The 144179-nt window shown below is 36.7% G+C and overlaps 1 protein-coding gene across 1 annotated transcript; it reads left to right on the top strand.

Moving 5' to 3' along the window:
* Positions 1 to 47792: 47792 nt before the first annotated feature.
* On the top strand, positions 47793 to 136988 carry TINAG (tubulointerstitial nephritis antigen). Its single transcript, XM_021692075.1, has 11 exons — positions 47793 to 48147; positions 55733 to 55796; positions 56459 to 56548; positions 61491 to 61605; positions 71833 to 71956; positions 75448 to 75598; positions 77949 to 78129; positions 79616 to 79661; positions 82817 to 82940; positions 120988 to 121033; positions 136854 to 136988. Exons 1-11 carry the CDS (start codon positions 47793 to 47795, stop codon positions 136986 to 136988), a joined length of 1431 nt encoding a protein of 476 aa, XP_021547750.1.
* The last annotated feature ends 7191 nt before the right edge of the window (positions 136989 to 144179 follow it).

The raw sequence follows: 144179 nt of genomic DNA, 5'->3' as shown, positions 1-144179 counted from the left end.
TCATTTCTCCAGTTGGTTTGAGGGCATTTATCTGTCTTTGTTAGACAAGTTCACGTTACCTCGGGAGAAGCAGTGACATTTATGAGAAAGCCACACTGGTAGCAAACACTTCACAAGGCTTTATGAGTTTGGTGGCAGGTGTGATCAAGAGCGTAATAAAAATCAACTGTTTTGTCTCATTTCATCGGAGCTTTCTATTTCACTGATCCTCCTATGAATAGTGTTCTGATGATAAAATTAGTAACTTTGTGTGTGTGTGTGTGTGTGTGTTTTGAGGCATAATAGTAATTCGCTTTCCAGAACACTTATGACCAAGTAAACCAGCTTGGATGACTCTGGCCTTCAGTATACACCTACTCTCTGGATAGCACACCACTCACCTATTTAGAATATTTTATTTTATTTTATTTTATTTTTTTAAGTAGGCTCTATGCCCAACATGGGGTTCGAACTTAGACCCTGAGATCAAGAGTTGCTTGCTATACTGACTGAGCCAGCCAGGTGCCCCTGCAGAATTTATTTTAATGTTTTAGTGTCACTGTCTCCATTCTGATTGTGAGAAGATTTTCATACCATGTTTTATGGACCGCCCCCCACCCCTGCACCTAGCATCTCTAGCCCTCCTTCACTACAAAATCTCTCCATTCAGCAGAGATATCAGCATTCAGCATTATTTCTCTCCAGTGCTTCAGTGTGTCTTCCCTAATCAGTAACATAGCGACATGTCTACCTGATGCTTCCTCACTCGTCCTAGAGAGTAGGGGGTCTAGAGTCACGCAGGAAAATCTTGAGTCTATTCCATACTCCAAGGCAATGCTTTAATCTAGACCTTCTTCTTTATTCTCTCCCTGAGATTACTTAAATCTTCCAAGCGCCTCCCCCCACCCCCGCCTTCTGTATTTTGCACATCAGCCACATAGACATTTTTTGAAATGAAAATCTGATCACACATGCCCCTCTTCTTGCTTAAAGTACTTCTGTGGTTTCTCATTGCCTGGAGAATGAAGCCAGACTCCTCAACTGACACATAAACTCCATTGTATTATGTCTCCAATGTGGCCCTTCATAGCCACACCAGGCACTCCTGACTGCTTCTGGCCTCTGAATGGGGCACTCATGCCTTTAATCCGTGGCTCTTCCTTTTGTGAAATGGCACACAGCACTCCCTTCCCTTCGCCCCCCATCCCGTCTCCTGAGTAACTTCCTTGCATATTACCACTTCATCCTTGCTTTGAAAGCACAGTGTGTGGCATTTTCATCCAGCTTCCAGTCATGGCTCTACCCCATACTAGTTCCAGACCTGGAATAAGTCATTCTGCCTCTCCATGCTTTGGTTTCCTCATCTGTGAAACAGGGTAATACTAGTGCTCACTTCACCAGATTGTTGTGAAAATGAAACAAATACATGTGATGAATGTGTCATGCGAGTACATAATTATTATGGCTAAATCTGTTACCCTTCAAGGGTATTAATATCACATTTTATTTTACATTTTCAGTCAGTTTGAGGATAATACAAAGGCAAACCCACTATGATAAAAAAAAATCATAAATAGAAGAAAGTATTCCAAAGCCAAACATAAATGATTTGGGGATTATCAATTAATCAGGATTAGTCATTTTCTGTTCTCTTTTGTTGATTAAGGTAATTAACACATAGTTTTTGAAATTCAAGATTAAAGTGAAATGGATTTAAATGAATGAGTACCTATATTGGAAAAAAGGAATGGAATATAAAAATAGGTATTACATAATTGCTCCATTACTTTTCTAGTCTTAGCTGAACATCTTATTGGAAGAGTTCCAACATTTTAAATTTTAGGATATTTATCCTATTCTATTTTAGGAGACTAGGAGAGTGAAAATTTGACATTGTGCAAACTCTGATGATTTATATAATTACTACTGCATAGCATAGGTATGCTAAAGAGTCTGCTGCCTCCAGGACCAATTACCTGGGTCTAAGGTTTGAAATGGTACATAGGGTCCAGTCCTGAGCCATGCTGAAGATCTCAGGAGACCCTGATGAACAAGAGAAAGTAAGCACTTCCGGCTGATTTCTGGAATGCTATTTAGATCTCCAGTTGGCTCTGGGGCCAGATCATGCTTCTATTTAAAGCAAAGGCCTTCGGGGTGTCTGGGTGGCTCAGTCGTTAAGCGTCTGCCTTCGGCTCTGGTCGTGATCCCAGGGTCCTGGGATCGAGCCCCGCATCGGGCTCCCTGCTCGGTGGGAAGCCTGCTTCTCCCTCTCCTGCTTCCCCTGCTTATGTTCCCTCTCTCGCTGTGTCTCTCTCTCTGTCAAATAAATAAATAAAATCTTTAAAAAAATAAAATAAAAAAAAAATAAAATAAAGCAAAGGCCTCAGGCAGCCAGGAGTCCTGATGTTATGATACCCAGGACACTTCATAGTTGGGAACAGAGTGTAATGTTTGGGATTTAGTGAAACTATAACTTTAGGTAAAAACAGACTCCATTCTTGAAAATCTGCTGGCACAGAGGGAGGGAAACCTGAGGAAAGGTGAAAAAGGACCTCTTTGGCCTTCCCAGCAGCCAATACTGGCATGGTCCTGGGGCCGAGGCCAGATCACTGAGTTTTACTGGAGGATTAGGAAGTAGGCGCTCTTCTACTGAGTTACTGATCATATCAGGACCCGCCTGAGAGTGAAAGCTGGGCAATTATTTTCATACTCCTGATTTGCCCAGGACAATAACAGAAACAAGGAATGTTCTTGGCACAACCTTGATGTTGGAATGAGGAGAGATGGCCAAAGAGAGGAGCAAATAGATTTATTATGAATGATAGCTCTCCCCTGCTTTCCATGTGCGAGGGTCCCTCATTCTGCCTCTCTCTTTTTCTTGCATTATCTATGTCTTTCTTCTATCTTAATAGGTTTAAGTGTATGTCTAATGCTCGGATGACCAATGCAATAATCAAATTCCTATAGAAGCACAAAACCTTTTCTGTGAAAAAGTCACTGTGTTGTAAACTACATTATAACAACATACCCTATAAGATTACAATATTTATGAAGTCCTTGTATGTTGAGGTTATTACTGTTTGCAGTAATGAACAATGCTTTTATTCCAGGTAAGCATTTACTATCTGTAGGAACATCTGCATTTACTGTGGGTCTAAGCATGATTTGTTTCTTCTGCTTTGGAGCTTTTCAATTTGAGGCCTATTGTGAGGGCTGAGACATAAATATAGCTCATTTCCTCTCTGTGAAATCTGTCAGTGTGTTTTAACAATTCATTCAATCAATAAACAATTAATAAGTGTCTATACCGTATGCCAGACACTGTTAGAGTTTATGTGGGATACAACGACACATAAGATGTGTTCTTATGCTCAAAGAATTCACTGCCAGTTTTTTTTTCCGTGTCAAGAATATCTTCCCTTGTTTTAATAACAAATCAGTTCAAATCAAATGTTTACACTTGGAAGAATCTACTATGATCAGCAATAATATACGTATGTCATTGTCTAACTATTTAAATGAAATGTAAACATTTATTTCTCCTCACTTCTACCCCCAATGTCATCCTGGGCATCTTTTCTGTGAAGCTGAGTCATCCAATGGTGGCTATTCCTGAACATGAAACTCTTGATTCCAAAGAGGTAAATGTAAGATACAATTAGAGATGTAGTTATCCATGTCCATGTGATATTAGATTGTAGAAATAAATCTTATTTAAAAAAATATTAATAAGATCATGTTTTTATCCCCTTTAAAAAAAATAAAGCTAACTGGCCCACTTCGTGGTGTTCAGAAGTAACTGATAGGTGAGTAAGTAAATTCTTGCTTCTTTTTTTTTTTTTTTAAAGATTTTATTTATTTATTTGAGACAGAGAATGAGAGAGAGAGAGAGCACATGAGAGGGGGGAGGGTCAGAGGCAGAAGCAGGCTCCCTGCCGAGCAGGGAGCCCGATGCGGGACTCGATCCAGGGACTCCAGGATCATGACCTGAGCCGAAGGCAGTCGCTTAACCAACTGAGCCACCCAGGCGCCCTAAATTCTTGCTTCTTAACGTGGAAGGGGTTCTAGAGGTACCGATGTGTGTGGCACTTGATCACAAACCAGCTCCCCAGTGTCTGTCTTTGAGATTTCCACCTGGATTCATATGTGAAACCCTGTTGTCCTCTCTTGATAGTCAAAAGGTGTCCGTAATATGTATGGTGGGTCTTGTGAATCAGACACCCCAGTATCTCCTGCTGTCTCCATTTCAGCTCACTGGAGAATGTCTGCTGAGCTCACCGAGCCCTGCCCCTGATCCCCTGGTAAATTCTGCTTACATCAGATAGCATGTAAGCAAAAACATGCCAGCTGAAATGTAGCCTCTGATTTTCATACAAATGTGTAGCTGCTTTCGGCTCAGGTCATGATCCCGGGATCCTCAGATCGAGTCCCGCCTCGGGCTCCTTGCTCAGTGGGGAGCCTGCTTCTCCCTCTCCCTCTGCTGCTCCCCCTGCTTGGGCTCTCTCACTCTCTCTCTCTCTCTCTTTCTCGAATAAATAAGTAAAATCTTAAAAAAAAAAAAGGAAGAAAGATTTAGATAGTATAGCTAGAGATTTGGATAGAGAGCTGGACAGAGTATGGTCGAGTTCTTAAGAGCACAGGCTCGAGGCAGTCAGATCTGGATTCAAGTCCTGATGGAGCAGACACTTCCCAGCTATTTCACTTTAGGCAATATACTGATTTCCCTCAGCCTCAGTTTCCTCGTCTGTAAAATGGGAATAATAGTACTTAACTTCGTTTTGTGAAGATAAGTAAAATAAGGCATATAAAGTGCATAATACATTTTAACATATAGTAAGCGCTCAGTAAATTGACCATTATGATAATTCTCAATGCTGGCAAGAGTTCAGGGACAAAAAATAAATTTAAAATTGGAGAATGTCTGCTGACAAAATATAAATTTAAAAAACTCTTTGTATTTTTATAAATGTTATACCAGAGGCAAAGAAAAAAATTCTGTACAGGAATTTTTAATTTTCTGTTAATCAAGAGCAAGAATTACTGAACAGTGTTTTCTTCTTCTACATCCTCTCAGATAAAGTGCCTAATGTGAGGGAAGAAAGTAATTTTTAAAGGACTTATCTTTCAGAAGGGAGTAAGAGAGCTCATGCTTTAATTTCAGATACCCTTACAAATGAGGCATGGTCAATTTTACAGCCTTAAAGTTTAGAAAAAAAGCAAACATAATACAAAGGAGAGGTGGGAATAATAAAATTCCAAATAAAATGTAACTTTTCCCCAAGCAAATTTTCTACAATTTAGGGCATCTCATCTACTTTTCATAAACTGATGTTCCTATTGCTGCAAATTTTAAAACCTTTATCATATGAGACCATGTGGCTTTCTGCTGTAACATTAGGCATTAAACTAGAAAAGCGTGTTGTGAATAGGTGTGGATTTCTATCCTTGAGCACATCTTTGATTATTTTAAATAGGATTATTGGTTCCATGAGTATGGACCATATGGAAAAATTTTAATAGATGTAGCCAAAATACATTCCTGAAAAATTATAACAATTCACTCTGTTTTTACAGCTGTTTCCCTGTACTCTTGCCAGCATTGAGAATTATCATAATGGTCAATTTACTGAGCGCTTACTATATGTTAAAATGTATTATGCACTTTATATGCCTTATTTTACTTATCTTCACAAAACGAAGTTAAGTACTATTATTCCCATTTTACAGACGAGGAAACTGAGGCTGAGGGAAATCAGTATATTGCCTAAAGTGAAATAGCTGGGAAGTGTCTGCTCCATCAGGACTTGAATCCAGATCTGACTGCCTCGAGCCTGTGCTCTTAAGAACTCGACCATACTCTGTCCAGCTCTCTATCCAAATCTCTAGCTATACTATCTAAATCTTTCTTCCTTTTTTTTTTTTTTAAGATTTTACTTATTTATTCGAGAAAGAGAGAGAGAGAGTGAGAGAGCCCAAGCAGGGGGAGCAGCAGAGGGAGAGGGAGAAGCAGGCTCCCCACTGAGCAAGGAGCCCGAGGCGGGACTCGATCCGAGGACCCTGGGATCATGACCTGAGCCGAAAGCAGACACTTAACCACCTGAGCCACCCAGGCGGCCCTAAATCTTTCTTCCTTTTAAAATCATATTTTAGGGGCGCCTGGGTGGCTCAATCAGTTAAGTGTCTGCCTTCAGCTCAGGTCATGATCCCAGGGTCCTGGGATGGAGCCCTGCACCTGAGGGCTCCCTGCTCAGCGGGAAGCCTGCTTCTCCCTCTCCCTCTGCTGCTCCCCCTGGTCATGCTCTCTCTCTCTAATAAATAAAATCTTTAATAAATAGATAAAGAAAATCATATTTTAAAATATTGACAATTTAAAAGGGGAATCATATTTATTTCATATTTATTTACATTTAAAGAATTCTGTATTTTTCTGTTACTTTTGTCTGCTTTATGCAGACAAATGCATTATGTTATGCATTTATCTACTGGTAGGGTAGTATTTTTCTTACTGAGTTGTCAATTCCCTTTACATATTAAGGATATTAATTCTCTGTCAAATGTGCTAGCCCTTTCAGTGTGATGGTGGCAAATTGTGTAATAGTAAAAAATTGGATAATTATGTCCAAAAATAGAACGACTGAATAAATTTTACACCTTCAATGAATGTTTTCCTAACTTTCCCATTCAGCCATTGACTTAACAACTCGCTCTGCGTTTCTTGTCACTGATTAATTAGGTTCTTAACTTCAGTAACCTGCAGAGGCTTATCTTCTCTCCAGCTCCAAAGCCATTCCTTCTGTCATCTGAGCTCTTTCTTTTTTTCGGACTAATCTCTACACTCAACATGGGGCTTGAACTCATGATGCCGAGATCAAGAGTTGCGTGCTCTACCCACTGAGTCAGCCAGGCGCCCCCAGATTTTACACATTTCCGATGAATGTAAAAAGAAATAATCAAATGTTCTGTTTCTTTCAAATGTAATAATTTTGGCTCAAACTCACATAGGTTGTTTCTACACAATAGGAGTGTTTCTACACAGTAATAGAAAATCAATTGGTTATTTAAACAACAAAGACATCCAGTTCAGATAATAAGTGCTGAATTAAGAACTTTTGAATGTGTTGCAAAAAAAGAATAGCTTGGATGTCATATTTGCATTTTTTTGCACCAATTATCATAATTCTAGAGACAAAACTTAAAATTAAGCCAGTGGGTAAGATTAACAAAGGATGATTTCAACCTCAGGTTTGGAATACATGAGAATAAAGAAACTAAAGTTTGAAGTTTAATATTTATGAGAGATAGTGAGTTACTGTTGGTATTAAAAGAAATGTAAATAATTAAGCAAAAGGCCATTTTATTTTTCCAGTGTGCTGCATTTTATTTGTTAGTAATATTGACACATTTTAGAGCAATTTCACAATTTCTTACAACTCCTTCTGATATGTGGGCAGACTGCAATATTGACCAGTATATTTTCCCCAAACCCTTTCTTTTTTATTTACTTGTCTACATGGCACCAACAAAGAAAATGATCTGTTTTTATAAAACAATTCTATTCTTATGACTCTATGCCCTAAGGAGTAACCCGTTCCCGTTAAATACCCAGTGAAAATAAAGAATTATGGAAGAACCTTGAACTGGATCTCAGAAATCCCCCCTTGTTTTTCTTTCATTTCCTGAAGACCGCAGTTTGTCTTTCTTACTACCAGAGACAGCGAGAGAGGGAACACAAGCAGGGGAAGTGGGAGAGGGAGAAGCAGGCTTCCTGCTGAGCAAGGAGCCCAGTGCGGGGCTCAATCCCAGGACCCTGGGATCATGACCTGAGCTGAAAGGAGACGCTTAATGACTGAGCCACTCAGGTGCCCCTACTTTGTAATTCCTTTAAAAACGAACAGACTTCAGGTTTCCCTGATTGGATTTGCCCATTGTTTTTATAAATCATATGATTTAAAAAATACACTTTAAAAGAACTACCTCAAAACAACATTTTCAGTTATAATCTAGTTCAGGGGTTTCTCAGCCTGGCTGAACATTAGAATCCACTGGGACTTTTTAAAAGCCCCAGTAGCAGGGTTTCACTCCAGGCAAACTTAGTCAAGATCTCTGAAGGGGGCAAAGGCTTTGGTTGTTTGAAAATCTCTCCAGGTGGTACAAATAGGCAACAAGACTTGAGATCTTCAAATTCTGGCTCCTTTCTTGATGGTCTAGGAAAGCAAATAAGTTATTCAATCTCGGAAACAAAAATTCAAAAGTAAAAGCAGGAGAATCCTAAAGAAGTTTGTTTCAGGGAATGCTTTGAATTAATAAAAAATTGAGTCACATATTTCTGTCTAGCATGATAAAGATTTAACATGTGCTTTAACCTGGGGGGTTGATTTTGAGAGCTCTGTTCTATGTTGAGATTCACTGCAATTTTCTTAGTAAAACCTAACATTTCTTTCTGTCTTCTTTGATATTCCATGCAAGTTTGGAAAATCCTTAGACTGGGCTGGGCATAGCATTTGGTGCAAGCTGAGTGTGGGGGGTTGAGTGGGGGGTATTACATTCCAAAGGATATTTTATTTAGCATTTTATATGGCACTTCAAAAAACACTTGGCCAGCGATGAACCCTCATACAAGCAGATGACATCCCTAAATTTTGATTTGACCTGATCAATTTTCAAAGAAGGTCACTTTCATACATGTCAATTGTTCACACCAAGGCAGTAATTTCCAAAGTAGGTGTATATATAACACCATCTAATTTATAGCAAACTCCCTGCCTGAGGTAAATGATTTCTGAGTAGAGTTACTTAGAAGAAATTAAATTCTCGTAGCAATAATTATTTCTGATTGTATTCATCATATCTTGTGAATTCAGCAACTCTGATCCACAATCATTCTATAGCCCACTTCTCTCTCCGCAGGCTTAATTGTGAAAGTCATACTGGGGAATGAGATAGAATCAGACCTGCTGCTCTTCACATCGCCTGCTACATGCAGCCCTGGGCCTATTTTATTTTTAACTTGAGGGTCAATTGATTTCCAAAAACATGATTAGATGCAGTTGATTCTGACCTTTTGGATCCACTTGCTATTAACACAACTCGAGAGCTAATCATTCACCAACTGCCCATAAACACATACTAGGCAAATTCTCCTGTTTTCTCATTCCTTCTCTTTGCAGATTTTTGATAAAAATTTAAGAGTTGGCAAGATAACAATAGTGCTAGCAAGGTGACTACGACTGATTTGCTGCTGTGGTGCATATAAGCATTTCGTGTTCATTTTATTTTGAATTCCAGAACCTCCATTGATGTTTAAAGTTCTAATCTTAGGGGACATATGTCTCGTTCCTTTATTCTCCAGATGAGAACATAGGACAGAGAAAATAAGTGTCTTGTGCATGGAAGCCACTCTCATTTTCTGGTTTGATTCAAGGGTAAAAACGAAATTATCAAGAGAAATGGGCCCACTCTGTTCCCTTGAGGCAATTTCCCATAAATGTTATTTCTCAAAATCAGGCTTTGAAAAATCTTGGATTGCCGAGTTCAAGGTTGTAATCTCAGGCAAGAACTCAGAATCTGGATATTATTAACTGCTGATTAAAAGAAAGTTCATATGCTTTGATAGACAACTGGCTAGAGAGCCAGAGTAAATTTATCTTATAAATGCAAATAATATGAACACCTGAATGGATAGCCACCCTGCTTAGGCATCCAGGTAGACAAGGCAATGAAAAAGAGAAGGGACATTCCTAGTGCAGATTTGGCACCCCATCAAAATGACTTTCCTGGGTTGTAAGCCCCCTGCCTGTTTTGGGGAAATATAACTTTAAAAAATTCTGCCAACCCAGAAATCATCTTCTTAGAGATAGTAGAGAAAGGAAACACTTTTGTTATTAAATAAGCATTAAACCAGAATGTGATAATCATCACAATCACAGAGATTGCAAAGATAGGAAGAAATCTCACCCTTCATATAGCCAAGCAGATACAATCCATTATATACACGGTTCTCAAAATAAACAATAATTCAATTCATCCTCAAGTAAGAAGATTTCACAGTAGTATTTATTATATATAGTTCACTCTAAATTGCCTGGCAATTAGGGAAACTGTGTTAGTTAATTGGCTTTACACAAAGCAAAATTACACTTTTCCTATCTTGATGACAAGAGTCAGTTTTACAACTTGGAGCAGGTATCAGATAAAGTTAGGCCCTCAGAAACTAGGAAATAAGGGTGCAGTCTCACTTGGACATTTACTTACAAAGGAATGGTTCTCAAAGTCCTTGAGAAAGACATTCCTAGGTCTTAAAGCTGACAAAATGGCCATTGAATTTTCAGAAGAATGTATATATATATATATTTCCAAGGGAGGAGAATGTATTTACAATGACAAGTTTTTTAAAGTAAATGCTCTATGAAGGAGGGAGGGAAATTGCTTCCCATATTTTTTTTTAAAAAGATTTATTTATTTTAGTGGGGAGAGGAGCAGAGGGAGAGAATCTTCTAGTAGAATCCCCGCTGAGCAAGGAGCCAATGCAGGGCTCAATCTCGCAACCCATGAGATCATGACCTGAGCCGAAACCAAGAGTTGGACTGACTGAGCCACCCAGACGCCCAACTTCCCTTATTTTCAAAAAGGAGAATGAAGCCTCTTCTTTTTAATTTCTCTTCGTTCTTTCAACTGGTCAACAAGGGGCAGAACTGCAATCTGAAAGTCTTACTCTGAAGTAGTCAGTAGAAAGGCACAAGTGTCATTTATTTTTCTTTTCTAGGGACACGTTCAATTTAATATAGGAGAGGTAGGGATTTGATGAGTTTGCGGTCTCTCCTTCGAATTCATCTCAATAGATTATTGTTGGGTTTTGCATTGGTATGAGAGTCATGGTAAAGCTGAGCAGAAGTCATGGAACTAGATGGACTTACATTACTCCGTGTGCTAATTTTTCAAGATAAGCAAAATAAGATCAGGGCTAATAAGTATTTGGAGCTCAAGTCATCCAGATATTAAATGTTTTGACCCCAGATTCAATGTGATGCTCTCTAGCGTCCATTATACCTATATTCTCTATAGAGAATACTACTTTTCTCTGTAGAGAATATTACTAAAAGGCTACCTTTATAGGACCCTTAATTACTGCACATTTTATAGCTTCTGGCTTCTGGAAAATGAATTCTGATACTAGATCTTGTGTTTTCACACCAAAGTTAGTAGTTATGTAAATGTCCAAAATACATTTAAAATCTTTCAGAAAGCAGTGAGTATATAGCAATAAGATTATATACATTTCCTGGAAATAACTTTTTTTCTGGATACATGAAGTCTGGTTTCATACTTATAAGGGCACATATGTAGATCATTTTGCTTTCATTTGGCAGAGAAAAGTATACATGAATGGTTTTGAATAAAAAGGGAATAAAAATTTTACACAGCACATTCTTTTAAGAAATGCTTTTGGTAACATTGGCTTAAGGTTTTACAACCCTACATTACTTATTACCTAAAGTTCACTCAAAATAAAAAAAATTGGAATTTGAGTCCCTTCAAAATTATGCTTTTTAAAAATGTCTTAAATTCTTTCTTATATTTTCTTATATCCAAAATAAGCGTGTTGTTCAACTGGCAGCGTGAGAAAATCCCAAGGCTTAGCTACCAGGGGGCTAGTCTGAAACATAAGGATTTATTTATTTATTTTATTAATGAACTTCATCTTTCTGAAATGTCAGACCTTTGTTTTTCCCAAGTTATTTAACACTTTATGTACTGAGATTGGCAAAGGAAACTAAAAACTTCACAAAATGTTGAAAACTCTGACTCTGTCATAGCATGATGAATCATTTCAAAACCAGCTGCTGAACTGTGATGCCAGACATTACTTTGATCTGCCAGTGGGTTCAGGAAGAACTGGGAAATAGTGCTGAGTTTGCCAGTATGGCAACGGAGGATGAACTACCTCTTCCTCTTCAATCTGACTTAACTACTTACATAATTATAAATCTTATATGAAAAGAATTCAGAGGATTTGAATTGAATAATGTTACGATCTTGTCTGCACTTATATCCTTACACGACTTCTGTTTTAAATACTTCCAGTGACACAGTTGATCATTTACAAGCCAGACACACTATGGGTTTTCGTATACGGCTAACACAGACTAATGACTACCCCATCAACAAAAACAAATAGAAAACACTGGATAGGCTAGGGTTTCATTTCAAATGCTGTGGCCTTGGGCATGATATTTAATCTTTTTGAGCCTCAATTTCATTCTCTGTAAAACGAGATCAAGGGATAATGGTGAAGATCAGCATTTATGCGTGCAAAGTGCTTAGCATATAAAATACATAACGCTTCATAAGCATTAGCTAAAGGATGATGATTCCTTTAAATCTCCTGTAGTATTCACCACCAAATGTTGGTACTTTCAGGAAAATCAAATAGATGGTAGTTTTTATTTGCTAGAAAGAAAAGGAGGCGATGCGATTTAGTCATTTCCTCCTTCTATTTTAAAGCTTCGGAGAATCCCAGATGATGAAAGCTGCAACTTAACTTATTTCATGACTGCTGATTTTCTGGGGCCAAAACAAATCAGTGCAGTGGTGGAGCTACCCCCTTGTTTTAGTAGCTTTTTTTCTTACCTCCTCCTTCTCATCTAACAGATTTAGTTTCTCCTAAATGATACAGAATGTATCCACGTTTCACAAACGATTCTGCTTAGCCACCTGGCCATGCCATACTCAGGTTTCCTGTCTGCTTTAATTAGCTGTTGTTTCTTTTGGAGTCAGGTCTCCCAGACCACGGCTTCATCACCCTGTATTCCAGCCCAGGGCAAAGCAGGGAGACTTGTTTACAGAAGAGCAATGGGCCTCTTCTCTTCTCCACCTGCCATTTTGGAATGCTCCATTGGCACCTGGAAATACAAAGTGATGGTCATTTCCTTCCATTAATGCCATTCCATCACATTGTTCAATCAGAGTAAATTTCTCTTCTGCCCTCATCCCTTGATACTTTCAAACTTCCTTTTTGAATTGTATAATCTACTAAGACCCATCCCCCTCAGTTAAGTTTATGTCTTCTGTTCTGGAGAGTCTAACCCTGTCAAATAGGACCATGTGGAGATTGATGGATAAAAAAATTATGAAAATCACTCCTGTGCCACACAGTAGCATTATAAAGCCAATTGAATCAGTACCTGAAACAACAACAGAAACAACAATAGGAGGCCCATTTGCTGTCTCTGTCTCGGTGTTTTGTAATAGTCCATTTTGCAAAAACTGGGACTTGTTCCAGTCCCACTTCACTTTCCCTCCTTGTTTGAGAGATTACATTCTAGGGAATGGTGGAGTCTCCAGCTAAAGGAAAGGGGCGGGGCAGCAGCCGAGTGATTGATGTGTGAGGGCTTGTGGGTGGGTGGCGGCAATGCTGTCCCCTAAGGCTGCACCAGCCCCTCAAAGCCATCCTAACCCCTTGCACGAGGCCAGAGCTGCTCTGCTGAGCTCTCAAGAGATCAGAGTCTGATGTGAAGGTACAGCTGCATGTCTTTATTATGCCACTAATTGGGTAACAAGAAAACAGCTCCTGTGGGGGAAAATAAACAAAAATTTCCTACTAGAAATAATTTTTTATATGAGACTCTTTGCCCAAATGTTAATGTATATTTTCAGGTGTAGATCTGAAGTTTTACTTATCTCATCAACCTACTATTTTCTCTTGTTTTGTAGCAATGAAGTTGGAGCAGAAGCTGAAAACACAGGCCGCGCTGAAGTTTTCTGGAATGCTGGTGCTAATCGTTTGCTAGATTTGATGTTTAATTTTTTCTTTTTTTTCAGTATGAGTGTTCCCTTTATGAACTGCAGTGCAGAAGTGGAACTAAAAAAGAGAAGTGTCCTGCAGGCATCTAACATCACAGTACCCTACTAACACCCAGCGTAGAAAAGATTTATCTACAGCTTCTCGTACCACCGTTAGAGCCTCTAATGCCTTCCATTAAGCTGACAGCAATACTAACATGCCCCTATATTTAGCAGCCAAATAAAGAAGAATCATGGGTAAATAGAATGGTTGTGACTATTTTTCAACACCAGTTTTATTTAATGCATACATTACTTACTGAATCAGGTTTTATTTCCCATTTGATTTTTTTATGCGTAAAGAAAATGAACAACTTTTAAAAAAGGAACCCCTGCCTGCTTTCAGGGGATGCTAATATTCAAGGGTTCTTTGGGGTGATCTTGAACATGAGAAAGTTGGTAATTCACATAACTCACACAGGTTTCCTGTTCTGTTTGGGTTCCACACTACCAGAACAGACTACGTCCTGGGGGCAGCCTGGTGATGCTGAGCATCGTGTTGTTGGGATGTTCTTCACACTGTGGTTCCTCTGTTTGTTTCTCTGTCACGTGATTCTTGTGAAGGCTACTTCAGAGTCAGTTCATACTTATTATGGTGGGAGCAGTAAAGACCCCAGAGCAAGCGCATACTGTGATGACCATCCTGGGAGCCCACCCTTGAGCATACCCAAAGCTCATCGTATTGGCCATGTCCTGTTTCTTTCATCTCGAGTAGTCTGTCCTAGCCTTGTCTATGTGGCTTCCCTTTTACAGGCTTCTGTCCAGCTGGGAAGCCTAGAGCTCTACACACTAATCAGGAAACCATGGCAATTCTAGACAGTGAGCTCCTGGGAGCAGGTGAGCCTTGGTAATGGCTCCTTTACTTATTTCTTGCACATAATCCTTGTTCCCTTGGAGCTAGCTCTGTTTGAGCCTCAGCTCTCTCAGACCACGGCTGCATTACCCCATAATCCTGCTCAAGGCAAAGCAGGGAAAGTTGTCTACAGAAGAGCTACCGGTCTTTCTCATTCTCCATCTGCCATTTTTGGAATGATCTATTGTCAGTCATCGATTGGCACCTGGAAAGATAAAGCTCTCATATCATCTCCATTAATGTATGAGGAGCAGCAGAGCTTCAGTCAAGCCCTCTGTTCATCTCTCTCTCCCAAACAAACACTACTTCTCTATCAACCTGCTAAATTGTGTGAGGCATCCCTTTATATTATTTGTAATAATCTCATATTCACTGTGTTCTTACCATCTGCCAGGCCTCACACCAAGTGCTTCATATGAATTTAACCTAACCTTCACAATGAGACTGCAAGGGAGGTAATATTATTACTTATATTTTATGTTTGTGAGAAGAGATTCCAAAAGATTAAATCGATCTCGTAAGTGGTAGAGGCAGAATTCAAATCCAGATACTCTGACTCAAAGACCAGCCATTTATTGAACCATTCATTCATTAATTCATTTTTTCACACCTTCAGTGTGAAAAGTTGAGTTTATCACACTTCCCAGTTCATGGCAGACTGCCATTCTAAGTTTGGATGAGTCCTTCTCCCTATGTATTTGTTGATTAGATGATTGATTATCTTTTATAACAATCTGTCTTTCCTTCCCATGATATGTAGGCACACATTCTTATGTGTTTAATGTGTAGTCTCTACTTACATGTTTTGAAGATGTGCATTGTTTTTTCTGCATATATAAGAATCATAAATGATATTGTTTATAATCTTTTTTTTCACCCATCACTATGGTTTTTAAGTTTTTTTTAAGATTTATTTATTTATTTGAGAGAGGGGGAGGGGCAGTGGGAGAGAACCTCAAGCAGACACCCCGCTGAGCATGGAGCTGGACTTGGGGCTCGATCCCACAACCCTGAGATCATGACCCGAACCAAAATCAAGAGTCAGAAGCTTAACCTACTGAGCCCCCAGGTTTTAAGTTCTATTTACAATGCTCTGTAAATGTCAGATGGATTGTTTCCTCACAGCTGCATGGTATGCTTTCATCACATATCGTACCCACCTGTCCACTGGTGGTCTTTCAGGTTGTTTTCCTCTATCAGGTATGGTTGTGATGCACAACCTTACATATGCTCCCTTGTGGATCTTTGTGAGAATTTCTCTGAGATATATACCCAGGATTTGAATGGTTTAATCATAAGTACTTATGTACTTAATTTGACTAAATCCTCTCAGAATGCTGCTCTTTAGAGTGGACATACCCATTATTATTCCCACCAGCAATGCATTAGGACTCATATCCCTGGGCTCGTCTCCACCTTTGAAGGTCTGAGCTTTGAAACAAGCGTCATTTCATTGATGGAAAACTTGAACCACAAGAATAATTTGACTAAGGTCACCAAAGTAGTGAATGATAAACCACGAACAGGGTCTTTTGATTTTCCTACTGTGTTATTTCTACCAAAACAAACTGCATCTGAACATCATGGTATAACCTATTTATTCAGTTTCTCAGCAAAAATCAGTCTTAAGAGCAAGAGTACAGGAAGGGCAAATGTTGGTTATGGAGAGAACATGGAGAATTGGGTGCTTCTTAGTTTGGTTGGTACCAGCATTCAGTGCCCTGAGTCGCTTAGGAGCACAATGGCTGTCTGTGAGGAGGAAGAGGGTGAGAACAGTGATATGGAATGGACAGATGTTGAGGTTGTCTATTTGGGTTCCCTGGGAAGCAGCTTCTGAGAAAGATTTAGTGTAAATAGTTTCTCTGGAAAATGATCACAGGGAACACTGGTGAGGGAGTGAGGAAGTTAGCTAGGGAAGAGAAGGAACCAGAATCCATTATAAAGCCAGTTACTGCAATGGGTAACTGGAGCTCATTCACATGGGGAGTTCAAAGATACAAGGTTGAACATGTCTCACAGTTAATTCAATTCAGAGGAAAGGAAACAGGTAATTATTCTAAAGCTTGACTATCAACCTTTACAGAGCTATGACATCTTTCTCTATAAAGCTTTTTTTTTTTTTTTTAATTTTCATTGTGCAAACCGAATAGGACTTATTTTCTTGTGATATTTCAATTTGGAAAAAATGGAAAGTCTATTGAATATCGTTCTCTATGGTCTCTGAAGTAAAGTGCAAGAAGGAAGATTAGTTGAAAGCTTAAGTAATAAAGGAATATTTTCAGAATTTTATTTATTGGACAAAGAGGAAATTCTGCAGTTAGGATTGGGAACAAAAATCCTTCTGGACTGCCATAGATTTCCACATTTGAAAGAACCTTTATCTCCTAGAAATTAAATGAACTGTGTGAGAAGATAACTTCATTTGCAAGAAGAAGAGATTGTTTTGCTTAGAGCAAGTCTAGAGTCCTTGGAATAATTGAATAGTAATTAGGAAATATTACTGAATTTGTTTAAAACATATATTACATGTTGGGGACTTTATATTTCTGTGGTATGTTGTAAAATTCAACATTATTTTCCCCTCACGTTTTAGAATGTTCTTCTCAATTTATTTGACCAGAAATCAGTTTTTCTTCTTTAATTTATACTTTAACGAATACACCTTAATTTCTTACAAACATTTTTTCTAATGGATTTATTTGGAATTGTTCAGCCTCACTTAAGCACCGGAGTCCAGATTTTTCTAAGCGGAAGAAAATTTAAATATGTATGTTTTCCTCCAAGTTTCCAGTCCTACCACTAAGCACAGATTTTACTTGCAGAAAAAGAGCTGAACCTCTAAACAGAAATGTATTGAACTGCTCTAGTAATTTTTGTTGAAGGACCTACCCTGACCTGCGATAAACATGAGTTAGTTGGAAATTATAGTTCCCTTTGATTTTCTTTTCCTCGAGAAGAAGGAAAAAAAATAATGTCATCATGTTGATAAAACAATGAAAAGGCATGTGAAATAAGTTACTTGAAAGCAACATTTATCTCAGAGCAGCCGATATTTATAGTATTAGAGTGCATTTTAAATTGATAATATTTAATTATTTTTAATGTCTTAAGCTTGTTTAGAGAAGATTTCGTCTTTGACAAACACAAACACACACACACAAATAATTATTCCTAACATTATATTTATTGCAAAAGTGGACATTGAGGTGCCATACTCACGTAGGCAAGAAAATGGAGCAGTCTTAGGTAAGAACTTTCCAGATAAACTAGTTGTGACTTCTTGGGTACCCATCAGTCTACCTTTATGAGGCTCAGTTTTTTTCATCTGCAAGATATGTGCCAGACTAGATTTTTCTTCTCTTAGTTTCCTTCCAACTAAAATAATTATGTGAATTTATTACTCAGTTTTAAGAAATTCAACTCTGCATTCTAAAACCGAGGAACAGAGTAATTGTGGAAATATGGCATATTTCAGCTCTCTGGGTCTCTTACAGTTCTGGTGGTATCTTTCACAGTGACCAAGACCACTTGTATAAGAACGAGTGAGAGTGCTTTTTTAAAAGGTCATTTTCTGTTCCTTTTCCATACCTATTGAATTAGAATATATGAAGTGGGGCCCAAAAATCTGCTTTTTAAATAAAATCTATGTGCTATTACTGTGCAGGAGAACTTTTGATAACTGTAGATTCTTAGATCAGTATAATAGTTAAGCAGGAAGAACAGGGATGTCCTTCATGGCTAAGATAAGCATGTGATGACATTGTTTTACTGATGGTGGGGCGGTAAGAGAGAACCTATATTAAGTGTTTTTATATCAGTCGAATAAGGGTGAATAATGTAATTAAACTGAATACAGTTAGGCTAAGTATACGCTAGAACTAGTAAATGATCTAGAACTGGCAATATACTACCGAACTTTGAAGAAGAGAAAAGGGCTCACCATTGTTTTGGTTGTAAATATTAATAATTTAGACTAGATCTTAAGTTAAATATACAGAAGGGAAAATTGGAATGATTAAAGGAGCAGTTTGTGTTCTTTATTTTTCTTCCATATGCCAACTGAGACCAAGGAGTGAAAGAACTAGCATCTATTATGAGCTCCTGAAAGGCCCAAGATCAGAGACAGACTCCTTTATATATATTTCACCTCATTTTAATTTAATCATTCCCAAAGTCATACAAGGTGAACGTTTTTGCCGCAGTAATGCTGAGAAGTAAGCTGAGGCTGACAGAGATTAAACCTCAGGGCTAGATAGGATGTGGCAGGATTGGACTTGAATTTGGTCTCTTTTTTGTGCCAAATTTCTTTATATAAGTGCTTTTCCATTTTTCTCCTGCTACATGCCAGAGAACGCTCCCTTGGAAAACACATCCCCTTCTTTAAGGGCACATCGCCAGGACCTACTGAAGAGAAATCGTAACAAGTGGGAACCTCTCCACCAGCTTGGGCTGCAAATAGTTTCAAGTCTTTTATTTTTGAGATTGAGAGCTCAAGTCTGCCCTTGCCCTATGTGTGGGAAATCTGAATGCCCATATTTTGACATTGTGCTCTGGTTCCCTTTGCCCAAAGACTCCTTCACGCACGATGATCCCCCTTTGGGAACCTAGCTTCCACTTTGCTCAGCCAATCTTGACGGGCGGCATATTGCTCAAGCAATTCTTCCTCAGTTAACAAAATCTGCCTCGAGGTGACTTGCTTCTTTTTTTTTTTTTTTTTAAAGATTTTATTTTTATTTATTTGACAGAGAGAGACACAACGAGAGAGGGAACACAAGCAGGGGCAGTGGGAGAGGGAGAAGCAGGCTTCCTGCGGAGCAGGGAGTCCGATGCGGGGCTCGATCCCAGGACCCTGGGACCGTGACCGGAGCCGAAGGCAGACGCTTAACGACTGAGCCACCCAGGTGCCCCGAGGTGACTTGCTTCTTAAACTATGGAGAACTAATGTATTTTTTTTCTTTTCAAAGAAATTCTGCCTCACTTAGCACTCCATCATGATAGAAGAGGATTTCAAGATTATGTATATTTCAGTGGTTTGCCAGCTGTCTTTCAGTCCTTTTCCTTAGAGCGCTTTACCACTCTGATGTTGGAAACTGCTCCTATGCCACCCTGTTCCCTAAAGAGTCAAGGAAGCCTCATGTGATTCATTCACCATTTCAGAACACATTTGCTAGATCAATTTCACAATATTATATATCGAATGCCACCTCTAGTTAAGACTGGCTTGGACACAGACACTTGCAGATAGAAATCCAATGCCCTCTCCAAGATTCCTGTGAATTCTCAAGGACTTCTTTCCTAACCTCCTCTAGAACAAGTTCCCAGCTCCTATGGAATATTCATGCTCCACTCTTTATCTTGCTGCTGTACTCTCAGTGTGGGTTACCATCAGTTTACTTGATGATGTCCAAATAAAAGTCCCCTCCAACAAAGTATGCAAAGGTCATTTACTGGAGATTTGTGGGTAATGTTGAAGGATGGGGGAGACAAGGACATTTAGCATGGTATCAAATGGCAGACTATTTAATTTGGATGTTAGACTTCCCTGTTCTTAAAAGGGAATGAACTATCTATGTCAAATCAGTGTTTTCAGTTTCTACCTTGGAGCTTGGGGTTCTTCTCCTATTTTTTTTTTGACTCTTTAGCTCCATTCCATGCTCAGATTGCTTCTTCATTTTTATGCATCTATGTTAATATCTCTTTTTAGATCTTCTCCCTCCCCAGCCAAGTAGTTTACTGATTTTCCTAAATAAAAATGGTTCTTTCCTCAGAGCCCTTCTAACCTAACTCTGGTTACATATTGAATAATAAGCTATGTTGAAGGTGACCTGTGCTTTCCACTGTATCTTAGAAGTAGGTAGTGATATTGGGAGAAACAGTGAAAAGTGCTGTTGATTGAAAATACACTTGACTTTCTGGAAAAATGCCCAGAAAACTTTTCAGTTTCTATTGACTGGCTACATGAGAGTTGTACTTACTTCAGAGGATTTAAATGGAACAGAATATGTGAGGCTAAGGTTTGCATATCAACCCTGAAACCCAAAGTCATTTTTGTTTCATAAGACACCTTCTTAGGCTTATTAAAAATATTACATGTCAGACCATTTCCTCGGTAAATGCTTTATCTCTACAATTAATAGAAAATATAAATGGAAACCTGCAGCTGACTGAATGGTCCTTTCAGTTTGCGTTCCACTTCCATTTATGCTTAGAGCCAGAACTTTACTAAGAAAATGTGCTTTGTTCACTTTATAAGCTTCTGCTTTGTTGAACTGCCCCGGGGAATGAGTTTCAGATATTTCCTACAAGGAGAACTTTTCTCCTCTTCAGGGCCAGCCAGACCCAAGCTCCATGAAGATTTTCCTGGCAAACACTTCCCAGCCACCTCTGAGGGCATGAGAGCTGTCAAGATGGGTTGTCAAACGAGTCCTTCATTTTTAATCCAGTCACATTCCCCAAGTCTCTAAGTGCTTCCAAACTTACTTCCCAGCTCTCTCTCTCTCTCTCTCTCTCTCTCACAGACACACACACACATACTTTCTTTTCCTCACATACATATACACACACAAATAGACATATTCCTATACTTTATCACTAGCATCTGAATTATAAGCACACTTTTTTTTTTCATTTTGATGACTAGAATAATCTAAGCTTCTTTTCAAATATTTAGGGCAGACCAATGAACACCAGTGTGACGGTATATGTAAGCCTTTGTACAGATCCAAGGTGTAAAGGTTTCAGACAACTCTTTCCTGCCAGAATGGTAAACCTCTGACATAGTCTCCCCCATCTCCCATCCTGTACTCACGGAAGAATCCTTTTCCAGATCATGGTCTTGAGCTGTGGAGTTTAGGTTTGGCTTTAGAGTCCTCCATTCAGAGTTCCAGGTAGCCATAATTAAATGGTAGCTTACATTCAAAATGAAATCTGTGATGGCCTCTGCCCCGAACTGTTGCAAGTCAGCCCTTTGACAATTCTTTCCTCTGTACTCTTCTTTTTCTTGAAGAACCATTCTTTCTGGCTGTCCAAACCAACTCAGGTCCCCAGTACTCCCCTTATCCCTGAGCAAGTGGGATCATGCCTTGGGCTCTGCACTGTAAGAAACTCTGAGCTTTGGAGTGCTTTCCTCAAAAATATCTGAACTCCTCTTTGGTTGCTAAAATGAGTCAGAGTTCACAGTACCACTCTAACCAGGCTTCCTAAGTTTGTAGAAGGAACTTCATCCCCTTCATCCCTATCCTCTCTTTCTCCCATTCACAGTATCTTGACATTCAATCTTATGTTTGGGTCAACCAAGTACTCTGGGTTGGCCCATGGTTCTATGGTCAGTCCCCAGTTCTAGGAAAGTGATCATCTGGTGAGAAGATCACTCTGGCTACATTAATGTGTTATTTCTTTCACAAAATCATGCAAGATTGGGCCTCCACATGGTGTTTTTGACATGTTGTTTTTGCTGACTCCAATTGCTCATTTAGACAGAGGGTTCCCCAAACACAGTCTTCTTGCAATGTTAACACCATTTGTGTTCTACCACATCTTTCCCTCCTACTAATACCCCCAACACACACACACACACACACATTTTTTTTTTTAACTGCTGAAAAGAAATACTCTCCTCCCAGTATTTTGCTTCCAAAACCGAAAACTTACTTGTCCTGATTCTTAGTGTTTTTGGAACCTACTGTCATTGGTTTCTTAAGAAGGGGCATAGAACTAATTCAGGTCAATGGTATTTAAGAGGAAGTCTACTTGGGGTCTTCTAGTAAGGATTTCTTAGCTCTTAAGAAGGGAAACAATTTACAACTTCCATCATTAGTTGAAAATATCCTAAGTTAAAATTTTATTTAACACATCTAATCTAGCAAACATCAAAGCTTAGCCTAGCCTATTTTAAATGTGCTTAGAACACTTACATTAGCCTACAATTGGGAAAAAACATCTAACACAAAGTTTATTTTATAATAAAGTGTTGAACAGCTTGTAATTTATTGAATACTATACTAAAAGTGAAAAACAGAATGGTTGATGGCTATCAGCATACCTCATTTTATTGTGGTTCACAGATATTGTGTTTTTTTTTTAAATTATAGGCCTGTGGCCACCCTGCATCGAGCAAGTTTATTGTACCATTTTTCCAGCACAATTTGTGCACTTTGTGTGTCTGTGTAACATTTTGGTAAAACTTTTTCATTATTATTATATTTACTATGGTTATCTATGATCAATGATCTTTGATATTACTTTGTAATTGTTTTGGGGCACTGTGAACCATGCCCAAATAAGATGGTGAACTTAATCGATAAATGTCGTGTGTGTTCTGACTGCTCCACTGGCCTCTAAGTGTTCAAGTGAAAGCAAGAGCTGCACCTCTCTCACTTTAAATCAAAGGTAGAAATAATTAAGCCTAGTAAGGAAAGCATGTCAAAAACCAAGGTAGGTTGAAAGTTAGGTCTCTTACACCAAATAGCCAGGTTGTGAATGAAGGCAAAGGAAATTAAAAGTGCTATTTCAGTGAATACACTTATGATAAGAAAGCAAAGCAGCCTTATTGCTGATATAGAGAAAGATTTTGTGGCCTGGATAGAAAATCAAACCAGTCACAACATTCCCTTAAGCCAAAGCCTAATCCAGACCAAGGCCCTAACTCTCTTTAGTTCTCTGAAGGCCAAGAGAGGTGAGGAAGCTGCCAAAGAAAAGTTTGAAGCCAGCAGAGGTGGGTTCGTGAGGCTTAAGGAAAGAAGCCAATTCCACAACATCAAAGTGCAAGGTGAAGCAGAAGCAAGTGCTGATGTAGACCATGCAGCAAATTGTTCAGAAGAGCTAGCTAATTAATGAAGGTGTCACACAAAACAGAAGATTTTCACTGTGGATGAAACAGCCTTATATTGGAAGAAGGTGTCATCTAGGACTTTCATAGCTAGAGAGGAAAAGTCAATGGCTGGCTTCAAAGCTACCAAGGATAGGCTGACTCTCTTGTTAGAGGCTAATGCAGTTGGTGACTTTAGGTTGAGGCCAGTGCTCATGCACTGTTCATAAAAATCCTAGGGCCCTTAAGAATTATGCTAGATCTACTTTGACTGTGCTCTATAAATGGAACAACAAAGCCTGGATGACAGCACATCTGTCTATGACATGGTTGACTGCATATTGTAGGTATACTATTGAAACCTACTACTCAGGAAGAAAGATTCCTTTCAAAATATTACTGCTCATTGACAATGCACCTAGTCATCCAAGAGCTCTGATGAAGATGTACAATGAGACTAACATTATTTTCATGTCTGCTAACACAACATTCTGCAGCCCATGGATCATAGAGTAATTTCAACTTTTAAGTCTTATTATTTAAGAAATACATCTTGTAAGAATGTAGCTGCCCTAGACAGTGATTTCTCTTAGGGCTTTGGGCAAACTAAATTGAAAACCTTCTGTAAAGGATTCACCATTCTCGATACCATTAAGAACATTTGTGATTCATGGGCAGAGGTCAAAATATCAACACTAATGGGCCCTTGGAAGAAGTAGATTCCAACCCTCATGGAGGACTTTGAGGGGTTCAAGACTTCCATGGAAGATGTAATTGCTGATGGAGTGTAAAATAGCAAGAGAACTGGGATTAGAAGTAGAGACTGAAGATGTGCCTGAGTTGCTGCAAGCTCATGATAAAACTTGAATGGCTAAGGAGTTGCTTTCTATGGATGAGCAAAGAAAGTGGTTGCTTGAGATGGAAAGTACTCCTGGTGAAAATGCTATGAAGATTGTTGAAATGACAACTAAGAATTTAGAATATTAAATAAACTTAGTTGATAAAGCAGCAGCAGGTTTTGACAGGATGGGACTCTGATTTTAAAAGAATTCTACTGTGGCTGCAATGCTATCAAATAACATCACATGCTACAAAGAAATTGTCTGTGAAAGGTAGAGTGACTTGATGAGGCAAACTTTACTGTTGTCTTATTTTAAGAAATTGCCACAGCCACCCCCACCTTCAGCAACCACCACCCTGATAAGTCAGCAGCCATCAACATGGAGGCAAGATCCTCCACCAGCAAAAACATTATGACTCGCTGAAAGCTCAGATGATGGTTAGCATTTTTTTTTAAAGATTTTATTTATTTATTTGAGACAGAGAGAATGAGATACAGAGAGCATGAGAGGGAGGAGGGTCAGAGGGAGAAGCAGACTCCCTGCCGAGCAGGGAGCCCGATGCGGGACTTGATCCCGGGACTCCAGGATCATGACCTGAGCCGAAGGCAGTCGCTTAACCAACTGAGCCACCCAGGCGCCCGATGGTTAGCATTTTTTTAGCAATAAAGTATTTTTAAATGAAGGTATGTACATTGCTTTTTCAGACATAATGCTATTGCACACTTAAAAGACTACAGTATACTGCAAATATAACTTTTATATGCACTGGGAAGTAAAAAAAATCATTTGACTCACTTTATTGTGATATTCACTTTATTATGGTGGTCTGGGACTGAATCTGCAATATCTCTGAGGTGTGCCTATATATCTAGACTTGTTCAGTGTGGAACAGGAGGGTTGGATTAGTGCCAGAGTGAGGGAGTTCATGGAATCATGTTTTATTGTATTATTTAAAAGTTTCAGAAGAGAGGGGGTAACAAGTTCCTACCAAGGGAAGGAGTTGAGAGAGTAGATCAGCATATGGCAACAACCTGTGTTGAGGAAAAGGTTGACCTTGGTAAACTGGAAGCTTCCATCCAATTGTTTTTCCCAGTATAAGAACATTAGACTATTTTCAGAACTGAACAAAAGTTGAACATGACTATTTCAGAAAATCTGAGTACGTCTAGAGGCTCTGAGTTGTATTTTAATAACTTGCTTAAACTCGGAACAGCTACTTTGACCTCAGACCACATGAAGACCCACAGGTCCAGGGTCCTCTCCCCTACCAACACAGGCTTGTCCTGTATTTATTTATTTATTTATTATTATTTTTTTTTAAAGATTTTATTTATTTATTTGAGAGAGAGAGAGAATGAGAGCGAGCACATTAGAGGGGGGAGGGTCAGAGGGAGAAGCAGACTCCCCACTGAGCAGGGAGCCCGATGCGGGACTCGATCCCGGGACTCCAGGATCATGACCTGAGCCGAAGGCAGTCGCTTAACCAACTGAGCCACCCAGGCGCCCTTGTCCTGTATTTATGGACACTCTCACCCTGCCTTAGGTTTGGCCCTGACTGTGACTGGGGCTCATCACCCAACACTTGACAGCTTGGCTCTGTTCTCTCACAGGACTTCTTCTCGGTGGACCGAGTAGAAGTTAGGACACTGATTCTATCTTTGGTTCTTGGTGTGAGTGTGGCCAAGTCACTGGCTCTGCTTGGGCTTCAGTTTCCTTATTTGTGAACTGAGTATTCCACTGCCTCCCTTATCAAATGACATCTCAGAACCTTCCTGGAATTTATACTCTGAGATTCTCTGATTAATATGTACCAACCCATGTTTCACCAAACGTAAATGATTGTATGAAGTCATTAGCCCTGGCCAGTTGGCCCAGGAAACTGTGGTCAGAGCTTCAAAGTTCACTAGAAACTAGTCATTAACCAAGCTGTCCAAGTCTTGAGTTATATGACATTATTTTCCTAGGAAATGTTCAATGGAATTTCTGAACAAGTATGTCTTACAGATTCCATTACTGCACACGGTTACCTATGTGGTCCCTCTTCTACTTCATGAGCCTCATTACCTAGGGCTTTCCCCTTTCTTGCTCTAATGCTGATATTTTCTTCCCCTATACAATTTATTTTATTATTTGCATTTTATATTTTCTCACCAAAATTCATCAGAGCTGGAGTTTTTTCTTTTCTTTTCTTTTTATATTCTGAAATGCATTTCTGTGGTAAAAACAAACAAACCAAAAAGTATAGTCTTTGGGCTAAGTCTGGACTGGGTTTAAATTTAGTGCTTATTAAATTGGGGGAAGTTATTGTCTCTCTGAGTCTCTGTTTTCACATCTGCTAAATGGAGATACCATAGAACACTTTATAGTGTTGTTTGAGGATTAAGCAAAGATTAGTTTTCTGTGCCTTTTCTCATATTACTAAGAACATCACTAAGAACAAGCCCCATGAGAGGTCTTTATCCTTTGTTTTTAGTTTAGTCTTATTCATACTCAGCCAAACTCTGCATCTAGAGTAGCCCAAGTGAAGGAAAAAGAACACCATGTATATGCTCATTCATGCTCAGGAAGATGGTGTTTGAGGTTGTGATTTAGAATACCATTCTTCTTTTATGCCTTCAAAATCTATGACCTAGGCATGTTTGAGAATTATAGATATGCTTCCCTTCTTCCCTGTTTGAGCTGAACACCTATTAATTTATCTATCTCATACCCTCTTTTCTACGAATTCACCAGCCCTTCTCCCTATACACTGACCAAATACATAGTCATGTGGGAGCTGTGGTGTACATACAAATGTTATGGTGATATCTCCAGGTCACCATTCAATTGTACAAAAATGAAACCCCCACTCAAGAACCTACATCAGTCCATATTTAACTGGTCATGATGGGTACATGTCTCAGGCTAGACCAACTGACTTCTCCAGAGATTTCGAATTTGACTAGAGAGAATTCATTCTTTTATATAGGTGGCAAGATATTGGACAATCTCAGAAGCTTTCAGAGCTATTTTCCACAGTGGATATGGGCAAATTAAAAAAAAAATGTGATTTGCAATGAGTGACCAAAGAAGGAAATGCATGGAAGAAAATGAGATGAGAGTGGTTAATCTGAATTTCTTCTGGCCTTGTAGCCACTGGTTCCATTGATTTCCAAAGGGCTACCTGGCTCCCTGCCTGCATAAGCTCTCCATGCACCTTTTTAATAAATGTCCTTGTTTTTGCTTAAACTAGTTCAAGTTGAATTCTGTTACTGGTAACTAAAAGAAGTGTAACTGACTGATATGATATTAAAACACAGCCTGTTAGTCTGGGTAGCCACTGCGGTGCTTAGAGATAAATGGCCCCTTTTTGTAGATTTCATCATGTATTGTTTCCGGCAGCATTCTGTACTCCTAGTGAGCATGTGTTTTAATGATGTTCAGATCAGGTTTTCCAGTGCACTTTAGCTTAGCTTAGACTTATTAAGCAGTGTGGTTCATTAGAGTCAACTGGAATGTTTTGTGGAAAGTTCTGTTAAAGCATACCCTAAGAAGAGTTTGACTGGGTTTAAAGCAGAAGACTCCAAATGGAGGTCAAGTACTATTTGCTTAGGATCCATTTAAGCAGCTATAGTGTGTGACAACTATAACCCTTCCATCATATTAGACAACTAGTGGGTAGAGTAGAAAGAGTGTTTCATGGTAATATCAGGTCACTCAGATATGCAGAAAGTAGCTGGTATTGTACTGCAGTAAAAGTATGAATTCTGAACTACCCTGTCTTAGCTTGAATTATGATTTTGACACTTAGCCACTATGTGTCTTTGGACAAGTTATTTAGACTCACCTATAAAATGAGAACATCTACAGCAGTAACCTTCTAAGATGCTGTGAAGTAGTATTTTTTTTTTTTTTTTTTTTTTAAGAGAGAGCAGTGGAGGAGGGGCAGGGGAAGAGGGGGAGAGAATCTTAAGCAGGCTTCACATCCAGTGTGGAGATTTGATCTCACAACCTAGAGATCACGACCTGAGCTGAAATCAAGTGTTGGTTGCTCAACTGACTGAGCCACCCAGGTGCCCCAAAGTAGTATTCTTAATAAGTAGACTGGCTCATAGTAGTCATAGCTCAATAAATCTTAGCTATTATTATTTTTAAAGATTTTATTTATTTATTTGAGAGAAAGAGAGAGACAGGGAGAGAGAGAAGCAGACTCCCTGCTGAGCAGAGAGCCCGACGTGGGGTTCAATCCCAGGACCCTGAGATCATGACCTGAGTGGAAGGCAGATGCTTAACAGACTGAGCCACCCAGGCACCCACTATTATTTTTATGATCACAACTATGTAGCCTTAGCCAGGTTTAGAAATTCTTGTGTACCTCAGTACCTAATTGGAATAAATATTGGGTGTTATTTATAGTCCCGAAGTCTAATTCCCTTACTTAAATATTTGTGTGCTGGTTAACATTAGTTTTTATATTGTAGGCAGAAAAAAATTATACCAAAGACAGATGATACAAAAGAGAGAAAAAATAATTTTCTATCTTTAGCAGTTTAGAGTCTAGTGGAAAGTCTGGGGCAATAGTTGAATAAGATGAAAAAATAATAAACATAAAAAATAAGTATATAAAATATATACCACAAGTGTAAACCAGTGCTAAAAATAACAGTATGTTTACTGTGTGTACAAAGATCTAGCTTATTTTGTTTTACTACATACTCAAATGCATGGATTACTGGCGAAAACAGAGGAGACTGGTGTTTTAGAGGATGAATTTTACTTAAATTAAAGGAGAGCAGAGGTAAGAGTTTAAAGAGATAAACAGATGGAGCTCTTCAGGACAGGAGAAGCATCATAATAGACCTGAACTTGGAGGTAGAGATACTCTGAATGTCTTTCAACAAATAATGTTTGAGCACCTGCCATGTGCTTTGTACTATACTAGTCACTGACTTTGCAAAGACAAATCAAAATGCTTACAGCTGACAGGAAACACTCTGGAGTGTCAGACACATGAATAGATGTAAGGGGGGATAATTCTTGGCAAATATTAAACCCACACATTTTCATATTCTTCCTAAATGTGTTTTTTCCTGTGGCTTTCACCCACCTCATGCTGAGCTGCCAGGCTTCCTGCTCCAGGGAAGGAAAAGGAGGGTATCGCTTAGAAAAGAGGCCACTGATTAGTCTTAAATTTTAAAAAGTTGACTTTCGGGGCGCCTGGGTGGCTCAGTTGGTTAAGCGACTGCCTTCGGCTCAGGTCATGATCCTGGAGTCCCGGGATCGAGTCCCGCATCGGGCTCCCTGCTCGGCGGGGAGCCTGCTTCTCCCTCTGACCCTCCCCCCTCTCATGTGCTCTCTGTCTCTCTCATTCTCTCTGTCTCAAATAAATAAATAAAATCTTAAAAAAAAATAAAAATAAAAAATAAAATAAAAAGTTGACTTTCTTGACCCTTTTAGGAGGTTAGTAGCCCTGCAACAGACTGTAAAAGAGGAAATAATTTTCTAAATTAATCATCCCTTAGGATACTGAAAGATAAGTGAAAGATTGGATCAAAGAGGTAGACTCTCTATGCCAGGTGTAGAGAGGTCTCAGGATGTTGGAAGAGGATGTAGAGAGTCAGCCCCTGACCTTGAGGTTGGTGAGAGAAGTGAAGGGGAAGATGTAACACAGGAGAAGCTGAAGATCCCTGAAGGAATCCTAGCCTTCAGCTTGTTGCCACATCCAAATGGTCTGTAAGTGATTGGGTAAAGGGGGCAGCAGAAGGAATCTGGGTAGCACTCAGTCTCCCCAAGGCCCTGCTGCAGAGTTCAGGGGATTCAGAGGTTCCCAGATTAACAGGAAGTGCTAATGAGCCCAGGGAGCTAGTAAGGGATATGCTCAGAATAAAATAAACAAATAAACAGCCTATGTTTTCTGGGCTTCAATCCCAGAGCCAAATAACTGAGATCACAGATTTTTATGGTAAGTCCATCATGTCACCTAAAATGCATTGCCACTGCATATCTGAGAGTAGGGTTTTGAGGAAGGGAAGATGTATATGCAGCACCTAACATGGACTCCATGAGAGGGCTTCTTTGTAGATGTAATGTTCTTTGTTGACATGATGTGACATTCAAGTCCTTAAGGATACGTAGGGATGACTCTGGCAAAATGAGGGAGGTGGCATTGGCATTCCAGGTCGCAGACACCACATGAACAAAGGTCCAGAAAGAAGAACATATTCTGGGTGCTGTATTTCAAATGGTTGAAGCATAGAGTTTGAGGCACGTTTTAGGTTCCCCAGGAAACAGACTCTAGGACAGAGATGTTAGTGTAGGAGCTTATGGGAGGAATGCTCTCAATTGATGACACCTATCAGGGAGTGAGGGGTGGGGCAGAACTGGGCAGAAGTGGGAGAAGCTGAATCCTGAGGACTTAACGACAGAGATCTCAGGCTGTCCTTTAGTGAGTTCTGGAACAGGGATGTCTCCTTAAATTTGTCACAGATTGAAGCAAGGAGAGGGCCTTTGTGTTCTCCATTGACCTTGGATAAAGGCGGCCACAAGGATGATGGAGTAACCGTGGGTGAGGCAACTTCCTTTGGTTGAAGGCAATTTCTGGAAAAGGACTTCAGCTGTGAGCTATCAGTTGGCAACATTTCAGTGGCTGGTGAAATGAGCGAGTCAGAGTTGAAGGGGAACCTGGGCGGCACATCACTGCAGCCACTACAAGGTATATGTTGGCAAAAGATGAATTTAGAGGAAGTAAGCACTGACCAGGTAATGCAGGGCTTTATGAATCATGTTTACAGATTTGGGCTTTTTTTTTTTTTTTTAAAGAAACAGGCTTCTAAGGAAAGGTTTTAGCGGGAGCTTAAGTCAATACAATCATGTTTGCATTTTAGAAAGATCACTATGGCTGCTGTACAGAGAAATGATTTGATAAAGAATCCTGAAGACAGGGAGACCTGTGAGGAAGTTGTTGCAGCCATCAGAGAGAGGTGTGATGAGAGTTTGAATTTATAGAGTGGAGGTGGGAAAAAAGAAAAGTAATATATATGTGTATATAAAAAGAAAAGTGAACTGATTTGATAGACATAGAGCAAGCAGAATTAATGGTATCCCCTTATGGATTGATGGCATGTGGGAATGATGGAAAAAAAGATTGGACGAAGCCATGGTTTCTGGCCTGGGAATCCGAACTAGGAAATTTGGCCAAAGACGGTGCCATGTGGTGTGCATTTCCATTTTGTATTCCTTCTTTCTGACGCACCACCAACTAAACTTGGCCTCACCCTTGCAGTTAGGAGGGACCATGTAACTATCTCTGGCTAATGAAGTGTGGATGGAAGCAATGTATGCTATTTTTGGGACAAAGCCATGGAAACCCCTGGGCCATTCTCTAGTCTTTTAATTCTTCTTTGGTGAGAAGCAGGAGGGCCATATGTTGACGTGGTTGAGCCACAAAATCAAAGCAGCTGAGACTCCTGAGTCACACCATGGAGGAGAGCTGCTTCAGATTTTTGCCCAGTCAAGAGAGTAGGACCTTGTGTGAGCTGGAGATAGAATAGTTATGCTTTTGAGAGTTGGGAGCTGTTTGTGCTCACAGAATAAGGCTAGCCTCTCCTGACAAATACTGGAACACAGAGTTCAAGATACTGAGAAATATTTAAGTGGACATGTCCAATATGCAGTTAAAATGTGGGCAAGGCATTTGAAGGAAAATCTAGGCTGGAGATACAGATTTTGAGAGGCATAATAGCCAACAAATGAAGTCCTGTGAGGGATGAGATTATTAAACCCTCTGATCTAAAATGATCTGAGCCTATTATTTTCCTGCTCATGGTCTTTTCTAATCCCTTTTAGAAAGCAACAGTAAGTCGAGAAAACTTTACCCTTTACTTTTTTTTTAAATTTTTTATTTTTTTAAAGATTTATTTATTTATTTTTATTTGAGAGAGAGAGAATGAGAGAGTGAGTACATGAGAAGGGGGAGGGTCAGAGGGAGAAGCAGACTCCCTGCCGAGCAGGGAGCCCGATGCGGGACTCGATCCAGGGACTCCAGGATCATGACCTGAGCCGAAGGCAGTCGCTTAACCAACTGAGCCACCCAGGCACCCTACCCTTTACTTTTAAAATTGCATTTACTATGTAAGTCAATCTCATCAGACATTATAAAGCTATTTTCTTTTTTCCTTTTTATTTTCTACTTGATAATACTGTAGGCATCGGGGTGCTCTGCTTGAATGTCAGTAAGGAGAAGAGCCAACTGCAACTTCGTAGCAGAGCAGGCAAGCCAAATGATTATCCTTAACAATCTGCTGGCCAGTTTCCAGCTTCCTTGATGTCCCAAACTCAAATTAGAAGTTGTTTTGAAAAAGTATCGAAAGGGATCCTTTGGTTACACAAATGTAAAATAAGTACCAATACATTGCTGTTGACAACTTTAAAATAATCTGAATGTTGCTATTTTAGACACAGAAGCCATGAGAGCTATTTGATAATGTAAATTTTAGATGGTTGAAATAGGCTTATAATGCTACAGATTTTGTTGCTTTTGGGGGATAGAAATGTAAGACAGGATCTGCTATAAATTCAGCCTGCACTGCTCTTGAACTCTTGCCTACTATTGTTCAGATATGTGTTTTTGTTCCCGCTAAACATTAGTCATTAGATGTCTAACCCAACTCAGTTCTGCAGCAAAAATGGGCGTGAGATTTGTACCATGTTGTGAGTGGGGAACAAAGTTGTTTCTCCTTGACTCACCCTAACTCTGGACTAAACTGTTGATGTCCTTCACACAGATAACCTACATTTTTTTTTTTTTGCACTTCTTTTTTTTTTTTATTCTTATGTTAATCCCCATACATTACATCATTAGTTTTAGATGTAGTGTTCCATGATTCATTGTTTGTGCATAACACCCAGTGCTCCATGCAGAATGTGCCCTCCTCAATACCCACCACCAGGCTAACCCATCCTCCCAGCCCCCTCCCCTCTAGAACCCTCAGTTTGTTTTTCAGAGTCCCTTGTCTGTCATGGTTCGTCTCCCCCTCTGATTTCCCCCCCTTCATTCTTCCCCTCCTGCTATCTTCTTCTTTTTTTTTTTTCTTAACATATATTGCATTATTTGTTTCAGAGGTTCAGATCTGAGATTCAACAGTCTTGCACAATTCACAGTGCTTACCATACCCTCCCCAGTGTCTATCACCCAGTCACCCCATCCCTCCCACCCCACCCCCCACTCCAGCAACCCTCAGTTTGTTTCCTGTGATTAAGAATTCCTCATATCAGTGAGATCATATGATACATGTCTTTCTCTGTTTGACTTATTTCGCTCAGCATAATACCCTCCAGTTCCATCCACGTCGTTGCAAATGGCAAGATCTCATTCCTTTTGATGGCTGCATAATATTCCATTGTATATATATACCACTTCTTCTTTATCCATTCATCTGTCAATGGACATCTTGGCTCTTTCCACTTTGGCTATTGTGGACATTGCTGCTATAAACATCGGGGTGCACATACCCTTTCAGATCCCTACTTTTGTATCTTTGGGGTAAATACCCAGTAGTGCAATTGCTGGATCATATGGTAGCTCTATTTTCAACTTTTTGAGGAACCTCCATACTGTTTTCCAGAGTGGCTGCACCAGCTTGCATTCCCACCAACAGTGTAGGAGACTGCCCCTTTCTCCGCATCCCCGCCAACATCTGTCGTTTCCTGACTTGTTAATTTTAGCCATTCTGACTGGTGTGAGGTGGTATCTCATTGAGGTTTTGATTTGGAGTTCCCTGATGCCGAGCGATACTGAGCACTTTTTCATGTGTCTGTTGGCCATTTGGATATCTTCTTTGGAAAAATGTCTGTTCATGTCTTCTGCCCATTTCTTGATTGGATTCTTTGTTCTTTGGGTGTTGAGTTTGATGAGTTCTTTACAGATTTTGGATAGAAGCCCTTTATCTGATATGTCATTTGCAAATATCTTCTCCCATTCTGTCGGTTGTCTTTTAGTTTTGTTGACTGTTTCCTTTGCTTTGCAAAAGCTTTTTATCTTGATGAAGTCCCAATAGTTCATTTTTGCCCTTGCTTCCCTTGCCTTTGGCGATGTTTCTAGGAAGAAGTTGCTTCGGCTGAGGTCAAAGAGGTTGCTGCCTGTGTTCTCCTTTAGGATTTTGATGGACTCCTGTCTCACATCGAGGTCTTTCAACCATTTTGAATCTATTTTTATCTGTGGTGTAAGGAAATGGTCCAGTTTCATTCTTCTGCATGTGGCTATCCAATTTTCCCAACACCATTTGTTGAAGAGACTGTCTTTGTTCCATTGGACATTCTTTCCTGCTTTGTCGAAGATGAGTTGACCATAGAGTTGAGGGTCCATTTCTGGGCTCTCTATTCTGTTCCATTGATCTATGTGTCTGTTTTTGTGCCAGTACCATGCTGTCTTGATGATGACAGCTTTGTAATAGAGCTGGAAGTCCAGAATTGTGATGCCACCAGCTTTGCTTTTCTTTTTCAACATTCCTCTGGCTATGTGGGATCTTTTCTGGTTCCATACAAATTTTAGGATTATTTGTTCCATTTCTTTGAAAAAAGTGGATGGTATTTTGATAGGGATTGCATTGAATGTGTAGATTGCTCTAGGTAGCATTGACATCTTCACAATATTTGTTCTTCCAATCCATGAGCATGGAACGTTTTTCCATTTCTTTGTGTCTTCCTCAATTTCTTTCATGAGTATTCCATAGTTTTCTGAGTACAGATCCTTTGTCTCTTTGGTTAGATTTATTCCTAGGTATCTTACGGTTTTGGGTGCAATTGTAAATGGGATCGACTCCTTGATTTCTCTTTCTTCTGTCTTGTTGTTGGTGTATAGGAATGCCACTGATTTCTGTGCATTGATTTTATATCCTGCCACTTTACTGAATTCCTGTATGAGTTCTAGCAGTTTTGGGGTGGAGTCTTTGGGGTTTTCCACATAAAGTAACATATCATCTGCAAAGAGTGAGAGTTTGACTTCTTCTCTGCCAATTTGGATGCCTTTGATTTCTTTTTGTTGTCTGATTGCTGTGGCTAGGACTTCCAATACTATGTTGAACAGCAGTGGTGATAGTGGACATCCCTGCCGCGTTCCTGACCTTAGGGGGAAAGCTCTCATTTTTTCCCCATTGAGAATGATATTCGCTGTAGGTTTTTCGTAGATGGCTTTTATGATATTGACGTATGTACCCTCTATCCCTATACTCTGAAGAGTTTTGATCAAGAAAGGATGCTGTACTTTGTCAAAAGCTTTTTCTGCATCTATTGAGAGGATCATATGATTCTTGTTCTTTCTTTTGTTAATGTATTGTATCACATTGATTGATTTGTGGATGTTGAACCAACCTTGCAGCCCAGGGATAAATCCCACTTGGTCATGGTGAATAATCTTTTTAATGTACTGTTGGATCCTATTGGCTAGTATTTTGGTGAGAAGTTTTGCATCCATGTTCATCCAGGATATCGGTCTGTAATTCTCCTTTTGATGGGGTCTTTGTCTGGTTTTGGGATCAAGGTAATGCTGGCCTCATAAAATGAGTTTGGAAGTTTTCCTTCCATTTCTATTTTTTGGAACAGTTTCAGAAGAAGAGGTATTAATTCTTCTTGCAATGTTTGGTAGAATTCCCGTGGGAAGCCATCTGGCCCTGGGCTTTTGTTTTTTGGGAGATTTTTGATGACTGCTTCAATTTCCTTAGTGGTTATAGGTCTGTTCAGGTTTTCTATTTCTTCCTGGTTCAGTTTTGGTAGTTGATACATCTCTAGGAATGCATCCATTTCTTCCAGGTTATCTAATTTGCTGGCATAGAGTTGCTCATAATATGTTCTTATAATTGTTTGTATTTCTTTGGTGTTGGTTGTGATCTCTCCTCTTTCATTCATGATTTTGTTGATTTGGATCATTTCTCTTTTCTTTTTGATAAGTCTGGCCAGGGGTTTATCAATCTTGTTAATTCTTTCAAAGAACCAGCTCCTAGTTTCGTTGATCTGTTCTACTGTTCTTTTAGTTTCTATTTCATTGATTTCTGCTCTGATCTTTATTATTTCTCTTCTCCTGCTGGGTTTAGGCTTTATTTGCTGTTCTTTCTCCAGCTCCTTTAGGTGTAGGGTTAGGTTGTGCACTTGAGACCTTTCTTGTTTCTTGAGAAAGGCTTGTATTGCTATATATTTTCCTCTTAGGACTGCCTTTGCTGCATCCCAAAGATTTTGAGTAGTTGTGTTTTCATTTTCATTGGTTTCCATGTATTTTTTTAATTCTTCTTTAATTTCCTGGTTGACCCATTCATTCTTCAGTAGGATGCTCTTTAGCCTCCATGTATTTGAGTTCTTTCCAACTTTCCTCTTGTGATTGACTTCTAGTTTCAAAGCATTGTGGTCTGAAAATAGGCAGGGAATGATCCCAATCTTTTGGTACCGGTTGAGACCTGATTTATGACCTAGGATGTGATCTATTCTGGAGAATGTTCCATGGAGACTAGAGAAGAATGTGTATTCCATTGCTTTGGGATGGAATGTTCTGAATATGTCTGTGAAGTCCATTTGGTCCAGTGTGTCATTTAAAGTCTTTATTTCCTTGTTGATCTTTTGCTTAGACGATCTGCCCATTTCAGTGAGGGGGGTGTTAAAGTCCCCCACTATTATTGTATTGTTGTCAATGTGTTTCTTTGCTTTTGTTATTAATTGCCTTATATAATTGGCTGCTCCCATGTTAGGGGCATAGATATTTACAATTGTTAGATCTTCTTGTTGGATAGACCCTTTAAGTAGGATATAATGTCCTTCCTCATCTCTTATTACAGTCTTTGGTTTAAAATCTAATTTGTCTGATATAAGGATTGCCACCCCCACTTTCTTTTGGTGTCCGTTAGCATGGTAAATGGTTTTCCACCCCCTCACTTTCAATCTGGGGCTGTCTTTGGTTCTATATTGAGTCTCTTGCAGACAGCATATGGATGGGTCTTGTTTTTTAATCCAGTCTGATAGCCTGTGTCTTTTGATTGGGGCATTTAGCCCATTTACATTCAGGGTAACTATTGAAAGATAGGAATTTAGTGCCATTGTATTGCCTGTAAGGTGACTGTTACCATATATTGTGTGTGTTCCTTTCTGGTCTATGTTGCTTTTAGGCTCTCTCTTTGCTTAGAGGACCCCTTTCAAGATTTCCTGTAGGGCTGGTTTTGTGTTTGCAAATTCCTTTAGTTTTTGTTTGTCCTGGAAGCTTTTTATCTCTCCTTCAATTTTCAATGACAGCCTAGCTGGATATAGTATTCTTGGCTGCATATTTTTCTCATTTAGTGCTCTGAATATATCCTGCCAGTCCATTCTGGCCTGCCAGGTCTCTGTGGATAGGTCTGTTGCCAATCTAATGTTTCTACCATTGTAGGTTACATATCTCTTCTCCCGAGCTGCTTTCAGGATTTTCTCTTTGTCTCTGAGACTCGTAAGTTTTACTGTTACATGTCAGAGTGTTGACCTATTTTTATTGATTTTGAGAGGGGTTCTCTGTGCTTCCTGGATTTTGATGCCTGTTTCCTTCCCCAAATTAGGGAAGTTCTCTACTATAATTTGCTCCATTATACCTTCTGCCCCTCTCTCTCTTTCTTCTTCTTCTGGGATCCCAATTATTCTAATGTTGTTTCGTCTTATGGTATCGCTTATCTCTCGAATTCTGCCTTTGTGATCCAGTAGTTGTTTATCTCTCTTTTTCTCAGCTTCTTTATTTTCCATCATTTGGTCTTCTATATTACTGATTCTCTCTTCTGCCTCATTTATCCTAGCAGTTAGCACCCCCATTTTTGATTGCACCTCATTAATAGCCTTTTTGATTTCGACTTGGTTAGATTTTAGTTCTTTTATTTCTCCAGAAAGGGTTTCTCTAATAACTTCCATATTTTTTTCAAGCCCAGCTAGTATCTTTAAAGTGATGATTCTGAACTCTAGATCTGACATCGTACTAATGTCCGTATTGAGTAGGTCCCTGGCAGTCGGTACTACCTCTTGTTCTTTTTGTTGAGGTAATTTTTTCAGTCTTGTCATTTTGTGCAGAGGAGAATAGATTAATGAGAGAACAAAATGCTAGCAGAGTAACAACGTCCCCAGAAAATATACTCTAAACAAATCAGGAAAGACCTGAAGCAGTGGAAAAAGAAACAGAAAGAGAGAAAAAAGAAAAAGAAAAAAAAGAAAAAGAAAAAGATAAAGATAAAAACAAACAAAAACAAACAAAACAAAACAAAACAACAACAAAAACCCAGAATGTGATCAAATATGATCAGGCTGGTATATAGATCAGTGCCACACATTAGATTTGGGGTGTATTTTGGTCTTTTAGAAGAAAGTGCCTCGCAAAATTTTAAAGAAAGAAAAACTTATATATGTACAAAAATAAGGGTTGATATGATGAAGGGATGGAATATGACTGTAAAGATGGAAATTATAAATTTTTTATAAAAGGAATTGATAAGAAGTTGTTTGAAAAAAGAAAGAGGATTTAAAAAAAGAAAAAAGAAAAAAAAGGGAGAGAATGTGATCAGGCAGGGGAGTAGAAAACACCATATACTAGCGATTTAGGGTATATTTTAATCTCTTAGAAGAAACTATCTCAAAATTTTAAAGAGAGAACTTATATATATATGCCAAAAATATGTGTAACTACCATGAAGGGATAGAATATGACTCTAAAAATGAAAAATAAAAATGTTTTTAAAAAAAAGGGATTGATAAGATGTTGGTTGAAAAAGGGAAAAAGAAAAATTCAAAAAAAAAAAAAAAAGACAGTTAAAAAAAAATTAACTTTGAAAGACTAAAGAATCATGGTAAAGAAGCCATGAATTCTATGTGCATTATTTCCCTAGCGCTGGACTTCTGCCGTTCTCATTGATCGGTAAACTTGGTCTTGGCTGGCTGTTCTCGCTGATCTTCTGGGGAGGGGCCTGTTGCCGTGGTTTCCAAATGTCTCTGCCAGAGGCGGAATTGCCCCGCCCTTGCCCCCTCCCGGCTAAGTAATCTGCTCAGGTTTGCTCTCCGGGGCTTTTGTTCCCTGCGAGCTTTCCATACAGCTTTGGAGGCGGAGAGTGAAAATGGCGGCCTCCCAATCTCCGCCGCGGAGGAGCCGAGAACTCGGGGTCCCGCTTCTCAGTGAGCCCCCAGAGAAAAGCCGTCAGTCACTCCCGTCTCCCCGGTCTCCAGCCGCACTCCGTGCTCACCCGGCCTGTGACCGCGCGTTTCTATCTCTGACACCGGACCCCGGGTGGAGTCTCCAAACCCAGCAGATCCCTGCGGTGCACTCCCGCGCGGCTCCTCCCGGGGGAGGAAGGTGAGTCTCCCCGGATCTGCCGCTTGTTGGGTCCCTGCTGGAGGAGCAGGGGCCCGACTGTGCCGCGGATCACGGTTTATGGCAACCCCGAGCTGAGAGCCCGCGCCTGGGCTCCGCCTCTGCAGCCGGCTTCCCTGCTCCGATACCTGGGAGCTCTGCTGCACTCAGGCACCCCCGTCTTTCTGTGTCCCCGAGGGTCCTGAGACCACACGGTCCCGCGAGAGTTCCACCCCCCACTTAGCCACCGGAGTGACGTCCCTCAGCGGAGCGGACTTCTAAAAGTTCCGATTTTGTGCTCCGCGGCTCTATCACTTGCCAGAAGCGGCCGCCGGAGGCCCCTCCCCCGCCGTCTATCCTCCCGAATATCGCCTCGGATTCACTTCTCCGCACGTCCTACCTTCCAGAAAGTGGTCGCTTTTCTGATGAGAGAGTTGTTGCTCTTCTTTTCTTCAATCTCCTGTTGGGTTTGTAGGTGTTCAGAATGGTTTGATCCCTATCCAGCTGAATTCCTGAGAGGAGACGAAATCCAGGTCTCCTACTCCTCCACCTGCCATCGCGCTCCGCCCCCCAGATAACCTACATTTTTTATATTAATATTTTATATTATCATTTCACTCATAAAGGAGTCTCAGAAAGATTAAGGGACCTCCTAAAAGAATTCAGCAAAATATAAGGGCCAAAGCTCGAGTCTAAGTTTGGTTCTCTTTGATTCCAAATCCCATACTTTCTTTTCTTGACTACACTGTTGTAAATGAAGTTATTTCAGATGTGTTATTTATATGCTTCTATACTGTTGAAGGGATGTGTTCCTTCCTTCCTTCTTTCCTTCCTTCTCTCCTTCCTTCCTTCCTTCCTTCCCCCCTGTCCTTGGAGCTTTGAAACATTTTAGAAAGAGATGTTAGTTTCCATGCTCCCTTTTGTTTGTGATCATGGAAACACTTCCCTTAGCTCTCTTCTGGTGTTCACTAGAGCAGCTGCTCAGAATGAGTCAGCTTTTCCAGTCAGATGTGGTGCCTGCCTCATGGTGTGGAGGAAAGAGCCCATCCTTGTAATCACCAAAAGTTGCCTCTTTCTGATGAGAGAAAAGGAGCCCTGTCCTTGTCTGGAACCATCATCCCTTTCTCAATCCCCACACACCTATCTCACCCAGTGTTTCATCTCTTTTTCCTCATTCTGTTCTGATTAAACATCATCCTTTTTGAATGGGTCATTATCACTGTCTCTGTGAGTAAATGGGATGTGAATACCCTGAGGATCCCCACTCATGAATGCAAACTCTCTTCCATTCTACAAAGGGAAGAAACACAATCGCTGAATATTAATAGCTCACCAGAGATTAGAATTCAGAATTAGACAAGATCTGCCTAATGCATTTATTATTCAAATGTGGATGATAGGATAGGCAGGGGCAGAGCAAGCACATAATTTAGAGAGGAAACTAACATATATTGAGTGCCTATTTATATCTGGCACAGAAGCTTTGCCACCTATAAATTTTCAATCTGTTGGCTTTCACTATGTGAATGAAATTATGCAATTAAAAGCACCCACCACCAATAGATGGGGTAGGTAGTAATGTTAGGTCGTGTTAGTCATTGTATTTCTTGAGTCCTAGACAGGAAGTCTGCCATGCATGTATTAGCTTTGAGGTAATTTATGATCATGATTAACCCCATCATAGCAGATAAGTGCAAAATAAGTGCCAAAAAGAAAATACATGATGAGATGGAAAGTAGAGGCAATTTTTATAAATTAAAAGTGATAAAGAAATGGATGAGTATAACACAAGGGTATGAAATGACTCATTTTTCAGGAAGAATGAATCCAAAGGACATATCACAAATCATAAAATACTTGAAGGCCCTGTGTCTGTACCATTAAAATTAATAGCAAGAGATGAAGAAAAGTGATTGAAAAAAAAAAAATAGAACGGTGTTCGAGCGAGTGGCTCTGGCAGTGGGTTTTCAGCCTGACCCTATCTCCTAACACACTAGTGAAATCATAATTTCAGGATAAGACCTGGAGACTGGCTTGCTTTTATTCTTCATAATTTTTACTTCCTAGGTGATTTTAATCTGCAGCCAGTGTGCCAAGTACTGGGTTAGGCATTCAGAAGTGAGGCTGTGCGTTTGTAAATGAAGGAGCTTGGAAGCATTGAGTGTGCTCTATCATAAAGTTAGGATGATTGCCCCAAGCTGGTGGAGTTTCCATGGGCTCAGAGCTCTTTCAAATTTCACACATTAAAATCAGTGATGAGGCTGTAAGTACTATTACCAATGCTAACAAGTTTCCTTTCACCTGTGTACAGATCATCATGAAAGTGGCTGATCTTATTCAGATATTTTCATATAGATGCAACAGTCATATTTTGAAAAAGATTCCTATTTGAATATATTTATCAGCAGAAGATAAAACTATGTTTAGTTTTAAGTTATTTTAGAGAAATGTGTCTAGGACCACAAACTAAACCTTGGTGTTTCTTTGGATTTTAAATACATTGACTTAAGATCAGGCTTATGCAAACTAATTCTTTGCAAGTAAAGGAGCTTCTGCATGGTTCCAGAACTCTCTTACAGATCATTTTATGTAATCTTCAAAGCAAGTCTGTAAGATTCCTATTTTGATATTTGAGTTAACAAATTTATAAGAAGATAATTAACTTGACCAATGGCTGGTAAGGAATTTCAGTTTGATTTTGATTTGAATCCAAAGCTAAGAAACATTCTGATATGCTATGATGTCTCTCATAAAAATACATCAGGAATTTCTTATAGTTCATGAAAAAAAAGTGATTAAAAAACTTTAGTAGGGCCCATGAGGTTCTAAAATAAAATTCTTTACAACCACATTTAGACTATTCAGATATCTTACAGAGTCATGTTTCAGCCCTGCCGGACGATGGGCAGTGTCATTCACTCTCATGGCTTTTACCATCAGCTGTATTTTGATGACTTCTAAATCTATGTTTAGCAGATATGGAAGCCACTTCCTCCTTAGACATCTTCATCTGGATAATCCACCGGAAAATCAAACAATAAATTGCAAACTGAGCTGAACTTTGCCCTAAACTGCTTCTTCTATAGCTAATGCTACTATTTAGTCATTTACACCAGAAATCTGGAACTCATGCTAAGCAACCCCTATTACTTTGTCCTCACATCCAATTAGATAATTTACAAGTATTAACTCCTTTCTATGTCTCTTATTTACCTTCTATTTCAGAATTACTTCTCAAGGGCAAGTTCCCATCTTCTATCTAGACTACTATAATAGTTTCCAGACTGATCTCCCAGTCTTCAATCCCACCCTCATCCAATCCATCCTCTATTCTAGCATAATTGTCTACCGAAAATGCTATCCTGTCCATAACCTTGTCTTGTTACGAACCTGACATAACATCCTGTCTCAATGATTCTTTAGTTACAAATGACAGACACTGACTCAGATTAAAGTCCTCCAAAAAGGATTTTTGAAGGATATTGATATTCATAGAAATTAAGGAAAAACTGATTGGGATCTTGGTTAGTAAGTCATGGGCAGTTTGTGGGGGAGTGTCAGTATCTGAATGACTCAGCTCCATCTGGTCTATATATCATCTTCACTAGTCCCTCATGAGACCATCCTAGATCTCTCTTTAAAAAAAAAAAAAGAAAGATTATTTATTTGAGAGAGAGAGAGAGAGAGCATGAGCAGGGGGAGGGGCAGAGGGAGAAGGAGAGAGAGAGAGAGAAAGAGAAGCAGACTCCCTGCTGAGCACAGAGCCTGATGGGGAGCTCAATCCCATGACTCTGAGATCATGACCTGAGCTGAAATCAAGAGTCAGATGCTTAACTGACTGAGCCACCCAGGTGTCCCCATCCTAGATCTTATTCAGGTGAAGGGATCAAGCCCCAAACCCTCAAAGGTGAGTTGATGTTATTTAAGTTACTTCACCAAAGAGCACTTATTACCACAGGACATTTTTGCAGCCTCCATAATTCAAAGAGATAAATCTCTAATGACAGAATTTAAAACAATAAAATAAAGTGTTTTCAGGAAGCACCCCCCCTCTGTTCTCTCTCTCTCCCTTCCCTTCTTCCCCTCTCCCATTCAAATTTATATTTCACCTGTTTAAATATACTTGCAAACTTCCAATTATAAAAATCACTAAAATTTCCAGTGTCCAGTCCATTTTCACAGCATCTAAGATCTTGTGTCAAGAAAGTTATTTGGTTGATTTCATTCCTCCCAAGGCAAAATCAGAATGTGCTGATCCCCTCCATTGTTCTTTGTGAAATGGAGGTTGTAAAAATCACAAGAAGGAATGTGACACTTTTCTTACCTAAAATGTAGCTCATCCATGGAGAATGGTCAAGTTGGAAAAGAATGTGGCATATACTGAACCCCAAATTTTCAAAATGACACCTCTAGCATATATGTATTACTGTCATTAGCTATTATCTCAAAGCAACCATTTATTGGAGGTCCATATGATTGACATTTATATAAATCCAAATTGCAAGTAAGCATGATTATTTTTTTCAGATTTCTTTTTTTTTAAATGTGTGTAAATCAGTGTTTATCTGTGGTGTCATTGTTGACACTTTTGGTCAGATAATTCTTTGTTGTGGGTTCTGTCCTGTGCATTCTGGGATGTTTAGCAGCATCCCTAGCCTCTATCCACCGGATGCTTGTGGCACCTCCCCAGTTAGGTCAGTAAAAACTATCTTCAGATTGTTAAACTTCTCCTGGGAGGCAAAGTCACCCCTGTTGAAACCACTGGTCTGAAGGAATTCATTAGTAGTGGAATTTGTGTGAAATATGTTCTTTCAATGTGAAGTTCCTTTGCAGAAAAATTTGAAAGCTTTTATCAATTTAGAGAGGTTAGATTAGTAAAAGCACTGTAATTCTGGTACGTACACTCACCAGACTGTGGAAACTGCAGTATTTAACCTTATGCTGTCAAGAAAAAGTTAAGGAGCCACTGTCAATCTCTTCTGACTATGGAACCCCTACTTTTACCTTAGGAAGAGGGCTATGTATACGGAGATATCAGAGATAGTTCATCCAAGAGTAAGGAGAGTAAGGTGCTTACACACCAACTCTAGGAATTGTTTAAAGGTTAAATTGTTTAAATTGTTTAAAGGTTGCTTCTGGGTCACAGGGAGGGTGTTAACTTCTGGCTCCTTATACAGTGGGATGGGGGAGGGAGGAGTGGGATCTAGCCATTAACTCATATAGTGGGAATTTCAGCTAGCTTGTCCTAAAATGGCAAGGATGGTGGGAATATGGGCAGAGTGAAAACAGTGTCTACTACAATCTACAATCTACTACAATCCTACTAACAGACTGAAGGAATTGGATGAGAGAGAGGTTGATGTATAGGGACCAACAGATAAGTGAAGGAGTAAGATAAATGGCAGCCAACTAAAAATCATAGGTGAAAGAATTGCCTAAGAACAGGATGACACTTTATGTTATGAGTCTGGAGGGAAGATGGGAAAGATGACTGAAAATATAGATAGGTTTTGGGTTTGATGATAGAAAGGTGTAGGATTAGCATTTGCTCTCTTTGTTTTCTTGGTAGCCTTTGAGAGAAAGTCATCCCTAGAAAGTGTTGATCTCCAGTAAGTTAGGAAAGCAAGGTTTGTAATGTCCACTAGGGGAAATGGAGATGAGTTAAAGAAATATGAGCAGCAGTCAAGAGCTTAGCTGAGAAAAAAATCCAAAAATCTGTAGTGGTACCAATGCTATGGGCCCTTGGATCATCTCCAACAGTACTCAGTAGATGTGATACAGGGGCAGAAAATGTAAATTGTAGGATTCATTCATTTATTGAATAAATATTTACTGAGTGCCTAATATGTATCAAGCACTAATTGTTAGAGATAAAACAGATAACAGACAAGTTATAAATAAACAAAATTCTGTGATTTTGTAGAGCTTACATTCTGGAGAGAAAATACAGAAAATAAATAAGATCAATGATTTATATCTTATCACTATACGCTAGTGATAATCACACAGAAGGGTGATATTGAGTGATAGGGCTGGAGAAAGTGTCATTTTAGATAGACAGTGTGGGCAAGGCCTCTCTGAGATGTCATTTGAAAAAAGTACTTGAAAGAGGTGAGCAGTTGAGCCATATGGGTATCTGCAAAACATGCTTCAGGTAGAGTGAAGAGCAAGTGCAAACATTCTAAGATAGGAGTATGCCCAGCATGTTGAGGAATGGCAAGGTTACTGTGATGACTGGACCAGGATGAGTAGTAGAATCATTTAAATTGAGGTCAGAGAGATAGTGGGTTTGGAGGTCTACCTTCCATGAGGCCTTATAGCTCATGGCCTTTAGGCTGATTGAGTGCTGGGATTTTTTGAGAGAAGATGAGGGATGAGGACTAGGGAAGAAAAGAATTGAGAATATTGGTAAAAACATACTTTAAATCATCACTGAAAACAAAAGGGAGTCTAAGCAGATATAAAGCCTTATAAAGAATGGGAAGAGAATCAGGAAAGAATGAAGTTAAAGGAGAAAAGGGTTCCTAGGGGGACAATATACTTATTAATGATAGGTAACATTTACTTAGCATGTGTGATGTGCCAGGTACTTTGGGTATTATCTCATTTAAATTTTCCACCCACCTGGTGTGGTAATCAATATTATTATCCAAATTTTACAGATGAAGAAATTGAGAGATTAAGCCAAAGACATGTTCTTAGTCAATGGTGAAATAAGATTTTGAGCTCTATTAGTCTCTTAGGCTCCAGTTTGTAATATAGTGTTAAATGCTGCAGAAGATTCATGTCTGAGAATGATGGACACAGGTGTATGGGAATTGGATGTTAGGGGGTCATTGGTCATAGGTGGTGAGAATGTTGACTGCACTTTGCTGTAGTTTAGGGAGTGAATGGCAAGGAAGTCTCTACTTGCCATTTTGGGATTGGAGAGTCAGGATGATTTTGGAGAGTGATGCCAAGACGTGTAAACTTGAAACAAAAGATAAAGGGACTTAGGCTGGTTTATAGCTAGCGAGGAAGGGGCAAGAAAGTGAAACAATGATGTGTGAGTCAGATAACTTATGGGAAGTTGGAATTATGAATTAGCCTTAGAGAAGACCCTTGTTTTATAGGAAAAGATAACTGAGGACCAGAGAAGCAAATTGTGAACCCAAAGTCATAAAGCCAATTAAATAGTAGCCAGGGACCAGAGTCCGGCTTTCCTGACTGTCAAGAAAAATCCTTTCTATTAGGCCACTCAGCCACACTTGCTGATTCATCATTCACTGGTTACCTCTCCCCAATCCAAAGGGAGTTATTGTAGTTAATGAATAAACACAGTATAGCAAAATCCACTGTAAATGTACAGTTCTACTAACGACATCTTGACCTTTGGGTTTCCTTCATGACTCCCTCCTCCTGCAGTTTTTTAGCATAGAGATGGACTTTTCTTGACTACAAAATGCCTTTCAGATAGTGCAGATTCCTACACTGGTGACAACTAGGGACTCAGGTGGAAGGAACTAAGGTCACTCTCAGGGAATTTCTAGATGAATTAGGCTCCCCTAAACCTTGAAATCAGAATGCTTCTGGTAGGTAAATGGGGTACAGATGGGAAATCAAACTGGTGTGTGACTGGGCATGATTTAGAGCAACTGTTATTGATATGAAAGATCCTAGCAGGCAACCTCATGAAAGCTTGGATTTTAGTTGCAGTGCAAGTAGGTGAAATGAGGAATTGTGTTTTTGACTTTCCAATTTCCTACATCTTGCCAGTGGTTATTGCAGCCATAATTTGGGCCATGTGTAATCCAGAGAGGTTTCTGATTTAAGAATCTAGATTTTTTTTTGGAGGTAAGCAATATTCAGTGTAGTTCATCTATGCATAAGATTTTATATATTTATTTTATGGTGATGGATATTTTTTGCATGATATAAAATATACATTTTTAACTTTGAAGGAATGACAAGGGTCTATTTTTAACACTTACATTATCTTGGGCAAACATTGAAATTCTTGATTAATGTTTAACTACAAGAAGTATACTCAGGTCAAGTAAAGAATCTCTTAAAGGATTCAGGCTGAGTTGTCTTGATAATTAGAATTCCGGCTCCAAGGAGAAGCCCCAAAGCCAAGGGTATTGGCTATAACAGAAAGTGGTAGCCCCATCTGACCTCTAGAAAATGTGGACTGGATGTAAGATCTTAATCTTTTCCTATCTTACTACAGAAATTTGGATGGAGAAACAGTATTTTTCTCAAAGAGAAGTGAACCCAGGACCTGCTTTCACTAGGAATCACACAGTTTGGGAAGGTCCTCGATTCAAGAGAGCCATTTTCAAAGGGCAATACTGTAGAAGTTTTGGTTGTTGTGAAGACAGAGATGATGATTGTGCCACTCACTTTTATGAGGCAAATGCATTATGTTACTGTGATAAATTCTGTGAAAGGGAAAATTCTGATTGCTGTCCTGATTACAAGTCATTTTGCCGTGAAGAGAAAGAATGGCCTCCTCACACAAAGCCTTGGGATCCAGAAGGTAGGCTTTGGCAATGTGTTTAAGTGAGTGCCTGGTTCATTGCAAGATCTGTCAAACTTTCTTTTCCTCTCCTCCCTTCTTACCTTCCTTCCTTCCTTTCTTAAGAGGAGGTGAAAAATGAATATTATGATTGAATAAATTTCCTTGGATTGTTAAAGTGCTTTGCTTTAGATGTAAGATACCTGCATTATACTAGAACCTTCAAAAAAGTTCTGGGGTGATGGCCATGAATGCCGGTCTGGATCCTGTTGTGAATACTGACTCAGTGTATATAAGGGTTCCTTAAAACTCTTTCTTTCTTTTTTATTTTTATTTTTTAAATTAATTAATTTATTTTTTATTCTTATGTTAATCCCCATACATTACATCATTAGTTTTAGATGAAGTGTTCCATGATTCATTGTTTGTGCATAACACCCAGTGCTCCATGCAGAATGTGCCCTCCTCAATACCCACCACCAGGCTAACCCATCCTCCCACCCCCCTCCCCTCTAGAACCCTGTTTGTTTTTCAGAAAACTCTTTCTTTCTTTGTAAAATGTTTTGACAACAGGACTCTTAAGCTCTTTTGAGTGTAACCTCTTAGGGTGTCTCATTAGTCACAGGCCGGATCATCGGCAGACTTGTCTAACATTTTGCTTATTATGTCATATGACTAAGGGACCTCCTGGCATTAGAACTTGTGGTATAGCAATGCCATTAAAACCAGTGCAAAAGCAAAATTAAGTCAGCTAGTTACCTGCCTAAGTAATACCAAATAGATTTTTCATATGCATTTTTGTTTTGTTTCATTTTTCTAATCTGGGATTTTTTAAACCTTTGAAACAAAGGAAAGCTTCCTATGGAGTAATTGTAAAAGTCAAAGATTGAGTGGATAAGTACAAATAATTCAAAAGGAGAATGATGGCATTTACTACATTGGTCTAATTATAGGAGAATGGTTCTAGATTCTGAGCAATCAATACATCTAAGATTTGCAACAAAACGCAAAGCAACACTCTTTTGCTGTACTTAAATAAAACCCTATTTTTTTTTATTGCCCATCACATCAGATCTCCTCAGCAGAAATGCAGGTTTAATCAGAGCTCTGTAACACTACTGTAAATGAGTGATGATGACTAGAAATTTTAGTTGAAGACAATTTAGGATCAACTAGGATTTGGCGTCCTTATTTCAAAATCAAGATCTCCTTTCAAAATCCAGACGCCTTTGCCTTCATTCTCAATAATGTTACGTTGCTTGTAAAATTGAGGGAATGCCTCTTAAAAGATGTATGTATTGGGTTAAAATTTCCACAGAACTGTCATTTATCCCAGACCTTTGCCTCTACCAATATACAGCTCAGAAAACATCAAACATTTATTTTATCCTAAAAAGTGGCAGATCCTTTACTAAGAATGGAGAATCTAGTCATTCATCAAAAATTTTTCATTGAATATCTTCGCTATGCCAGGCATTGTACTTAGTGCTGGGGCACCAATGGGGAAGAAAAAGACAAGATCTTACTCTCTTTGAAGGGACAGTCAAGTTGCCAGGGAGAAGGTAAGATATTTAACAAAGTCATTGTGCTGTTGCAAACTGTGATAAATTCTAGGAAGGAAACACTTAGGGTGCTGTAAGAGAATATCAGAATGTGACATTAATATGTAAAATAGAACATCAGCCTGAAGGGAGTGTCAGCAAGGAGACTCTGGGAGTGAGGAGAAGTGAGCTGACCTGAAGGAGAATTGACATGTGTAAATCTGAGAGAGAGAGGAGCTTGGCCTGGTCCAGGAACTGGAATGTGGCTGACATTTCTGGAGAGTAATGTTTAGCGGAGGGCTTGGAGGGGTGCATGAAATGAGGTTTGACGGGTAAGGAGAGGTCAGATTATGCCAGGATGTATAGGCTATATTAAGGATTTGAGATTTTATTCTGTTACAAGGACTTATTTAAAGATGTTAAGTAGGAATAGTGTTGGCTTCATGAGTGTTGAGTCTCAATATTACATATAAGCTGTAGTGCTTTTGATGCACTACAATGCATTTGAGCTTTTCTTATTTGAGACATAGTTCATTTAGAAAAGTAATTGCTACTTCTTCAATGTCCATTTTTGCTTGAGAGCTAGAATTTTGCTGTGACTTTAATTTAGGGTTATGTTTTAGGTAGAACTTATGTTCCAGGTATAGTTTTTATTCCATTCATTATGAAGGGAAGCAATTAATCATTTTATTTAGTAGCAAAAAGTTCACATTAGACTATAATTGCTCTTATGAAGGTAATTTGTTTTCTTTTGTTTTATCTTGTGAAAGTAGCTGGTCGAAAGAAAATAGCACTATACAATATTAAAAATCATACAAAATTAAAAACATAATGGTTATTATTTATACCAATTTTTGCATGTATAATCTGACTTTCTTCTGAGATGCTAAGTTGTTCATTCACTGATCTACTAAACATTATTTTTCAGTTATCTAATTATATGGTATTATCTAGTTCTTTATACTGCAACTGTCCCGAGATCTTTTTAAACCAGGGACTTAACACTATGTACACCATTTTAAAGGTTATAAAAGTAAATATGTACCTTTTATATAAACTGGAAGTAGGACATAACTGGTAAATAACTTCCTTCTGTGTGTTTTTTTTTCCTCTCCATCTCTGATGGTAACTTCTAGTAATTGGAGGATTTCAATGTCAGATACTGAAAGCAAGTAATAGAGTTCAAAAGAGAATCAGAATGGATTTTCCAGACAAATCTTTTGGTGTAGCAGATTTTAAGGGAATAGTCTGGTATACCATATGTTGTGAACAGTCCTCAGTTAATTTAATTATGCAGAACTTTTATGTTCACATTGGTAAAAAATGTGTGTAAACCACTGACACATTTGAATTGTTATTCACTCCTTCACAACCTCCTTAACCACATTATGAAGATAAGTCACAGTCCAAATTCTGCCATACACACTAATAGTTACAAAAATATATATTGGTAAGGAGACATACACCAATTCAATAACCTGTGTAAGCGTCATGAAGTCTCAAGTCCCTGTCCTTTAGAGGTTCCCACATCTACCTTGCTTGAGTAATTTATTGGAGGCACATGTGATAATAATACAAAGGTAGAATTTTGTTACCTGTGCAGTGGGCATCAGGGAATGAGAATGCCTACTACCCAGTGGCTGGGACACAGAACTTTCTAGAGATCAATCCTAGGGCATCAGGTCTATGAAGAAAGGCTTTTGACCTTAAGAGAAACATAACCTCTTGGCTGTAAGAGTGGGAGTATGGGGCATGACTTTTAAATAGTTTAGCTAATATATATAAATTGAATACTATTAATATAACCAGTAAGAGCTGATTACTTATATCCATTATGTTGATTAACAAGCCACTAACTTTACCAATTAAAGCCCATTTCTGACGTTCATTATATTGGTAGTCTAGTGTTCATCCAAAGATGGATAATGGAAGCATTTACAGCAACTACCCTGGAGTCTGGCGTTTCAGAATGATTGCTACTGACCACCTCTGGGATGTGGATTCCTGATCTGAGCAAGTAACTGTCTTCCTAAAGTGAAGTTTAGACCAACACAGATATTATAAAGCATTATGATGAAGTATTAAAATAAATTACAGACATCATATTACTATCTTTTTAAAAAAATCAATGGGCCAACTATTTCATTCTCCAAATACCTGATTTGCCTTATCTTGTATTAATGGCTGTTAAGTTGTAAAATCCTATTAATTTCAACAGCCAATATATATTTTTTTCTTTTGTCGAGATGCTATGTTGGTAACCATTTTGATTAACTCACTCTGAGGTGCTTCATACACATTTGATTGAGAAAATAAAGCCACCAGGGATTCTCTCATCTCCATCATCATAATTTTCAACCTCCTTCCCTCTGGGTTATTCTTACACTCTTGGAGCTCTGAATCCTGCCCTTTCTTGTCTTTTTAATCTTCACCATTACAACTGTCTCTCTCTTTTTTCTCTCTTCTCCCTCCTCCTCTCCCTCTTTCCCTCTTTCTTTCTTTCCTAAAGCATCATTTCTCTCCCTTCTTTCCTGGATCAGTGATCAATTTACAAAATGTGTTTTTTATAGGTCCCAAGTTTGAAAAAGCCCTCCCTTGGCCTTAACCAGCATGTGTCTCATTTCCTTTTTTTTTTTTTTTTTCCTTTGGTAAAATAACTAAAAGAAACATTTGCTTCCTGACTTCCAAGTCTTTCATCAACCCATTCCTACAGGATGTCATTCCTTGCTACTTCGCCAAAATCCCTCTTGGCAGGGTCAGCGACTTTCCTATCATCAAATGCAACATTCAGATGTCTGTTCTCCTTTTCTTGACCTCTCATTTGTACTCTACACATTGGACATCTCTGTTTATGAAATACTTTCTTCTCTTGCTTCGAAGGCTCTACTCTCTCCTGAATTCCCTACTTCCTCACAGGCAACTCTTTCCCTTTCCTCTTCTGAATGTCTACTGGCTGGAGTATTTTAAGCTCAGTCTTGGCCCTCTTTCTCTCACCTATATACAGTCTCTCAAATGGATTGTTATTTAGTCTCAAGGCTTTTCTTTTAATTGTATGTTACTGTCTCTCAAATTTGTTCTCCAGCCTTGACTTAACTCTGGACTTCCAGAAACTACTCTACTTGACATTATCCACTAGGATGTCTCACCTAAATCTAAAATATGAGAGCAGAACTCTTGATTTCTTGCCAACAAGCCTGTTCCTTATTTCAATGATAGATTCGCTGCCCCTCTATGGCTCAAGCCAAAATCCCAGTGAGACATGCTTAATTCCTCTTTCTCCTTATTCCCCAAATTCAGTCCAAGAACAAGTTCATTGCTTAAACTCCAAATTACATCCAACCACTGCTCTCCCTCCTCACTGTTATTATGCAAATCCTTCATTCCTCTGGCAGCCCCACCCTGTTCAGCGCTGGGTAAGTGATGAGGGCAGAGACATTTTCAGTAAGGCCTCATAGGTTACCATGAGAAGTTGGGTTTAAGAAGGGGCACATGCACTCCAATGTTCATAGCACCAATGTCCACAATAGCCAAACTGTGGAAGGAGCCGAAATGCCCTTCAACAGATGAATGGATAAAGAAGATGTGGTCCATATATACAAAGGAATATTACTCAGCCATCAGAAAGGATGAATACCCACCATTTGCATTGACATGGATGGAACTGGAGGGGATTATGCTATGTGAAATAAGTCAAGCAGAGAAAGTCAATTATCATATGGTTTCACTTATTTGTGGAACATAAGGAATATCATGGAGGACATTAGGAGAAGGAAAGGAAAAATGAAGGGGGGGAAATCAGAGGGGGAGATGAACCATGAGAGATTATGGACTCCAAGAAACAAACTGAGGGTTTCGGGGGGGGGATGGGTTAGCCTGGTGATGGGTATTAAGGAGGGCATGTATTGCAATGAACACTGGGTGTTATACGCAAATAATGAATCATGGAACACTACATCAAAAACTAACGAAGTACTGTATGGTGACTAACATAATAAGAAGAAGTTGGGTTTTATTCTAAATTTGATGGGAAATAACGAGGATTTTAAGCAGGAAGTGACACAATAAAGATTTTAAAAGTCCTCTCTAAATGCTGGGTAGGGAAATGAGGGATACATTGGAACCAGGCAGGAGTATAGAAAAGGATTGGACTATCTCTATATAATGTAGAAGTTGACACTCTACTTTTTCAGCCCCTTGACAAGGCTCAGATGAACTGATTACGGCTTTCATTAAAGAGGGCATGTGATATGATGTGCACTGGGTATTATACACAACTAATGAATCGTTGAACATTGTATCAAAAACTAATGATGTACTATATGTTGGATAATTGAATTTAAATAAAAAAAAAAGAGGCCAACTTTCAAGTGAGATTACAATAAACATAGTTTCTCATAGTAAACTCTGACTTGGTATTAAGGAAGGATGACCAAGAAAGGGAACTTTTGCTAACACTAGATTTAGTACTGGTGATTTGGGGTAGGCCTGGTGATAACATTCTCTTGACTTCAAAATTATTAGCTAGAGTACAGGTCAGAGAAGGGACTTTTTTTTTTTTTTCCCTTAAGACTTTTTTGATTTCTGTTTCCTTTATCTATGTAACTGGTATGTTGGACAAGGAATATTTATGAGGTATGATTAAAAATCAGCTTTGGTTTTGACTTCTCCCCTGTCCTTTAAAACTAGTCAGAAAAGTACTTTCCTTGATTATGAAAACTTGAGTTGTTGCATGAATTTTCTGTCACCCCTAGGTCATAAAAGTTTGAGGGTTTCTTTAAGTTCTATAGTGGAAGTTCATTTATTTCAAGTCTCTAATACTGAGTAGTGATTAAAACTCTGGACTTGTTTTAAAGTTAAATCTTTCCCCTCCCTGAATTTGCTATGTCTAGAAGCCTGTGGTCCAGGAGAAAGGTGGTTTTTGCTTCTCTTCCTATGATTGTGGGATGTTAAAAATCCTGGGAAAGAGATAAATAGATGCAAATGCGTAGAGATTTTAGATTCATTAAGCAACATATTGAACTCTAAAAACAGTACATGATGAAGAGTGGCAGCTGTGAAGTTTTCTATGAAACCATTATTTGAAGAATCAGAGGAGAGCAAATTCCCTAAGTGGCTTTTGTGACATTGTGGTTAGGTGTTAAACCAAGTCCCTTGGAATGATTTCTAAACATGTACATTTTCCCCTATGATTGTACGAATAAAAAGTTAGGATTCGTTTTGTTTGAATAGAGACCATGGATGTGATCTATCAATTACATGTTTCTATCAAAGTTTTCACATGACAAAGTCAATAGTAACCAAGGTAGTAAATTTTACTACCTTTGCCAAGTCAGAGTGAATTTTAAATTTGTGTGAATTATATTTTTGAAATGGATTTCTTTTGTAAACAGGGTGCTATTTTCACCATATCTTATTGATGGTTTTCATATAATGATAATACACCATTGGTCTCTTTTAAGTAGTTTATATAATCTGGTAAACTAGTTAACAGCTAGTTTCAGTTAATTGAGAAACATTTGGATTTGGAACACAAATGGCTATAATCTTTATGAATTTTTCTCCTGATCCAAATTCTGAAGAAAAAAAATAGAATTTGTCTTTAAAATGTGAATTCAATGAGATAGCTTCACATTTTGGTCCAAAACTTTGAGCTCCTTACTCCTGTCATATACAATTAGTCATACTCACTTCTGAGACTTGATTAGATTTTTTAAACGAGAAAAGCCATAAATTTATCCAAACACCGTCTCATTGCTCACCCATTTAAACACATAAATTATTTTTTCAGTGTGGTTAGTGATTAATTCTGTGGTAATCAAGTTTTCGTGCTTTACAAATCCTCTGTTGGGACATAATATGCAGTTTTAAAGATAAAAGCTCATGGAATAAGCTTAGAAAAATTCCGTACGTAAACCTTGACACAAACCAGATGTGGATTTTCATCACAGTGACACCAAATATTTTTGCATATTTGAGAAACTAAACAGAATTTTAGGTTACTTGTGATGTTAATGCACTTTATTATTCAATTTGAATTCTCATTTGTTTACATGTTATGTTGACAGGTTGCCTCAGAGACGGTCAACCTTATGAAGAAGGATCAGTAATTAAAGAAAACTGCAACTCCTGGTAATGAATATAAGTGGCACAGAACTGAATTCTACTGTCTGTGTATGTTTTCTTCAAATAAAAGTAGTATTGTGAAATAAAACATATATATAAATACAGATAGAATCATAAGTCATAGGATATCGCATAGCTGTAGCTTTATATAAGCATATTTGATGAATGTTGAAAAATCTAATCCTGGATATATCTTTTAATGCTATAGCATGTTGTTCATGACAGTGGCCTTCATCATACAGCAGGCCTGCATGAAATATACCTCTTAATTATAAGCATTCAACGGGCAAGGTATACTACAGGCAAATTGTGTTTCTTTGATCACAGTAGCTATATATAAAAACAGGCTGCCTTCATATCGTTATCCTGCAGAAAGTTTCCAAATACAAATACACTGAATCTACTGTCTAAATTTTCTCATGTTTTCAAACTTCAATGACTGTGTGGTCATTTCATTTATTAACTGCCTAGAGGAGAAGTTAAGAGCATATTGAGTGGTAGCTAATGCATATGTTATTATTTTATTTTTGCCAAGAATCCAATAGGTATATGGCTATCATGAATCAAAAATATGTTTTATGCCTTAACAGTGTGAAATTCTGGTTGCTAATTTTGTAAATGTACTTCGTAAAAGCTAGGCCACTTTTGTAATTTTTACGTCTTTGCAGCACATGCTCAGGACAGCAATGGAAATGTTCCCAGCTTGTCTGCCTTGTTCAACCAGAACTAATTGAACATGTCAATAAAGGAGACTATGGGTGAGAAAAATCTTGCTTTATAGACATTTTTGGCAGTCCCAGTTAGTTTTCAGGCTTCAAACAATGTACTTCCTATCATTTACTTCTAAAAATGGCCATTATTTCAAAAGAAAGAGTGGGAGAGAAATGGGAAGAGAAGTAGAAAGACATGTAAAATAGGAATACATTGAGGTAAATATTAAATAATTAAAAATTAAAATGCACAAAGAAATATAGAACAGGGTCTTAAACCGTCTCAGAAGGAGCAGTGTTATGGTGTGAGTCAGGGGAGGGAGCTTTAGTTTGCATAAAGATTTAGGCAAAATTAGGAAGTAGGCAAAATTGATTTTTTTCATATGAACCATCTTTCTCCCTCTGCTGCTGCCCTGACCCAGCCAATCAGCTATCATGGGAGAATCAGACCCTAACAGGTTAGTATTTAATCTTGATGATTCCCCAAATAGCCAGTCCATCTAGACAATTTCACTGACATGACTTATGTAGCCAAATTCACTTACAGTTGAATCAAAAGACAGGCTGAGGCACATTACTTTGCTAATAAACTAAATATAGAGCTGATTGACACTTAAACATGGGAAATAATGGTTTGATGCTCTCTGACAGATTAATAAATTAGATGGCTTCTCCAATCACACAGAGGGAATTATGATGTCATTGCTAACATGAGTTTTCTTTACTGAACTGAAAGGAAGAGGGATAGCCCTCCTGGTTATCTGCCTCAGGATTTCTCCATTGCCATTGATCGAATCTCTGTATAACCTCGTAACATTTTCCACATTCTGGAAAAGATTTCACATAAGAAGATCTATTATCAAGTAACTATAAAAGTGATGTAATGCTGAAGTGCATTTTAAAAAATTAAAAGTATCACTTGCTTCCATATAGAAGACCATAAGACAGATATTTTACAACACAGTGGGGACACTCAATGTCCCCAAAGTATTTTCTAGGAAGACATGAAATTGAGAAGGTTATATATTTTTCACATTAATATTCTTAAGCCATGCTCAATTCCTGTGTGTGTAACATGTTTAGCCAATATTTTAGGTGATAATATGATATTTTAAGTATTTCTAGGGAAAATATGTTATAATTTTCTGTGGCTAAGTGATAATTAAATCATTAAAAGAACATCAGAGTATGTGTCATCATAAGAAATTATCTGAATCAGGTTCTTAAAATAATTCAAATGCTTGACCTATGGAGCACATACGTCCAAGAAGCCCTCAGCAGCCTACTTTTCCACTGTCCCAGAACCCACAGGAAACCATAGTTGAAGGCGACGTGGAAAGTACACGTAAGAATACGGAAGCTGGTAGGCATGTTGTCTTCCTTGGAAGGAAGAATTTTCTTGCCATCGTTTGTTCACTGTGAGATTACTCCTGGACGAGTTAAGAGGCACAGATTTTGCCTTTTGCAGCTAACATCGATGACCTTAAAAGGACAAAAAGTGAGGGATATTTGGAGCAAAAGGAAACATCCTTTGCCCAAAGGAAAAAAAAGTTAAGTAAAAGAGACAAGCTTATGAAGAAACAGAGTGAAACTAAAATTATTTACCTGATGACAAAAGGCAAGGGGAGGCCTTGAATTTAAAAGACAGTTCTGACTCTCAGATATATTCTGGTCCTGAGGTTCAAATTGTTTTCATGTGTGAAAATAGAAGCATATCCTTCAATACTTACTAAGTGCTTTTTAAAATAGCCTACACGCAAATATATACAATCTTTGCTTTAAGACATTTATTTTTCCATCTTGGTGGTGTTTTAGATCCAAGTCTTTCTTCATTCTACATAAGCTACTTCAGTGCATATTTATTCCCTGTGTTATTGTTCAACACAACCAATTAACATTAATGAAATGTGTTTCTCTTATGGCACGGCTGAGGATAGAAATAAATAGTTTCTGTCTTACAGGAATTTACAATCTAGCTGAGGAGTCAACATGTCATCCCTTTGTGAAAGGATTTCTGATGATAGGGCAGTATGTAAGTGCCAGATTGGTAGCAAATAATAATGTTAGTGGAACAAAGAGAGATAGATAACTGTTTCAGTTATCTGCTGTGGGGCAGGAAACCACTCCAGAATTTAATAGCTTAAAACCATAAGCTTTTCATTGGTTTACTTCAGTAACTTGGGATAGACTTAGCTGAAGCTCTTTTCCTGATCTCTCTTGGGGTTACTCAGATGTCTATAGATATCTGGAGACTCAACTGGAGCTGAATTGTCTAAGGTGGCGTCATTCCCATGCCTGGTGGTTGGTGCTGGTTTTTGGTGGGCCCACGCGTCTCCAGCAGGCTAGCCTTAGCCTCTTCATATAGTGTGAGTGTTCTAAGAGGGCATGAGGGAGAGTTGTAAAGGGCATCCCTGTAGGCCTAAGCTTGAAAGACACACAGAATCAATTCTCCTGGCTTTTATTGGGCGAAGCAAGTCACTAGCCCTGCCCACATTCAAAGGTTGGGGAAATAGATTCCACCTCTTGGTACCAAGAGTCACAAATAATTTGTGGCCATTTTTAATCTGTCACATCTCTAAACTTAATTTTTTTTTTTTTTATGAACTCAAAACCTAGTCTATTGGATAAGTTGGCCTTGGTTTTTTTTACCGGTTTCTCAAATCAACATACCCCAAACCAGACAGGTTAACCTCTTCAACCTGCCCTTGGTGAATGGCCTTTCCCTCTGCTTTGTTAGCCAAGTCAGAAAATTGGAAATTAGTTTTGATTCTTATCTCCTCTTCTCTCTCAGTCACTAGTCTCTTATAATTTACACATTCATAGTTTCTTTCAGATATTTATTTTTTCTATATCTCTGCTATATTCTAGTGTATTTCTTTATCAAGCCTCATTTGAGATGACCTGATTTTTCTCTCTGTTTCTAGTCTGACCAAACTGCATCCAATTCTTTATACTTTCATGGTTATCCCTCTAAATCAAGGCTCTGACTCTGCTGTTCATGTTCTTAAAAATCCTCAGTGATACTCCATTGCTTGTAGAATATCTTTATACTCCTTAGCATACGTAACACTGGCCCAAATGCTTCTTTACTACCTCATTTCTTATGCTCTTTCCAGCTTCTGTCTCCCTCAGCCCTCTCATGGGTTCGGCATTCAACTTACCTGCTCTTCCTTAAATGTGCTACCCAGTTTCAAATCTGCTCCTGAGTTGCCTTTAAAAAAAAAAAAAGAAAAAGAAAAAGAATAATTGTCCTTTTCTTTCACATCTGTCCACCAAACTTATTCTCATCCTTCCAGACTGAGCACTAAAGTCACTTTCTGTAACAAAATTATGCCAACTCCTTTGGGCAGAGTTATATTTGAGTTCTCTACTCTGATCATACCCTGACCTACTGCTAATAATCTTTGCCATCTTTTTAGGGTATGAGCACAGTGAGGGTAGAGAAATTTACTTATTACCATGTTTTAAGAGAGAATATGATAAATGAAGACTGTTCAGTAAGTGCTAAATTGGATTAAAGGGAAAGTTATGAGTCTAGATCAAAGAGGATGGTTTAGAGTGGTAGTCCTTTCATACTTTTTTGAACATAAGTCATAGTAAAACATACATTTAACTTTGTGACTTAGTACACACACATATGTGCACATGAATATCTATACAAATACATGCTACACACACACACCTACGTATATAAAAACAGTACTCACCCTCACTACATGCAATAAGTTCTAATATTTCCCATTATTTCTCCTGTATTCTATTTATTTCTTAAAATATTGATCCCTGCTCACTAAATTGAGGGATTAATTAAATGACCACAAATGTATCTGAATGTTTGAAAACTACTAGTGTAGGGCACCAAAAACATACTTCACTGATGTCATGGTTTTGCCTAAGGCTGGTCCTAATGGTCTCTTACATATGCTGCAATATCTAATATCGTCAGAGGTTTCCTTGGGTGATGGAGGTTGTATTCCTAAAATTGTGGCTCCAAGCTGCTTAAGGTTTTATGACCTAACAGATTCTTATAAAAGAAAACATGAACTTGCTAGGCATATTATTGAAAATCAAGCTGTATCTTGCATCAATTCATGAGAGTCTATCACATTATAAGCAGTTTTGGTCATTAACACAATAGGATTAAGTTTAGATTTGACTTAAGTACTGAAGACATATTGTCCTCAAGTTGTAAATAATTCAAACAAGCGATGATTAAATCACTTTCATCTTTCTCATCTACTCTCATCTCTTCAGAAATTTTTCGTTGGATTTAAATGTCAATGTTAGATTTTGAAAACAAAGCTTCTTTTCCTATGTAAGGACACAAACCCTGTCTCTAAAAAATATGTACATTTTACCATCTAATTTCACATCAATTGAATTTGTATCATCATTAATAACAACTAAGATTATTGAGCACTTAACACAAATTAACTCTTTAATATATGATAGAATATTCCAGTATTTAAATAAAATATTTCAGTATAATTAATTAGCACTGATGTAATTTTTTAAAGTATAACTATTTTATCCTCAGTTTTCCATGGATACTTCCTTTTACATGGTCAAATTCTTTTCAAATCTAAATTATATATAAAACAATTACCCTATTTACAAGTGCATGTCTATACATTCAAGCTTCTTTCTAAAATGCATTTAATGACATTTAAAAGAAACTACATATATTGGCCTTTTGCCAATTAATCCCTTATAATATGTAAAGATTTTATATTCTTCTATTTAGTCTACACTGACATTGCCTTAGGTTCCTCATATAAGTCGTTAAAATAATTGAAAGAGACCTAATTTAGGAAGAGTGTCTCATAAGTTTTCCCGTTAGAGTAAACAATCATGCATTCTTTATATAAAGAATATCTAGCTTACAGGAATAGTTCCAACTTTGTATAATTTCAGAAATATAAACAAACATTATTTATAAAAGTGATATTACATAACCTGTACCAATTTTTCTCTTTCATTTGTAAGGCAGATGGACAGCCCAGAACTATAGCCAATTCTGGGGGATGACTCTGGAAGAAGGTTTCAGTTACCGTCTTGGCACCCTGCCACCTAACCCCATGCTTCTCAGTATGAATGAAATGACAGTAAGTGTTCTCTCTGACTCAAGTGTGTGTGTGTTTGTACAGGTATGTTTGTATGTGCGTTTAAAGAAATTTTAAATAACTAAAATAGTGGGTTTTGAGCTTTCAGAGTTGTAATTTTGTTATATATAAATAAAAAACCTTTACCAAAATGCTTGTTACCTTCCGTAAACGTTTCATGTGAACTTTGAAGTTCACCAATGTCCATTCGATAAAGTGTCCTGTCTTCACAAATGGTTGTGTTCCTTTACACTAATCATGATTTCATAGAAATTCCTATTTCTGATTATTGGTTGTTCAGTGACCCAGTGCTCAAGCAAATCATTAGTTGTCCTTGTTTTTCTTTTTTAAGTAAACACAGTTATTTTTTGAATTCATCCAAACAGAGTTGCGCTGCCTTTGGGCTACCCATTATCATACGAGGCTAAGAGAAATGCCAGTGACTGCAGATATGCGCACTATGGTGATTCATAAATTTCCTCAAAATTTCCACTACAGGAATACCTTCAAATTTTGCCAGGTGACCTCGCAAACTCCTTCGTGAAATTGCTGCATTTCCTACACTCTTAAGCTTCATGCCATTGTATTGGCTTTCTCTTTCATTTTTAGGAGATGGTATCATCCCATAATGGGTATCTTGTATAAAGAGGCTTTTATCTCTCCAGTATCACAGACCTCTAACTCATAGAGCTGCAGTTTAACCACCAGATGTGTGGTGTTGCAGGCACACATACTTCCCAGTTGAGATGTTGACTGTATTCAAGGCCTAGTTCAAATGCCCAAAGCTGAGCGGTGCTCACAGGTGGTGGGAGTGCAGCGTTTTCTCTTTGCAAGGCAGGCTTTGCATCCTGGCTGCCTGGAAGCTCCCAGTGGCTTGGGAGCCAGCAGGGTTGTTGTTTGCCTTTGGATGAGTTGTAAATCCACAGGTTTCTCGTGAAGCATTTAATGTACTTTGCTTTCCAGAGATGTAATCCCCTGAGTTATTATACCAATTCAAATTGCAGTAGAAGAGCTTGCTAAATTATAACCAGTATCAGAAAAGATCATAATAGCTGCCACGTATTGAGGAGATGTGTGGTTAAGCGCTCTTATAAGCACTTTCATACCTTATCTCATCTAATTCCCACAGCAGCTTGATGTAGTGGGTACTATAATTATCCACATTTTAAAGACAAGAAAATTGAGATTGAGAGAGGTTAAGTCACACTGATATTGGGAAAAGTGAAAAGCCACCACAGAATTACTTAAAGTGCAGAGCCAGGACATCTTAGAACATCTCCCAAAAATTGTCCCTAGAGTTCCAGTAGAATCAGTTAGCTTTGGTCAACGCAGGTTCAAAATAGCAAAAAGCAGAGCTAATTTTATGAAATAATCAGCTTAGATATACTTTTGGATCTTTCCTAGAACCAGTAAGATATAAAAATCTTTAGAGATGTGGCTTGGATTCATGGTTTTTAGTGACCTAATTATAGGATCAATTGGAAGAATTATTATTATTATTATTTGGATGCTTTCTTTTTCATCTTTATCCCCAACTGGGGGAAAAAAAAGAGGAAGAATTATTTAAGAAAATAATAAATTCACTCCCTTTATAAGGATTGCTCTTTCCCTTTTATTAAGGGCCCAGTCACCCAAATACTCATTTGGGTGTCTATATACATTTTCTCTGGATTATTTCTAACCTTTCCTTTTTAAGCTGTAATTTTTGCAACCTGGAATATTTTATATTCTAGAGAATATGAGGTTGTCACTCACCTCAGTCTAGAAAAGGAGGTCAAATTCTAATTCGTCATTTATTGGCTGCTAGAGATTTGTTTGCATGAAAGTCTTTGTGGTGATATTTAAATGAAAAATCCTAATGATTAGTACTTTGGAAGAATTAAAATTGCTGAGTGCTATGAATTAGTGTAATATAGTTGTCAGCTTATTCCAGGAAAGCAATAAGGAAAATTTGGCTGATCTGTAAGAGTTCCATTACCCACTTATGATGTAAGGCAAGGAAATAGCTTCTTATTTCTAGGGCATAGTAGCTTGAGGACTGAGGGTCTTTCAAAAAGTTTCTGAGTATTAGAGTTGTCCTAATATCTGGAGATATAAAAAAATCAGAAATATAAGACATACTTGCAGGAAGTGAACCGAGTTGAACTACAGAAAGAGGTAAAAAACATGTTAATTTTTAGCCTGGTGACTACATAGAAAATATCTCAATACATCAACTTGCCTCAAAGTACAGTGAAAATGAGTTCTTTTTTTTTGTAGATATGTTTCTGGATAACTTTTTTCTCCTCACTTTTTTCCAACTTTTTTTTTTTAATATGATTTTCAACATAGGTTGGTCTATGTGTAGAACTACGGTAGGTAGGCAGTTGCCAAGACTGGTAATGATTTTGTTGAGGAACTCCACTGCATTCCCACCCCCAAAACATCTTCCTTTCCTTGACCATGTTACCTGGATGAGAGTTGGGGTTCATATAATTCTTTATCCGGGGTGGGAAAGATGAGCCATGAGTCCTTCCTGGTTTCTGGGAAAGCTCTTCCCTTCCCTGTCTGGATTCCTGATTTCATTCCTTGGGTTAAGTCACTATTCCCATAATGTATCTGCTGAGCATGAGTTAGAGAAATATCAGTAGGCATTGTACAAAGAGTTCTATGATCATATAGATATGACCTAAATGGATTTGTTGAATCTATATGAATTCATTCAATCCAAATGAATATTTGTAGAGTGTGGTTAGTAACAGTGGAGAATAGAAAGATGTTGATAGTGGAGGATGAAAAAAAGTTAACTCTAGGGTTTTGGGGAGCCCTTCCTGGATGACAATCCTAAGTGAGGACAGACAAAAAGGAAGCATAAACTTACTATTTTCCCTGTGTACAAGTAGAGTGCATGAGAGGAAGTGAAAAAAAGGGGAAAAAGAAGGCTGAGAGGGACATTGTTCAGACCATGCAACTCTTTGTTGTATATGAAGACTCACTTCATCCACACTGGAATGATTATGTCTGGTGTCAGGTCAACAAAAGCTGGCTAGTTGGGAAATGCATGCCTATTTTTTTTTCCTTGAAGGTTTTCTCTTTTGTTTGTTTGTTTCAAGTTTTTATTTAAAATCTAGTTAGTTAATAACATAGAGTGTAATAGTGGTTTCAAGAGTAAAATTTAGTGATTCATCACTTACATATAACATCCAGTTCTCATTACAACAAGTGCCCTCCTTAATGCCCATCACCCACTTAAGCCATCCCCTGCCCACCTCCCCTCCATCAACCCTCACTTTGTTCTCTATAATTAAAGAGTCTCTTATGGTTTGCCTCCTTCTCCTTCCCTGATCCTTTTCCCTTTTTTTGAAGGTTTTCTTAGTTTGAGATTGTTCAGAGTGATGTCTTGATTGGACAGTTCTGTTCTAAATGGTTCTACACTAAAAGTGTTAAAAGAACTGTTGGATGAATTAACCGTTCCCTGGCACTCCATTGAAACTTTGTATGTTGTATGGATAGATTCACAATGGGATTGATTGGGAGCTGGCCATCAGAAGGACTACAGCTCCCCACAAGAAATTCAAATTCTGCCTATTGAGAATTTTGTCTCCTTAAACTACAAAATAGGCTATGACATGGTTTGACCCTTATTTCAATATTTCTCAACATGTGTTCCATAGACCAGCAATCTTGCAAGCTTAGGAATAAAGGTGTCCTATCTGTGGTCAAATAAATTTGTGTAATGGTGCATTATATCTTCCTACTGAAAATGCACACTAGAGCAGAAGTATATTTAGGGATAAATCAGAACTTTCTCAGTGTCTCAGAAAGAAAACAATGGAGACAACCAATTATTATGACAGCATGCAAACAAACCTGGCATTGACTCATGTCCTTTTGAGCCAGCAGAAACATCACAGTTGAAGTCTGTTAATAGGCATGTGTGAGCTAGTGTGTTTACCCATGTGGGCACCATTCCATTTACCATGATGAACATGAGCTCTGGAGCCAGTGCACTTGGAGCTCAGTCTGGCTCTTTCACTTATTGCCTCCATTTCGTCCTCTGTGCAATGGTGATGGCAGTAATACCTTGCTTGTTGGGTTATTAGAAGTCCATGAAATGCTGAAAGAGAAGTGCTTATTATATACCACATTATATACATATATAACAGAAATGTTATCATATACCATATAAAGTTGTTTTTTCTCCCTTGGATTAATCTTGGGAGAATAGTAGGGTCAATTCCCTACTATTCCTTATTACTAATTTAGTAAGAACTAAATTATCAAAAGCTTCATCACTTGGAGATTTTTATTTCATAAAGAAAGGTATAGCTCTGGATTTATTGGCCCTGATGGAGTTTACATATTTCTGGTGAACCTGGAAGTTCTTCTACTATGCTCCTAAATCAAATCAAATCAGATCAAGTCATATCATATTCAAATCTAATCTAATCAAATCAACAGCTTTGTACCTGAATGTTTTTCCAGACGTAATGTTCAAGTGCTTTTGAATTTGGGAGATAACTTTAAGAAGCTTCACTGTGTTCTATCCTATTATAAATATTGCAAATATTTTGAATGAAAAATACTATTTTCAAACAGAAATGGGGAAATTAAGAGCTCACTTCTATACTTGTCTCAGCTAAAAAATTTTTTAAGATACTTTTGTTGTTGTTGATTCCCCAGGGAGAACAATGAAGTGAACAAAGTTGTTACAGATGTTTGAAAAAATTTCTTCATCAATCTTATAGGTTACTAGTATAACATCTTTTCCCAGTCACCCAATATGAATGATTTCAGTGTGTTTTAGTTGGAATTACTAACACAGGAAAAATAATGTGTTTATGGTTTGTTGGAAGTTAAAGTAAAATATTTTATGTATTATATAATAACTCTTAAAGCCACCAATCATTGAGATGAGAAATGAAAATTTAATTGTCTGAATACTTGATCATTGTCTAGATACTATTCAGTATTGACAGAATGGATTTCTTTCTTTTTTAAAAAAACTTATTTATTTATTTATTTGAGAGAGAGCACAAGTGGCAGGGAGGGGGAGAGGGAGAAGCAGATTCCCTACTAAGCAAGGAGCCCAACGATGTGGGGCTCAATCCCGGGATCCTGGGATCATGACCTGAGCTGAAGGCAGATCCAGTACCCCTGGATTTATTTCTATTGTCATTAGTTATAATAGGAGGAATTTGTTTTTTTCCTTTCTGAAGTATATTTCAAGGATAGCAAGTACTGAGGGATGAGAAGTACCCTTGGAAAAAATCAAAGGGAATATTACCAAGTGTAGTTTGTAACCCTCCATAGGCTATTGAAATTTTTTATTTGATTAAAAGTAATCTGCTTGACTCCAAATATGTTTGTCACCTTTGTAAAAAAAAGCCTCTGTAAAAAATGAAACACTAACTAGAAAAGTGAAGGACACAGTTATATGGTTTGGTTCTTTATATAATATGAAACAAAAATGACCATTTTCCCCATAAAAGTGATGTTTAGCTCCCACATATGTGAACATAGGCAAATGGCATCAGGCTTGAATAACTTTATAAAATGCAGGTGCCAATGATGCTGCATAAGAGGGGCACAGCCAGATGTCATGGTGGAGTCTGTTTAAGCATATATTTTCCTCCCTTCATCTCAGAAACTTCTCATCTATGTAGATAAAGAGCGAGGGACAGATTATGATGCCAGTTCTTACTGTCTCTGAATTAAGATTTTTAAAATTCCAAGAGCATTAAAGCACGTGCTTAGGCCTCCGTTCCCTCCTTCCCAGAATGGAACCCCACACCCTTTGAGAAACCTTAGAAAATACATAACCTGCCTCACTCCTTATTCAGCTTAACTTGTGGCAGAATGAGCTCGTGGCAGTGTCTTATCTCTCACGTCAATTTTTGAGTTTTTAGTTCTCAGTTTTATTTTTCTGTACCAGTTGCAATCTGGTGCATAACACTGTGATATAATTGAACATGACTTGAACAACATTGTGGGGCTGAATTGATCACCACAAGGCAAATCTCCAAAAAGAAATGTGAAAATTTATTTTTTTCCCTCTCTGTGAATAAATATCTGGGGCTGTGAAAAGTGGATTCCTGAGGTGGTTTGTGTGTTGATAGAACAAGCACCTGTTCTCTGGGCTATTCCCAAACCTGGGTTATCTAGTCTAGACTATGGTTCTTCCCAGAGCATGTTCCAGGAAACAGTAGTCCTTTGATCTGCTTCACAATCAAAAGGATGTGAAGTGAAATGAAATAAGATGAAATAAAATACTTGGCATTGGGTCATGAACATTTAAAACCATGAATATGATTTCCACTTCCTGGAGTCTCTCAACACTTAGGTAGCTTGTAAAAAAGTATTGCAGTGAGGACAAAAATCTATTTAATTTTCAAAACCAGTGTTTTTCAGAACTTTTAGATTAATCAACTCCTTCTTTTGTAATTATCTATTACAATTCCCCCAGAACTAGTGTTCTAAGAAACTCATTTGAGGATATATCATAGTTCAATTTCTAGATGCTTATTGTCTTCACTTCTTTATGCCTCTAGAATTGGGATGCTTCTTATAGTTAATGATGTCCTGGCTTCAGTGAAATATGGTATTTCCCTAGCAAATTTAATATCATATATCTGTGCTATTTTAATTATGATTAGGCTCATCTGAGAGAGACAAAAATTCAAAATGACAGTGGCTTAAATAACATAAGAATTGGGCTACCACCAACAAATCTGGAGATAGGTGGTCCTCCATTAGAATTACACTCCATGGTTTTGGAGACCCAGACTTCCTTCTTGTTGTTCTGTTTTCCAGTCTTTATATCCAAAGTCCTATTGTGGTTCCAAAAGGCTGCTCCATGTCTATCTGTAGCAGGAAAATAATTTCTGCTAGCAGGAAAATAAAAGAAAATCAATAAAAAGGAATAAAAGTGAAGTGCCATTTGTCTCTTAAAGAAAGTTCTCAGAAACTGCCAATAACACTTTGGCTTATATCCCAGAGGCCAGTACTTAGTAAGGTGGCCACACATAGTAGTCAAGGAGGACTAGGGAATGCGGTCATTTTTTCTGAGCTGCATGTGATGAGCTAAAATTGTTATTTCTATGAATAAGGGGAAATCCTATGAAAAGGGAAGGATTAAAAAAGAATTAGCATTACCTGCCATAGTATGATCATGAAATATTGATATTTATAGATAATTAGGTAAATTACCCTATAAATCGAAACTAGAGAAATATCCAAGCTAATCCTTCCAGAGTTAAAAACATGAAGACAAATACCGTTGAAGGTGAAAAATTCATTTTGCCATTTGCAACCAGTAAATTAGCCCTATCCTCTCTAATATCAAATAGTTTAGAAGAAATTTCTTGGTATTCATGGCCTTGGATTGTGAAGGGCAGAACAGAATGATATTCTCTGTTGCCTTCTTTTGATTCTCAGGTCACTCTGATTATCCAAATTTAAGTGGAGGAAAGTGCAGCTAGAGATAGGGGCGGTCACTCACATGGTGGATATTGTGGAGATATGGGCTCAGAGTAAGAATGTCCAGAATGTCCAGAATTTGACTAGAGTGTTCTCAAGCTGCTCTGTGATTATGTTTGCATTACTCTTTCAGAGATTTTCATTCAATTAAATGCAGGAAGTACTGTAAAAAATTCTCCAGTGTTCACCATTGCCTTTAATTTTTATATTCACAATACTTTTAATCTCTAATTTTAAATAGGAATATTGAAGCAGGGAGACTGTTCAAATTTAACCTCAAATTTGACTAATGTTAATTTGGAAATACGACTAGATTATGACAAACTTTTTTAGCTTTACAGTTGAAAGAATTAAAAATGCCCATATACCACTGTGTAAATCCTTTTAAAAATAAAAGCCACTGTCACTTTGAAATTTCTGTCACTCTCAGCTGATACTCTTGATTCTTTTGCTTTATTAAGGTATCTTTTTGACATACACACACAAAAAGTATGCGTTGAAGCCAAACTTGTGTTACCAATTCCTAAAAGCTATTATTCTGTGATGCTTACCTTTATTTATAAGCCCTTAAAAACACTCTTACTTTACAGGGGCATGCAATAATTATGGAATAATGGGATATAAGATTTGCTCTTTGTTTATTACATCAGATTATCTGATATCATAAGAAGAATAAAATTGCAACATAGTATGTGCCTGTTGATCTTCAAATCCTATGGGTTTATTTTTAGGAAAAGCAATATTAAATAAATGATAAAAATTCTGAAAGATCCAATAGGTGATCTTTTTGAATTGGATCTGGCTTAATGGGTTGGTAAGTATGTTTTCAATAAAAATGCCATTTTGCTTGTTATTTCTCTATTGTCTTATCTTATTGAGAAAGATGAACCATTAGTATTTTTTTAGGCAATAAATCATAAAAACAAAAGCAGACTGATATTTATAATTTAATTTAATGTGCCTAAGGGAGAAAAACATTTTTTTTTAAGAGATGAAACCCACCAATTAGATCTATATTTCCTCATCATTATGAGATATTTATTGAATACCTCCTATGTGCAAAGCATCCTGGTAGGTTTGGGCATATGAAAGTCAAATTTTAAATAACTCAACCAGGCTGAAATGTGTTTGATGTAATAGTTATATCTTTATTGCTTCAATAGAGTAGAAGGAAAATATCCTATCTATTTTATTAAATTATAAAGTGATAAAGTAACAACCAGCACTGCATCTGTTTTTCTGGAAACTTGAGAGCACTTAGTACTATAAATGTTTAAATGCACACTGATAAGGCAATGACAATAAAGTTGGAAGGTATCAGTAATTAATAAGATAGGTGTATTTCCATCGCAGTTAGAAAGATTCCTTTGGAGAGTGAATCTATCTCTCTGGAACTATCTATTCAGAGCAGTCAATTTATTCTGCTCCAACTCTAGGTTTCTGCAGTGTGGTCAGTCTAATGGCATAAAGATCTAACATCACCTGGATTTCCATGATACTGCTCTTAAAGTATCATGCAGGCACTCTACTGTGATCTGCTTGACATTTTCTGTACTTTTCTTCCATCATCTAAATAGCAGTGTTTTTAGTAATGGAACTCAGGATTTAATAACTTTCTTATTGGGTGATAATAGTTTCTTTCTAGTTCATCAAAACTGAACTCTCTCATTAAAATTCAAATTTATAAATATTTTGGAGGGATACCTTTTCAAGCTGACATGTAAATTCCAAATCTTCCTTTAGTCTCTGAAGCAATTATATACTTGTCAGAAGTAATTTTGTTTGCAAGATACTGGATCAGTAGCCCAACTTGTTTAATGGAAAGCATAATCATAATATTTTTAAATAGATAAAATTTTAGCTTTTATAGACATTTTACTTTTGTTGCAAAATATCGATGTATTTCTGATAGGGTAAGAAAATGATAGAAGGAGCTTAGTGTTAAGAATTCTAAAACCTGGATCTGGTTTCAGGGGTATTTCTTATTTAACCTTAGCATGTCATTTAACTTTTAGAAGTTTGTCTCCTCATTCGTAAAATAGAGTAAATAATATTTGCCATGATTACACAACATAGAGCTATTGAGAAGATAAGATATTGAGAAAAAAATTGAAAACTTTAAAACCCTCTCAAAAATGATGTATGTGAATGTGTGTGTATAAGTGATAAAAATTAATAAACAAAATCCTTATTTGGGTTGAGTCCTTATTATTTATGGAAGTGAAAGTTATCACTCTGTAGAAAAGTTTGGGAAAAAAATAGGGTATTATGTTTGAGATTTTCTTTGAGTGACTTGAACGGAGAAAGGTCCATAACATTTAATTTACCTTCTTGGAAAGACAGCAGCTGAAACTTCATTAACTTCATACAGAATCACACTCTCTAACATAAGAAGGGACATAAAAGTAAATGTTATTTCTGAGGCCAAATTTAAATAACACCATGTCTTCTTACATATGGGTGACCCCAGCTCTCATTCAAGATGATAGAAACATTGGCTAAAATTATTGCACTGTATGGTAACTCAGAAAAAATTCTACATCTTGTTCTTATGATTTTGCTCTGTGTTAAGATTCCCTGCATTGAATTATTTTTAAACATATATGAAATAGAAATCCTACACTACTAATACCTTTCAGGGATGTCATTCAGAAAACATGAATGTATGAAATTAAAAAAATAATGATAAATATTATAAAAGATCATGGCATTTTCTTATAATGGTTAGTGGGATACCTTTGAAGACATCTGACGTCTGCCTCTCTTCCTTAGGCTTCTTTACGTGAAACAACTGATCTTCCAGAGTTTTTTATTGCTTCTTACAAATGGCCTGGATGGACTCATGGCCCATTGGATCAAAAAAATTGTGCTGCATCGTGGGCATTTTCTACTGCAAGTAATAAAGTCATTTTAGTCACTTCCTTATGATTCTCCCTTTAAGTCAAGATTCTGGGACAGTAATTAAAAGATTTTGAAATTCAGAATTTTGAAATATTAACATTTGGCCAATTAAGAGCCAGAGAAAGCAGCCTGAACATTATATAAAAATCCATATTCACTCTGAAAATTGGTCTTGATTTTTAGGGTGTAATTTTAAATGGAGAATAAATCAAAAGAGCAACAAAGAAAAGTTGCCAAAATTTGTTTGTCCTTTGAGAGTTAAGGCCAGATGATAAGAAGAGTATAACGTATGTCTTTATTCATAATATCTGTAATACTAATATGAACTTACACATACTTATATGATTCTTATATTCTTTTCTCTTTATAAATTTTCAAAAATATACCTTATTATTAAACTACTTTGATGTAAAGAAACACTTCAGAACAAAATAATAATGGATTAAATGGGTTTTATCACTTTAGGTGAAAGCAAATTTGTAGCTTTTGACTCCAAAGTTATGAGTAGCTTCCAAATTAGTATTGCTGTTACTTCAAAAGTGTGAGGAATATTACTTTTTATAATTACTTTCATATAAATTCACAGGTCCAATAAATCAATACTCAGGTTAATCTTAAGATTTGGTCTCTAAATTATATTCCAGCAAATAACCTAACATGATGTTGATTGACTACTATCAAAGATCTTCATAAAACTATGTTCTAGGCTCTGAAGGTAATTCCAACAGTGCTCAGAATTCTAAAGTCTTAGCACAGAAAGCATTGTAAAATAGGGACATAGATTCACAGAGAAGCCAGCTCTGAAGCGTGATACTATTTTGGACAGAAAATTACTGATATAATTGTCCAAATATCATTGCTTCATATGTCAGCTAGTTTGTTCTAGAAATGGTACCTTTGGCCAAGCTTACTTCTGGAATGGCTTTATCTATTAAGCCTATGCTACTTCTCACTCTAAAACAAATGTTTTCTGGATTTCTGATATTTGTCCTCACTTACTAGCAATCCACACGGGGGACCTGTTTGAGCCTTGTTTCACATGGATAGGGAGATATTTAATCAGATAAAACATTTGTCATTTTATGTTCATGTGGTTAATGTATTACACCTCTTAGGTGATATATAAGAATTTTGCTTTAAATTGAAGTTACACCAGTATTCTGAAGATGTCTTAGGAAAGATGTTGCTGGTTAAATAGTGAGAGTAACTTGCTAGCCTGATTTGGATGGTGTACTTTGGTGTCCCCAGGACACAGTCCCACTGATGGCCTCAGCCCAGGGCTATGTCTGGATTTGTCCACCTACCTAATTCACCAAAACACCAGAAAGAGGGTTTTCAACACTTCTGAGGTTTCAGATGACATGGTTTTATATTTAGGCTTAAGCTATTTTTTTCTGAGTATGTTAAGCAAAGAAAAGAATAAACTAGGTTCTTTTAAAGATCCAGATAATTACATCAGAAAGTAATAGTTAAAATAAGAAAAAAAATGTTTTTCAAAGAAGCTAAAAGCTATTAAATGGAATAAAGAAGACATTTAAAAATATACATATATAAAACAATAGGTATGCAGCCAAATACAATTCAAGGACGATGTCAGAAGCTGAAGAGGTGAAAGAGTTTGAAATGGGGGGTGGGTGATGCTTGTCAGAGGCAAATGTAGAGATGGAATAAATAAGCAGGGGAAATGGTAGAGTGTGTCTCAGAGGTAAAAGCCAATAACAGTTTTCAAAACGAGGGTGGGAAACAATTCGCTGAGCTGAGTCATTCTTAAGTATTTCAAGTGAATTTGGATTAAACACTCACTGAGATTGAGAAATGTCTGAGAAGAACAACATGTGTCCCGTTGGAATTTAAAATATTTATCCTTAAGTTGAAATCTACAGATTCATGGGGCTGGGAGGGATCTTAGAGGTCAAATTTTTCAAGCCTTTGGTTTTATAGAAGAGTTACAGTAGATAAAATGACTTATCCTATCTCAGAAATGATCCTGGAAGCCAGGTTACTGATTCCATGACTGCTGCTGTCCCAAGTGGTTTTTGAACTAGATAATAGTTACACTACCATTTTCAAATTGACATTGGATTCTGAACCATTGTACTGAAAGTCAAAACATCAGAAATTTTCTATTTTCTTCTACGAAAGAGGGAGTTAATTTCTTGAGACTAGCAGAGGTCATAGTAGAATGTCATCTGCTCTTATAAAATATATCCCCACACAGTAAGAGGTGGGAATCGAGAAGGAAGTAGGAGGTTATAGATTGAACAGATATTGAGCATTTAAAATGTGCCAAAATTGCACTACAGAATTGTACATATGCTGTAGTTACATAAAAACCCTGTACATACAGAAATATATATGTAATGAATTATTTTAGAATAATTCTAAATTAGCACCTTGAGAAGTTCCAGTATACAGACAATTTTGATGGGCAAAAGCTATAACTTCTTCTGAGAAAATTGGATGAATAAAAAAAAGTTTACAACTTTGTTGCCTTTAATGAAAAGTAACTAAGTTGAAATATCAAGAACAAACTATACCAGCCATCCAGCAACAACAAAAATTTGTACCAAAATTTTCCCATGATCTCATCATTCATATCAAAAAGATAGCATAAATAGTTTTCTGCTACTGGTGGATTATTTTCCCTAGTTTATTATTCTGTGATGGTAGCATTGTGACTCTTGTTCATTATTGTAATTTTTAGTGCTTAGTACAGTGCCTCTCACCTCGTAGGCAGTCAATAAATATGTGCTGGGAAAAGGAATGAACTGATTAACAACCACCATGGGAATTTTATATTGTTATAAATTTATATCAAGTATAAACAAGGTGAATTCCATGTCTATGTAATAAGATTAGGATCATAATTTTCAAAATATTATGAGAATAAATATGTGCTATGTTGTTTTTAGATATTTTATAAGATTCATAGTAGTATAGATTAGGTTATGAATGGTTTTCAGAGTGGTTAACCTCGATACTGGTTTAAAAACCAAGGATTCAGTTTATTCCAATATATCAGATTAACATGGATGAATTTCCAGTTGGTATTTCTATGATAAGTTTTTTCTGATTTCCTCCATTTAGTTGTACTCATTTCAAAAGTTATATATTTATCCATGACTATATGTGAGGTATAGGAGTAGTTACAAATGTAAATGAGATATGATTCTTGCCCTCGAGGAATTTTACTTGACAGATTTCTTAATGAAAAATTCATAAGTGTATAGAACATGAAAGGAACAAGAGACTAGAAAAGTCTTTGAAGTCGATAAGACAATTGAACAATACCAAAATTGGATAAAAATTATGACTGAAATTATGACCCAGTTGACTTTGCTGGAATACAGAGATATATTAATGACATTCATTTTTAATTTTAAATTACATTAGGTTCTGAAGACTAGGATTCAAAAAAAGGGCTATGTAAATTATTAAAAATGTCATGTGCCACTTGAATATTAATGAGTATTCTATTTGAAACAGGTGTGGCAGCTGACCGAATAGCAATTCAGTCCAAAGGTCGATACACAGCCAATCTATCCCCTCAAAATCTGATCTCCTGCTGTGCCAAGAACCGACATGGATGCAATAGTGGAAGCATCGATAGGGCTTGGTGGTTCCTGAGAAAACGTGGGTAAATAGCTGCCCAACATATGTTTCTAGGATTCTTATAAGTTCTGTTTGGGGTCAATAAGGAAAAAAATAAATTGCAAGATTTTTACTGAAGATATATATATGCTACATCTAGATAAATATGTGCATTACATTTAAATATACACTATATTTGGTATCTACTAAGATTATACACTATTGGAAGCAATTATTTGAAGAATGTATACATTCCTCACTAAATTAATGGAAAGACTCAAGTAAGCATTGTCTTCTTGTTGCTCTGAGCTAAATGGCTCTACTGAGTCTCAATGGGAATAGAGTAGTTGATATTGCTGATACCTTTGCTGAGTCTTTCGTTACTCAGGTAGATGGATAATGCCAGGTAAAAATTAGATTAAGAATGAGATGAATAAAATAAAGAATTTATGGTTGCCTCAACTTATCAACATCATTAAGTGTCACTGCCCCATTTGATGGGAGAAGGCAGGCTGTATTTCCTTACTCTCATGTAGTAATACCTACTGCATCCTCATATCTACTGTGAAAGCTAATCTACTTAAAAGCTAAGTTATTTGGGTAAGGAAACTGCAGCTGATAACTAGTAGTATACATATGTGCTGCTCCCCTGTCCTTTTATCATCCACTGAGTCCTCTTGGTTTGCTATAGAACAGTCAGGTGCTATGAAAGCATGGATGTCAGATATTGATGGGTGGCAACAAATTTCTTTAAAAAAATGTCATACATTTTGCTTAATAATGTAGTGCTTAAAACGAACAACTTGGGCTGATACCTTCCTGATATAATAGTGCTTGGTTGGCTTCTGTTTTGTACTATGACAAAAATTAATACCCTTTAGAATCTTAGAAATATAAATTAACATTGAGACCCAACTAAATCTTACTGTGTTGGTCTGCTTAGGTTACCGTAACAAAATACCATAGACTGGGGAAGCTTAAACAATAGGACTTTATATCCCACAGGTCTGAAGGCTGAGAAGTCCAAGATCAAGATATTAGCTGATTTAGTCCTCGTGAGAGCCCTCTTCTCATTTGCCTTCTTGTTGTGTGCTCACGTGGTGGAAAGAGAGTACTTGTATCTCTTCCCCTTCTTATAAGAACACTAATGCCAGTGTGAGGACCCCACCTTCATCACCTCATTTAAAGTGAATTATCTCTCAAACGCCCCTCCAAACTCCATCACATTTGGCGTTGGGGGGTTCAACACATGAATTTTGGGTGACACAATTCAATCAATGGCACTCATTACCCCAAAGCAGTATGTTTAATGCAAGAATTTTTTGAAGTGTTTATAGTCTTTAATGGTTTTGCTTCCATCACACTCCTTGCTCAGATTCTCTTACTCTGTTGAACACTATTGAATTTTTCTGAAGCAGTCTTTTTTTTTTTTTTTTAAAGATTTTATTTATTTATTTGAGAGAGAGAGAATGAGAGAGAGCACAGGAGAGAGGGGAGGGTCAGAGGGAGAAGCAGACTCCCTGCCGAGCAGGAAGCCCGATGCGGGACTCGATCCCGGGACTCCAGGATCATGACCTGAGCCGAAGGCAGTCGCTTAACCAACTGAGCCACCCAGGCACCCCTTTCTGAAGCAATCTTATTTGGTACTTCTATGGCCAGTTCATATTGAATATATATAAAGTCAATTTTATGGTTTATTTTCCTTATGATCTTCTTCTATGTTCAATAAATTACATTAGTTTTGGTACCAAATAATTTGTACTTTTCTATGTTCAGTTTCAAAATCAGAAATCAAAATTATTTTATCTTTTGTGCATTGTATGTGTCTGACAACTTTCTACTCTATTAACTTTTAACACTATCTTATTGTATGGTATTTCTCCCAAAATATCATGAACCATAGAAACATAATAATTGAAATCTTATGAGGAGATATTTATTAACTCAATAAAAATGTAAAAGTAAAACCAAGAACAAAACAGCCTTAATTACAAAACTTACTTCATTGATCAAATACCCCATCTCAACATAATAAAATTGTCTTTTTCACATTAAGCTTGGCTTTTCTACATTATAATTATAGATGCAGGATGAAGTCCTTCCCCTATTAATATTACCACAGATTTTATTGACAGTCACTTTTCATCTTCAGGAAATTCTGTACTGTAGATAAATTATTTATTAAAATGAGTTGAAATGAGACTTTTAAAATTATAATAAAAATGAAGGGGCAGGGAAGAGTATAATATATTGAACTGGTATGTTGGAATTAATTCACATTTTGAAAGTTACACATGTAAGCAGTCAGGAAAATTTATAAATTTTCAGTAAAATTGCACATAGATAGGATATTATGGCATTTTCCTAAATATTACTTCTTTACTTATTCTTCATAGACTGGTATCCCATGCATGCTATCCACTTTTCAAGGACCAAAATGCTACCAATTATGGCTGCGCCATGGCAAGTAGGTCTGATGGGCGGGGAAAACGGCATGCCACCAAGCCATGTCCCAACAACATCGAGAAATCGAACAGGATCTACCAATGTTCTCCTCCATACAGAGTCTCCTCCAACGTAAGTCTAAATGGAAAGAATTTACAATGGTTAACTTTCTCAGAAAGACAGAGCTCTACTATTATTTAAACTATTTAAAAGCTATTATATTCTAAAATAATGCTAGTTTTCAGATATAATTGTTTATATTCTTAAAGTGTCCATTAAAGACTCTCAGATTTCTGAGCTTTGTAATATTAGCAGCATGAATGATTATATGATATATATTTACATACTTGACAAATAAAAGCTAAATCAGACCTTTTTCACTTGGTGGTAGTAGCTCATTGTGTCAATCCTTTGCCTTAGTCCACAAAATAATTGAAGTAGACATAGCCATAAAGGGGAAATGACTCCTTAGAGTCTAGTTTTTCATGTTGAAAGCCTGGACAAATTTTACTCCATCATATCAGTGTTACCCAGACCTCACTTTCAGTGAATATCTGAACCTTGAGTGGCTTTCAATTACCTACAGAATACGGTTTAGTATTCTTACCATGGCATATAGGTCTTCTGTGATTTGATCTGATCTACTGCCTTTACAGACTTTTGTCCTGCCTGCATATGCCCCTCCACCTGCTCCAAATGCTCCTGATAAACAGGACTACTGTCTGCTCCCTAGACACATCATTCTCTCTCATGCTTCTCTACTTAGCCAGGTGATGATTCCTCTGACCCATGTGGTTATCCCACCTATTTCCGTCTGGTAGAATCCAACACATGGGTGAAGGCCCAGGTCAAAACCTCATCTTCTCTGTGACCTTTTCTTGACTCCTACATGGGATTACTTTTCTTTTTCATTTGCATCCCTGGGAACTTTGTGCTTATCTCATTATGTAATAGAACTTATTACATCATAATGCAATTAGTTGTGCTACTGTCTTTCTACTCTACCAAAATGTAAATTCCTTTAGGATAGGTACAGGGTCAATATTTGTTTCTGTTCTAGTTTTTGGTATATACTCTGTGATCAATGCACATATATGAACAAATGAAAAAACGAATGACCTGCCTTTTAACTAAGGGCTGATCACACAGTGGGTGACAACATAGAGATATTTATATACTATAGCCACACTGAGGAACCTCACTAAACAATCATCTGGGGTTCTCATAGTCAAAAGAATGGAGATGACAAAGTCTCCACTGATAAAACATAGTTAATTATTTTTTTTTATGACCAGAAAAAGCTATTATTTAATTTCCTCTTCATTCCAAAATTATTACCAGTGGTAAAAGTCAGTGAAACAAATGGGTGCATCTTGTCTTTAGCAACTTGATCAATGTGGTGTTTTATGTGAGTATTTCAAGGCATGATTAAAAGTAAATTATAAGTGGTCAAGGCACATTGGATTGTATAATTCTTAAATTGATGATACGGCACCTAACATTATACACCAAACAATACATTTGGTCTGATAATAAATATAGGTAGATAACAGATCTGATATAGATACCAATAGAAAATAGGTCTGATAACAATGTTCATTGATACTTTTCCTTCTAGGAAACTGAGATTATGAAAGAAATCATGCAAAATGGACCAGTACAAGGTAAGCTTGAGTGAAATATGGTTGTGTCTTATTTATTTCTTTAATAAACAATATTATCTTTTAATTCATGCAAAAGGAGCTGAATAAAAGAAAATTTTTACTTTTAGAGTGTTCAATAAAGGTTCAACAGTTCTAAGGTCAGTACAATTATAGGATATATGTTTACCTAATACCTTCATTATCTGCCATTTTATTTTAAGAAGATAGACACATTCATAAATTGAATTCCTAAATATTAATAACACATTTGATGAAAGTCTGCTAAGTCTTTCCAAAAGTGATCATGGGCCAAGCCGACAGTCAAACATGGAATGCTAAGTAGTGGAGCTCATTTAATTATCCAGTCTATACTTAAGGACCACACATAGTATTAGAAATTTCCTCACCTTCATTTTAAAGGTATTAGGTAATGGATTGAAAACAAATCAAGCTTTAGCAGTGGAAAAAATCTAAATATTTTCCTTTTTCCATAAACTCAAAATAAATTAAATAAGTCAGTGTGATTTTTGTGTTTTATAAAATGCCTTTTATTTTGATCAGTTTTGTAGATGTGTTATGGATAGTAAATTAGCAGTACATAAGAAAATAATATACCGAGTTTACATTGACTTTCATTTTTAAGATATCATCTCTGATATGTAGTTCCTCTGCTTCCCTATTGAATTTTATTTTGCACCACTGCAATGGATGAAGAAGATAAGTTCATAGAGTATGTTTCCTGTACTAAACATTGCCTTGAAGAGCATGGAAGAACAGACCCAGCGAGGCCTAAAATGGAAATTCAGGTTGTGAACATGTGAAGGCCCCAAATCTATTATCAGTGCAGTGGAATGAACCAAATCAACCTAAATTAACCAAAATTAAATGTAAAACATTTGATATATACCTAAGGAATTATTGGCCAGCATCTACTTTTGCTTTTCTGAGCGCTGACCTCTAGCAGAAACCATGGATTTTTAAGTTGTGTTGGAATATTTTTATTGATCATTATCACCACTTAACATTTATCGACAAACTAGAGCTTACACTAAACATGTCCTGAATTGAATTCTAAAAATCCTGGGACCTTAAACAAAACACAAACAAATGAAGAGAACTTTTTCCTTGTAATTATGTAATTTTTACTGGCTGTTATAAGACTGGGGGAATCATGTAATTTACATGCATGCTTCAATAAGTTAAGTTCGTGTGACGATTTTAAAGGAGCAAAAGTGTTGTTAAGTCAAGGCTGAATTCAAAATTCCACCTTTGGCATTTGCTACTTAAATGACTTCGGGCAAGTTATTTAAGCCCTCTGAATCTTCAAGTCATTGTAGTACTGTTTCAAGTTTCTCTCTGTCTTTTAATCAGTCAGAAGAAATTTGGATCATAATTCTTTAAAATTGAGAGCCCGTGAGGTTTATTTTATGGTCAAGTACTTAAATATTCATGAATTTCACATAATAAATAAAAAATAATAAAAAGTAAGAATCACAGTAAGAATCAAAGATAAACATTTTAAAATAGTAAAGTTGAAATCCAAATTATTCAACACATCTGTCAAGAACGTACCTCCTGCCAGCCTGAGCCAGGAGCAGGAGATAGAACTGCAATCAAGGTGGGCTCCATCTCGCCCATAGCCTTGTTATAATGCTGTGTAATATGTTTGCTGAAGCTTTCCAAAAGTAAAATGGCACTACAGTAACTTATGTAGTTAATCTTTATGGGTTCATCAAGTCTGTTTTGGTGTCAGAAACTGAAGCAAAGAGCCCCCTTCAAGTTAATTGTGATGGTCTCTCTCCCACACTTCTTCAGGTGGTACTGTTTCTCAGCAATGAAGTGTACATTTTATTCCTGATGCTTAGGGAGAGTTGAGAAGAGCTTAAGGGGTCAATGGTTCTATAGAGGAGAAAAACCCCTAGCAGTATCTTCACATTTATACAAGTGCTGGTTGACTCATCTTGCTGTAGATGCAACTTGTTTGTCTGCACAGCGTTGCCTGGGCTAACATACGGCATTTTCTCCTCTCTCAGTACAAAAGAATGTAAAAGGCAATGGGATGCTGGATAAATAACATGGTGTGCATTCTTCTAAAATCTGTAGAATTAGAAATAAGTTTAGGCGCTGAAAAGAGAACAAAACAAGGTCTGTGTAAAGTACAGTTATATAAATTCTTAAAATCCTATGGGAATGTATTTTATTTATTTATTTTTGGGGAGATGTATTTTAAAGTAGATAAAGAAGACTTAACCTCTTTTGAGAATATTTAAAGAGCATCAGAAAAGGCATGAAACATTAAAAAAGGAAATAAAAGGTGGAACATTAAAAAGTTATATATGACTTTGGAATAGAAGCTTCATTTTAGGATCTATCAAATGCTTGTGACCTTAGTTTTTATTTTATTTAAAAAACATGTCAAACTAATTATAGACAAGCATTGTGCACTTACCAAGGTATACTTATCTAGTCCCAACTAAAAATATTTTTAATTCATGTCTTCTAGAAGTTTAAAGTCTTCACCCTGAATTGTCCAAGCCCTTCAACAAAGCAGCACACGATACAGAAAAGAAGTAATCTAGGTGAGGGAATGAAGGAGAGCTTTATCAAATATAAGCTCTTACTTTCTAAAGAATACAGCAGTGGCTTAGCTCTCCGGAGCTGGGAGGTTGAAATCTTGTCAGAGTATTCTTATTTTTTATTCAAACTCGCCAAGGAAACGTTTGTATTTACTTCCAAGGATTAAGGACAATTACTTTAAGTCCTGTTTGCTAGGTTCACCCTTCACTGCTAGCTTAATTGGAGTTTTAAGAGGCTCATGGTGAAGTTCAAGGTTAATGGAGAAACAGCAATCACTAGCCAAGTGCAGTGGGGCTTCTCTGCAAGGGTTTCAATTCCTGGTAATAGTGTCTCTGTCAATTAAGAATAGATGGTGTTTTAAAGAAATAATGTGTACTTAAGTAATATTCTAAATAGCTAAAAGCTGTTTTTATAAGAAAACAACAACAACAAAAATTGCAGCAATTAAATCAAGTAGGAAAGAGAATTAGGCTGAATTGCAAAGTCCCTTCTTAGATTCTCCTCCTGGCAATTTAACCATTGATTGTTCTGTGAGAATTTCTAGAGATTTTTAAAGAGATTTGTTTCAAACTGTTTCATTCTGTTGGGTTTTATTTTAGCCATAATGCAAGTCCATGAGGATTTCTTCCATTATAAGACAGGGATATATAGACATGTTACCAGAACAAATGAAGAGTCAAGCAAATATCAAAAGCTCCAGACACACGCTGTCAAACTCACTGGGTAAGGCAATTTCTTAAAAATCTTCATTTAATGCTTTTGGGAAATGAAACAAAACATACGTGTATAAAGTGCATACAGGTACCAGAATTTTCCTTGGTATGAGAGAGTTCCATACAAATTAAAAAGTATCCAAACCTTGGCACTATTTAGTCATTATTTTAAAGTCTGGTTAAAGGGTAACTCAATATTCTGGAAAAGATGATCATTTCCTATCTCTCAGTTGTGAGTGTGTTCTAAAAGTCTGTTTTAAGGACAGGGAAATATATTATTGGAATAAATTCTACATATGGCATAGCAGGGGAAGGGTACAAATCCAAAGTATATTAGGATTTGGTGAGAAGGTTTTAGATGGAATTACGAATGGTAGCGATTAGCAGGAAGAAAGAATAGGGTCACTTTTATTTCAGTACAAGATTATTTTTTGTATTTCTGTAAGCATTTTAGAAATTACACTTATCACATTGTGAGTAAAATACATTCATCTCTACCAGCGCAAGAAATAGCTTCAAAATTGGATTGCATTTCAAGAGTAAGTAGTTTCACAGACTGTACTCAAAAAGAGACTGTGGTCATCTAGACCACTTTCCCCAGTGCCTTCTCCAGCTCATTTTGACTTTGCCCTGTCTTTAAGCTCTTTCTCTTAATATCTCAGTCCAACTCAAACTAAATGCTACAGGAAAGGTTTCTGGGTCTTTTTCTTTCATTTCCATCCAAACCCTCACTTTTCTTACTTTGCCATCTTGGTAAATGACTTTGTTCCTATTGAAAATGTCCTTCCTGTCTAAATTTGATTGAGCCTGCACAAAAGCAACCTCAACTCCAAACAAATTGCTGCCTTCTTTTTACTGATCTTTGAAACGTTCTGAGTCAGTTCTAAGATATATAGACAAGTTATCTTCTGTGATGTCTCTTTAATCATCATCCCATCTTTATTTTATTTTTTTATTTTAATTTTTTTAAAGATTTTATTTATTTGACAGAGAGAGAGAGCACAAGTGGGGGAAGGGCTAAGGGAAAGAGGGAAAGGGAGAAGCAGACTCCCCACTGAGCAGGGAGTCCAACATGGGGCCTCAACCCAGGACTTGAGATCATGACCTGAGCTGAAGGCAGACACCCAATTGACTGAGCCACCCAGGTGCCCCTATATCTATTGATTTCTCAAAAAAAATGAAGAAATTTATCATTCTTATACTTCTCCCCACCTCTCCTCCTCTCATACATCTTATATTTATTAGTAATATGATTTTAATATATTACACAATTATTGAATTTACATTCTGCTCTGAAACTATAATACTAATAGTTGTTTAAACTTTATTGTGTATTAATAGAGTCAATGATAAGCAAATATTTTTTATGGTGGCTTTTCTGTCCTTGAGTTTAATTTTTATCAGTTACTTTGTTGAATAATTTTGAATTATTTTCCAGCAATTCTTTTTTTTAATTTATGATTTTTTCAAATTTATTTTTCATCAAGAAGGACTCTTAATGCTTGTGGTCCCTAATTTCTTACATGTTTGAGAAAGTGTTTGTTTTCCTTTGATTTAAGAATAATATTTGGTATAAAATTCTGGGACTACAGTAACTTCAGAACTTTGCAGATGTTGTTCCAGGGTTTCTGGCATTGAGTTTTTCCACAGAAAAATCTCTGACTAACCAGGTGTTTTTGTCTCCTTAGAAGTGACATGACTTTTTCTATTAGAACACTCATACTAACCTTGTTTCTTTCATCCTTGAATTAAATATATTCACTTACTAAAGTACATATTATACATATGTTGGATATTCTATATCTCCTATTATCTTTTTAATAACATTTATTTTGTAAATTTCTTAGTGTTTTGTTGTGTACGATTTCTTTCTACATTTTCCCATCTATCCTTGAACATTTATTATATTTGGTGTTCATTCTCCAAATGGCTCTTGCCTCTGAAATGTTTTTTTAATTTTTTTTTTTCTTTTGACTGTCCTTCAAGCTATTTGAAGGGTTGGACAGCCATGAAGGACCCCATATTGGTTAGAGAGTTCATGTCTGTAATTTCTTTGAGTGTATGTCTGACTTCTCTAGTTTTTTTTTGAATAATTCTTTTTGAGCTATACATTCTTCATGGTCTTTCCCTGCCTTCTTTTTCAAAATTTGATCTTAAATCTACGCATTTTACTCTCTATCATGTCCTTTCTCTCTAGTCCACTTTCTCTACTCTGACCTCAAAAATTCCTCAGCCCCGTACATGCTATCAGTGAATTATGGCATTCAGTCTGGTCACTATTTAACCAACCTTCTTCTTGATGCTACACTTACTTCCTTATTTAATTAAAATGAAATGATAAATCATTATACTCAATCACACACCCTGGACTCTGCCCCTGCTTCATTCAATATACTTGCTTAGCAAAATCTCAACTTTGGTTAAATTCTAATTGGCCTATTTTTTTTTTTTTTTAAAGTATTGTGTTTATTTTTTTATTTTTAAATTCCAGTATTCTTAGCATACAATGTTATATTAGTTTCAGGTGTACAATATAGTGATTCACCAGTTCTTTTTTTTTATGTTATGTTAATCACCATATATTACATCATTAGTTTTTTATGTAGTGTTCCAAGATTCATTGTTTGTGTATAACACCCAGTGCTCCATGCAGTACGTGCCCTCTTTAATACCCATCACCAGGCTAACCGATTCCCCCAACCCCCTCCCCTCTAGAACCCTTAGTTTGTTTCTCAGAGTCCGTAGTCTCTCATGGTTTATCTCCCCCTCCGATTTTACCCCCTTCATTCTTCCCTTCCTGCTATCTTCTTCTTCTATTTTTTTTTTAACATATTATGTATTATTTGTTTCAGAGGTACAGGTCTGTGATTCAACAGTCTTACACAATTCACAGCGCTCACCATAGCACATACCCTCCCCAGTCTCTATCACACAGCCACCCCATCCCTCCCACCCCCTACTGCTCCAGCAACTCTCAGTTTGTTTCCTGAGATAAAGAATTCCTCATATCAGTGAGGTCATATGATACTTGTCTTTCTCTGATTTACTTATTTCGCTCTGCGTAATACCCTCCAGTTCCATCCACGTTGTTGCAAATGGCAAGATTTCATTCCTTTTGATGGCTGCATAATATTCTGTTGTAAATATATACCACATCTTCTTTATCCATTCATTTGTCGATGGACATCTTGGCTCTTTGCATAGTTTGGCTATTGTGGACATTGCTGCTATAAACATCAGGGTGCATGTACCTCTTCAGATCACTACATTTGTATCTTTGGGGTAAATACCCAGTAGTGCAATTGCTGGATCATATGGCAGCTCTATTTTCAACTTTCTGAGGAACCTCCATACTGTTTTCCAGAGTGGCTGCACCAGCTTGCATTCCCACCAAGAGTGTAGGAGGGTTCCCCTTTCTCCGCATCCCCGCCAACATCTGTCGTTTCCTGACTTGTTAATTTTAGTCATTCTGACTGGTGTGAGGTGGTATCTCATTGAGGTTTTGATGTGGATTTCCCTGATGCCGAGCGATGTTGAGCACTTTTCATGTGTCTGTTGGCCATTTGGATGTGTTCTTTGGAAAAATGTCTGTTCATGTCTTCTGCCCATTTCTTGATTGGATTATTTGTTCTTTGGGTGTTGAGTTTAAGAAGTTCTTTATAGATTTTGGATACTAGCCCTTTATCTGATATGTCATTTGCAAATATCTTCTCCCATTCTGTCGGTTGTCTTTTGGTTTGTTCACTGTTTCTTTTGCTGTGCAGAAGCTTTTTATCTTGATGAAGGCCCAATAGTTCATTTTTGCCCTTGCTTCCCTTGCCTTTGGTGATGTTTCAAGGAATAAGTTACTGCAGCTGAGGTCGAAGAGGTTGCTGCCTGTGTTCTCCTTTAGGATTTTGATGGACTCCTGTCTCACATTTAGGTCTTTCAACCATTTTGAATCTATTTTTGTCTGTGGTGTAAGGAAATGGCCCAGTTTCATTCTTCTGCATGTGGCTGTCCAATTTTCCCAACACCATTTGTTGAAGAGACTGTCTTTTTTCCATTGGACATTCTTTCCTGCTTTGTCGAAGATGAGTTGACCATAGAGTTGAGGGTCCATTTCTGGGCTCTCTATTCTGTTCCATTGATCTATGTGTCTGTTTTTGTGCCAGTACCATGTTGTCTTGATGATGACAGCTTTGTAATAGAGCTGGAAGTCTGGAATTGTGATGCCACCAGCTTTGCTTTTCTTTTTCAACATTCCTCTGGCTATGCGGGGTCTTTTCTGGTTCCATACAAATTTTAGGATTATTTGTTCCATTTCTTTGAAAAAAGTGGATGGTATTTTGATAGGGATTGCATTGAATATGTAGATTGCTCTAGGTAGCATTGACATCTTCACAATATTTGTTCTTCCAATCCATGAGCATGGAACATTTTTCCATTTCTTTGTGTCTTCCTCAATTTCTTTCATGAGTATTTTGTAGTTTTCTGAGTAAAGATCCTTTGTCTCTTTGGTTAGATTTATTCCTAGGTATCTTATGGTTTTGGGTGCAATTGTAAATGGGATCGAATCCTTAATTTCTCTTTCTTCTGTCTTGTTTTTGGTGTATAGGAATGCCACTGATTTCTGTGCATTGATTTTATATCCTGCCACTTTACTGAATTCCTGTATGAGTTCTAGCAGGTTTGGGGTGGAGTCTTTGGGGTTTTCCACATAAAGTATCATATCATCTGCAAAGAGTGAGAGTTTGATTTCTTTGCCAATTTGGATGCCTTTGATTTCTTTTTGTTGTCTGATTGCTGTGGCTAGGACTTCTAATACAATGTTGAATAGCAGTGGTGAGAGTGGACATCCCTGGCACGTTCCTGACCTTAGGGGGAAAGCTTTCAGTTTTTCCCCATTGAGAATGATACTCGCTGTAGGTTTTTCATAGATGGCTTTTATGATATTGAGGTATGTACCCTCTATCCCTACACTGTGAAGAGTTTTAATCAAGAAAGGAAGCTGTACTTTGTCAAATGCTTTTTCTGCATCTATTGAGAGGATCATATGGTTCTTGTTCTTTCTTTTGTTAATGTATTGTATCAAATTGATTGATTTGCAGATGTTGAACCAACCTTGCAGTCCAGGGATCAATCTCACTTGGTCGTGGTGAATAATCCTTTTAATGTACTGTTGGATCCTATTGGCTAGTATTTTGGTGCGAATTTTTGCATCCACGTTCATCAAGGATATTGGTCTATAATTCTCCTTTTTGGTGGGGTCTTTGTCAGGTTTTGGGATCAAGGTAATGGTGGCCTCATAAAACGAGTTTGGAAGTTTTCCTTCCATTTCTATTTCTTTGGAACAGTTTCAGAAGAAGAGGTATTAATTCTTCTTGAAATGTTTGGTAGAATTCCCCTGGGAAGCCATCTGGCCCTGGGCTTTTGTTTTTTGGGAGATTTGTGATTATTGCTTCAATTTCCTTAGTGGTTATAGGTCTGTTCAGGTTTTCTCTTTCTTCCTGGTTCAGTTTTGGTAGTTGATACATCTCTAGGAATGCATGCATTTCTTCCAGGTTATCTAATTTGCTGGCATAGAGTAGCTCATAATATGTTCTTATAATTGTTTGTATTTCTTTGGTGTTGGTTGTGATCTCTCCTCTTTCATTCATGATTTTATTTATTGGGTCCTTTCTCTTTTCTTTTTGATAAGTCTGGCCAGGGATTCATCAATCTTGTTAATTCTTTCAAAGAACCAGCTCCTAGTTTCATTGATCTGTTCTACTGTTCTTTTAGTTTCTATTTCATTGATTTCTGCTCTGATCTTTATTATTTCTCTTCTCCTGCTGGCTTTAGGCTTTATTTGCTGTTCTTTCTCTAGCTCCTTTAGGTGTAGGGTTAGGTTGTATATTTGAGATCTTTCTTGTTTCTTGAGAAAGGCCTGTATTGTTATATACTTTCCTCTTAGGACTGCCTTTGCTGCATCCCAAAGATTTTGAACAGTTGTGTTGTCATTTTCATTTGTTTCCATGAATTTTTTTAATTCTTCTTTAATTTCCTGGTTGACCCATTCATTCTTTAGTAGGATGCTGTTTAGCCTCCATGGATTTGAGTCCTTCCCGACTTTCCTCTTGTGACTGAGTTCTAGTTTCAAAGCATTGTGGTCTGAAAATAGGCAGGGAATGGTCCCAATCTTTTGGTACTGGTTGAGACCTGATTTGTGACCCAGGATGTGATCTATTCTGGAGAATGTTCCATGGAGACTAGAGAAGAATGTGTATTCCATTGCTTTGGGATGGAATGTTCTGAATATGTCTGTGAAGTCCATTTGGTCCAGTGTGTCATTTAAAGCCTTTATTTTCTTGTTGATCTTTTGCTTAGATGATCTGTCCATTTCAATGAGGGGAATGTTAAAATCCCCTACTATTATTGTATTGTTGTCGATGTGTTTCTTTGCTTTTGTTATTAATTGGCTTATATAATTGGCTGCTCCCATGTTAGGGGCATAGATATTTACAATTGTTAGATCTTCTTGTTGGATAGACCCTTTAAGTAGAATATAGCGTCCTTCCTCGTCTCTTATTCTAGTCTTTGGTTTAAAATCTAATTTGTCTGATATAAGGATTGCCACCCCAGCTTTCTTTTGGTGTCCATTAGCATGGTAAATTGTTTTCCACCCCCTCAGTTTCAATCTGGGGGTGTCTTTGGATCTAAAATGAGTCTCTTGCAGATAGCATATTGACAGGTCTTGTTTTTTTTTATCTAATCTGATAGCCTGTGTCTTTTGATTGGGGCATTTAGCCCATTTACATTCAGGGTAACTATTGAAAGATATGAATTTAGTGCCACTGTATTGCCTGTAATGTGACTGTTACTGTATATTGTCTGTGTTCCTTTCTGGTCTTTGTTACTTTTAGGCTCTCTCTTTGCTTAGAGGACCCCTTTCAATATTTGGTAGGGCTGGTTTCATGTTTGCCAATTGCTTTAGTTTTTGTTTGTCCTGGAAGCTTTTTATCTCTCCTTCAATTTTCAATAACAGCCTAGCTGGATATAGTATTCTTGGCTGCATATTTTTCTCATTTAGTGCTCTGAATATATCCGGCCAGTCCTTTCTGGCCTGCCAGGTCTCTGTGGATAGGTCTGTTGCCAATCTAATGTTTCTACCATTGTAGGTTACAGATCTCTTCTCCCGAGCTGCTTTCAGGATTTTCTCTTTGTCTGTGAGACTCGTAAGTTTTACTATTAGATGTTGGGGTGTTGACCTAGTTTTATTGATTTTGAGAGGGGTTCTCTGTGCTTCCTGGATTTTGCTGCCTGTTTCCTTCCCCAAACTAGGGAAGTTCTCTGCTATAATTTGCTCCAATATAACTTCTGCCCCTCTCTCTCTTTCTTGTTCTTCTGGGATCTCAGTTATTCTAATATTGTTTCATCTTATGGTATCACTTATCTCTCGAATTCTGCCCTGTGATTCAGTAGTTGTTTATCTCTCTTTTTTGCAGCTTCTTTATTTTCCATCATTTGGTCTTCTATATCACTGATTCTCTCTTCTGCCTCATTTATCCTAGCAGGTAGAGCCTCCATTTTTGATTGCACCTCTTTAATAGCCTTTTTGATTTTGACTTGGTTAGATTTTAGTTCTTTTATTTCTCCAGAAAGGGTTTCTCTAATATCTTCCATGCTTTCTTCAAGCCCAGCTAGTATCTTTAAAATCATCATTCTGAACTCTAGTTCCGACATCTTACTAATGTCCATTTTGATTAGGTCCCTTGCAGTCAGTACTGCCTCTTGTTCTTTTTGTTGGGGTGATTTTGTCCATCTTGTCATTTTGTCCAGAGGAGAATAGATGAATGAGAGAACAAAATGCTAACAGGGTAACAATGTCCCCAGGAAAATATACACTAAACAAATCAGAAGAGACCTGAAACAGGGGAAAAGAAAGGGAAAGAAAGAAAAAAGAAAAAACAAACAAACAAACAAAGAAGACAATATGACCAAATATGATCAGGCTGGTGCATAGATCAGTGCCACACATTAGATTTTGGGCGTATTTTGGTCTGTTAGAAGAAAGTGCCTCCCAAAATTTTAAAGAAAGAAAAACTTATATATGTACAAAAACAAGGGTTAGTACAATGAAGGGATGGAATATGACTGTAAAGATGAAAATTATAAATATAAAAGGAATTGATGAAATAAGAAGTTGGTTGAAAAAAGAAAGAGGATTTAAAAAAAAATAAGGAAGGGAATGTGATCAGGCAGGAGACTAGAACAAAGCCATACACTAGAGATTTAGGGTATATTTTGGTCTGTTAAAAGAAACTGTATCCCAAAATTTTAAAGAGAGAACAACTTACATATAACCACCAAAAATAAGGTTAACTACTATGAAGGGACAGAATATGACTCTAAAAATGAAAAATAAAAAAGATTTTTTTTTTTAATTTGAGAGAGAGAGAAAGAGAGAGAGCACATGAGAGGGGGGAGGGTCAGAGGGAGAAGCAGACCCCCTGCTGAGCAGGGAGCCCGATGCGGGACTCCATCCCAGGACTCCAGGATCATGACCTGAGCCGAAGGCAGTCGCTTAACCAACTGAGCCACCCAGGCGCCCTAAAAAAGATTTTTTAAAAAAGGGATTGATAAGATGTTGGTTGAAAAAGGGAAAAAGAAAAATTCAAAAAAAAAAAAAGTAAAAAAAAATTAACTTTGAAAGACTAAAGAATCATGGGGAAAAAGCCATGAATTCTATGTGCAGTATTCCCCTAGCTCTGGAGTTCTGTCGTTCTCATTGATCGGTAAACTTGGTCTTGGCTGGCTGTTCTTGCTGATCATCTGGGGGAGGGGCCTGTTGCCGTGGTTCCCAAATGTCTTTGCCGGAGATGGAATTGCCCCGCCCTTGCCCGGTCTGGGCTAAGTAATCTGCTCGGGTTTGCTCTCCGGGGCTTTTGTTCCCTGCGAGCTTTCCCTACAGCTTTGGAGGACAAGAGTGAAAATGGTGGCCTCCCAGTCTCCGCCCCGGAGGAGCTGAGAACTCGCAGCCCTGCTCCTCAGTGAGCCCCCAGAGAAAAGCCGTCAGTCACTCCCATCTCCCCGGTCTCCGGCCGCACTCCGTGCTCACCCGGCCTGTGACCGTGCATTTCTATCTCTGGCACCCAACCCCGGGTGGAGTCTCCAAACCCAGCAGATCCCTGCGGTGCACTCCCGCGCGGCTCCTCCCAGGGGAGGCAGGTGAGTCTTCCCGGATCTGCCACTTGTTGGGTCCCTGCTGGAGGAGCAGTGGCCCGACTGTGCCGCGGATCACGGTTTATGGCAACCCCGAGCTGAGAGCCTGCGCCTGGGCTCTGTCTCTGCAGCCAGCTTCCCTGCTCCGATACCTGGGAGCTCTGCTGCACTCAGGCACCCCCGTCTTTCTGTGTCCCCGAGGGTCCTGAGACCACACTGTCCCGCGAGAGTTCCACCCCCCACTTAGCCACCGGAGTGACGTCCCTCAGCGGAGCGGACTTCTAAAAGTTCCGATTTTGTGCTCCGCGGCTCTATCACTTGCCAGAAGCGGCCGACGGAGGCCCCTCCCCCGCCGTCTATCCTCCGGAATATCGCCTCGGATTCACTTCTCCGCACGTCCTACCTTCCAGAAAGTGGTCGCTTTTCTGTTCAGAGAGTTGTTGCTATTCTTTTCTTCATCTCCTGTTGAGTTCGTGGGTGTTCAGAATGGTTTGATCCCTATCCAACTGAATTCCTGAGACCAGATGAAATTTAGGTCTCCCTCTCCTCTGCCATCTTGCTCCCCCCCCTGATTCACCAGTTCTATACATTATTTAGTGCCCATGAAGATAAGTGTATTCTTAATCCCCTTGACCTATTTCATCCATTCCCCCACCCACCTACCCTCTGGTAACCAGCAATTCTCTATATTTAAGAATTTGGGTTTTTTTGTTCGTCTCTTTATTTATTTGTCTTGTTTTTTAAATTACACATATGGATGAAATCATATAGTATTTGTCTTTCTCTGACTTATTTCATTTAGCATTATACTCTCTAGTTCCATCCATGTCATTACAAATGACAAGATTTCATTCTTTATTTATAGCTGAGTAATATCCCATTGTGTGTGTGTGTATGTTTATGTGTGTGTGTCTTCTTTGTTCCTTGTGATTTTGGTTTTAACCATTCTGACAGGTGTGAAGTAATATCTCTTTGTGGATTTGATTTGTATTTCCCGGATGATGTGTGATGTTGAGCATCTTTTCATCTGTCTGTTAGCCATCTGTATGTCTTTTTCAGATGGTTTCACTTTAATTTATAACTACAAATTTCAAGCAGTTATTTAATACTGCCAGGCAATCATATTCTGGATTCCTATTTTGCTTCCTGCTCCTCCCTTCAGTTGAATATCTCAAAACTTTTTCTTTTTCCTGAATTCCCAATACCTACATCCTTGTGTTCTTAGCTCATAACCCTGAATTCTATTTCACCAAAAAGATTAAAGCACTCCGAGAACAACCCCCAGTATCACAGATACCACTTACCCACATGCCTTCTGTCATACTCTTTCTTCCCACTTCTTACATAGATAAAACGTCTATGCTCCTATTTAAATCCCTCTTGCTATAGTGTAGACCCCAAACCCTCTCCACTATTCAAGAATATGCAGAAGCAATTTTCTGTTTTTCTCTCTGTAATCAAAAATATTATTTCTGCCACCATACAAGCATGCCATTATTTCTCAGATATTATGGAAAAAATTACTTTCAAGATTGTCTGGACTCATTTTCTTCAATTCTTCTCTGCCCATGTTTTCTTAAACCTCTTCATCATTTTTTTCATTTTGTCTCTCCTATTCACAAAAATACTCATTTTAAGTTTATCAATGGCTTTCTCATTGCTGTATCAATTAGTCAGAATCCAGACTTGCCCATCCCCTCCTTCTGATTTTTCTTTACTGGCTGTGACTTTTCATTCAGTTTCAGCTAGTTTTTTTCCCTCTGTATTTCTATACTTCTTACTGTTGGAATGTTCCAGACTCCATTCTTGGTCCTTTTCTCCCTTCTATTCTCAGTCATTCTCTTATCAGTCTCTGAGCTCATCCTGGCTTTGAGTACCATCTAAGTAGGTCATCAACTGAATTGGTATCTATAGCCCAGATCTCTCTCCTGAACTCCAGACTCTTATATTCCATGGGCTATTTGACATCCCCACCTGGATACCTAATAGATGACTCAAATTCAACATTCCAAAACTGACCTCCTGATCTTCCCCTTTCTACTTGCTGAACAGCTTCCACCTTTTCTGTGTTAGTTGATGACAGTGACATTTTCCATATGCTCTAACTGGAAATGTTGGAGTCTTTAGAATTAACTTTTATTCCTTTCCTTTGAACTCATTTCCAATGTCAGAAACTCTGTTGGCTCTTTCAGCTTATATCTGGAATCCAACCACTTTTCATTGTCTGAACTACTACCACCCTTGCTTGAACCAACATTACCCATTATTTTGTACATGGGTCTTCCTGCATTTACCTTTGCCTTCAACAGTCTAGTCTCAATTGAGAAATATTCCCTTTAGAACAGATCTTGTCACTCCTTTGCTCAGAACTCTACAATATTTTTCCATTTCCCACAGAGTAAAAGCCAAGGTCTTTACAAAGGCCTACATGATCTGAGGACTCTCCCATCTGCCTGCCAACACCCCCTCAACTTCTGATCTCAATTTCTGTTAATCTGTACCTTGTTCATCCTGCTTTGGTATCCTTTAATGTTGCAGGAACCCACATAACAGTTCTCTCCCTCTGCCTAAAATGCTTTTTATCAGACATCCAATTCCTTAGCTTCTGTGTCTCCATCTACTCTTTGCCTAGATCTCATCTTCTCAGTGTGAATTCCTGACTGTCCTATTTAATGCTGCTACCTGCCCTCTGCCCCAGCACTTCTGTGCCCCCTTACCTGATCTATTCAACTTTTTTTCATAATAATGATCACTTTCTAACATACAATTTAATTTAATTAGCTTTTTATGTTGATTGTGATTTCTGTGTCCCTAGTAGAATGAAGCCACATGAGGACAGGTGTCTATATTATTCATTAATATTGCCAAACCACCTAATATAGTGCTGACCCATAAGGCATTTAATGGTTTTGCTATTCAAAAAATGAATTTTTTTTAACCTTATGCTCATTGCTAGTTCTTATGTAATCCTCATCTTTAAATGGAGCAGCTCTTTGTTGAGAAATAGAGTGAGGGGCAGTTAGAGGAGAGAGCTCAGGCACTCAGCTTTAACTGAAATTTGTAATTCTTGGGCCCATGCTCATCAGATCAACTCTGCCCCCTTAGTTCACAGCCCAGAGAATTTGGTGGTTCTCAGAATATCTTGCAAGTATCTTTGCTGTCATATGCTACTCTTTGCCTTTATTTTTGCTTCCCCTTGCTCTATCTTTCAACCATTGTGTCTAACAGTTTAGCCAGGACTTTGGCAGCCCAGTGGGCTTCCAGTGTAGTTTCTTCTTCACTGAACTCCCTTGGGTGTAGTGGGAAGGATTGACATAATCTGATTGCCATGGCCTGTTCATGCCTGTTATAAAGATCTTGAGAGGTATTTCTGGACTGTCTGGCATATTTTTAAGGGGAAAATGTATCTGTTAAGGTCTGGAGATGAAGGAGGAGGGTTGTGGTCTGTGTTGTTGCTCAGCTTTCACTCTTGTTTTGGTACAGCACAAAATGTGTTTTTTCATTATTACTCACAGTTGTTATTTGGCATTTTAGCTGTTTGCTTGGTTTACTAAAGATAGAAAGAAGTACTGAGATTTTAAAATCTGTTTTGTTTATTTTGTTTTTTCATTCCTAATTGTTGAGTGACTTTTCAGGAAGGCAAATGGTATACAAATACCTTTGTACCTCCACTAAAACTAGAAATTCGGCTCTGCTTTAGTTCCATTTTCCTTCAGTTTGTAAGTCATATTCTTTCTAAACCTCACCTTCCTATATATATTTCAGTATTAATTTTTGTCTTATCTAATGATATTCTTGATTTAGAAAAATTTTCCTATCCCATACCTGTTGATTGCAATGATGTTTCTTTTCATTTAGAGAACTATGAAAATGCCAACATTGAGGTGGAGTCTTTCTTGATTTATTAGAACTGATCATTTATCATTGCTACCACGTATTTAGCCATGCTGGTCATGTTTTCTTCACTCTACTCCTAAATTCGCGCATGCTGGGGCTGAACAAGATATATATGTGTTTATATTTAATTACACAGACACTCTTTGTATATCTCTCATGTTCAGTATGTCAGTTGCAGTAATGTGTTCACTTTTATAAAATCCTAGGAAATTGAGATTTTTATAAATTTGCCTCACATGTGTGGCAATTAGCATGGTTCATTCTGCTAGTAGGCAAATTACTTTTGGAGAATATATTTATTTTTCAGAAACATTTTATGTCATCTGGGCATTGTTAGGTGTCCTGAAGCAGTAGGTTTTAATTCATTTCTCCATTAGTAATTCCTGATGGTAATTACTGCATTCAGAAAATTAATCCATCAGTGAATTAGAGAGTAATCAAATAGCCTGAGCAAGTTAATGTTCCTTATCAGAACGCTTAATATTCTTCTATGAAGTACCTTACAAATTTATCACAACAAATTCTATTTGCTGCCCTTTCTGTAGAAGACAAAGCTATTGGATTTAACTTACTTGAACAAATGAATTTAAACGTCTAGCAAGGGCCCAGGAGTGGGGAATACAAGGAGGATTAACACATAATCCTGCTCTCAAGGAGTTTAGGGAATGAAGCAGACACATTCACAATTGACTCTAGCATAAGGTAATAAAAGCTATATATTTCTATAGGTATAAACGCAGAATTGCAGTAGGTAAACACTTGTAATGACTTTCTTTGCTCCTAATAATCTTATTTTACTCCTTTCTCTTCTCTTTCCAAAACCTTGTCTATCCCCATTATGGATACTATGTTGTAAAAGGATTTTAAAAAAAGGGAATAAAAAATGCTGTTTACTTTGAGATAAGACATTATTTATATACCAATAAAAAGATGAAAATATTACCACTTAAATCAAGAAACTCCAGTGATTGTTAGATATATTTCAATTTTAGAGATGTTAAAATGTGGGGGAAAGTGTGTCTTGCAAAATACACACACAGTCACACACACACACACACATATATATATATATATGTTATTTGAGATTTTTTTAATACTGGGTAATGTTCTCTGTATTATGGTCCTATTCCACATCTACATATCCATCATGGTATTTCATGTCTCTGTCCATCAAAGGTTCTGAGCTTTCTTTAATCCCTAAATCAGAAGTTGATAAAGTAATGTAGTTAATACATTTACTTTTATATATGATCTCAGGAATCACCACTACCACTCAAATTTTAAAAAAATCTAGCAGGTATAAATTTTAGAAAATTAAGGGCAATAATTGAGATAAACATTGATGTTTCCTTGTATTGTTGTTCTGCTTGTGAGGCAGAGTTTTATTGAACATAGTCTAAATATCACCAAAAAAGATTGGTATAATAATTTTAGGACATATTTTTGCCATTGTTCAATAATGTTTTATGTGAAAGTTCATTTCTTCAAAAAATATTTATTGAGTACCTAAATGTGCTAGAAATTGGTTTAGATGCCAGGGATATATCAGTAGACACAGATTCTGATCCTCATTAAATTTTTGTTTACTAATTGACATATAGCTATTAAGCATATAAAATTGTGTTTCAGTGCGTGTCTGGGGTCAACAGTATCAACTTTTTTTTTTTTTTTTTTTTTTTGAGGTCTTCTCATTTGCAACAACTTGGATGGACCTAGAGGGTATAACACTAAGTACAAGTCAGGCAGAGAAAGAGAAATACCATATGATTTCATTTGTATGTGGAATTTAAGAAACAAAACAAACAAAGAAAAAAGAGACAAGCAAACAAAAACCAGACTCTGAAATACAGAGAACAAACTAGTGATTACCAGAGGAAAGGTTGGTGGGGGATGGGAGAAATAGATAAAAGGATTAAGAATACACTTATGGTGATGAGCACTGAGTTATATATAGAATTGTTGAATCAATTATAGAATTGTTGAATCAATATACACTGTTAATTATACTGTGATAAAAAAAGCCTTATCAACTTTTTTACTTACAAATATTGCATAGTGACCCAGAGACAAACCATTGTGAAATGGAAGCTGGAAAAAAAGCAAACATTAAAATAGTTCAGGAAGAATAGATGGAAGAATAACAAAGATGTTTTGCAAGTAGATTATCAATGATAATTTCAATTTTTTAAATTAAATTGAGCACCCCAAAATATATTAAAAATGCTGCAAAGTGATTGAAATTGGGCATGTTTCCTATACGTAGCTGTGAAGATAATCTGGTTTGAGTGAATCACCAAAAAAGTCAAGTCCAAAATTTCTGTAAACTTTGATGCAAATCCATTATAGGACTTAAATTGGGTACAAATAGAATGCTTTCTAAATTTCTCTTTTCTATATATTCAACAAATATTAAAAGAGAATTCATGTTGTTCCTGATACTGTGCTGAGTAGTAGGCATGATGAGACAAATAAAAAACACTCCTTACCTTCACACTACAACCAGATATTAAACAAAATCCATAAAAATGTAAAGTTATGATAGATTTTACAAAGACATGGTAGAAAGTGGTAAGAGAGATTAAAATGCTTGAAATAGAATTGAAGATCTGAGAAATGTCCCTGAGGCAGAAATGTCTAAGCTGAGATTTTTGGGTTGTGTAGACACAGACTAAGAGCAACTTGTATAAAGACCATATAGTCAGAAGGATACAAAACATTACATAAACACAAGGAAGGTTGTGTTTGCTGCCTCTCAGAAGGCAGGGACTTGTAGACCATTTTACAGAATGTAGTCAAGTATGTTAAGTATTTGGTTAAGGATCTTGAGCAATGGGAAGTCACTGGTGTTTTCAGTAGGAAGGTGGCATGATCTTTCTTTGTATTTCTTTTAAAGATTGCTTTGACTATAAAGAATGTGATACAAAAAAATAAATTGTAGTAAACCAGGTAAAAGATAACAGTCTGGACTTGATAAGTTGGTGGAGGAGTTGGAGAAATATGAATGGATCAAAAAATATTTAAGGAGAAAAGCTGGCAGATGTGGAATGGTTTTGGAATAGAGCATGGACAGTGATATGGGGAAGGAGTTCACCGTTGGGCGTGATGATTTTGAGATGTCTCTAAGACATAAATATGCAGACTAGCATCAGAGAAGACCGATATACTGATCTCAAGGTCATAGGAGAGATAAGGTTTGAAGATGGATGGGACTAAACAGAATAAGAAAAAAAGGAAGATTGATTGAGACTACACCATGGGAAAATCCAATATTTAATGACTGGCTAGAAAATGACGAGTCTACAAAGAAAGAGAAAGGAGGCTAGCAAGTTTTTTGTTTGTTTGTTTGTTTTAAAGATTTCTGAGAAAACTATAAAGCTATAAGAATGGTAATCCAGAGTAAGTTAAGAGATTGGTCTTAGAGACTGAGTGGCAAATTTCTTGTATCAGAGAGAAGGCAAAGAGAATGAGGTTAGATGAAATGTTTTAGCATTTAAGGTAGATATAAATTGAGGAAAATTCCCATCAAAATGTCCTTTAAAAAAAAAATCTTCAGAATGTAGAAGGTAAGGTTATCTATAAAGGAAAGAGGTAGTGGGAGAGATGCATTATCAGAAATTTGATGTGTAGAACAGTGATAGTTTGCAATGATCATCTAGATGTTTTGGAGAAGGAGTTGCCCAGAGGAACCTGAAGGGATTGCTACACATTGCTGATGGTACCCTTCAGCCCTCTTGTGTGTGCTTTCTGCAGCTGTTTGGGTGTTTGCAGCAAAAATGGGTAGTTGAATTCATTCAAGATGGGCAGTTTTCTATTTTCTAGATGGATACAATGAAGAGTCAGAAAAACAAGGGGTTTAGGTTATGAGTGTTGACCTAAGTATCGCTAAAATGACAGAAAGCTTAATAATACCAATGAAAAGAGAGAATTGATGGATTTGGAGAAAATAGAAAAATCATTAGATTAGAGGTCATGATGATTTTAATTTCAGTGATTTTCTGATTCTCTAATTTATATTTCTTACCTTTTAGATTTTTTAATCATTATGAGAAAAAATGTAATCATGTAATATTAAGGAAGTAATACTTTACAGATTATGAATGCAATGTTAAAGGGTGACTAAAGGCCATCATTTTTTGTTAGTGCCTGATTATGTTGTAATACTGATTGTTTACTTTGTAGCCATAAAACCTTTGATATCTATCCATCTATCTATGTATCTATCCATCCACTGATCCATCCATCCAATCAAAGATACTTGCTGTCTAAGAAAGTATAAAAATATCTCAGAGTTAAGTTTTTAACATATTTTTTCCATATTTTCTATACATATCATAAATAACAAGGATTCCAGGAACATTATTATTATTTAGTGCCATTACAAATTATTTGACATAGCTTTGTGTGGCCACCACTTGTTTTTCCCCATTCATCTTTTTTTTTTCTTCTTCCTTTCTGAATAACAACTAAATATTAAGCCTGAATTTTCATGCTAGATTATGTTTAACCCATGGCAAATTGATAAATTCTGAGCAGATGTTTTAATTAAAGGTTTTTAATGCATGGCAAAGTCTAAGACAGTTGAATGAACTTTTCTACTACACTTATTTCAAAAACGCAAATAAATATGTGATAATTGGTATAGACAATACAAAAACATGCAATTTGGGTGTTAGGATATTTTTGAACTGCAAAATGCTTAGTTCTTTCTTGTTTATTTGAGGGGGGTGTACTGGTTTGAATAGCAGTAGTGGCTGCAACAAATACACTAAAAATACTTAATAGTTCAAATATGTTACTAGAATTGTATTTCTTGTTCACATAATAGTTCAAGATGGGTGATCCTAGTTTTTTGGGTGGCTCTCTTCCATATGGTTTCAGGGCCCAAGCTCTTTACATGCTGTTGCTCTGCCACCTCTTAGGGTCACATGTGATTTCAGTCAGCTCATGGAAAATGAAGAAGAGCATGAGGAGGGCTTCTTAAATTCACTTATGTAAAGTCTTGACTCAGTCATGACTCTTATCACGTTATTCACATTCCCTTTAGCTAGAACTCATTCACATGGCTCCACCCAACTGCAAAGGTGGCTGAAAAATGTAAGACATTTGTCAGGCATATTTTAATATCAGAACAAATAGAGTTTTATTTTGGAGTAGAATTCCAAATTTTCATAAATCTTAAAGGAAAAAACAAAGACACAAATTTTCAGTTTGTGGAGTGCTGACTTGGAGTGCTGACTTAGTCTACATCTCCCAGTCCCTCTTTGATTATTTGTTCTGTTTTTAGAAAATATTCATTGAAAAATTTTGAGAATCACTGCTTCACAAGATTGAATAAATTAATTAAAGTATTTTGTGCCAACTTTATCCATATTCATTGATGTAGTAGTGTTGTAAAACCCTCATACTTAAAAATCTTTATGAAATGAGAATTATTATTCCATTTTGCCAGAAATCAAAGGCTGAGAAAGTTTAAAAAAAACCAAACTTTTCAGGTCCTTTTGGTTTTGATGAGTATATCCTACCAGTACTATAAGGAAAGTCCAATGCCAAGATTCATTCAATGTCTGTTTACTGCCTGGGTTTTCTGAAGCAATTGCTGTACTTTCTCTTTTACTAAAAATTTTCTTAGGGTAAAAATAAATGTATCTCTTTTTCCTATCTAAAATTCTAATCTCACTTACTTTGACCACCATCTTTCATCTGTACATAAAGACTTTTGCTCCATTTTTCAACAAGAAACTTTTTTAAAGTCCATAATATGTGTCAAGTACTGTGATAGGCATTAGGAATACAAACACCAATAATATACTACCCCTGTCCTCAAGTAAGTTGAGAGAGAGAAAGGGGGTTGGAGTGGAGAGGGGGAAATGAGGAAGCAGGTACTAACACACAATGTCTTAAGAGTAGAGATGGAAAAAAAAAAAGAAGAAGATAGCAGGAGGGGAAGAATGAAGGGGGGGGAATCGGAGGGGGAGATGAACCATGAGAGACGATGGACTCTGAAAAACAAACTGAGCGTTCTAGAGGGGAGCGGGGTGGGAGGATGGGTTAGCCTGGTGATGGGTATTAAAGAGGGCACGTTCTGCATGGAGCACTCGGTGTTATACGCAAACAATGAATCATGGAACACTACATCAAAAACTAATGATGTAATGTATGGTGATTAACATAACATAATAATAAAAAAAAGAGTAGAGATGGAAATAGAATAGGGATTTATATTGATTAGTGAGGATGTGCATCTATTAGGAAGGCTCATAACTCCCATTTCATGGGCCAGAGAAGACTGGGGAAGAGGTGGCTCCTGCTGTAGAGCATGTGGGAGTTACTAAAGGTATATGGGAAGAGAAGACCATATTTCAGGAAAAGTGAGCAGCAAATGCATACTTTCGCAGTAAGAGAGAATATGACGTATTTACAGAATTGGAAGGACTTTAATATGGGTTGAGTATAAAGAGAGGAGGAATCTAGTAAAAAATAAGACTAAGGGGTAACCAAGTCAGAGGGGCATTCAATTTAATCATAATTATCTTACTTATCCTGCAAAGCCTAACCTGGCTCTGACGGCTTCACTCTGAGTTTGCTTCATATTCCTCCATTATCTCTATATTAACTTACGTGTCTTTTCTTAAAAGATTTTATTTTTATTTATTTGACAGAGAGAGACACAGCGAGAGAGGGAACACAAGCAGGGGGAGTGGGAGAGGGAGAAGCAGGCTTCCCGCCGAGCAGGGAGCCCGATGCGGGGCTCGATCCCAGGACCCTGGGATCGTGACCTGAGCCGAAGGCAGACGCTTAACGACTGAGCCACCCAGGTGCCCCTAACTTAACGTGTCTTTTCAGGAGCATTGTTTGGTTTACAGTAAAAGTTCCAAAAAGTGTCCATGTGATATCTCTCCCCATATATCCTGTGAAGTGTTGTTCCCTATAGAGACCAAGATAAGTCTTTCACATTTACGAGCAGTACAGTTCAGCATCCTAGTGCTGAGTCATTCTACTTTGAGATGAGATATATCTCAGAGTAGCAACTGTTACCAAAGAAAAGAAATGGGATTTAAATGGGATTTCAAACAGGGTTTAAAAAGGAAAAGGAATCTTTCTTTTCCTGACGCTTTATGGCAGAGCTGAGCTCTGGGAAATACATACATACATACATCCACTTGGCTGGTTTTCAGATGTTTACAATCAAGCAGTGGAGACAGCCCCAGAACCAACCTTATAATGTAAGTGCATTGGTTCTGAAATGAATGGAGTAAGTTTTACTATTAGATGTTGGGGTGTTGACCTATTTTTATTGATTTTGAGGGGGGTTCTCTGTGCCTCCTCGATTTTGATGGTGAGCACTGTGAATTATGTAAGACTGTTGAATCACAGACCTGTACTTCTGAAACAAATAATACATTATATGTTAAAAAAAAAAAAAAGAAGATAGTAGGAAGGGAAAAATGAAGAGGGGGAAATCAGAGGGGGAGACAAACCGTGAGAGATTATGGACTCTGAGAAACAAACTGAGGGTTCTAGAGGGGAGGGGTGTGGGGGGATGGGTTAGCCTGGTGATGGGTATTAAAGAGGGCACGTTCTGCATGGAGCACTGGGTGTTATACGCAAACAATGAATCATGGAACACTACATCAAAAACTAATGATGTAATGTATGGTGATTGACATAACATAACAAAATAAAATAAAAAAAAATGAATGGAAACACACAGGAGGGAACCTCACAAGAGTGTGCAGGTTCATTGGAGATAGCACAAGTGAGGAGTAAAGTAGGAAATGATCCTAGAATAAAGGTAAATATATTAATTATTCCTCTACTGTTAACTCTAATTTATCCTTGCCCTTTACTTATTTTTCTAATGGAGTCTTAATTTTTAAAATCTAGATGTGTATGAGCTCATAATGCATTGAAAGCATTAATCCTTTTACATTATTGACTAAACTCTGGTTTATTGTTGGCTTTTAGAAATTTATTTTTAATGGTTTTGACCTGGACAATACTTGAACTTTTATTCTACCTTTTTAAAGTTTTATTTTTAAATTAATTGAGTGAAAAGGTACCTGGAAGATATTTGGGTAAACGATGTGTGGTGACGATTTAATTTTTTCCCCTCCAAACTCTGAGCTAAGAGCATCAAGGCCATAAAATGAATAACCCACTTCTTCCTTACTCTTTACAATGTATTTTTATTGCTTATTAAATTCTTATATAAATTTATTAACGTTTGATTCTAGGTTATCCTGTTCAAAATACTCTATTATTCAACTGCTACCATTTTATTTATTTTTTTTAAAAGATTTTATTTATTTATTTGAGACAGAGAGAATGAGAGAGACAGAGAGCACATGAGAGGGGGGAGGGTCAGAGGGAGAAGCAGGCTCCCTGCCGAGCAGGGAGCCCGATGCGGGACTCGATCCAGGGACTCCAGGATCATGACCTGAGCCGAAAGCAGTCGCTTAACCAACTGAGCCCCCCAGGCACTCCTCAACTGCTACCATTTTAATACCAGATGGTGTTTGCATTGCTTCATTGCTCTCATTTTTTTCAATATTTATGCAGTTCTTTTTCCTGTTTATTTTTTCCAATGAGATTAAAAAAACTCCGAGCAACTTAAATTAGAACTTGTTTTATTATAAAGAAGACAGCATAGATTTTTCTTTACTTTCTAAAGACTATTATTAAGAACACTGAATTTATTTTTCTTTAGAGAAATGCTATTCTTCAAGGATTCTGTTTTTGTAATATTTTTTTTCTCTATACCCTGAGATCTTTATATCGTTCTTAAAGGCAACTTTCAAAAATGGAACTAACTGGCTGCTAAGCTGTTATTTTATTTTACTTATGTTACAAAGTTGAAGTATTTCAATAGTAAATAATATTAAAAACAAAAGAAATACTAAAATGATAATTTGATTAAACTGACTAAAGAATTTACTAATTTTTGAACTTAAAATATTTTGTCCATTAAGATCTGTAAAAGATCATGGATTTTATATATCAAGTAGCTTAATGTAAAAGAAGAAGACATTGTAATATAGATTTTTCCAGATATTACAAGCTGGTTAGCTTCAGAACCAATACTCAGTTCAAGCCACTTCAATACTAATCTTGTTTGATAAACCACTGGGACACAATACAATGTTAAGAGTATGTGTGTTGAAGTCAGGCACATCTAAATCATCTGGCTGCCATTTGTTTAGCTGTATTTAGCCTTTTGTAAGCTGAGGATAAAAGGGTGTTTGTGAGGGATAAATGAGATGCAGACACAATATTTGTATGCTTAATATATGAAAGCATTCATTAAATGCTATTAACTATTACTATAATATTACTACAACAGCTATTGCTATTGACTACTATTAGTTAATATCAAAAGTGGAAATTGATGAGGCTATATTTGTAATTAATATATAGTAACGACTTTTTTTTTTTTAAAGATTTATTTATTTGAGAGAGTGAGAATGAGAGAGAGAGAGAGAGAGAGAGAGAGAGGGAGAGTACATGAGTGGGGGAGGGTCAGAGGGAGAAGCAGGCTCCTCGCTGAGCAGGGAGCCCGATGCGGGACTCGATCCAGGGACTCCAGGATCATGACCTGAGCCGAAGGCAGTCGCTTAACCAACTGAGCCACCCAGGCGCCCTAGTAACGACTTTTTAAACATGCTGTACTTTGCCCCTAATCTATAACATTTTAAATAGGTTAAAATTTTTAAATGACATTCTCAAATTATGTTCTTTAGATTCCTTCCTTGTGAATGAAAGCTGAACTTCTGATTTGAGAAATCTGAACTGATTATTTGGAAAGTGAAACCATCATGTGTATAATAAACAAGTGATATCATCTAAAAAATTCTTTAAAAATTGACTCAATCTTCCTTTTCTAATACGTTCAAAAATTTTAAATTTATGCGTTATAATATAGTTATAATTGTGCAATTTTATTTCAAGATTTCTCAAGCAAAGCCACAATTGCTATTTGGTAATTGACTTCAGAATGAATTTTGCTAGGGAACAGAATGCAGCATTACATTGTGTAATTTGATATTTTCCAAAATTTGGATGAATTTAATTGAAAATATTAGCTTCAGTGGCACTATTTGGGTTCTTTAAGTACTGATGCTTTCCTAAAACATATAAAGGTGGGAAAAAACACTATTTAGTACAGAATTTAGGAAAAATTAAGAAAATAAAATATATTTTGTGTGTTATATGTGTAATTGGGAATTTCTTGGGTTGCTAGGGAAGAAATCTAATTAAATACTATTCCTTGATTTTCCTGGAGGAAATCTGGACAGATTATGGATTTAAATTTTTTGAATAAAATTTAAAAAAACCCTTAATTTTTGTGTGAAAAAAGATGACATTAGGTAATAGAGGTAATTAGTGAAATTTGAGAAGGAAATTAGCTTTGGTGTATTGATTATAGGTAGAGAAAATATTCTATTGTACACATCAAAATAACTCCAGAGCAAAACAAAAGCTTATGTCATGTATATTAAATTGTCCAGGGCTTCAAGAACTCTCTAGCTTGGAAAGAGGACTCACAATAATTTTGTTCCTTTAAATTAAATTCCTCTGAAGTTGAATCTTTAATTATGTGTTGGTTCTTGACTCAAGATCAATTTTCTTTTTTTAACGTCAGGAAGTACCTTTTTCTCCTGTTTTTTAAAGAATTTTGGTCAAGGGTGCCTGGCTGGCTTGGCTGGTAAAGCATGCAACTCTTGATCTTGGGGTTTTGAGTTCAAGCCCCATGTACTTAAAAAAATAAAGAAGGGGTTTGATCACAGTGAGTTTTAAAAATGTAATAGAAATTTTTAATATATGTTGAGATGAGTGAATGTTTTTCAATAGATCTAATGTTATATTCTATCAGTGAATTTCTGTAGTTAACTAGTTATATTTCTAGAATTTATTATGAGGTAAAGGCTCATAGGCTATATACACCAATGTGCATGATTTATTAGCATTTTATTTCAAGTTTTATAATTTTACTTATTAAGGAAACTAAAATAAGGTCTGTTTATGTTATTGCCTCTTCAGATTTTGGCAACATTATGGTAGTCTCATAAAATAAATTTGGTAATTTTCAAATTTCTGGAGCTATATCTAAGGTAACTTTTCCTTAAAACTCATATTAAACTTGCTTACTCTAAAGCTATTTTGGAGTAATAATTATTTTATATCTTTACTAGCATACCTTATGTTCATTTACTTTATTTGGCTTTCAACTCTTTGATTAAATTGATATTTTTCCAGAAAATTAACTCATCAAGTTTGGTGAGTTGGATATGATAATAATGTGCTGACAACATAGTGGCAGTTGTTGCTAACTCCTTTGTGTAGCATTTAGATTCTTGGCGCTGTTCTAAATGCTTCACATACGTGAACTCAACACCATAATCCTGCTCCTGATAGAGTTAAACATATTCTCAAAAGATGTATAACTAAAAAAGCATCTTAATAACAAGATTCTGATATTTTGGCTCAAAAACACTGGATTATATTTATGTTTATATTTCCTTGTATAATATACATATAGAGATTACTATATATAAGTATGTTTGTGCTATTTTTTAAAAAGTAATAATGTAGAAATATTAAAATAAAATTACACACAAAGTTGAATTGCCCAAGTGTGAAGAAAAAGATAATAAAGTAGAAGTTACCCAATTTCAGAAAGCATGAACTCAAAACCAACAAAATTTTTTAATTAACAGAACAAGATATTAATCTTACAAAAATACAGTCCTCTACTCTCAAATTTATATAAAGTAAAAAGCGTAATAAATATCAGGAAAGCTGTCATAAAATACTTGCTGAAGAAGACAACATAATTCGCCGAACTTCTGATGCCTCGTTTCAAGATACCATGGAGCACTGTGTGGAGTTTTATCAAATGAGCCCTTTATATCTTTATTTTTTTTTTAAGATTTTATTCATTTATTTGGGAGATAGAGAATGAGAGAGAGAGAGAGCATGAGAGGCGGAGTGGTCAGAGGGAGAAGAAGACTCCCTGCTGAGTGGGGAGCCCATTGCAGAACTTGATCCCGGGACTCCAGGATCATGACCTGAGCCAAAGGCAGTGGCTTAACCAACTGAGCCATCCAGGTGCCTCCCCCTTGATATCTTTATTTTAGTTTCCCAAAGAATCAATTCTGATTCACAATAACCTTAGACTCACCTGTAAAAATCTGCTATTGAAACTGTAGTTTCCTTACCTTACCTGATTTCCTTTCAATTTGTTTATAATACTTGCTCTTTATTTATCTTGTTACCCATATGTCTCAACCTGTTCTCTGCTAATGTCATCAGTGCACTAAAGCCAAACCTTCTTTCAGTCCCCCGAGGATGCAAATTAATCTCATAGAAAGTTCTCTTATCGTTGATAATTTTTCTGAGGCATTATCTTTTTCCAAGAGCACAGGACAATGTTTTCTATCCCATGAATATATGTTTGCTGTCAAATGGTTTTTCCCTCTTTCACCCTCTCCATAAATAAAAGAAATCTATCCAGACTCTGTGGTTGCCGACAGACAGGGTAGATTGTTCTTCGCCTCACTCACCGTCGCGTTGGTCACTGGTACAATCCCCAGTCTACATTCTGAATTGAAGTTCCCGTTGGTGTGTGCAGCAACTAGCTCCAGTGCTCCGCTGTTTTGATGCTTCTGCTCAAGCCCTTACTGCCCCAACAGGGCACATGATACTAAGTGCCAATCAGTATTCAGCACTACTGGATAAATCTTCCTGCTCTACAGCCAATTATTACACTTTCTTTATAAGGAGTATGTTGCCTAAAATATTCTGCTTCACTATCTCCTCTTAGTCACTGTCCTGATGTCTTTTGGGAATTACTAGGAATGACTTAGGATAAACACAAGTATGGACAATGGGGTCGAAAGACAAGAGATGAAGTAGGTATCGGACAAAGCTTGCAGAGACTTGTTATTTATGGTTAGAGTTTTGAACCTCATCCCAAGCTTTAGTGAAGTTATTTTCAAGGGCTCTCAACAGGAAAATTGCATAATTTGCATTTTTTTTTTTTTAAAAAAGGTCACTCTACGTGATGCTTAGAGAATGAAATTATGGGGCTGGAAAGGTAGAACCGGAAGAACAATTAGGAAATTAATGTCAGAAGCTCTGATCAAGAAATAATGGTAGCTTGGAGTAGGTTGGTTGTTCTAAATATGCGTAAATGAGTGTGAGGTTATATCTTTTTTGGTACAATTGACAAGACTTGGTAATTTGTCCGAAGGGGTGGTGATTGGAGAGGTAGGTATCATGAATACAGCTCAGTTATCCTTCATGAGGAAGAGATTGCACAGGTGTTCCATTTACTGATACAGAGAACAGTAGAAGAAGAGCAGGTGGAAATGGAAGAATCAGGAGTTCAATGTAGACATACTGAATTTGAGATTTCTGGAGACATTCAAATGGAAAGGTCAAATAAGCAATTATATATATTTCTGGAGTGAAACTATAGGCTTTTATGAGCCCAAAGAGAAACCATTGAAAGTGATCAGCATTTAGATAGTAGCTGAAACCATGGGAATGGAAAGGAGTGTTGCAGACCCAAACCTGAAGAACCCTAATATTTAAAGGTCAAATAGAGAAGGAGGGGCTAGTAAAGGAGACTAAGGTCAGAGAGGGAGGACCAGGCTAGGTATCACACAGACTTGGGGGAGAAAGTGTTCCAAGCAGGCAGGAATAGCTAACAGTGTGAAATGTTGCTGACAGGTCTCCGAAAACAGTTACTGAAAAATGCCCTTTGGGCTTGGTGCTATCAGAGTCTGCAGAAAAAGAAAGAATAAATAGCAGTTGGTTCTTCTTGCTAAAGCTTTGCATTTTTATCTGTAGTTATAATGATAGGTGCAAATTACATTAAGATATTTTTTATCTCCATCTTAAGTCCTGCCAGATTTGACTTTGTCTATGTGAGTTTCCTTAGCATTCATATATTTTTCTATTGTGTGTGTATTAAACTTGATGAAAACAAACCTAATTAATTAAGACTATGCAATGGCTAAAAGAATCCTTTGGCTATTATATTGAATGACTTCCAAAAGTATTTTAACTTCTTTGAAAAAAAGTGCAGTAATTTAGTCCATGTAGATACCTCCCACGTTGATTCTCAACTGAAAATTTAAATAAATTTTATTGTGCAATGATTATGTACTAGACACCTTGCTAGATGCTGAGGATAATAAGAGGAATAATGTGAAGAACCTTAATAAGTAAAATAAAATAATACCTACTCATTTGATTCAGCTATGGAAAGTTATCACTCAATTGTTCAAGGAAGCCACTGGGAGGTTCTGCAGACTCTTGAGATTCTTTGAGTTGAACTCACAAACAAACAGAAGAGTGGCAGTGGAGAGGAACTCTGGTGACGGTGCAACTGATAAATGAGGTTTATTTTTCTTCTCTTTTCAGTGCTGATTGAATCGTGTTGCCTTTGTCAGCACTGAATCAAATTGACAGAACAGTTTGTGCTCCATTTGTTTTCTCTTGTTTGACATTGGTGTCTCATTGATTTGTCATCTCAAACCCTAACCAGGTCCATTCTACTCTATAACTGCTGTTACTATGAACTGACTTTTTACAAAACAAAACAATAGCCAAAAAAAAAAAAAAAAAAAAGCTTCGTTTTTTTATTTAGGTGCAGGCATGGTAGGAGCATTGTTTTAAAAAGAATTCTTAGAAAGCTCTCTTGACATTCATAAGAATGTGGCTTATAAAACACATATAAAACAATATATTTGTGTACACACACACACACACAGGTCTCTAAGGTCTTTTTTGCTTCAGGACAGATTGTGGAAGCAATACTGTAGACCATAAAAAACTGGGTTTTGGAGTCACGTTTAGATTCAAATGCTAGTTCTGACCTTCTCCTTAGGTGATCTCAGGCAGGGAATTTAATCTGTATATCTCCATTTTCTCATCTATTACATTGGATAATAATTTAATGCTCACCATCTTGTTGTGAGGATAAAATGAGACAGTGTGTCTGCCACCTAATAGGCTACTCATTTTATAGTTCATTTAATTTTGTAAAAGTTCATACTTCCCTTAACTTTTTCTTTATTACTCTGAACCTATTTTCAGAATTATTTTTAGAGACTATAATTTGGAGCTGATTCTAATTATGGCATTAATGAGTACTTATCTATGATATACATCTTTACACATGTGACTGTAGGAATAAATGAATAACTTCTTTGGTAAATGTGATAAAAGTTTCATGGCCTTAGATAATATGATTCTATTTGTACCAAGAAAGCCATGTAAATAGTAAGGGTTTGGTCACAGACACTTTAATTCTACTGGATTGTGTAAAATCAGCATGGTTGGAAATAACAATTTTCTAGGTGGTAGACATCAGGGAAAGACATGGTATGTGAACAAATGGTCAGTTGAAAAAGATGATTATAGGCAATTTCTTAGATTCATTAAGAACGGGGGCAATGGGTTATGCCAAGGCTGAAAATGCCTTTCAGTAATTGGGAAAATACACTTTACCTTCTTGTTGAATGAATGTTAATGTCTGTGGATACTTCAGATTTGGGGGGCCTGTGTGATGGGATTTTATTAGCCCCTGGTGAGTGCCACCTTCCAGATTTAGCTTAAATTCTTTTTGTGATTTTGTCCTATAAACTCGTATCTTCTGAGGTAGGTGTTGCCCTCAAAATTCCAACAGTTATAGAATTTACATGGAGGTAAAGTAAAGTAAATGTGAATTTCCAGAAGTGTGCGGTGGGGCAAGGGGACATCAGGAGTAGGAAGTACAGTGGCTTCTGACTTCTTTCTGTCAGCTGGAGTATGGATTGCCTATTTCTGAAAAGAGAGAGCACTTTCAGGGTAATCACTATACATTTTTAGAAGGTGTATTCACAAGCTTACCTTTTAGAATCTAAGATCAGGATTCTATCCTGTGTTCCAGGAATATGATATATATGACAATCCTGATGAATGAACGAACTGGGAGATTTTGTTAAAGTGCATGGGTTGCTATGGCAATTTCCAATGTCTTCTCTAAGCAGAAACATGGAGGATTTTACTGACTACTTTAGTAAGACGAAAGAGAAGGCCAGACCGAGTCTACATTACAATAAAAAGGGAAAGATTGCAGAAATATAAATTTTACAGGTGATGAATTGATATTAAGTGATATTAATGTGAATATGTGATACTGACAACTTTGATTTATTTTGATCCTCAAATAAATGTATTAAATATTATTCTTTTCCATCCCCATCATTGTAATGATTATATTCATTAAATTTCTGGATACAAGTGAGATTGTTGGGTGTGATGAATGCATCCTTGATTGGAATATTGTTATAATGATCAAACTGTTCTTCCTGCCTCCAACCCTGTTCTTTTCCCTTTTAGTCTTTGCTCACCATCACCAGCTTTATCTTTTTATGGCTGTCTACAATCCTCCTTCCAGACCTTTCATGGTGTCTCTAGGAATGCACACAGAGTCATTCTTGGCATTAAATGCTCTTCTCTCAGGTATGCCCTCATTTCCTCTTGGCATCTGCTACAAATTACTGAGGGCCCATAATGCCTTCTCCATCTCAACTATAAATGATCCCACACCTTTCTGTCTTCTGCTAGTCCTATTTTTTATTGCTTGTGTTATTAATTGTGCCTTAGACACTAGTACCAGCTTAGCCACTTACCATATAATTTTGAAACATTACTTAACCTCTTTGGGCCTTAGTTACTTTATCTATGAAGCAAGGAAACTGGAGTAGAGTCAGATTAACACTTAGTGCCAATGGTCTTGAAAACTCAACTCTGCCATTAGCTGTCACAGATAATATGTAAACAAGTGAGCTTAATTTTTCCATAAAAGTTTATTTATAAAAACAGACAGTGGGCCAGATTTAGTCCGTGAGCCATAACCTGGACTATACTGTAATCTTTGAGTCTCCTTTGAGTGGTGAGATTTTATGAGAAGGTAAGCCATTTCTACTCCTAACATCAAAGGACTGAAGTTTTCCCTTACAGTATGTCTTCATAAGATACTACCCTAGTTAATTGCCATTGGTGATGATGATGGAAATTTTTGATCTTGTACTCCCTCTGCCAAGTACATTTCACATGATTGTGAATATTTTAATATATATTCTGTCACTATAGCAAATGCAGAGGGTTCATTTTCTCAGTTCCACAGCAGATTATTCTGACCAGAGCATACCTGGGCACAGCTGTCTTGTCATTTTCTTCCATACTCCTTTTTATAGGTCAAATTATGTGTGATATTATAGTTATAACATTTTTGTTTCCTGAAATATTAGGGTGGGGTAGGATAAGGAATATATCAGCATCTCAGTAAATAGTGTTGATTGGATGAGTAATTAATATTAGGAGGACACAGTCATCTCTGACATTTTCATACACAAAAAAATTGATCTTTCACAAATCACCATATGCTTCTCCAAACTATGACAAAATTGGTAACCCCTTGGCAGAACATATCAATAAAAGTACCTGATCTTAAGTTGAGTAAACCCTGACTTGATTTACATTTTGCTTCAGTGGAAAATGAGGGGAGATGGGGAATGCCCTCATTTTATTTTACTCCCCCCCCCCAGTCTATTTTCTTTCATCTTTGATCTAGCATTAATTAGCACCTTCTAGAGCTCTCTATCCTATTCAACACTGCCACACTCACTAGGCCTGAGCATTTTTTGAATGAAGTTACTAAGTGTCTCTGGGAGAACATTCATAAGGCAACAAGACCCTGCTTATCTTTGCCTCATTCTTGCTGCACTAATCTTTCAAATCTTTGTGTAAAGGGAGCTGAGAGTCTATCTGCAATCTCACCTTTAAAAGCAAAATCGTATATCCAGAGTAGTCATATCATTGTTATTGGCTTGAGGCTCATCTGGTGGTTTCTTTATACCTGTATCCTATCTGACTTTCATTTCTTTAATAAGAGTTGGAGTTCCATATCAGGCTCTCTTATATATTTGTTCCTTGTTTTCCTCCTAAATTTCCTGTTCTATTAGGCTGTAAGATTTCTTTACATGTCCACTGTTGAGAAACTTTATTTTTTATCTGTGTGGATCTATATTCACTAATACAGAATTGGTCTGCCCAGAAAACATGGGTTTGAATTCCTATTGTTAGTCTATTGGGCACATGCTGGGATCCCAGAAGTGGTAAATTGTCAGGCCCACTGAAACATTGTGGTCTAGATGATTCTGCTAGTGTATTACACCTACCATCAATATAAAATAAAACTTTTTTTTTTCTCCTTGTAACTCCAGATTCTTAGATAATGTGAGATCTGCTTTAAAGAACTTGATTCTTAAGCAAATGTGATCTTGACATGTGAGTTAGGAGATAATTATTCTCATCACAGAGCAATTCCTCAATCTGTAGAAAGGCTCTTCCACAATTCCTTTTAATAATCAGCTTTTCTTGGTTCTTACAGTATTTTACCTGTCAGAAACCCTGAAAAGTAATGAATTTAAAGGTTAATACGCAAAACCATTATCAGTAGAGAGAACTCAAAAGTAGATGAAGCCACTCTGTAATTACAGTTTAGGCAATAACACATCAACCTGATCGTTGGGAACACATCTCTATGTAATGTGAAGTGCACTACAAATAACACCACTTTGGAGGCACCTATTCATTCAAAAAATCCTAGAGTTAACCTTGACTCTTTCTTCTCCCTTTCTACTTGGCCAACAAATTCCATCACTTTTTTTTAAAAAAAGTTTTTATTAAAATTCCAGTTGGTTAACATATGATGTAATATTTTCAGGTGTACAATTTAGAGATTCAACACTTCATACATCACCCGGTGCTCATCATGACAAGTGTACTCTTTCATCCCCATCATCTGTTTCACCCATCCCCCCACACACCTCCCTTCTGGTAACCCTCAGTTTGTTCTCCATGGTTAAGAGTCTGTTTCTTGGTTTTCCTGTCTCTTTTTTCCCCTATGGTCATTTGTTTTGATTCTTAAAATTCCACATATGAGTGAAATCATATGATATTTGTCTTTCTCTGACTGACTTACTCGCTTAGCATAATACCCTCCATCATTTTTACCTCCAAAATAGCTCTCAAATCTGTGTCCTCCTGTTCATTTAATTCACTTGCTGCCAGTATAGTTCAATTCACTTGCTCAACAAATATATATTTAGGGTTGACTATGAATGTCTTAGTCACTATTCTAGGTGTTGGAGATACAGGCATTAAAAGAATAAACAAGATTTCTTTTCTGGGTCTTACATTCTTCTTCAGAATTTCATTATTTCTTGCTTTAATGACCTGCATTTATCTCATGCTTTCAATCTCCTTCCCCTGGAATCTCTCCCTCACGCAAACACCAGAGTTGTCTCTCTGAAAGACTGTCTGGATCATGGCATTACCATATTTGAATGACTCTTTATCACCAACTTTCTAAGTGCCAAGGTTGGTGGCTATGGATGCTCTTTATGGCCTGAGCCCAATCTGCTTTTCTTTTCTTTCTTTCTTTCTTTTTTTTTTTCCTGCTACTCCCTTCACTCTTCTCCAGTCCCACAAGACCAGGTGCTGTTCTTAGAATAGGCTTATAATAAGATGAAGTTTTACCAGCTCTCTTGTGACTTTGCACTTATTGTGCCTAAAATTCTATACTTTCATTTGTACCTGAAGAATTTCTACTCAATTCTGGGAAGGGAGTCAGTCACCTTTGCCCTCTACAGATAGTTAATTTCTTTGTCTGTAACCCATAGAAAATTTTAAAACATGCTTTTACAAAAGTAGCAATTATGGATTCAAATTATTTCTTGGGCAGCTTCAAATTATTTTTATACCCGTTTGTTTTTCATTTCACTCCCATTAGATATATTTGTCACTCACTATAGGGAACCATCCATTCTCAGGCATCCTCAGGGAATGTGGTACAGTGGCTGCCCAAATTTTCCAATACAGCATTTTCTCAGGTGTCACTGAATTTTGAGAGAAAAGAAGTATTAATGATTCTTAAGTAATTTAAGACTAAATTAAGTAATTAAATTAAATAATTTAATTAAATAATTTAAACAAGTTAATCACTCTCATTAAATTGTCGGCTTCTTGAAGACAAAAGATATATCTTCTTTGTACTAAAGTTTTCTGGATAAAGGCTGAAATAAGTGGATGAAGTACACAGAGATTCTGTGCTTTTTTTTTTTTCTTTTGAAAGAGATATTTATGGGAATATAAATATTACCTTAAGAAAGTCATATCTTCAGTTCTCTCTTATTTACCATATCTAATGTGACCACTACTGAATATACACACCTGAAGCACAAAATCAACCAAAACCAAGGAAGAAACAACAACAGCACTCATGATTTAAAATCCTGTGCAAAGTAGTTACTCAGTTCCAATTAATTTTGGTATCTAGAAATAGATTAAGATATGCTTTTCATAATTCTAGTATTGATTAGCACTGTTATCTGAAAAGAACAACATCCTTTTTAAAGAGGACATGCGTGGGGCGCCTGGGTGGCTCAGTTGTTAAGCATCTCCCTTCGGCTCAGGTCATGATCCCAGGGTCCTGGGATTGAGCCCCATGTTGGGCTCCCTGCTCCGTGGGAAGCCTGCTTCTCCCTCTCCCACTCCCCCTGCTTGTATTCCCTCTCTTGCTGTGTCTCTCTCTGTCAAATAAATAAATAAAAATCTAAAAAAAAAAAAAAAGGACATGCGTAAAGATATTCATAACCTTAGTAATACAAAATCTTACAACATCCTTGAATGGGTTTTGATGCTTTACCCTGCAGAATTGATGGTCTCTCCGGAAAGACTCTTGATGTTCTGCAAAAGAGTAGTATTTCCAGAACTACCTAAAAGTAAGCATGTGAGGCCCATCCAGAAGGAAGAGCTTAAATGATCACGTTTGAAGTGAGAGATGTAAACATAGACTCAGCATCGGGAACCCTCAGTTCTCAGGCATCCTCAGGGAATGTGGTATGAGAGCTGCCCAGATTTTTTCAATACCAGTATTTTCCCAGGTGTCATGAAATTTTGAGATTAAAATAAGTATTAATAGGTCTTAAATAATTGAAACAATTTAACTTAATGAGTTAGAAAAAAATTGAAAAGAACAATATAAAGTTCATATGAAGTAGAATTTCTTGAAGCAAGATAGCCACTATCAAGGTCTTTCAAACTTGTGATCCTATTGTATAATTGGTTTCAAATTAGCAGGGTTAAAGAAACAATCTCAACAGAGTAAGGTTATGGTCCTGGTCTTTCTAAAGAAATGTTTATGAATAGTCCTTAAAATGAAGATGTATAAGTGAAGGAAGAAAGAGTGTAAATAGTTATGTTTAGAATATATATGAATATAATGAAGTTCCTTATGTCCCCAAAGACAGCCATTGACTTACAAGAGGATATTTGTGAAAATATATACCTGTTTCTAGAATATTCAGTCTACTGGTATAAAGGCAAGTCAAAGTCTAGTACCATAATTCAGGAATATATATATATATATATATATATATATATATATATATATACACATATACCTATATATATGAAAATGCCCTTCATAGATCAAGAAAAGAACTCTCTCCCATAAGCAAGTGATATAAGTAGTCTTCCTTTTTTGTACCAGTTAAAGGTTTTAGTTACATGAATTTGCAGTGATACCAGTGGGAAATCACCTAGGGCAAAGTGATGCAGTCTTTCAGAAAGCATGGGATATTTAGAAAGCAACCCACAGGTTTATTTCTCTGCAATACCCCACTGTGACTTTATGAGCTGATTACCATCTTAGCAACTGTCTAAAATGATACAGGTGAGAAAAGATAACGGAAATTTGCAGTGCAAACATTAGATCCTGTGATGGATGGACCTTGCCTGTCATTTGACATAGAGGCTGTATAACATAGGGAACGGCACAATAGCTTCCTTGGTGAGGTGTGCTATCTCCTTTTTATCTGAGTTTTGTGTCAAGGTTAGTATCCTTTGTTTATAATTCTCTTTCACATGCATTCTAGTCTCTGAAACTCTCAACCTCAGTGGACTTCTTTTCTTCTTCCTCTCTCACCTCTATTTAAAGACTTGATTTGTTTTTCTGTCCATTTTGAGAATGTTTGTAATAATCTGAATGCTGGCATTCTCTCTAGGTTAGAAATGTGTTTCCATAAAGGTTAAAGTTATAATGAACAGTAGTGTTTCCTGAAACTTATAGCGACTCCAAAAGTTGATAGATTTGCAAAATAAGAATTATTGCTGTCTATTATATCATTGAAAATATTACTTAAGTAATCTTAACAAAATGTACAGGAACATATGAAAAAATAGGTGATTGAACAGTGGTAAAAATGATAGTTCGTATTTTTTAGATGTCTTCAAATTAAGTAGTTTATTTCACTTTTAATTTATTTGTTAATACGGGAATAAGACAAATGAATACATTCTGAAGTCTCTTCTCCTTTGTGAGAAAATGTTGTTTCCTTAAATTTAGTCTCTGATCTGTTAGTAATCGAATTATGTATAGTCGTTGCTTTGCTAAATCTGGACCCCATATGTGATTGTGGATCTTCATGCCCCCAGTGTCTCAATATTTTTGAGAGTGCCTAGGGATATCTGAAAAGGACTTAACAGTAAATGCAGTACTCAACTCCTGGTGCATTTTTCTTGTATGTCTTTTCCATTCCCTCTGTTGAATACTCCTTTGTCTTCCCATGCACCATCCTCAGTGCACTGGAGCCCAGGAAGTCAGAAAGATCTTACAGAAGGGGAAAGAAACTTGGTATTGCTCTCTATTTGAGTGTCATTAGTGGGTTTTATACAATATATAGTTTTTAGTGAAATAGCTCTATCAGGTTTTTATAACAAGTCTGGCCCTTCCCCCCAGCTCTAAACTTAGTTAAGTCCAGTGTGGATAGATGTGAATGAGAGAATTATCCTCTCAGTTGCTCCTCATGTCTTTTGATCTTGGCTTAGTTGCTGGATCAAGCTTGTCCTGTTGGATAATTCTTTTTTGATTAGCCATTCTTTCTTAGGAGGCTCATTAGTGCCTCAAGCAGAACTGCCCTGAACTTCTCATGTATTTGGTGGAATCTCAGATATGGGATTCCTCTCCTGCCTGCTTTATTTTGGAGTTGAATGTTTCCTTAGATACTTCTCATTTACTCTTGTATTTTATGTAAATAGCTAAAGTAACTAGTAGCCGGACCACCTAAAAGGAAATTTGATTGCGGGAAAGGCTTTTTGAAATTGTTATGAGAGTCATGATAAATGAGTAGAAAATGAGCAACTCAAAGTTTCAGATATGACCTACTACCTGAAGTACATAATGACCTTTGAAGATTTGGGAGCACTTATTGTGAGTGGTAATTTTTGTCAATGGTGATAATAGCTTTTTGTAGAAAAGTTACAAGGATGTAAATATAATTATAAAACTGCAGAATGGTTTTCAAAATTAAACTTGCTTGAACTTACACATTAAGCTGCCCAGAATATTTGAAACCTTAAAGTATTCCAGTCTACTATTCCTGTGTGTAGCAGAAAACCAAGAGAGAGATGGGAAACCTTGCAATCACCACTCCTAGCCTCTACCAGGAATAAGAGAAAGAAAAGTTGTTATTTTCAGGATTATCCCATTTTCCACATCATTTTTTTCTTCCCTCCCTTTGTGCCAAAGGATCTATATGCATTAAAATATTTTCTTGAATGCCCCCAAGATCTCTACCACAAACCCGCCTTCTTTAGACAATATCTCTGTGCTATGGTGGTATCATTTTATTCTGTACCTACTAAGAACAGCTTTCTACCAAATGGACATGTTGAAAATATTTGAGTGAATTTGCATTTCTTTCAAGAACCCCCCCCCCCCCCCCCCGCTCCAAGGAATGTTTGTTATAGAGAGGGATACTGGGATTGGTGGGGCGATATGTGGGCAGAATTGTATTCTCACAATCCATCACAGCACATGAAAGTGGTAGTCTATATGCTTTCTCCACATAAAACTGTTGCTGTTCAGGACACACTGCAGCTGGGGACTGGATATTTACAAGAGAGAAATATAAGATGAAGAAGAACATAGGATTTGGAGTCCGGGCCCAACATCTCCCACTCTATGTTCTTAGACAAGTCTTGTTATTTTATTAGTAAATAGAATATGTTACTAACATCTCCCTCACTGGGTTTAGTCAAGAGAAAACATGAGCTATTGTAAGTTTGGATTCTTTTTGGATTGTTATATGCTACATTGAAAATGGACCAGTTATAGGAGTAAAAGATTTGATTTCCATAGATACATGTGTAAACAGAAATCTCACATTAGGCACATAGCTATTTTTTGAAATAATATACACATATACATATTTTCACATAAATTCTTTTATCTACAACTGTTATCTGTATTTATATTATGGTTATCAGTAGTCTTGGAGATTTTTAGTTTACACCATGTAGGGTAGAGTTTCAGAGGGCTAGATGTAAAGAGGGGAGGCATCTTTAAGTACTTTAAAACCTCCATACCTCAGTTGTCCTAGAATTTATCTTCTTTGATAAATGAATTTGACTTTAATCAATTTGGACATAAATGAGTATATTCTTTTTTTTTTTAAAGATTTTATTTATTTATTTGACAGAGAGAGACACAGCGAGAGAGGGAACGCAAGCAGGGGGAGTGGGGGAGGGAGAAGCAGGCTTCCCGCGGAGCAGGGAGCCCAATGTCGGGCTCGATCCCAGGACCCTGGGACCATGACCTGAGCCGAAGGCAGATGCTTAACGACTGAGCCACCCAGGCGCCCCTAAATGAGTATATTCTGAGCAAGTAAATAACATTATGGTCAAAAAGAAAACTGCACAGGCACATTTTTGTCGGGCTATGATGACAATTCCATAGTAAACCAGGATGAGGCCATAAGGAAAATAGAAAAGATAAAATTCTGGCAATAATTTATATTTTATCAAAATTCAAATCAATCATTTTTAACCATGCCAATGTTTTTTATTATTATTTGTAGATGGGGAACACTGAAAGGAGCACAAGGGCAGAAAGAAAAATTCTGGGTATGTAACTCTTTCCAACTGACTTTCTACTGTGAAGTGAGTATTTTAGAATCATCTGAGCCTCTACTTCCTGATTTGTGTTAGTCCTTTCCTAAGTCACTGTAATATTGTTTGTAATAATGGTATTTCCTCCAGCAGAAAAATCATTATATTTTTATATCATTTATATTATAGTTTTTCTCTACTCCTCTTATTTCAAATTATAAATGAAGAATCAGTATTTTTTTTCAAAGTGAGAATCACCAGGAAAATGTTTTGTTATCAGCTGTATTAATGGTTAGACTTCTCTCATATGTCAGTTTTGTGTTCTTCCATTTTTTTTTTTTTTTTGCTATGGATGATGGCTTTGTAATGTTATAATCAATTATACATATTGATATTATATATGTAAACATAATATTTCCTACTGGTAAAGTGTTTTATTTTTGTTCTTGCCAATTATGACATACATGTTTCTTCACTGAGAAAGAAACAATGTCTAGTCTAAAAAATTATAGAAAGTTAAATGTAAGAAAAAGTTTAAAGAAGACTGGAACATATTACCTCAAATATTCAGTTAATTACAAGGAACTTCGGTGAATTGTCCCAGGTCCTTATGTTATGTATATTTTAATTTTAGTTTTAATTTCTGCAAAAAAGCAGAAATAGAATGAATAGGTAATGATATTCATTATGAAATTTGAATTTGAATATATGCAGTAGAGAGCATATTATAACTTATAAAACATTAACTATTAGGAGTGAAACTCATCAGGTGACTCTTGATAATTAGATTTCTTCACAAGGCACTCACAAAAATCAATCACCCAAATATGCGGTTACCCCTTATATCTATCTTGTTGATACATGGAGGTATTTTGCTTTTAAATAGAATGATGCTTCTTTGTATTTGAACTGAGCTTTCTTAAATATCATTATCTTCATAAGGATGAAGCTTGCAGTAGCCAGTAATTAACATTAATGCTCAATAGTTAAAATTCATAATTTATGGAGGGGATATGTTTTTTGAATGCCTACAGTTAAGTTTCTGTATGGGATTTCTACTAAATGAGTTTAAACAATTATTCAATTTCATAATATAATATTTAGAGGCAAAAACAAATTCTTTGATTAAGATACTGAATTCACAACAGTTTGTAGCATATAACACCTCATAGCTGTTTGTGGAGTAACCATGAATGGAAGTGCACAAGAGAACTTTCTGTGACCCTCTCACCTTCAACCTCATCATTTCCACCCTGGAGCCTCATGGGTAGTGTACACACAGACATATACACACATGCACATACATTAACTTACTTTTATATATCCAACACATATATGTATACTATACTATCCTTTTAAATTATTTTTGTTGCAATTACTATCAATTCTGAACTTACTACTTGTCAAAAAATTTCAAAGAAAACTATATTTCATGGGCATACAGGCAGGATTTCTTTCTGTTGTGACTCTTTTAGATAATTGTTTAATGTCAGTAGTAAGGATGAGAATCAGACTAAAAATTACCATATTTTATTAAGTTGCACATTTTGGTTGATCATTTTCTCCACTTAACTGTATCATCATCTTGGGCCAGTATCATATCGGCCTTATTTACCACTCTGTCCAAAGGACAAAGCAAAGTGCCTGGTACATATTGGGAATATGCACAATACTTGTTGAATGAGTGAATGAATAACATTAATGTGTGCATTCAGGAAATACTTAGTCAAGTAACTAAAATAGTTTTCATTTTACATAAAAATTAATGTTTGGTTTAATTAAAATATGAAATCCTTAACTAGTACTACTGTTTTGCCAAGAAGTATGAAGGGTCTGAGATGTTATCCCATTTGAATTAAAGAACTTGGGTCAGAAGAAAAGAGTACTTAACTGATGCTCACATCCAGATCAACAGCCACATGTCACCACATGGGTCCTCACACTTTAGTCTGGCAGTGATAAGAGGCAACAACGTTTTTCCATACAGGTAGCACCTGAAACCTCATAAATGAGGGATAGAGAACAGGGAATTTTCTCCATCTATCTGTATAAGAGACAGGCAGCCTCCTCCTTTCTTGCAAGGAGAGAAAAAAAAAATCCATTAAGATGGGATAGAAAGGGTCTTGTGTTCTTACCCTTACCCTTAGGAATATAATTATGTCTTTCTGAGGGCCAGATAAACACAGATAATGTCTGTAAATGCCGAACTTCATCCCTTTTAACATATAAATACCAAGGGAGATAATGTTCTAGTTCTCCTGGCACCATGGGCTTAATTTAGACCTTGTCTGGTCTTTGACTCTTTGGCCCTCTTGGGGAGATAAGAGAAGTTTTATTATCCTTTTGGATCAAATCAATTAACTAGACAAATGGCTACAGATCTAATTCTCATTGAATGTGAAGATAAAATATTTCTGGCAGAAGTGAAAGCAAATATTCTCTATCTCTATATCATATACACTTTTTGTGTGTCAGGGGATTAAATTTTTTTTGCAAGAGCACTGAAAAGTTCAGAGAAGTTTTATCTGCTCACAATTATATATGAATGTTTTAAAATATTTGCAAGTAGGCCTACAATATAGTAAATTATAATAAAAATGGATGACTTCCATTACTAAGTAAAATGTAATACATAAAAATAAGCCATATATTCCACTAAATAAGTTGAAAATAACATCAGAATTAATTTTCCAAACTCATATTTTTAAAGAAATGAGAAACCTGAATCTGGAGAAGATTTTCTGTCTGTGAGCATTCGGTAGGGCTGGGCACAAGCTGATTACATTTGAAATATGCAGAGAGAGAGACACCTCTAAGAGAAAGAGAATCCAGCTGGATTCGAATTTAGAGGAACCTGAAACACACAGCCATTTCTTCCTATGGAATATTTACTGAGTGCTTGAACAGGGTGAGTAGCTGAGGAGAGTGATGAAAGGCAGTGAAGTCTGCAGTCTTGAAGAACCTACAGGAGAAGTCCCATTGGAAGAGAGCCTGAAACACAAACCTAATAGGCATAGCGCCCCCCTCCCCCATTTTAAATCAGGTGTGTACTGAGCTTAACAAAACCTTATCTCCAGCCCTGACCCAACTTAGTTTCTGCACAAATTGAGGTGATTAGTCCCTTACCATATTTCTTTAGCAGAAGAAAGGGCTAACCTTCTTAGGAAAATAATACCAAGGTCAATCTCTATTTATTAGGGCAACATATCCAGCATACATTTAAAAATTATGAGACATGTGAAGCAGAAAAATGTGACCAATAACTAAGGGGAAAAACTGTCAATAGAAGCAATAGATAATACTTTAGATGTAGGCTTTAAAATAATCATTGTAAAAAAATTTTAAAAAGCATGAAAGATGGAGAATTTTAACAAAGGATTTAAATATATTTAAAATATGAATCATTGAATTTGTGAGTGCAGCATTTGAAATTAAGAACTCACTGTATGTGTTAAATAGCAAACAGAATTAGTGGTCTTAAATAAAATTCAATAAAATATATCCAACTTGTAGTACACAGAGAAAAACATAATGAAAAAACAAAAGCAAGTACAGAACAGTGTAAATACAATCAAATGGTAGAACACAATCAAATGATTTAACATATATGTAATTGTATTCTCAGAAGGATTAAGGGAGGAAGAGAGAGAGAGAGAAAAGGAGCCAGAATCAATATTTAAAAACATGATGGCCAATAGTTTTCCAAAACTGAAGGACATCAACCCAAAGATTCAGGAAGCTCAGTAAACTCCATGAAAGAGAAATCAAGAAAACCACACCCAGGAATTTCATAATTAAATAGTTTAATATAAAAGATAAAGAAAGAAATTTTAAAACAGCCAGAGTTTTTAAAAGGGTAAGTTTCTCTCAGAAAAAAGTAGCATTAACTAATGGCTGCCTAGGGAAAGGTAGTCTTTAATAAATGATGTTGAGAATACTGGATATTCACATGCAAAAGGATAAAATTGGACCTCTATTTCACACCACTTGCAAAAATTAACTCAAAATGGATTAAAGATTTATTTATTTATTTTTATTTTTATTTTTTTTTAAAGATTTTATTTATTTATTCATGAGAGACAGAGAGAGAGAGGCAGAGGGAGAAGCAGGCTCCCAAGGAGCAGGGAGCCCGATGCGGGACTCGATCCCAGGACGCTGGGATCATGACCTGAGCCGAAGGCAGACGCTTAACCATCTGAGCCACCCAGGCGCCCTGGATTAAAGATTTAAATGTAAGACCTGAAACTATAAAGTGCCTAGAAGAAAACAGGGAAAACACTCCCTAATATTGATCTTTGCAATCACTTCTGGGATATGTCACCAAAGGCACAAGTGACAAAAAAAATAAACAAGTGGGACTACATCAAACTAAAAAGCTTCCACATAACAAAGCAAAAATAAAAACAAAAGCAACAAATGAAAGTCAACCTATGGAATGGAGAAAATATTTGTAAGTCATATTTCTGAATAGGGTTTAATATCCAAAATATTTAAGGAACTCCTACAATTCAGTAGCAAGGAAACAAATAATGAGAATAACAAATGAGCAAAGAATCTGAACAGACTTAGCTCCAAGGAAGACATAAAAATGGCCAACAGGTACATGAAAAGATGCTCAGCAGCACTAGTCGTTAGGGAAATGTAAGTCAAAACCACCAGGAGGTATCACCCCACGCCGGTTAGAATGGTCATCATCAAAAAGACAAAAGATAATAAATGCTAGGAAGGATATGGAGGAAAGGAAACCCTGGTGCATTGTTGGCAGAATTATATAATGGTACAGCCACTATAGAAGACGTTATGAAGGATCCTCAAAACATTAAAAATAGAACTACCGCGTGAGCCAGCAATTCCATTTCTGGGAATATATTCAAAGGAAATGAAACCACTAACTTGAAAACATATTTGCACCCTCGTGTTCATAGCAGCATTATTTATAATAGCTAAGATATGGGACTGTCTATAAACCAATCAATGGATTAAAAAAAAATGGTGGTATATATGTGCAATGGGATACTATTCAGCCAGAAAGGAGGAAATCTTGCCATTTGCAACAACATGGATGAAACTTGAGGGCATTATGCTAAGTGAAATAAAGTCAGACAAAGACAGATATTATAGGATCTCACTTATATGTATTAACTAAAACAAACCAACCCTCAAAATCATAGAAAAAGAGATCAAATTTGTGATTAATAGAGGTAGGGGTTGAGGGCAGTAAGAGTAGGAGAAAGTGGTCAAAGGTACAAACTCCCAGTTATAAGATAAATAAGTACTAAGGATATAATATATAGCATAATAACTGTAATTAATAATGATGTATGATATGTGTGAAAGTTGTTAGGACAGTAAATCCTAAGCATTCTCATCAGGAAATTTTTTGTCTTTTTTTTTTTTGCTTTTTCTCTTTATTTCACCTATATAAAGTGATAGATATTAACTAAACTTATTGTAGTAATCATTTCAAAATATATGTAAGTCAAACCATTATTACACCTTAAACTTAGATACACTGATGCATGTCAGTTATATATCAATACAACTGGAAAAAAAATTTTATTAACAAAAGAATAGAAGAATGGGCTGATAGCACAAAACAAATAATCTGGATTTAAAGCACAGGATATGGTCACTTGTTTTACAATAAAGAAACCACTGAATTTCAATTGAGAAAGGAGACTATAATAAACACTTCTAGACGGTTAGCAGGGTTTTTTGTTTTATTTTGTTTTGTTTTTTTCTGTAAATGGCCAGGTAGCAAATAATTTACATTTTGGGGATTACAACAAGTCTCTGTTATATATTCTATTTTAGTTGTTTTACAACTCTTTAAGGGAAAAAAATCAAAACAAAACACTCAACTCATGATCTGTACCAAATGTTACTGACCAGATTTGTCCATGATCCATAGTTTATCAATGCCTTAGCTACAGCAACTTTCTTTTCATATGGAAAAAAAACTGAACCTTGACCCCTAACTCACAAAATACATGCAAAACTAATTTGAAGTGGAGCAGACTAAAGTGTGATTGCAAAATAATAAAACCTGTAGAAGAAAACTTAGACAAATATGTTAATATCAATTAGGGAAAGCTTTCTTAAACTGCACAGAAAATGGATAAATTTTGTAAGAAAAAATGATCAGACTACATTAAAATAAAAACTATCAGAAGACAGCATTATGGGATAGAAAAGGTAAAACAAACTGAGAGAAGATTATCTATCATCTGTCTATCATCTATCTATCTATCTATCATCTATCATCTCTCTAGCTATCTATCATCTATCTATCTACCTATCATCTATCTACGTGGCAAGGACTCACGTGTAGAATATATAAAATTCTTACAGATACACCGGAAGAAAGAAAAAATAAATAACAATAGCTCAGTAACAATACTGGACAACAGATTTGAACTTCACAAATGAAGAAATCCAAATGGCAAGCCAATATATGAAAAGGTGTTCAACATGATTAGGTGTCCAGCAAATGCCAATTAAAACCACAGTGAGATATCACACATTCACTAGATTGGCTTAAATTAAAAGGATTGATATTACCAAGTATGGGTAAGAATATGGAGTAACAGAACTTTCATTCTACTGTTAAATGTGTAGATGGTACAACTACTTATGTTCATTGTGTTTATCCACAGGAGAATGGATAAAAAAATTGTGGTACAGATATATAATAAAAAATACACAGCAATTAAACATAATAAATTAGTTATATATGCTATAACACATATATTTATTTATTGATAAAAGAATGCATTACTGCATTATTAAAAGCATCAATTCCAGGAAGAACTGATGGTAGATAGGAAAGTAGATATTGACAGGGAGGGAACATGGTAGACCTTCTGGAATTCTAGAAATGGTTTTTATCTTGATCTTCATGGAGGTTACACAGGCATGAACCTCATAAACGTGTATAAACTCACTAAACTGTGCACTTATTATTAATATAGTTTATACATGTGACTGTACTATATATCTCAAAAGAAGATTTAAAAATCTTCAGAAATTTAAATCATTAGAAAATTTCTTCCCTACATTTTTACCCATTCCTTTATAATTAGATTTTTAAAAATTCAGGCATTTGGAAGAAACAACAAAAAATTGGTGAGGGAATGGAAGAAATAACAGTAGGAAGAATAAGATTAATAAACAAAACACATATTCTGAGGTGCCTTTTATTCGTGCTGATTTACTAAGTACTGCTCTTTATAATTTATAATGTATTTTTTTGCAAACCTATGGGGTTAGCTCTCATTAGTACATAAATTTGCATTTGCTTATAAAAACATCACATAATCTTCTGACTTTACCAAAGATCTAATGATGAAATGTGGGTAGTAATAATTTTCAGACATCTAAATGAGAATAGGTACAGTGCTACATATCATAGTTACAAGAATTTAAAAATATTATCTTTGACAGTTCACCTTAAGTTATGACTAATATTATTTAACTTCTTATCTTTGGAAGTATACATATTGGAACCGAATAAAAAGTTTAGAAATCAGAATTCAGTTTAGTTCATTGTTGCTAAGACTCCCACACACTTTGTTGCTGTCTCATTTCTAGCTAATTTAAGGCCATTCAATCCTTGAAGTGGTAAATTGAAGTCATAATTTTAGACACAGTTTTGAAAGCGCTCCTTTATGATGTCAGGACTGATTAAGAAGGCAAAGAGTCAATATAAAAAGAAGTAAACTATGACATCAAATACATAAATTACGTATGGAGTAAAAGCATAGAGTTTTGCATGTGATCAAAGTCAAGTTGTTATCAATATAAAATAGACTGTTATATGTATAAGATATTTTATATAAGTGTTGTGGTAACCACAAAATGAAAACCTTCAGTAGATTCACAGAGGTTAAAAGGAAAGGAATTAAAGCATACCACTATGGAAAATCATCACCCATAAGAAAGATAGCAAAAGATGACAAAGAAACAGGGAACTACAAAACAGCCAGAAAATACTAAGATAGCATTAAGTTTTTACTTATCAATAATTTAAATGTAAATGACTAAATTCTCTAATCAAAAGGCATAGAGTGCCTGAATGGATTAAAAAACAAGACCCAGCTGTGTGCTGTCTACAAGAGACTCATTTCAGCTTTAAGGAAACACATAGGCTCAAAGTGAAAGGAGGAGAAAGATATTGCATACAAATGGAAAACATAGGAGAGCCGGGGTAGCTATACTCATATCAGACAAAACATTTTAAGTAAAAAATTGTAGAGAAAAGTAGGTTTTTATAATGAAAAGGGGATCAATTCATCAAGTGTATATAAGCTATGCACCCAACATTGGAACACCCAAATAAATTAAGCAAATATTTACAGATCTGAAGAGAGAAATAGACAATACAGTAACAGTAGAAGACTTCAATACTCCACTATGAACAACGGACAGATCACTCAGACAGAAATTCAATAAGGAAACCCTGGATTTTAACTATACATTAGACCAATGGACCTAACATATACTGAACATTCCACCCCAGAGCAGCATAAAACACGTTCTTCTCAAGCCCACACAGAACATTTTCTAGGGTGGTTCATATATTAAGTCACAAAACAAGTCTTAGCAAATGAAAGATTGAAATCATACCAAGTATTTTTTTCTGACCACAATTACATGGAACTAGAAATCAATAACAAGAAAAAAATTGGAAAATTCAGAGATGTGTGGAAATTATTCCTGAAAAAAACATATTTGTGAAAAATCAATGGATCAAAGAAGCACTCAAAAGAGAAATTAGTAAGGATCTTGAAATAAACAAAAATGGAAAAACAACATATTAAAACCTATAGAATGCAGCAAAAACAGTTATAAGAAGAAACATTACAGCATTAAATGCCTACATTAAGAAAGAGGAGTGATCACAAATAAATAATTTTATACCTCAATTAACTAGCAAAAGAACAAACTAAACCTAAAGTTAGTAGAAGGAAGAAAATAATATACATCAGAGTAACAGTAAATGAAAAAGAGGCCAGAAAGTCAATATAAAATATCAAAAAAACTAAGAGCTGTTTTTTTTTTTTTTTGAAACAAGCAGAATTGACAAATCCTTAGGTAGGCTAAGAAACAGGAGATAAGACTGAAATAAGTAAAAATCAAAAATAAAAGAGGAGACATCACAACAAATATAAAGGATCATAATAGACTGCTATGAACACCTATATACCAACAAACTGGGTAACCTAGAAAAAAAATGGGTAAATTCTTGGAAGCATACAACCTACTAAAACTGAATCATTAAGAAATAGGGAACAGACCAATAAGGAGTAAAAAGATTGTATCAGTAATTAAAAACCTTCCAACAAAGAGAAGCACAGGACCAAATGGTTTTACTGGTGAATTCTACCTAATATTTAAATAAAAATTAACATCAGTTCTAGCAGCTTTTTGGTGGAATCTTTTGGGTTCTCTGTATAGAGTACCATGTCATCTGCACATAGTAAAAGTGTGACTTTTTCCTTGCTTATTTGGATGCCTTTTATTTCTTTTTGTAGTCTGATTGCTGAAGCCAGGACTTCCAGTACTATGTTACATGGCAGGGGTAAGAGTGGACATTCCTGTCTTGTTCCTGATTGTAGAGGAAAAGCTCCCAATTTTTCCCCATTAGGGATGATATTAGCTGTGGGTTTTTCATATATGGCCTTTTGATGTTGAGTTATGTTCTCTCTATCCCTGCTTTGTTGAGGGTTGTTATCAAGAATGAATATTATTGTACTTTGTCAAATGCTTTTTCTGCAACTATTGAGAGGATGATATGGTTCTTATCCTTTCTTTATTAATGTAGTATATCACATTGATTTGCAAATATTGAACCACCCTTGCAACATAGGAATAAATCTCACTTATCATGTTGAATTTTTTTTAAATGTATTGTTGGATACAGTTTGCTAGTATTTTATTGAGAATTTTTGCATCCATGTTCAACAGGGATATTGGCCTGTAGTTCTTTTTTAGTAGAGTCTTTATCTGGTTTTGGTATCAGGGTAATGTTGGCTTCATAGAATGAATTGGGAAGTTTTCCTTCCTTTTCTATTTTTTTTTCTTCTTGGAATAGTTTGAGAAGAATAGGTATTAACGCTTCTTTAAATGTTTGGTAGAATTTGGCTTTGAAGCCATCTGGCCCTGGACTTTATTTGTTGAGAGTTATTTGATTACTGCTTCAATTTCTTTGCTTGTTATTGGTCTGTTCAAATTTTCTATTTCTTCTGATTTCAGTTATGGTAGTTTATATGAAAGACTCCACCAAAAAACTGCTAAAACTGATAAACAAATTCAGTAAGTTTCAGGATACGAAATCAATGTATGCAAATCTGTTGTATTTCTATACACCAATAGTGAAGCAGCAGAAAGATAAATTAAGGAATCAATTTACAATTGCACTAAAAATAATAAGATACCTAGGAATAAAACTATCCAAAGAGGTGAAAGACCTGTACTCTGAAAACTATAAAACACTGATGAAAGTAATTGAAGATCACACAAAGAAATGGAAAAATATTCCCTGCTCATGGGTTACAAGAGTAAATATTGTTAAAATGTCTATACTACCCAAAACAATCTACACATTTAATGCAATCCCTATCAAAATACCACCAGCACTTTTCACAGAGCTAGAATAAACAATTCCCAAATTTGTATGGAACCACAAGAGACCCTGAATAGCCACAGCAACCTTGAAAAAGAAAAGCAAAGCTGGAGATATAACAATTCTGAACTTCAAGTTATACTACTAAGTGATAGGGATCAAAACAGTATGGCACTGGCACAAAAATAGACACATAGATAAATGGAACAGAATAGAAAACCCAGAAATGAACCCACAACTATGTGGTAAACTAATCTTCAACAAAGGAGGAAAGAATATCCAATGGGAAAAAGACAGTCTCTTCAACAAATGATGTTGCTAAAACTGCACAGCAACATGCAGAAGAATGAAACTGGACCAGTTTCTTACACCATACACAAAAATAAATTCAAAATGGATGAAAGACCTAAATGTGAGATTGAAACCATAAAACTCCTAGAGGAGAACACAGGCAGTAATCTCTTTACATCAACTGTAGCAACTTCTTTCTAGATATGGGTTAGAAGGGAAGGGAAGGCAAAGGAAATAAAAGTAAAAATAAACTATTGTGACTTCATCAAAATAAAAAAGCTTCTGCATAACAAAGGAAACAATCATCAAATCTAAAAGACAACCTATGGAATGGGAGAAGATATTTGCAAATGACATATCTGATAAAGGGTTAGTGTCCAAAATATATAAAGAACTTAAAAACTCAACACCCAAAAAGTGAATAATAATCCTATTAAAAATGGGCAGAAGATGTGAATAGACATTCTTCCAAAAAAGACATGCAGATGGCCAACAGACACATGAAAAGATGCTGAACCTCACTCATCATCAGGGAAATACAAATCAAAACTACAATGGGGTATCACCTCACACTTGTCAGAATGGCTAAAATCAGCAACACAAGAAACAACAGGTGTTGGTGAGATTGTGGAGAAAGGGGAACCCTCTTGCACTGTTGGTGGAAATGCAAACTTGTCCTGCCACTCTGGAAAACAATATGGAGGTTCCTCAAAAAGTTAAAATAGAACTACCCTATGATTCAGCAATTGCACTACTAAGTATTTACCCAAAGAATACAAAAAATACTAATTCAGAGGGATACATGCAGCTCAGTGTTTATAGCAGCATTACCTACAATTGCGAAATTATGGAAACAGCCCAAGTGTCCATAGACTGATGGGGGATAAAGAAGACATGGTGTATATGTATACGATAGATTATTACTCAGCCAAAAAAAGAAAATCTTGCCATTTGCAATGATATGGATGGAGCTAGAGAGTATTATGCTAAGTGAAATAAGTCAGTCAGAAAAAGACAAATACCATTTCATTCATGTCTGAAATTTAAGAAACAAAACAAATGAGCAAAGAGGAAATAAAAAGAGTGAGGCAAACCAAGAAACAGACTCTTAACTATGTTACCAGAAGGGATGTGGGTGGGAGGATGGATGAAATAGTTGATGGAGATGAAGGAGTGCACTTGTTGTGATGAGCACCAGGTGTTCTATGGAATTGTTGAATCACGATATTTTGCACCTGAAGCTAATATTACACTGTATGTTAAATAACTGGAATTTAAATAAAAACATTAAAAAATTAACACGAAATCCTTCTGAAACTTTTCCAAAAATTTGAAGAGGAGGGAACACTCCCAAATGCATTTCACAAGGCTGGCATTACCCTGATATCAAAACCAGAAAAGGACACTAGAAGAAAAGAAGATATCCCTAATGAATAAATATTCAAAAATTTCCAAAAAATACTAGCAAACTGAATTCAACAGTACATTAAAATGATCATAATCATGATCAAAGGGATTTATGCCTGGCAACATAAGCAAATCAATTAAGTGTGATACAATGAAATATAAAAATTATATGATCATATCACTAGATATAGACAAAGCATTTGACAAAATTCATCATCTTTTAGTGGTTAAAAACTCTCAAAAATTGAGTTTAGAAGGAGTATACCTTAGCATAATAAAGGCCTTATATGACAAACAGAGTAAACATCATATTCAATAGTGAAAGATTGAAAGATTTCCCTCTAAGATCAGGAATAAAATAAGAGTGCCTCCTCATAGTACTGGAAGTCCTAGAAAGAGCAATTAGACAAGAGAAATACATAAAAGGCATCCAAATCAGAATGGAAGAAGTAAATTGTCTCTGCAGATTATGTGATTATATATATATAAACCTTAACACTCCACCAAAAATCTATTAGAACTAGTAACAAAGTGGCAAGATACAAAATCAACAAACAAAAATCAGTTGTATCTCTTTCTTTCTTTCTTTCTTTCTTTCTCTCTCTCTCTCTCTCTCTCTCTTTCTTTCTTTCTTGAGAGAGAGTGTGTGCATGAGCAGGGGGAGGGGGAGAGAAGGGGCAGAGGGAGAGGGAGAGAGAGAGAATTCTAAGCAGGCTCCATGCCCAGTGTGGAGCTTGATCTCACAACCTGAACTGAGCTGAGATCATGACCTGAATTGAAATCAAGAGTCAGACACTTAACAGACTGAGCCACCCAGGTGTCCTGATCAGTTGCATTTCTATACACGAACAGTAAACCATTTGAAAAAAAATAATTCATTTATAATACAATAAAAAATGTATACTTAGCATAAATTTAACCAAGGATATGAAAGATCTGTATAATAAAAATTATAAGAAATTGATAAATTGAAGAAGATACAAATAAATGGAGTGATATCCCATGTTCATGGATCAGAAAAATTAATATTGTTAAAATGTCCATACTACCCAAAACCATCTATAAATTCAATAAAATTCCTATCAAAATTCCAATGACAATAAAATTTGTATAGAAACAGAAGAGACCCTGAATAGCCAAAGTAATCCTGAGAAAGAACAAAGCTGGAGGCATCACAATTCCTGATTTCAAATTTTATTACAAAGTTATAATAGAACAGTTAACTGGCATAAAGATAGACACACAGATCAATAAAACAGGATTGAGAGCCCTGAAGTAAACCCACATATATATAATCAACTAATATTTGACAAAGGGGCCAAGAAGAAGCAATGGAGAAAGGATAGTTTTTTCAATAACTGTTGTTGAGAAAACTGTTCAACCACATGCAGAATGGAATTGGTATCCTATCTTATACCATTCACAAAAAATTAACTCAAAATGGATTAAAGACTTAAATATAAGCCCAGAAATTGCTAAGATACAGGAAGAAAACACTGGGCAAAATCTCTCTGATATTGATCTTTGCAAATATTGTTTGGGTATGACATCAAAGATGCAAAGACAAAAGCAAAAATCAACAAGTGGAACTACACCACACTAAAAGGCTTCTGCCTAGCAAAACAATCAGCAAAATAAAAAGGCAACCACCAGCATGGGAGAAAATATTTACAATCTATCAGATAAGGGTTTAATGTGCAAAATATATAAGGAACTCATGTAGCTCAATAGCAAAACCACACATAATCCAATTAAAAAATGGGCAAACGCCATGAATAGACATTTCCCCTCCCCCTGAAAATAATACAAATGGCCAATAGTTACATGAAAATGTACTCAATATTATTAACCATCAGGGAAATGTAAATCAAAACCACAGTGAAATATTACTTCACGCCTGTTAGAATGGCTAGTATCAAAAAGACAGGAGAAAACAAGTATTGACATGGATGTAGAGAAAAGGGAAGCCTAGTGCACTGCTGGTGGGAATACAAACTGGTGCACTCACTGTGGAAAACAGTATGGAGGTTCCTCAGAAAATTAAAAATAGAACTACCATTGATTCAACAATTCCATTTCTGGCTATATATTCTTCAGGGCTGTTTCTGTTATGTTTAGTTGTGGTCAAATAGCTCCCTTCTGGCCTTCATGATATTCTTATGTACTCCATTAATGTTTTTGCTACCCCCTCCCCCCCCCAAAGACTTATTCACTCAAGTTCTAAACCTCAGGGGACATTTTGAACCTAGTCTAACTTTCTAATCATACTCATATTTTAAAATTAAAAATAAAAGTAGTGGGGCGCCTGGGTGGCTCAGTTGGTTAAGCGACTGCCTTCGGCTCAGGTCATGATCCCAGAGTCCCTGGATCGAGTCCCGCATCGGGCTCCCTGCTCAGCGAGGAGCCTGCTTCTCCCTCTGACCCTCCCCCCTCTCATGTACTCTCTCTCTCTCATTCTCGCTCTCTCAAAAATAAATAAATCTTTAAAAAAAAATAAAAAAAAAAATAAAAATAAAAGTAGAAAGAAAATGTTTCATTCTTACTGAATTTATGCTGAATATTTCTCAAATACTTTCCCTATTTCTCTTCCTATTTTCCCTGCACCTGTGAAGACATCTGACTTGATTATTACAAGTTTACTAGCTAGCCTCCCTGCCTCTTGTGTTTACCCTCTTAAATCCACCCTTCTTGTTTCACACAGAGTAATGTAATCAAAATATAAATTTGTCCACCCTGCTCTCCTTCTGGAAGAAACTCAACAACTTGTCATCATTTTCACCATTATTTTCTCAGTATGTATTTCCTTAACTTCCTTTCAGCCTCATAACCTACCAACCTGCCTCTGTTCTATGATCTAATTATAATAATTTCATTGCTTCATTTCATTGTTTCACACTGTTTATGCTTTTACTGTTTTCCTTTACCTGATTTCCTTTCTTCCTGTTTTTATCTGGTTAATTTATTCCCAGGCTTTAATATGCACCCCACGTGGCACCTCTTCCATGGCAACTTTCCTGAACCATGAGATGCCCCTCAGCTGTCTTCAGTAGCTCTCTGTGCATAGTTTTACCTTAGTCCTTGGCTTATGTTTGTTGTCCTTCATTAGACCGTTAACTCCCTGAACAGTGGATAATATATTATTTATCTGTGTTCCTCTGGTGCCTAGCACAGAGCCAGTCATGTAGGAGACACTATAATTGCAGCTTGTGTATCATCTTTTGATGTGGTATTTCAAACTCTCATACATATATTACCGTGGTATGCTTGGGAACTGTAAGGTTTTATATATACCAGTTCTGGTTATTGTGAACTTGAGTATGCATGCATTTTATTGTAATTGATAAATAATATAACTGTTTCATTCTTATTTAGAAAATATTTAGGCTCTTAATATTTATGATCTATCATAAGTTAAAAGCATTTCAAGCTATGTATGAGTTTCTTGTGTTTTTACAGTCAGGATTAAATATCCAACTATGATACTCAGCTTTTCTAATTTTTTTTTTTCTACAGATTGCTGCCAATTCCTGGGGAAAGTTATGGGGAGAGAATGGCTATTTCAGGATTCTTCGAGGAGTAAATGAATCTGACATTGAAAAGTTGATTATTGCAGCTTGGGGCCATCTGACAAGTTCAGATGAACCATAACATATCATTAAATTTTCATAAGGCCATGCATTTAAGTAACCCCGTAAATTGAAATTAAGCGATGTGAGGTTCTCTGTGACAGTGGACTCTTTGTCTCTTCACCTTGTTATTATAATGTGCTTGTTTTCCTGTTTCACCCCAGGCTCCATGCTTCTGCTTCCTTTATATCACTGGACATATAAAAACACTAATAGAGGACAGCAGAGTAGCTAAGTGCCTTTAAAGTTCTCTGGTTGTCTTTCTTTTTCTCTCATAATAATGTCCTTTTTGACTTTGATAGTTCACAAAAGTGTGACAGTACTTGTCATAAAAATTCATGGCATTCCTTTGTAGAAATGGAGTCGTTTCTGTCTTTAACCAATGAGGATTTCAGATGAAAAACAAAAGCAAGCAACAACAACAACAACAAAAAAACCCCCAGAACAATGAAAACACCAATTTACTATCTTTATGATTTTTTTTCAATGTTGTCTTAATTCATGTCTTGCTTATGATTTTCCAAAAACAATGGAAATAGATTATTAATTGTTTCTCTCAATAAGCTAACATTTGTTTCTTTTCATTGTCTTAACCTAACTTGCAATCTGAGCTCAAAAGGAAAGTAACTCTCCACAGGAAATAACTATTCATTATGGTAGTTTACTCTTTATACTGTGTAATGGCCTGTGCTGTAAAGAAGATGGTGTCTGGGAGGGAAAATGTCTCACCACCTCTCTTGGTTCTTTTGCCCAGTCTAATAATTATATTAACAGATTTACAGGATAAAAACAAATATTTAATTATTGTATGTACAGGTGCCCCATAAAAATATGAGTCTCAAACAAGGGACTGAAGCAGGCATATTTTATACCTCCTAGACAAAGAAACAATAGATTTGTGAAGAAATGACAAGACAAAGAAATCCAGGTTTGGGTACTAATAGGTGAAGAAACTAAGCAGAGTTTGCTTACATAGCTTTCTCAGCCCTGAATACCCTATCTCTGGTGCTAAGGATGTCTCTCTTTCTTCTGGTTCTGGGAGGGTACATTTCACACAGGAAATTTATTTCCTTTTTTCAGGGGGACAGAGAGGAGTGTCAGAGAATCATTGTACTGGCTATTCTCGAGTAACTTTAATTCAAAGTAGTCAATATGTCAAAGTAGCATATTCTGGGGCAGCCTGCCCTGAACCCCATCACTGGTAAGTAATGGAAAAGCTTAGAGGCTAACAATAGAAGTACAGTCTTCACACACACGTACACATACCCCTATTTTATGGAATCCAGTACACTTTGTGTAAAGTCTATTAAAACCAGTTGCAAAGCTGTATTTGGAAAGATAACATATTTACTCCTGAAAACAGCAACCTGATACCATGAGTCAGAAAGAATAAATAGACTTTTATCACAACCATTTCACAGTTCAGTACTTGAGATTCTAAAAAGTAAGCTAAATTGGCATTAATTTGCATCTAATTTTTATTTTAGTTCTCTATAGTCAGAGAAACAAAAATAGCATCATCATAATGGTTGGGAAAGGATATAATCTTTTAATAATTCACTGGCATCTTAAATGGCAAACTAACAAATGAAAAAGCAAAGCTGATCAGTAAGTGAGCATGGTCAATTATAATTACAATGGTGGAATATCTGTGGCCTCCAATTTCTGGGCACTCTGTGATTGGAATTTTCATTTTGGAACTTTTCTATGCTTTTGTGCCCTGATTAGATAAGCTAGACAAGCTGAAAATGTAAGGAAATTGAGCACAGAAAGTGAGTGTAGCTGCAGTTACTTTCTCCATTAATCACTGCAGCTTCATTAGAAGCAGCATCTACTGACTTGGTTCTGCCCTAGATTATGCCCACAAGGCTGATTCACCTTGGCCAAAGTTCCCCCAGTGGACTGAGAAATAATTTAGTTTTGTTCCAATTTGGATTGCCCACAAACAGCCCCTGAGACAAAGGTTTGAGTGCACATAGTTTGAGCAGTGACAAGAACACTGAAGAGCATGAGTAGTGATGTAGGGTCATTGAAGGCAGACAACAAAGGCTGCGTTACCAAGCAAAGTGGTACCACAGGAAATGCATTCTTATCCCACTAGGGGCGGTTCATATATTCCTCAGATAAATGTCACCCATGAAGGATGTGTGTTGGTTCAGGACTGCTCCAGAGGGCCGTGAATTTCTTGGTTGGTCTGGTCTGGCAGGTTGTAGTGTCAAGAAAAAAGCCCACAGGCAAAGAAAAGCAGGTTCTGGGAGTTGGATGTCAGGCTGATGTCCACTGAAATGGCACAGGTGAGGTGATGTGTCTCTGTCATAGGTGTTAAAATATTTTTAAAACATTCCTTAGATGCTAAAAGCTGAGGAAATAATAAATGATGATGCACTAAAATGACAGATGATTAACCTCACTTTTAAAAACACATAATTGCTGTCTATGTTATCTGCTATGATTTTGATGGATTCCTGTCTCACATTTACGTCTTTCATTCATTTTTAGTTTATTTTTGTGTAGGTGTAAGAAAGTGGTCCAGTTTCCTTCTTCTGCATGTTGCTGTCTAATTTTCCCAACACCTTTGTTGAGGAAATGGTCTTTTTCCCATTGGATAGTCTTTCCTCCTTTGTCAAAGATTAGTTGATCAGGGTTGAGGGTCCGTTTCTGGGCTCTCTATTCTGTTCTGTTGATCTGTGTGTCTGTTTTTGTGCTAGTACCATATGATCTTGATGATTACAGCTTCGTAAAACAGCTTGAAGTCTGGAAGTATAATGCCTCCAGCTTTAGTTTTCTTTTTCGACATTGCTTTGGCTATTTGGGTCTTTTCTGGTTCCATAGAAATTTTAGGATTGTTTGTTCCAGCTCTGTGAAAAATGCTGATGATATTTTGATAGGGATTGCATTAAATGTGTAGATTGCTTTGGGTAGAATAGACATTTTAACAATATTTATTCTTCCAATCCATGAGCATGGGGTGTTTTTCCATTTCTTTGTGTCTTCCTCAATTTCTTTCTTAAGCGTTCTTTAGTTTTCAGAGTACAGATCCTAACCTCTTTGGTTAGGTTTATTCCTAGGTAGCTTATGGTTTTTGGTGCAGTTGTAAATGGGATAAATTCCTTGATTTCTCTTTCTTCTGCTTCAATGTTAGTGTATAGAAATGCAACTGACTTCTGTGCATTGATTTTTATATCCTCCCATTTTACTGAGTTCCTGTATTAGTTCTAGCAATTTTTTGGTGGAGTCTCTTGGGTTTTCTACATAGAGTATCATGGACTCTGTGAAGAGTAAAAGTTGGACTTCTTCTTTGCCAATTTGGATGCCTTTTATTTTTTTGTTGTTGTCTGATTGCTGAGGCTAGGTCTTCCAGTACAATGTTGGACAATAGCGGTGAGAGTAGACATCCCTGTCATGTTCCTCACTGTAGGGGAAAAGCTCTCAGTTTTTCCCCACTGAGGATGATATTCAGTGTGGGTCTTTCATATATAGCCTTTATGATGTTGAAGTATGTTCCATCTATCCCTACTTTGTTGAGAGTTTTTATCAAGACAGGATGCTATGTTTTGTCAAATGCTTTTTCTGCATCTGTTGAGAGGATCATATGGTTCTTGTCCTTTCTTCTATTAGTGTGGTGTATCACATTGATTGGTTTCTGGATTTTGAACTACCCCTGCAGCCCAGGTGAATAATGTATTTTCTAATGTACTGTTGGATTCTATTAGCTAGTGTCTTGGTGAGACTTTTGCATCCATGTTCAAGTGGTTCAAAGGGGCACATGCACCCCAATGTTTATAGCAACAACATCCACAATAGCCAAAATATGGAAAGAGTATAGATGTCCATTGACAGATGAATGGATAAAGAAGATGTGGTGTGTGTGTGTGTGTGTGTGAATATTACTCAGCCTGCCATCAAAAAAAAAAAAAATGAAATCTTGCCATTGCAACAATGTGGATGGACCTAGAGGGTATTAAGCTAAGTGAAATAAGTCAGTCAGAGAAAGACAAATATCATATGATTTCACTCCTGTGTGGAATTTAAGAAACAAAACAGATGAACATAGGGGAAGGGAAGAAAAATTAAATAAAAACAGAGAGGGAGGCAAACCATAAGAGACTCTTAACTCTAGGAAACAAACAGGGTTGCTGGAGGGGAGGTAAGTGGGGGGATGGGGTAATTGGCTGATGTGCATTAAGGAGGGCACTTGAAGTAATGAGCACTGGGTGTATATGTACCTGATGAATCACTAAATTCTACTCCTGAAACTAATATTATAGCATATGTTAGCTAAATTGAATTTAAATAAAACAGAAAAAAAAAGAAAAAAGAAAAACACATATGGAATTGAGTTGATACCCTCTTGTCCTTGTTATGTAAATGGATAAAACTTGGTGGAATTTATTTTTACATTGTGGTCTGTGAGTCTAGAATGTAGGCCTAGATTATGTTGTTTTAAAATTTACTACCTTTCTAAGGATCTGAACTGGTAAGGAACCTAACCGCAGAGATTTGAAGAAAAAAAGAAGGAAAATATCACATTCGTAAGCCCCATGGGAAGGCACAAGATATATTTGTCCAGTAGTAAGACTAAGACCTAAAGAAGAGACCAAGGCTAGTTGGGACAGAAGTATACTAATGAGACAAGGAAAATACTATTCCTGAGGTTTGTTGAGTCAGTGTCTTTCTTTGATGTTGCTTCTCATTTTTACAACTTTAAAGAGTATGTTTGGCTCTCTTTATTATCCAAAAGTCCTGAATCAACGTTTAGAAAATAGTGGTTGGCATATCATTTCACCAACTCTAGGGAATATTTGTAGAATTGATTGGATTGATGACTGGATGGTTCCTCCTGCACTGTGGCTTTCTTGGCCTGCAGGTATGCCCTACTCACCTCAGCTAGGACTAAGCAATGGGAAAGACCGCACATTTGGTGCATATGTCTTTAGAGTTCTAGTCTCTATTTGCATATATAGGGTCTTATAACTTTGTGTTAAGAATATACAAGGAAGGAGCACCTGGATGGCTCAGTTGGTCAAGTGTCTGACTTGTGTTTTCGGGTCAGTTCATGATCTCAGGGTCATGAGATCGAGCCCCATGTTGGGCTCCATGCTCAAGTGGAGTCTGCTTGAGGGTCTCTCCCCCTCCCTTTGCCCCTCTCTTCTCTCTCTTTCTCTCTAAAATAAATAAAATAAATCTTAAAAAAAAAGAGTATACCAGAGCTATGAGAAAAACATTGTTCATAATGCATCCAGGACAATGTATCTCAGATTGGATAATACTGTGAGCACTAAAACCTGGTTTTCTTACTGTCCAATCAGAAGTTTGTGCCACTTACATACTTTTCATGGGTTCCAGTCTAAACTGTTTACTGTGTATAGTTTTTCCTTGGAAGAAGAGGAGATAGTCCCAATGTAGCACATTGAATTAAAGTTTTCCCACTCTACTCAGTTGAATAATTCTTCTTTCTTGATGTGTCATTTGGAAATGTACTTCAGAAAGAAGTGGGAAAGACTTTGAAGATAGATCTCATGCCTTATCCTGCTTTACAGTGTTTGGGTTTTATCTCATTCTGTTGTAAACAATGAAAAGGCTTCCCTAGGTTTCTAAAATGGATATTCACAAATTGTCTTAAAAATGCATAAAATGGAATTAAATTTGTTAGTTGGTATTCAACTGAAAAGAAAGGAAACCTCTTTAAGCATCTCCAACGGAAGGAATATAGTGAAAGGAATTGGTTACGTGGGTGATGGAGGAGCAGAGAAGGCAACAGAGGATGGTGAAGCAGTCCAGGATGAGCAACAGTAGGAAGTTGCCATCATCCCCTGAAGGAACAAAGTGAAGAGGTGCACTACTGGAATCTAGGGGCTGGTATTTTCCTGGGGGTAACTAGGACCATGACTAGCCGGTATGATGGAAGGGGGAGTCATGAAAAAACATGGTGTTGCCAGTTTACCACTTGAGGCAGAAAGAAAGGGACATGAACACTAAGGTGTATCCCTCCCTCATGCCTTCCAAACTGTCATCAGGGCCTCTCACTGACTGACCCTGATGAAAGATGGCTGATATGGGAGGTTATGACATTAAGCTGTCAGGGTGAGTGCTCACCCTTTACCAGATGCAGAGAAGACTAGAGTAAGGGCAGGGGATAAATAAGAAGATAAATATGGAACATGCATTTTTGGTTCATCCCATATAGATACTGGGAATTAAGATTATGTAAAGGAACAATTTCTCAGTGATTGATTAGCTCATGAACTCAATTCCTTGGTTAATGCATGGGTCTTAAGTACTACAATGCTTGTTGTTACATGTCTTGTAAACATGTCTTGTTACATGTCTTGTTGTTAAACTCAGGGGACATCTAGGGAATATATTCTAGTCTATGTAGGGAAAAATCTTTTCCCATTTTCTTCACAGTAGTTTCTGGGGACTTTGTATGTTGTTTTAACATCATTGCCTATCAAAAGGATTATGATAATCTGATCTCAAGACATTTATTTTTCTTTGGGTAGAAGTTGATCCCATTTTCAAAAGAAAAAAAAGGAGGGAAAAGTGAATATTATCTCCCAAACTGCTATTTTATGAAATGTTTCAAGAGAGAAAGGCATCAATCTGTCAGGTGCCACTGTATGAGAAACGGGACTTCTACAGGACTCACAGACATCCTTGCCCTAGAAAAGTCAATGAAGGAAGAAAAGAAAATCCATCTAACACTGTCAAGAATGGGTAATTGAATGAAGGGGAAAATATTCTCCATCTTCAGCCATGAACAGTATTGTATGTCATTTTGCTACCATATCTTACAGAAATAGTTAAAAAGTCATTGACAGGTAAATCCAATGGAGTGGAATCTCTCCTTAGATACCTCCAGTAAGGGTCTCATTATTTAGAAAAAGAGTGGCTGGCAATACTCTTCCCTCTATTATCTGTCTCCTCTCTGTAACTGTCACCCCTGTATAAACAAGCTGTTTGATTCCATGTTTCTTCTGAGATTATAAGGGGAACAAGTGTTTAGTTGCATAGAATTTAAGATATATCTTGTATTATATCAATCATTTTAGAGATTCACAGTTCATAGGCCACTGACAAAGCACTACTCAGATTCAGTCCTCACTCACCTTGGCCAGGCACTCTTCTGGGGTAACCAACAAGTATTCACAGTGGTTCCATATATGACCACAGACTCTTTTCTCCTAAAAATCCCCGTGAAATCACACATTGT

This window comes from Neomonachus schauinslandi, chromosome 8 (assembly GCF_002201575.2).
Source record: "Neomonachus schauinslandi chromosome 8, ASM220157v2, whole genome shotgun sequence".
Taxonomy (NCBI): Eukaryota; Metazoa; Chordata; class Mammalia; order Carnivora; family Phocidae; genus Neomonachus; species Neomonachus schauinslandi.
Note: the sequence above shows the minus strand (reverse complement) of the source record. Positions and strands in the feature narration are given on the sequence as shown.

Excerpts from the sequence above, each read along its gene's own strand:
- TINAG (XM_021692075.1), top strand. The coding sequence starts at position 47,793 with ATGTGGACTGGATGTAAGATCTTAATCTTTTCCTATCTTACTACAGAA. Across the intron at positions 48,148-55,732 it reads AAAGCCTTGGGATCCAGAAG|GTTGCCTCAGAGACGGTCAA; the intron begins GTAGGCTTTGGC and ends TTATGTTGACAG. Across the intron at positions 56,549-61,490 it reads GTCAATAAAGGAGACTATGG|ATGGACAGCCCAGAACTATA; the intron begins GTGAGAAAAATC and ends TTTGTAAGGCAG.